This window comes from Mus caroli, unplaced genomic scaffold (genome assembly GCF_978045245.1).
Source record: "Mus caroli unplaced genomic scaffold, Mus_caroli_1 scaffold_17, whole genome shotgun sequence".
NCBI classification, from domain to species: Eukaryota; Metazoa; Chordata; class Mammalia; order Rodentia; family Muridae; genus Mus; species Mus caroli.
In genome coordinates this window covers 28,370,129-28,513,908 of record NW_028227272.1, presented here as the reverse complement: position 1 = coordinate 28,513,908, position 143,780 = coordinate 28,370,129, and the positions used below count along the sequence as shown (strand labels likewise).

Genomic DNA, 143,780 nt, shown 5'->3' with positions numbered 1-143,780 from the left:
TTTTGGAAAGAGGAAACTTCAACCTTAAAAACAATACCATCTGGCTATAGGCTAATCTGTAGTGAATTTTCATGAATAATGACTGATGTGGTGGTGCCATGCATGGGCTGGAGGATCTGGACTGTATAAAAAAGAGCAGGCTGAGCAAGCCATGAGGAGCAGGCCCGGAAGCAGCATCCCTCCGTGGTTCGGTTCAGTACCTGCCTCTAGGTTCCTGCCTGGAGCTCTTGACCTGATTTCCCTTGATGATAAACTGTGATGTGGAAGTGTACGTTCAATAAAGCTTTTCCTTCTCAGGTGCCTCTGGCCATGGTGCTCATCACAGCAGTGGACAGCAAAGTAAGACACCCACTTTGAGCAAGTCTCGAAAAAGTCCAGGTTTGCTACAGACCTGAAGCAGGCAGATGAGCTGTAAATCCACATAGCAGCTCAAAAACAGAGAGAGAGAGAGAGAGAGAGAGAGAGAGAGAGAGAGAGAGAGAGAGAGAGCCCAACAAACACCCAGAAGTCAGGCATGGTGTGTGGTGAGCAGTTGAGTTAGCAGTGGAGACCAGAAGCCCAAGGTGAGGTTCTCCAAACCACCGTGTTTCAGAAAGCCTGACTTTGAACCGTGGGCATCTTATCTATCGGTTACATCTTCAGCTCTCCTGCTTGCATCCCGTCTGAAACAGGACATGTCCCCTACTGCCTTCTTCCCTTGCTTTCTAATGCCCCATTTCATCTCTTGAACATTTTAAAGCCCCGCTGCAGCTCTGTTGCCTGCTTAAATTTATCGTCACTCACAGAATATTCATTTCTTGGGGTCAGAGACCATGCTTCTCTCTCTCTCTCTCTCTCTCTCTCTCTCTCTCTCTCTCTCTCTCTCTTCTTTTTCTTTTTTCTTTTCTTCCTTCCTTCCTTCCTTCCTTCCTTCCTTCCTTCCTTCCTTCCTTCCTTTCTTTCTTTCTTTCTTTCTTTCTTTCTTTCTTTCTTTCTTTCTTTCTTTTTTTTTTTTTTTGAGACAGGGTTTCTCTGTAGAGCCCTGGCTGTCCTGGAACTCACTCTGTAGACCAGGCTGGCCTCGAACTCAGAAATCCACCTGCTTCTGCCTCCTGAGTGCTGGGATTAAAGGCGTGTGCCCAGCTCCAAGTTTCTCTTTTTCATTCTCCCTTCAGCCAGCACAGTGACTTCTCTGTGTCACTGAATTAAAACATTTATATTTGACCTTCATGTCTTCCTAAGCAACTGTGCTCATCTAGAGAAAGATGGTCGAGCTGTCACACATAAATACTGAGTGCGGTGGAGATACTTGCTGTGAGGATAGCAAGCAGTGCTGTGGGTCCTTACTCTGAGACTACGCCACAGCTCTCCTATCAAACGCCGAGCCTAGGGAGACAACTAAGCACCTCTACCACAGAGAAGACCTGACCGTCTCCTGATGCTCAGGCCATGGAGGTCACCACTTAAAGGAAGATGAGGAAGAAATGAGGATCTTTCTCCCTCTTGTCCCCGTGGGCATCTAGGAAGGAGATTAAAAACAGGGGAAGAGAATCATCAGACCTGGTGTCCGTAGCACTGCTCCTCCGCTGTGAAATCGTGATGGGTGGGGAAGACTAAGCTGCATCAGAGAAAGCCAGAGGCAAGAACGTTGTGTGTACCTTCCATCCTAGGATGGCTCTCTGCAAGGGGATCAGCTTGCAGGCTATATCCAAGACAGGAGGTAGCCACACTAAAAGCTAAATGGTCACCTAAGGTAGAGTCAGGAGACCGTTTTGGTACCTTGCTTGTTCTCTGCCCCTTCAGTGCTGTGTAGGGGGGCTCTGTCTTAGTAAGCCCCTTAGGAAATACAGATGGCTGTTAAAGCGTAGACTAGTGAGTCTGACATTAGAGCCTTACAGTGAAGGACAGTGTGGCTCTACAACAAAGGGACATGTAGTTGAGACTGGGGTGTTGGGAGCTAGCAAGGAGGTCCTTGAGCCCTGGCTGAACTGAAAGTTTGGCTGTGGAAGACAGAAAACAGAGGCCCTCACAGGACAAATAGGAGTTCTCATACCTGCAGCCATCATCCTGGGTTGAAAGGAGAAAAAAGGACTCTTGAGTGCTGACCCCAAAGAGATGCTCCAAACCAGAACTGGCTGAACTCACGAGGAATGCTGTTGAGATGTGAGCATGGAGAGGCCACAGGGCCTCCTGTTTGAGCCTCAGACTCCAGCCTGTGGTACTCTTTTGAAGGTTGTGGAGCCTCTAGGAGGCGGGGCCTGGCTGGCAGGGTTATGGGTGTTGGAGTTTAAGCTCGCCCCTGTTCTATCATGGTGTTTGCTTCTAGTCCGCATCTTTAAGAGAAGTCTCTGTTACACTCCCGTGTGACATGAACTAAAGTCCTATGAGTCATGCGCCAAATAAACTGTTCTTCCTTCCATTGCTCTGTCAGGCATTTGGTCACGGTGATGTTAACATAACTAACATAATCATGAAGGCAACGCCATCTTTACTCCTATTACAGAGGAGAGCAGGATTTACAAGAAAGCCTGGCTCAATTACAACACCCCCTCCCCCACCCCATGTCTCTGAGAACTTGTATATACATTTGCAACTGAATTATACATATTTCCAAGGTATACATATTTATTTGCTTTCTTCTCCAGAGTTTTCTTAAAATATGTCAGCTACCAATGGCAATGTTATATCTTTAGGGTGCATTATAATTTTCTAAAACTGTTATCTGTGGGGTTGGTGAGATGGCTCAGTGCTTAAAGTGCTTGCTCCACAGGCCTGATATCAGATCACTAGAACCCACATAAAAACTGGGTGAGTATGAGAACCTGACAGTAACTCAGGCCATGGGAGGCAGAGACAGGAGAGACCTAGAGAAACTCGACAGTGAAACTAGCCTTATCAGTGAGCTCTGCGTTTGATTAAGAGAACCTGACTTAAGGAAAAGGGAAAGCCTGAATTAGCCTTGGGCCTCCACATGTGCACACACACATCTCCTATACACACACACAAACATGTGCACACACACATATATACACACATGCACATACACACAAACACATACGTGTGTGCACACAAACACACATACCACAATACATGAACACACACATGTGCATGCACACATACACAAGTGCATATGTGCACACAGGCCATACACATGCATACTCACACCTGCACATGCACATCCCCTATACACACACAAGTGTGTATGCACACACACATACATAAAAACACACATATCACACATGTGTGTGCACACAAATACACATACCACACGTACATGTACACACACACATGCATATACACAGGCACATATAAAAATGGGGGGGGGGTTCTAGCAAATGAATATTGTTCCAAGACAATCCCTCGTCTGAGAGAGTGCTTCGGCACATGCCGTTATACCAGGAAGCCAGAGCATCTGTGTACGTGGACTATGCTACAAGCCCTTCAGGGCTCTCTTCCCGCCTCTTGCCTTCACCTATGAACTGTCACAAGATGGGAGAATAGAAGGAAGCCAAAGGGCATGGGAAAGGAGAGTACTTGAATAAAAAGGCAGCTTGATAAATATGCCTATTCATCAACGTACAGTCCCCTGCCTCCGTCCTATTGATTCTCCTGTTCTGCTGTATGTGCCTCTGTGTCCAAAGTAGCAAGTGAACTCGTGAACAGTTTTCAGCGAGTGACTTTCAGCCAAACCCTCCTGTTATGTCACTCTGACCTCTATTCCCCATTTCCCTAGCTCTGTATTGAAGTAGATGCCTCTGTCTGTGGTTCTGTAGCCATTATTACCCATAACCTCTCAGGCTGTGAGCCTTGGTCTCTACAGGATACTTGTCTCACATCCTTGAGCTCTTTCCTTCGTGAGGAATGAGAAAGGGATTTATGGATGAGGCCAGACAGAGGTGGTGCCTGTGGCTTCTACAGCATGGTAAATGTGATCATGGAAAGGTTAAACCGTCTCTCTCTCTCTCTCTCTCTCTCTCTGCTATTGCAGAGACTCATTGCTCTTTGTTTGCTAGTCTAAGAAACAGGTCTAGGGCAACCTAGAGGACGCTGAAAAGCCTGGGATCTTGCATAACTGCAGGCTCCAGGGCAGCCCAGAATTACTCCTGATCATGAGGAGCCCCAAGAATCTAGGGCAAGACAAGAGGTATCAAAGTCTACATAGCTTCCACTTAACTGATAAATAACTCCAGAGGATTGTGAGCCTGAAGGCAGAATTGGGGAGAGACAGAGACAGATCCTATGAGACTAGAGCTAGAGCAGCCATGTCCAAGAGGGAGACTGAGCATGGGCGGGACTTCCTTGAGGGAGACATATCTGAGAAGGGACTGAAGGGAATGGCAGAAAGCACGAAGGTGCTCAGAGCCTAGGCAGGCAGGTGGAGATGGTGGAGAGCTGGACTCACAAGTCAAAGCTGAGGTAGGAACAGAGAGGGTAGGAGGTGCCACTTCACAAACATATCAACCAGGATGGAAACCTTTGTGAAAATACAGTACAGAAGAACTCAAATTCTCAAGAGCCCTCCATCAGAGAGCTGAAGCCGGGAGAGGTCAGAGGTCCAGGGTCACATATACCACAGCCCACAGGGGTGGAAGCCACTGGGGGCATCAAGACCAGGGCCACTGACTCTCTGTGGGAGACTCCATGTACCTGTGTCGTGACTGAATAGCCAAGAAGAGACCATGTGACAGGAAGCTGAGGGGGAAGCTTCGTGACAGAGAATGACATTCCTCAGGAAAGCTGTAGTACTTTGCCCAGTAATGTGGCCATTCTCTTCCAACAGTGTGTCCTCCCCTGGATGTTTCTGTGGGGCAGAACTAGCTTAGGCCAGCTCCTCTAGTGGAGTTACTGAGGGAAGAATTAAATTGAGGTCTCTCTAGGATCTCGGAAAGCCTCGATCAGAGAATGCACTTTTGAGAGGCTAGCAGTGATATTCCAACACCATCGCACGCACAGAGCAAGGGTGTTGCGGATGAGGAGATATTCACCAGAGAGTTCTGTTGCACAGCCTCTGGATAGGGAAAATGCTTTTTCCTCTGGGAAATGCCCTTATTTTAATCAGTCAGCCAATGGAGGAAAGTACCAGGCCTGATGCGGAGACTTACTTAAGAGGTCTCTTGTATGGGAGCACCAGTCTGCAGGCAGCTTGTCTATAGTCATTTAGACAGAGCAGCACTAACAGTGTTCATTTTTCTATCCCCCACCCCCGAGTGTTATCAGTGTCTGAAAGAAAGGCCCAGGGGAGAGCGCTTTGTGGGTTTTTGACACTGCAGCATTGAGCACAGATTAGACCTAGGAGCAAAACAGAGCAAGCAAGGTGGATGGGGAGAGGGTGGAAGTGATGGCTGTGAAGGATCGCACTGGAGCACAGCTACCTGGGGCAGGGAAGGCGCAGGTCACCCAGAGTGTGCTGTGGTTGGTGTGGGGCAGGGCAGGGCAGGCTGGGGCAGGCTGGGGTATCACAGTAGAATGGTTGCTATAGTAAAGCCATATCACTAGGAGGAGAAAGAGAAGCAGAATGTTCTAGAGGACACAATATCACTTGCAGAAAATAAAAACACACTGTAGAAAAATATCACCATATGGTTTGCAGGAAATATAGAAAAAAATAACCATTCGCGAGTGATTGCCCAGGGACGTGTGAAGGAAAAAGCAAATGGACAAAGAATACAACCTCAGAAACCAAAGGCGTCTGAAGGCTTAAGTGTGGGTGGGTATGGCACCCAGGCCCTGAGACTCAAGAAAAGGCCCAATGAGATTAATGCCCCAGGGGCTGCTCTACTCTCTCGAACACCCCAGTCCTTGAGGAAAGGAGTCTGTACACGCCTGAGAGTGAACATGGTGGGTGAAGGGCCAGTGGGCTCAGGTGCCTCATGGAACCCTGTTTTCCCAGGAAATTTAGTTCAGAACTCCAGGGATGGGGATGGGGTGTAGTTTGGGAGTATGGCTTGCAATGAAATAGGAACAATAGAAAAGAGAAGGGGAGGGGGAGAGAGAGGGGGAGGGGGAGGGGGGAGGGGAAGGGGGAGGAAGGAGGGAGGAGGGAGGAGGGAGAGGAGAGGAGAGAGAGCTACTGTCTATAGAGAGGACACCAGCCAAGGCTGTGGACTCTTCTCGTGCACAAAAGAACGTCATCCTCTTGGAGGGGAGGTGACTCCCCAGCAAACTCTCCATTATCAATTTTCAGATAAATGAACTGACACACAGAGGCCACACGATATGTCCACGATCATACAGTTACTAAGAGGCAGGCGGAAATTTAGACCTAAGTGTCTCCTGGTGTGGTGGTGCACATCTGTAACTCCAGTACCAGGTAAGCTGACATCGGTGCTACAAGTCTAAACCAACCTGGGCTACATAAGGAGTTCCAGGACCTCCAGGAGTACATGTATGGCAAGGTAAACCTGAACTCTCCATTGTGCATGTGTATCTGTGCACCACATGAGTGCAATGCCTGAGGAGGCCAGAAGAGGGAGTCAAATCCCTGGAAACTAGAGTTACAGACAGTTGTAGGCCATCGTGTGGGTACTGAGAACTGAGCCTGGGGCCACTGGAAGAATGGCCACTGCTTTCAACTGCTGAGCCATAGTTCTAGCTTACAGCCACCACTAAAAAATATAGACTTTAAAATTTTTTTGAGTGTGTATGCATGTGAGTGTGTGTCTGAGTATATGTGAGTGTCTATGCATGTGTGTAAATGTATATGAATGTGAGAGTGTGTGTGAGTGTGAGTACTTATGTATGAGTGTATGTGAGTGTGTGTGCATGTGAATGTGAGAGTGTGTATGAGTGTGTGTGTGCGCATGTGAGTATGTATGGATGAGTGCATGTGCACATGAATGTGTATGAGAGTGTGTATGAGTGTATATGTGTATGCGTGTGAGTGTGTATATGAGTGTGAGTATGTATGGATGAGTGTATGTGAGTGTGTGTGGTCATGAATGTGTGTGTGAGTATGTATGAGAGTATATGAGTGCTGTGTTTGTGGACGTGTTTGCATGTGAGTGTGTGACTGTGTAAGAGTGTGTTGGCATGTTGTGTGTGTATGTGTAGACATGCTCGCCGTGGCATGCAAGTGGCGACCAGAGGACAACTCTCAGGGTCGATTCCTCCTCGGGTATCCCCAGGTCTCCAGAGTAACACTCAGGTCCTCAGGTGCCTTTACACACTGAAGCGTCCCAAAGACCTGTCATTTTTAATGCCAGGATCAGCCTTGGTGTCACACACATGCATATGCACATTTGCTGTGCACACCCTTCCACCACTATCTGTATTGTAAAACGAATTCTTCCTGTTGAGAATTCCACTGAGGGCAGATTTGGGGAGGGGGATGGGGGCAGCTGGCATTGCTCTGGGGGTAAAACCAAGTATTGGACAGAAAGAGATGGGAGAGGCATTGACTGGGGAAGAGAAGGGGAGTGTGTAATTACACTGAGAGCATGTAATATGACTTCAGGAACGGCAGCTGAAGACAGGCTGGAGGAACCGCTGTGCAGTGGACATGGCCTTGTGAGAAGTGAGGCCGCAGAGCATCACCCTGCCATGCTGGCTGTACTCACAGCAACCCACCACAGCATCTCAAGGGCTAGAGGGTGCCTACGGGTCATGTCCACTGACTCCTCCAGGTCAGCACAAAGGCCACCAGGCCACACCAGGTCCCCTTTGCTGACTCCAAGGCTAGTGAGGGTCCCAGTGTTACATCTGTGCTTAAATGTATGCTGCCTGGTCTTCCCACCAGAAATGTCTCCTTCCCGTTTCTCCTCTGGCCACATTTCTACTTTTTCTGGGAAATAATTGATTCTCAGAGATGAGAGGCAAGGGAGGGCAAGAGATGCCTTCTGGAGCTGAAGGGTAAGTATATTCTGTATCCCTCATCCTCTTACGCTTCAAAATTCTGGTCAGCTTATTCTGCTGAGAGAGACCTGCCCCATTGTGACCTCCACAGGGTGTCTGTCCCTCAGCAGGAGGACCAAGCTCATCTTCATGAGGCAAAGACAGTCCCTGAACACAAAAGATGCCACACATCCTGTCTCTCTGGGGATTTAATCACAGGCATTAAGAGGAGTTGTTCCCTTCATAGTGTGTCTTTGCCTCACAGCTTCAGGAGAAGATGGGCATAGAATTAATCCTTCCACAAAAAGGGTGGAAGATGTTCCCCGCTGGCACGCAGAGGGGGTGAGATAAACGGTCGCCCACACCCTTTACACAACCACCATTCACTGACCCGTGAAGGCTGTTGGCAGAGTTCTCTTTCTTGCGTTTTGGAGTTTATTGGAAAGCTAAATTCCAATTTAAATATTCCTGGGAGGGATGATTAGATATTGAAGCATTATAATTATTTTCTAGAGAACTTTCCTCTTTAAAAGAAAAGAAAGAAAATCAGACAAGTAAGGCTGAGAAGAAAGAAAAGAAGGGTCCGCAGATTGAGAGCCGGGGTAGAATGGCTCTTTGTCTCTCTGTGCCTCGGCCACACAGGTGCTTCTGCAGGATGGAAGTACATCGAAGTTACAGCCAAATGTCAAAACAATGCGGTTGGTATACAGTATGAGCCCAGCTGGGATTGTATATTCCCTCTTAGTCTCCAACTCCAGCACCATCACCCACCACGATGAGCAGGGTATTCTGGGACAGCCCCTGCTGGGCAGAGATGCCGTTGGCCTCAGAAGCTAGCCTTAGGTGCCCTTCCATTGCTGTTCTGACACAATATGCTCCTAGAAGTCACCAGCCGAGGCTCTGATGCATGAGCAATACAGAATTGGCTTCCATTGATTTTTTTTCAAGATATTATAACTATATTTTAGGCCTTATGGCTGAAAGTCCTGCTAAAATGTATGTGGTGCCATTTTTGTCCTAGTAACTTGAATACTGAACTTCTCTGTATGCCCTCCTATGGGTGTACAGAATCAAATGCAGTCATGGCCGCACCATACTTAGCCGTGACGCGGTGGGAGGCTGCAGAGAAGAGGCAAAGGGAGTAGAGCAGTGGATTGATTTTACTCACAGGAGATAACGAGCATTAGATTGCTCCCTGGGGCTACTGAGCGAGCTCAGCACTTAGGAGCTCTGGCTGCTGGTCCACAGGACCCAGGTTTGATTCTCAGTACCCACGTAGCAGTGGCTCACGACTGTCTGTAACTCCAGTCTCAGGGGACCTGACGCTCTTTTCTGGCCTCTGTGAGTAGTGCCTGCACCTGGCGTGCAGATGTCCATGCAGGCAAAATATCCACCTACACATAAAATGAAAGAAATACTAATAGTTTTAAAGATACATTTTAAAAATCTCTTTCCAGTCGTGGTGGCACACAACCTTAACACCAGCATTTGGAAATCAAAGGCAAACAGACCTCTGTGAGTTCAAGGCCAGACTGGTCTGCATAGGGAATTCCAGGCCAGATAGGGCTACATGGTGAGATCCTGTCTTTAAAAAAGAAAGAGTTCCTAAATATCTTTTTTTTTTTTTTCATAGCAGCAGAGTTGGGTGGGGGTGTTGAGGGATGTTTCAGATTCAAATCATGTTTCCATTAGGTTCACTCATCTCTATCTCCTGTGAGTAGAACAATTCTGGTTAATTCATGTTTAAATTGTGTGTGTGTGTGTAAGTACACATGTTGAGGGGGTATGTGAGTGTGCACATCTGTGCACATACGCAGGCCACAGTGGGTGTCCTGCTTTTTTACTGTGTACCTTACTTCCTTGAGACAGGTCTGTCATTGAGCCTAGAGCCAGTAGCCCCAGGAATCGTGTCTCTGCCTCAGAAAACACTGGGGTTACGCGTCTATGAGAGATCACATGTAACTTCTTATGTGGGATTTGAGCTCAGGTCCCTATTTCTGTGCAGTGAGCACACGACTTCCCTAAATCCCTTTATACCTAAATCCTCAGCCAAGGCTGGGGTGGGAAAGCATCGATAAAGAATGCTTTATGCTTCGTGCTATCTTTGCTACTATAAGGTAATAATATAAAGCAAACACAAAGTTATCTTACGTATCACATGATGGTGTTGGCAATGACAATATTTTCATTTTCGAGTACCTGTCTATCAACACTCGTAATTCTCCTAACAGTCTTATAAAATAGATATCTATATTAATCCTCTTCTGGTTGCCAATCACAGAGCGATTGGGGGTTGGTCTGATGCTCCTATGTATTCAAATGTTAAGTCCTGCCCTTCCCCCTCCCAGATCTGGATGCAGTCCCATAAGCACAGTCTCAGGTACACCAAATGATGTTCTATAAACGTTGCTCGCCAACCCTCTCTGACCAGTTAAATAGAAATGGCTACAGCCAATTACTGGGGAGAATAAAGTTGAGGTGGGACTCCCAGGTAGGGACTATGAGAGAACAGGACAAAGAGGAGAGAGAAGGAGAAGGAGAAGGAGAAGGAGAAGGAGAAGGAGAAGGAGAAGGAGAAGGAGAAGGAGAAGGAGAAGGAGAAGGAGAAGGAGAAGGAGAAGGAGAAGGAGAAGGAGAAGGAGAAGGAGAAGGAGAAGGAGAAGGAGAAGGAGAAGGAGAAGGAGAAAGAAAGAAAGAACAAGAGGTCTCCGTTAAGCCGGGCGTGGTGGCGCACGCCTTTAATCCCAGCACTCGGGAGGCAGAGGCAGGCGGATTTCTGAGTTCGAGGACAGCCTGGTCTACAAAGTGAGTTCCAGGACAGCCAGGGCTATACAGAGAAACCCTGTCTCGAAAAACCAAAAAAAAAAAAAAAAAAAAAAAAAAGAGGTCTCTGTTAGATGTGACGGAGCAGGAGTACATGCCTGAGTGAAATGCGCCCTGAGGACTCACTGATGGAGCAGAAGTGGCCCAGGCAGGGCTCCAATAGCCAGGACTTGAGGAGCACAACTGGAGAATGAACAGTCTAGCATAGAGAGAAATAGATTAGGGATAATTTGCCCAGTGCTGATTTAACTTTGCCTTGATTACCGGGAGGCTGGCCAGGCCATATTAATAACTAATAAAGTTATAACTAATATTTTAAAATACCATTTACACAGAACTCTGACTCAAACAAGCTTAAGAAAAAGAAGGAGAATTGGTGCACATAAATAAAAACAGTGGCAGTCGGTTGGCTTCAGGCTAGATGGGATCCAGGCTCAGACTATGTCAGAGATCTTGTGCTTCCTTCATTCTTCTACATTAACTCTCTTGTGTGTTCTTTGCATGTGATGGCCCCAGGAGCTCTGGCTGAGCCTTACATTGTCAAGTTTAGAATAAGTAGCCCCGTACTGACCCAATACTCACATTTGCCCTCTTCAAGAATCTCGACGAAGTCAGTTTGTATGTGAGTATGTCTGTACCAATCACTGGTTCTAAAAGGATGGGATGTCCTGATTGGCCACTCTACACAGTGGTGGCGTGTTGCGGGACTTTTCATGGATCCCCCTGAGGTATAAATAATGATTCGGAGACTTCTAACATAGTTTAAAGCTTAGGCCTTTTGCTGGGATAGTCTCCCAGCTGCTGTTTAAACGTAATCCGACTATTCTAGCCTACGACTCACCACATGGCTCTTTCTGTACCTCTCTGCTCTGCTCCAGTCCGTGACTGTTCTCTTCTGTGTCCTCTTCCATGTCTGCTCAAATCTCCCACTTGTTATGGATTCAATATGTGTTCCACACACCTCCAAAGTAATGGTATTAGGACGTGAAGCCTTTGGGAAATAATTTGAACACGAGAACAGAGCCCTTGTGTATGGGATTTGTGTCCTTATAAAAAGACCTCAGAGATCTATCTCCCTTTCTCCCTCCCCCTCTCCCCCTCTCCCCCTCTCCCCCTCTCTACCTCTCTCCCCCTCTCCCCCTCTCCCCCTCTCTCCCCCTCTCCCCCTCTCTCCCCCTCCCCCTCTCTCCCCCTCTCCCCCTCTCTCCCCCTCCCCCCTCTCCCCCTCTCCCCCTCTCTACCTCTCTCCCCCTCTCCCCCTCTCCCCCTCTCTCCCCCTCCCCCCCTCTCCCCCTCTCCCCCTCTCTACCTCTCTCCCCCTCTCCCCCTCTCCCCGTCTCTACCCCTCTCCCCCTCTCTCCCCCTCTCCCCCTCTCCCTCTCTCTCTCTGATTTTTTCTCTCTGCCTGCATTCTACTCTCTGCTTGGAAGTTCCACCTGTGCACTTCCTGCCCTAGCTATTGGCTGTCAGCTCTTTATTACAACCAACCAGCAGCAAGGCAGGTGATGCCTGCCTGACCTTCATGGATTTTGGGCAGGTGTGGAAGAACAAATGTTCACAAGTGGAAAACCTGGTGATGAGTGGTAGAAGTGACAATCCCAAAATCCTGCTGGCATTAATTTCTCCAGTTCAGCAATCAATGACGACAATAAAGAGACACACCATCATACAGAGCAAGGAAGGTCGCCCTAATGGAGGCAGAATGGGTCTTTTAATGAGGGCAAAGAAGGAGGGCAATTCGAAATCTCACTGGATGCAGGATGAAATGAGACTCTTAAGGATTAGGAAACTTCTCTCAGCGGAGGACCTGCTTAGGACAGAGCTGAATGACATTTAAACTATTTGCCTCCATGCAATATTTACAAACTAAATAACTAATAGTAAAAATAAATAATAAAATAATTTAAAAATTAAGTAAGTAAAAAGAAATGAATACAATAAAGTATAAAACAACCAAATGTGGGGGTTTCTGAGGGGAGAGTGGGCAGGGGTAATTCACATACCATAAAAATTCCCCATTTAAAAGTGCACTGTTCAGAGTTGAGGATGTAGCTCAGTGGATAGGGTGTTTGCCTAGCATGCACAAAGCCCTGGGTTCAATACCCAGCATTGTATAAACAAAATGCAGTGGCGTTCATCAGAGCAGCCCTCAGGAGGCAGAGCATAGAGGACCAGAAGTTTCAAGAGCATCCTTGGCCACATAGAAAGTTCAAGACCAACCAAACATCATGAGGCCAGGTCTCAAAAAAAATAAAATAACATGAAAAACATACAGCTCAGTGAAACACCCCTTTAGCCTTTATCTGAGCAGTTCTCAACTTTGGCATGTCAGTACTCACTTCCAAAGTGTGTGGGACTGAGGCTGGAGAGATGGCTCAGCAGTTAAGAGTCTGTATTGTTCTTCCAGAGGATCTGAGTCGGGTTCCCAGCACACATCAGGCAGCTGTGAGTTACCTATACATCCATCTCCTTCACTGGTCTCTTTAGGCTTGTAAGATATCAACATCCATGTCATAAAAATAAAAAGTAAACTATAAAAAAATGTTAAAAAGCCCAAAATATATGGTAAGCAACTTGTGTTGCTAAGGTTACAGAGTGGCTTTCTTCTATTCTTATTGTAAATTGACAGTGTCTTAGTTTCAGTTTTACTGCTGTGAACAGACACCACGCCCAAGGCAACTTTTAGAAGGACAACATTTAATTGGCTTCCCAGTTCAGAGGTTCAGCCCATTATCCACAAGGTGGGAGCTTAGCAGCATCCAGGCAGACGTGGGGCTGGAAGAGCTGAGAGATCTACATCTTCATCCAAAGGCAAACAGGAGAAGACTGACCTCCAGGCAGCTAGGATGAGGGTCTTAAAGCCTATGCCCACAGTGACACACCTACTCCAACAAACCCATATCTCGTAACAGTCCCAGCCCCTGGGCCAAGCATATCCAAATCATCCCACACAGTCTACATTTGTGTGACTCTGTAGAATTCAAAGTAGTGTAAGGATTCGTAAAAATTAGTGTGATATAACTAAGTCAAGTGAATTAACACATGTGTATTGGTCTTCTTTTGTTTTGCTGTGGTAAAATACCCTGGCAAAAGTAATTTAAGGAAGAAAGGCTTTATTTTAGCTCACAATTCCATGGCATAGCAGGGAAGTCACAGGAGCAGGACCTTGAATGAACTGGTGACATGACATTCACAGTCAAGAGCAGAGCACACTGGAGTAAATTGAGTAAATCATGCATGCTTAGGACCAGTTCATTTTCTCCACTTTCATACAGTGCATGTTCCCCCTTCCTAGGGAATGTTACCACCCACAGTGGGCAGATCTTCCCACCTCAATTAACACAATCAAAATAATAGCAAGCCTGTGGGCCAACTTTATCTAGGTAATCAATCAAAGCTCTTCCCAGGTGACTCTCTATGGTGTCAAGGTAACAATTAAAACTAGCCACCCCAGCACCTTGTACCTTAAACACTAACCCTTAGTTAGAAATCAGAATTAGTAAATGATAATTAGTACAAATAAATAAATAATTAATAAATACCCCTTCAGTCTCAGTCCTCCTTGTCTTGCAGCTGGGATGAACTCTCTTCCAGGTGGCGGAGGCTTGTGTAAGAGGGTGTTGTCACCTATTTGAGTGTTTCTGAGAGAAAATGGTGGCACATGCTACAGCTTGCCAGAACGCTATGTCTGTTGTGTGACAAAGTAGACACACAACCCGAGAAATATATGGGGTGTGGTAGTTTGAATGAAAATGGCCCCCACAGATCCACAGGGAGTGGCACTATTAGGTACTGGAGTGGGTGTGGCTTGTTGAGGGAAGCAAGTCACCAAGGGGTAGGCCTTGAAGTCTCAGAAGCTCAGGTCTAGTGGCTCAAAGTTCCCTTCTTGCTGCCTTCTGATCGGGATGTAGAGCTCTTAGCTCCTCTCCAGCACCATGTACACTGCTAGGTTCCCTGCCATGACAACTGTAGACTAAATCTCTGGTCTGCAAGGCCAGGCCACATGAAATCTTTTCCTTCATAAGGGTTGCTATGGTCACGGTGTCTTTTCACAGCAATGGAAATCCTGACTGAGACATGGCGTATTCTATGGAAATGAGTAAAAATGACACATCAGGTTATCAACACCACAGATCCAAAGGCAAAAGGCAAATCAGTGCTAATTATCACGCTCAGTAACGAGGAAGCAGCACCTGAATGAGAGCTCCCGCCTAAGACTGCGGGCCTTGTGTGATCTTGAAATTAGCATAAAGGGACATATAAAACTTAGTCCAAAAAATTAGGGTTGAGTCTCTAGCACTATAGGGAAAAAAATGTAGAGAGCTTCCCTGGGCTCAATTCCTGGCACCAAACTTGGGGGGGAGGTATGTGTGAAAAGTCACAAACCTCCAGACAAATAATACTAAATAAATAAACGGAGCCTTTGTTTAGGAAACCTTGGCATGGCAAACACACGCTAGATTTGAGATACAGACATTCAGGCCATTACGGGGGAGGTGGTGGCTCTCTGCTCACACCATTAAGGAAAACCTGAGCAAAGTAGATTTGGGGGAAGTAGGGTGTTGAGGTCAGCAATAGGTCTGGAACTCACCTCACACACTAGCAGGTTGGATATCTGGGTCAGAGCAGGAACAGTCTCAGACCCGCTGGGCTCAAGTCTGCACTGGCTGAGAGTGAAGGCTCACGGGTAAAGTTATGGGCTCCAGTGTGGGAGAGCTGTTCGTCTTCCTCTGTGGGGCAATACAAGTTACAGGAAAAGAAATTTGTTGTTGTTCAAGCCAGGTAGTACCTTTCTGGAAGGCAACTTTTCCAGCCAGTGCAGGGACACAGCGCATCCATAATCACGGCCGAGAAGGCTGGGATAGTGCAGATGCTGGGAAGGTGCAGACCAAGCAATGCGGATGGCGAGCTGTGACCACAGCCCCAGGCTGCATCTGGACCTCTGACTGAACTTCCTGATAAAAAGCAAAACAGGTGTAAACAGGCAGCAGCTGCTCAGCCTCTCCCCACAGAGAGGCACAGGAAAGCTGCTGATGTCCCAGGAGAGCAAACAAGATCGTGTGGAGAGAAGGATCTAGCAAGGCCAGTGCTTTCCTATGGGAAGAGTATGACTTCTGACAGGAAACAGGGCTCTCTGACAGGCTCTTGGCAGTAAAGGGATTTCTGATTTAGATAGATAGATAGATAGATAGATAGATAGATAGATAGATAGATAGATGATAGGTTTGTTTTTTTTTTTTAAAGAAAGTAGTGATTTTTTTTTTTTTCTGGGCAGTGACTTTCAAGAGAGTACTGTCTTCTGACAAAATATTGCATAGTTATTTTTGACAAGATTTTGGCGGAAGTGTGGGTTTCTGTTAAGACAGGCAAAGGCAGAAACACAACAAACTGGAGAAAAAAACGAAAAAAAAGGGAGGAAGAAACACCCACTGGGCAGTGGGTTCTTGGATGGAGGGAGGCTTATTGGTTCTAAGATTGGAGTATCCAGGAGAGAGTCCCACCCAGTTTCATGGGTGCCCAGCCCAGTAATTGTTGGAGAAGCTCTAGATGGGCTGGGGTATATATATATATATATATATATATATATATATAATATATATATATTAGATACCACAGTAAGAGACTGGGCAACCATCCAGAGATTTGGAGGAAGGAGAGAAAGAAGCCTGGTCCTTCCACAATGTTGTGCCGGTCTTCATTCAGGAAATTCTAATGGAAGCCTTTGTCCTCTCAATTCAAAAAATGTTCTTAGAGGGGAGGCAACAAAGAATCAAGTGATGTCTTTAAAGCTGTATCTCCAACATTATCTTGTAACCAGGCCGTAGCACGCTAGAGGCAAGTCAGCCCTGGGGTAGAGGAGTGGGTATTCTTAATAACCCTCTATAGAAACAGTAGGCAGGCCAAACCCCAATCCACGGGAGCAGTGGTCCCCTGTGCCCCAGATTCAACCACCCACACGCCTGAGAAGGGTCGGTTTACAGACCGCTTTTGTGGCAGGGTGAGGTTGACGAGGAGCAAGAGCCCAGCAGTCAGCCATAGAGCAAGAGCAGTCTCTCTACTGAGCTCTCGGCGCCCTCTTCCCAGGCACCACCTCCGCCACGTGACTGGATGGATTCCTGCAGGCGCGGGGCGCTGGGAGAATGTTAATTGTGCCGATCCCCAGAACAGCTGCAAGTCCGGAGCCAGCCGGAGCCAGGAGCTGCACGCTTGTACTTTGAACCGGATGCGTGCAGTCCTGCAGGCAGCCGTGCTCTCCGCCAGGCCACCTTCATCGCTCTTTAGGAGTCTCCAAGCTTGCTTTCTACAGACCCCGGAACATGATCTCTCTAGCTGCCGCCACCCAGACTCTCTTCTGAGGATGCTTTCAACCTCCAGTTCTCTCTTTTAATTTATGTGTTTTGCCTGCATGTATGTATATGGGCCATGTTTATGCAATGCTCTCATCGGATCAGAAGCCATCGGATCCCCTGGAACTGGAGTTACAGATGGTTGAGGGTGTTGGGAACTGAACCTAAGTCCAATGCTGCTAACCACTGAGCCATCTCTCCAGTCCCAGGGATTCGTCTCCCAATGAATGCCCCTGACTGAACCTCAAGCCATCTAATGGTTGCCAGCTAGGAAGTCATTACAGTGATAGTAAACATTAGAGAGAAGCAGATTACTTTCTTAATCTCAAAAAGTGTGTGTTTCTTAAGAGACTAGGGGTTTTTCTCGGGACAGCGTACATAGCTAATCTGGTCTCTTCTCAAGAACTGCTGTTCCGGGTTCTCTGGGGGGGTCCATTTCTGCATCCATACCTGAGAAAGTGATTGAAGTCCCTTGGGTCCTCAGTAGTGATCCTTAATTTTTGTCTAGATCAAGGCTCTTCTACAACTTCCCAGGGAGAGTGTAGACACGAACCAGGAGACTGTGTAGACCTCAGTCTCCTCCCCTTTCTGTGAAAACTTACAAGGTCCCGGCAGTTGCCTTACAGCACTCAACCTTTAATGTAACCATATGTAAAATGGGGTTAATGATGCCCTGCCTGCCTATTGGGGTGGTGAAATGGGATACATTATAAGCACAGCGGTCCCTTGAGCTCTATGGAGTTTGGCCCCAGGAGTCCTGACAAAGGGACAAAATCTGCAGATGTTCAACCCTTTCAGTAAGTAGAGTTTGTACATATTTATACACGGGCTCCTGTGTGCGTTATTTTTACATTTTATGTGTATGAACACTTTGCCTGAATGTACCTCCGTACCTGGTGCCCTTGGAACTTGAGTTACAGATGGTTGTGAGCCGCTGTGTGAGTTTTAGAAATGGAGTCCAGGGCCTTTGAAAGAGCAGCCAGTGCTCTTAACAGCTGAGCCACCTCTGCAGTTCCCTATATACCTAGTAAAGCATCTCTAGAACACACACACACACACACACAGAGCCTATACATGTTCACTACAGATGCGATTTCTTTCAGAGTTCTTTGAACCATAGTTGGTTGAATATGAGCACTTAGAGCCCATGGATACAGAGGGCTAATTGCATATCTCAGGCAATAGATAGGTCTATGAACTTGGAAGAGCAGTGCCCAAGGCTGTGCAGTGTGCCACCACACAGGCATTGGCGTGTAGCAACTGAGTGGAGGCGGGGCCTACGTGCTGCTTCCCAAGCCCCGCCTAGCACCTGGGTGGGGCTTCTTTGCAAGGCACTGAGAGGGTGAGCTGTAGTAGCCTATGCCAGCACCCAGCGGGCTCTGCCCAGGACAGAAAGATTGACACTCATGTATGCACGTGGGATGCACCTCCTTCCCGAGGCCAGGCTCCCCTCTTCTCCTGCTTGTCATTAGACACATTGCTGAAGTGAGTCCCTGAGTCTTTCCCATCTGGGGCTCCCTGGGCTGGGCTAGCCCGTTTACACACCAGCTCTGAATTGGGACATTCTGTAGAGCCTCCTATGCAGACTCTCTGCCTTCGTGTCCTAGGACCCCCAAAGAGGCCCCCCTAACACTACAGCGATGACGTTCATTGTGAAGGGGCTTCCTGATTGGTCTGCTTGGAGCTGGTCCTTTCCCCGCCTCCATTTCAGTCTTGGATACAGAGAGGCAGGCAGGAGTGTGTCTCTGGGAGTGAGTCAGGGTGTTGCTCTTTGACTCTGCTCTCTCATTGCACCCAAGGACAAGCAGTCCACACTGACTGAGAACAAGCGCTCCCAGAAACCGGAGCCAGACAGAAGCAGGGCTAGGCATGTGCTGGCAAAACCAGATTTTCTTCTTCCAAAGGCCAGAAAACACAGGGCTGGAGCAAGTTGGAAGAGGAAGTTGGCTCGGAACAGAGTGGGTAAAAACTCCTGAGTCACTCAGTGTGTGTTCCTGCCCTCCACCAGTGCTGGGGACCTGGAACAGAAGGTAGTGGCCTTAGACGTGAGTAGGGCTGAAGCCAGGAGAAACCTTACCTCTAGACAGAAGCAAGTATAAAATCTCCAACCTGAGGCACGAGGGACTCTACACTGCTCAAGGCAGTGATCAGGGGCGCATGCTCTCCTTCATGGAGGGAGTCTGTGGGAAGGGTCCTTTTGAAAATGCTAGACCTCCCTCTGCAAACAAACAAACAAACAAACAAACAAACCAAAAAAGCCTGAGCCCACTGCACAGAAACTGAGTTTCCCAGGTGACTAAAATACCTTTTAAGAGGAATAGGTAAATAATAAAGAACCAAAAAGCAAACCAAGGATTTAAATCAACAACAAATACAACAACAACAACAACAAAAACAGCAACATTTTGTTTAGGTGCCAGAGTGATGGCTCAGCAGTCAAGAGCACGTGGTGGCTCACGATTGTCAGTGACTACAGCTCCAGGGAACCCAATGCCCTCTTTTGGCCTCCTCAGTCACTTGCACGTCTGTGCTGCACATACTTACACTCACATCCACACACACACACACACACACACACACACACACACACACACACACACAAAATAAACCATCCTAACAACAAAGTTTCTACAGCCTCCAGGGGCTCCTCTGGAGCCCACAGTGGGCAGTTCAGACCATGCCTATTTTGTAGGTGACACTTTTGCCCCTGAAAAGATTGATATCCAGCGAGTGACTGTTTACTAGGTCATTATGATGGTCAGTTGGTTTTTTTTTTTTTTTTTTTAAACAACAAACAAGCAAAACAGTATCAGAGTTTATTGTCAAAGGAAGTCAGGACAGGAACTCAAGCAGGGCAGGAACCTGGAGGCAGGAGCTGATACAGAGGCCATGGAGGGGAGCTACTCACTGGCTTGCTCCCCATGGCTTGCTCAGCCTACTTTCTTATAGAACCCAGGACCACCAGGCCAGGGAGGGCACCACCCACAATGGACTGGGCCCTCCCCATCCATCCCTCATTAAGATACCCTGCCAACTTGCCTACAGCCTGATCTTGTTGAGGCTTTTTCTCACCTTGGGCTCCCTCCTCTTTGATGGCTCTATCTTGTGTCAAGGTGACATAAAACTAGCCAGCTCAGGATTGAATCCAGGGTTCCCAGGGCATTCTAGGCAAGGAATTTGACAGCCTAGCTGCATGCCCAGCTAGCAGCTGGTCGCAGTTAAATCAACTTGAGGCGATTTAGAATTGCTGTGGAGACAAACTCTGGGTCTGTCTGTTAGGGGGGTTGCAATGGGAAGACCCATTCTGATCGTGGGTGGCACTGCCCCAGGTACTAGGATCTTGGACTGAAAGGGCAGTAGCACGCAAGTGCAACACCAGCATCCCTCTCCTCTCTCCGCTTCCACAGAGGTGGGTGTGGCCGGCCAGCCACACTCCTGCTGCTGCGCTGCCCCATGGTACATAGAAAGATTGCTGAACAAAGGTTTCTGTTCTCCCAGCCGTCAGCATCCCTCTGCATTACGGCCAAACAGAGCTCGGCTGTATTTCACAACTGATCACAAGCTCCTTAAAGGGATTTTTCAAGAGTCCTAAATCCTTTGGACAAAAGGTGATGCTATTGGTGTCTAGAGGGTAGAGGTCAAAGGTCCTATAATGTACAATCCTCCCCATCTCCCCACCCCCCCCCACACACACTGGTAAAGAATTATCTAACATCTCATCAGTAGGCAATTACAGAAAGAGGAGTGTAGTCGGGTGAGGTCCAGAAGGACAGCTCACACGCCTCGGGGCCAGGCTCAGAGGTCTGCTCTGTCTCCCATCATTTGAGACTGGTATTAGCTTAGCAGTCTCTCAGGATGGTTACAGAGTCCGAAGCCAGTGGTGATAAAATACATCATCAACCAGGATGCCTGGCTGCTTTATGCAGACAATGAGAAGCATCACTGAGCCTGGAGTGGGAAATCAGTAGTTGGGTGAATCACATGCTGCCCAGTGCACCTAAGCGGATCAAGAGCAGGGCACAGCACAAGCTCCACCTAGGTGAAGTTCCTCCTTAGGCTTCCCCTGGCAACCGAGTTTCCTTGTGACCAGCTATGTTTCTTTGGCTATATCAGGGTTATCACTTATGTGTGTCCTCAACCTGGGGCCAGAGTTTACCTAAAATGGTTTCACTTCTTGGCCCTCATTCTTATCCTTTATAGTGTTCAGGGTGATGTGAGTGCAGAGGATTCTTCTGAGAAATGGGGTGACCTGTGAGCATCTAGAACAGCGGTATTCAACCTGTGGGCTGCAACCCCGTTGGTGACTCTCTAGCTCCAAACTATCTACATTACCATTCATAACAGTAGCAAAATTGCAGTGATGAAGTAGCAACGGAAATAATTTTATGGTTGGGGGTCACCACATTATGTGGGACTTTATTAAAGGGTTGCAACGTTAGGAAGGTGGAGACCCACACTGGTCTAGAGGTTGAAAGACTAACATGATTTCCTCTAACCCAGCACTAGTCTTTCTCGGGTAACAATATGATGTAATAGTTAGTAGAATACACATAACGTAAAGAACGGTCATAATTCAGATAGCTTTTGTCAGTCTGAACTTCCCCAGTGACCAGACACTGAAAGAATAAGTAGCATCATGAAGGGATAGAGCCGGGGACAGTCTGAGGCTGCGGAGGAGGACTTCTATTGGAAGCAGTTAAGAACCGCTGGTTTGACTCTCAGGGAGTTGATAGTTTCCATATTAGCTCTGAGCTGGAAGGAACGGCACTTTAGAGTTGCTGACGCTCCTCTGTGGAATGTTGTAGACTGTTCTTATTCATTCTGCACCCAGGGACACACTGCAGGGACAGTTACTGCCCTCGCCATGTGGCTGCTTTGGATTCTCTAGAACACTTTTATATCCCTCATCTCACTTCTACCTTCTACCTTCCAGTGAGGACGGTAGGGCAGGGAAATCACTTTCACTGTATGGGAGACATGATTTAAACTCCAGGGCCTGGGCCCCATCCTGTGACTGTGGACCCAGGGCTCTTTCCACTCCCCTTGCTTTGGTAATGGACCCCGCAGGAGATCTCTGAGACGCTGGATATCAGACTCTCTGAATGAAGTCGTCAGGCAGTAAGTACCTGATAAACTAGTCATTTTATATATTCCCAAGTCCCAGTTCACTCATGAGAATCTCACAGAGGTAAAATATAGAAAGTAATGAACAAGTTCATGCTCAGTTGCCATAGAAACCTATGCTTATCTTAGGGTTCATATTCTGTACAAAAATTCCAAAAATTCCCCCCTGAGGATCTTAGATTTCTAAATCTGAAAAGCAAAGCACACTAAGCCAGGTTAGATGTTTCTGGGTAATTTTACCTTTGATATTAGTATACATCTGTAAGTTCTGTCTGTGGCGTCAAAGGAAGGAGAACCTTCTAGAATAAGTGAGTGGTTTCCTAACCTTGTTTTGAGAGACGTCACCCACTCACTCATTTACTCAGTGTTGATTGTGTGTATGATCGTTGTGTTGGGCTTATAAACAACACAACAGCACACTGGAACAGTTCCATATAGCTGCCCTTTATAAGGGAAGGAAGTCATTATGGCAGCCTCTCGACACAGAGTTTAAAGCCACCTTTGGTGACGCCATCAAGGGCTCTTCTATTGGAATGTAAAACTCCCAGAATACTAGGATGTCCCAGTAGTGAGTCAGAAAGTCTCTGAATTCTGAACAGGCCCTCTGATGACTGTTAATTGAGGCGGGGGGGGGGGAGGGAGGGAAGGGGGACACACACATTCCACCTTTAGGCCTTTGTGATCAAAATCTAAAAGCTCACTTTAGAAACTTCCAAACAGGCTTCAGTCCAACTATCTCAGGAACAACAACAACAACAAAAAAGTCAGATCTCATTTAGAGTCTAGCATTAGCCACATTCACTAAGGAATGGTCTTCCAGAAAAAAAGTTGTCTGTGGTGCAATTCTGTGATTTACACCGTATCTGAGCAGTGGGATCTGTTTCTGAGTGCACATTCAATCAAAAAGTAACAACATATCACTTGCAAGGGAGACCTGAGGAGTGGGAACCGAGGAGACATTTCTAGGTGGATGATCCCACATTCCCTGCTGGATGGAAGAGGACAAACTTAGTTAGGGAGGAAATTACAAAAGTCTGTGGCATGGGGGAGACTCGCTTGATGTCTGGGTGGAAGGTTAGTTGAGGAGGCAAATAGAATCTACCCGACAGAAGTGATGTCTGCATCCGCAGGGGCCACGCCCTCATCAAGGGCACCAAGATGCCAAAGACACTGCTCCTGCTCTGGAGTCAGTTATAGCTCCTCTGGTGGAGACTTGGCCAGCTACCTAGGACAATTGTACCCAGCTTCCTCAGGTCCCCAGAGCACACGGAGGTTGCTCACACTCAGCCTAGGAGGTTAGGGGGTGGGGCTGGTTGCAATGTTGCCTGGACCCAGAGTCTCTGGGCAGTGCCTTGGTGAGTTATTGTTTTATGTGGTTCTGGAGATTTGCCGAAAGAAAGAAAGAAAAGAAAAGAAAAGAAAAGAAAAGAAAAGAAAAGAAAAGAAAAGAAAAGAAAAGAAAAGAAAAGAAAAGAAAAGAAAAGAGACAGACAGACCCAGGAGCGTGAGTGACAAGAAACCCTCCTGAAAGGAAACAATGTCTCTACCTCACCCCACACCCCTTCATATTTAGACTGAGGGCAGGAGCAGACAGGAGGCTGCCGGGCTTCAGCGCCTAGCCCAGGTCTGCGCAGGTCCTTAGGGGATCTCTGGGGAAATCCACTCTTCCCATTACCAGCAAACTGGGCCGGAGCAGGCACCGCAACTGCACTACTGTTGCCTCTATTGGATTACAAAGCCGAGTAATTGCCATTTAAGATTCAAGTAATGGCGAGGGCATTCATCTGCGCTTTCGTTCATTTGTACAACAATTAATTTGTTCCTAGGTTAACAATAAAAACGGTTATGTGATCTAATAAAGTAGGTATGACTGCAGGGAAAAAAAATCCATGTCTGTCCCTCCCTGCTAGCCAGGCCAAATCGTTCCGTGTTTGCCATGCCGTCGAGGGTGTCTTTGAGATGGTTATTTTCAGGCAGGGAGAGGGCAACGGGGCATGCATGCTGGCCCCTGTTGGGGATCCAGTCTCAGAGGCTCTGAACAGGAAAATGAGATTTGTGCGGTGCCATGCATTACTGACGTGAAATGGTAGAGACGTGTCACTGCTGTGGGGCACTCCTCCCCCCCCCAGGAAGGCCCGGAAATGAGGCCTCTGGAATTGTTTAAGGCAAAGCTAGACACCAACCCAGAAGACTGTTAGCACAGACCTGTGAGCCGCGATCTTAGGCACCATATGGCCAGCAGATGCAGTCTGCTTGGCAGGAAAGGGGTTTGAAGTCCTCGGATTTGTTTTTAATTTTGAATAATTGGAGTATTTTCATATAAATATCCAGATTCCCAAGTGTCATGGAAAGTTGGGATTTCAACGGCACAGCACTGACGTTCCTGCGTGACATCACTTCCCAAGGACTGAGTGGTGACAGTCCATTTCACTCAGGCAGTGATTTACTGCAGTCACCCAAAGTCCCTGTGCCCTACACTGCCCTCATCTCTCCATTATTAACCAGCTTGGCTAAGATGTCAGTTTGTGACCCATTTCAGCATTCAGGGAAGTCACCTGCAGGAGTGACCTGCTGGGCTACTGCATCCAGTCTACTTAACTCTTCTCTTCCTGGAACATTTTTGCCTTGTCAGCATTTGAATGTCTTAGACTCAGGAGTTCCCTCAGCTAGCATCTTATACACGTTATGGTGTTTTGTGGCTCTGGCATTGAATCTATTGCCGCAGGGCCGTTACTTAGAGCCGCGGATCTATTTGCTCGTTTAGCTAGCAATGCTGAGAGAACAAAGCCATGTGACTTATTCAAAGTCGTGCGGTGACTTAAGTAAATGCTGACTTAAGTTTTGGTGTTTTTTCTATTGTATCTCAGCTTCTTCTGGAATGTTCCTCATGAGATCACACATCACAGAGTAAAAGTTCTCCAGCAGCCTTCTCACTTTGTAGATGCTCCACAGTGTAGGCCTGTTGCTCTCCAAGATGGCATCCTGTGGTGAGATGTGGTATTGGAAGCCTGGCCTCTGATTCAGTCTGCTGGCTTCTGAGAGCCTTGCAATGGGAGTGAAGCCAGCTGAGCTCTCCCTCCCCCTCTCTCAGACCAGCCCCCTGACCTTAAGCAAGTTTCCTCACTAGCTGGTCTGCGTCATAACTTTGCAACATCAGGCAGGAGTGCCTGCCTTCTGGAATTCTGTGATGCTCACAGGATGTCCACAGAGGATCTTTCAGAGGACAGGGGTTCTCTGAAAGATGTAAACTGTTAGGACCACTGGGCTGAGAGAGGACAGACATTCTAAGTTGGCTCTTTTTAAAGGGAGGATAGAGCTCTGATAGAACAGGTCTCATGTCCTCCCCAGTGCAGTGAGAATTGGAACCACAGGTCTCAGTTGAAACCATCTGTCCCCAAGGATGAGCAGCTAGCCTATGGGGTGACAGCATTACCCTAAGGGTTCCCAAGGGATTTCAAGGAATTCAAGGCCCAGCCCAGAGACAGGACCATGTCACTGATTCCGTTGTAAGGAGAAAGTGGAGGGGAGAAAGACTTTCTCCTTGCCAACCCCAGGCTGGAATTCTGAATCACATGCAGTCAGAGAAGAGCGCCCTGGGTGGCTCTCGGCTCACCAACACAGGCTTGGGAGACAAGACAGTACAATTGAGCACTGTCCCTGCAAGCTCGTGGGACCCACCAGTGCTCAGCTTAGCTAGATCTCTGCAGTGACATCCAGGCGTGTTCTGCATTAAATCAGAGCTGGTAATTTCTTTCAGAGGGAAACAGCTCTGAAATGGCATGAAAGACAAAAATCTGTTCCTTGAAAAAATGACAGCATATGGGCCTGCGCTGCTGCAGAGGGGTGAGAGGCTTCGCCTCCCTTTGTTACACTCATCAAGCCGCTGATGTGAATGTCAGATTAGCAACAGAGCCATATACTAACGGCACCAAAATTAGCTGCTAACAAGGCACTCCGGCTCGCTCCAGGCAGGCAGATTGCTCTGACTGTGAGAGACGGAAAGCGTCTTAGAAAACAGTGCTTACTGATATTCTCACATCTCAAAAAAAGATCACTCCCTGCTCTCAGAGAATTGCCAGAGGAAGATGGAGCCCAGCCTCCTGTCTGCCTCCGTGCCAGGAGCCAACAACCAAACCCGCAGATTAGGGAGAGACTTCCTCCCAAGGCGATATGGAGAGTTCAGAATGTTGGTGGGAAGAGGTGAGGGAGGGACTCTGAGATCAGATAGGGAGGGGGAGCGAGGGTCTCAGGAGAGGTGGTGTTAGCATTTCAGAGTATGGTCCACTGATGGCACATGCCTTTAATCCCAGCACTCTGGAGGCAGAGGCAGAGGCAGGCAGGTCTGAGTTTGAGACCAGCCTGGTCTACAGAGTGAGTTTCAGGATAGCCAGGGCTACACAAAGAAACCCTGTCTTGAAACAAACAAAAATAACAGCAAACATCACTAACTGACCCTGGTCCATCTAAGTTTGTGCTATCCTTGGCTCCATGGTGAGTCTCTCAGGGGGATAAAAATCAAGGAGAGCCCATCTTTTGAAGGCCACTTTGTTTTAAAATTTACTACAGGATCTCTGGACCAGGGCCAGGGAGAGTAGGGCGCAGGAGGTTGGGTAGATGATCTGAATCACGAAACCTACCCTAGGCAAAAGGCAGAAGAACAAAGTCAATAAAGTAAAGGCCGTTGGCGAGTAGAGGGAAGATGGCGTCTGTGTAGGTGTGGTGGTTTGAACTAAGGACCTTCCCAGCAGAGAAGCCTGCAGCCCTGTAGGTGAGGGGTCTGCTTTAGGGAGATGGTAAATACCTGCTGGACTGCAGAACAGCTCTGAACCTGACATTTGAGTCATGTGAATTCCTAAAAGGAATGTCATGGCCTCGACATGCACGAAGCACTGTTGTTTGAACAGTGTGTGTGTGTGTGTGTGTGTGTGTGTGTGTGTGCCCTGAGGAAGGGTTAGAGAGTGTGTTCTACAGCTACAGCCAGAGGGAGGGCTGAGCTCCAGGTCGGGACATCAGAGGCAGCACAGAAATGGCAGTGTCAGAAATGGGCCTGGAAGGATGGTGTATTAGGGTTTCCACTGCTGGGAAGAGACACCATGGCCACAGGAACTCTTATAAAGGAAAGCCTTTAATTGGAGTTGGTTTAGTCCACTGTCATCATAGCAGGAAACATGGCAGCGTGCAGGCAGACACAGTCCTGGGGAGTAGCCGAGACTTCTACATCTGGATTGGCAGGAAGGAGAAAGAAAGAGTGATCCCAGGCCTGGCTTGAGCTCCTGAAACCTCAAAGCGCCCCTTCCCTAACCCTCATCCCAGTGACCACTTCCTGCAACAAGGCCACACCTTGTAATAGTGCCACTCACTCCCTGTGAGCCTACGAGGCCATTTAAAAATCAACACAGATGGGGACAAAATAAACCCAGGACTTACAGATACATACAAACATACAAACAAGAGCCTTGAAATCTAGTCCTTGCTAGTCTAGATGCAAAGCGGGCCTGACCTTTCTTTGTCAGATGGCTCCCTTATCTGGAAGTGGGCTGAGGGGACAATATGGCATCATGATACCAGGACAAGCACGGGAAGCCATGTTTGCTCTGGATGGACTGGGAAATGGGGGCAAAGCCAGCACAGCTTTAGAGAGCAAGCCCTGGGCAGGAATTAAGAGGGAGCCTGACTGGCCCATGGCGGGAGCAGTGGGTGACTCCTTCCTGCCTGTGTTTTTGCAGGCTTCCCCCTGTGAAGAGTGGTATGAACCAGGTTTCTGACACTTCTGGTATCCAGTTATATTTTCCAACAGACAATCTAAGTTTGAGAGACGTATCTGCACAGCTGACATTTAAGAAATGATAGGATTTGGGTTTTCTGAGTGACATGCATAGTAGTTTCTAGGAATGCTGTGGGAAACGCTTTGGTTCTAGGCCATCTTTTGGGGTGCAGCTGGACTATTGCCTGCAATGGTCCTATGGTCTCACTGACAGCCACATAGGCTATGCAAAGGCTCCAGTGCAAGCATAGTCATCAGCTGGCACCTTCTAGAAGAGATGTGAGGTAGAGTGGGGACCCAGAAGCTTCTACGCATCCAGGTGACTTAACTGCATCCTAGTCCCCTGGGGTCTTCACAGTGGCTCTCTAATGCTCCCTCTACACGGGCTCTGGCTCTTAGCCAAGTCCAAAGCTCATCCCACAGCTTCGATCGAAGATGCCTTCCTTGTCCATTCCAGAGATTTGCCTTTTAAAAAAGTACATGAGGGCTGGAGAGATGGCTCAGTGGTTAAGAGCACACTGGCTGCTCTTCCAGAGGTCCTGAGTTCAATTCCCAGCACCCACACGGTGGCTCACAGACATCTGTAATGGGAACCAATACCCTCTTCTCGTGTGTCTGAAGACAGCGACAGTGTACTCCCATATATAAAATACAAAAATAAATCTTTTTTCAAAAAATAAATAAGTAATACATGAAAGAAGTCGTACCACAAAGATGAACATTCCTCCAACATATGGAGAGTAAACTTGGAGGTCAAAACAAAGGTGTGTGCTGCATCGGCTGCACAAGGATCTACTCTGGCATCCTCAACACTCACTAAAAAAGCCAGGCATGGCGAGGCAACAGGTGCCTGTAGCCCCAGTGTTGGGCAAGTGGTGTTGGAGTGGGGGCAGAGACAAGAGATTCCCTAGGGCTTATAGGCATAGTTTAGCCTAAACAGTCAGCTCCAGGTTCAATATGAGACCTTACCTCAAAAATAAAGTGGAGAGCAACTGAGGGACATGCCTGATGCTGACCTCTGACCTACACAGACACACACACATACATACACATACACGGTGGGGGAGGTGGCTGTTGTTGGGGGAGCCCTCAATGGTTAAAAGTACTTGTTCTTGCAAAGAACCTGGGTTCCATTTTCAAAACTGACATGGTAGCCCATAAACACTCAAAACTCCAGTTACAGGGGACCCATTGTCTTCCTCTGACCTCTGTGGGCACCAGGCACTCACATGATACATATACAAACACATAAGGAAAACACTCATACACATAAAACAAAATAAATCAATCTTAAAAAAAATTAAACAAGAGCACAGACACAGAAAGGCCTCCTAGCTGTAAGTAGCACCGGCCTCCTTTAAAAAGGAGCTGTGATCTTATTAAAAAATCAAACCTCAGCTCATACTGATCATATTTGCATTCCTAGCTCCCTGTCTGTCTGCCTGTATGTCTGTCTGTGCCTGCCTCTCTCTCTCTCAGACAGAATCTCACTCTGTAGACCAGGCTAGCCTCAAACTCACAGAGATCCACCTGCCTCTGCTTCCCAAGTGCTAGCATTAAAAGTGTGTGCCATTTTGTCCCTGGGTATCATGGGAAAGCTCTGGCTTTGGTTCTAATACCAGTTCTGCAATAAAAATTATGCGGTGGTGCAGGCCATTAATTTAGCACCCAGGAGGCAGAGGCAGGCTGATCTGTGACATTGAGGCCAGCCTGGTCTACATATCAAGTTCCAGGTCAGCCCGGTTACATAGTGAGACTACCATCAAAAATTCTAAAATCTTCTAGCCCCAGGAAAAACTATACATTCAATCAAGATCTGTGGGCTTATCAACAAGTAAAGGAGAAATGTGAGGCTTGGACACATTGTCTTAGGACAACTAGAATTACAAAAGGCAGAAACATGTTTCTTATTAAATTTAAAAAAAAATAGTTTTTCCAGTGTGACAAATATCAAGTTCTCCAATGACGGTTATAAATCAATGGTAAGATGAATTGCTGCTACCGCAATCGCTCATTTTCCCTGGGAGGATGACTCGCATAAACTCTCGACCTTTTGTGTCTTTGCAGATAGATCCATCTTCTCCAATTATCTCTGCAGTTGCAAGATCTGTACTGCGGGTAGGCATGTGCTCTCGTTCATCCCTTTCTGTGTTTGCCAAGAGCCTCCCGAGATGGTTCCTAATAAACCAAGCTCATCAATAAAACAAGCTCTTTTTGAAGATATTCCTTAAACCCAAGAAAAGAGACAATCTATTAAACAACAACAACTTTACAGTACAAAGACTGAAAATGTACTCATTTTTTTAGGGCCGCCATAGCCAATCGTTGCAGACAGAGTGGCTTAGACAACAGAATGAGTTTTCCCACTGGGCTGACAGTCTGAGGGCCGGTTGTCAGCAGGGCTGGTTTCTTTTCCTTGGCTGGCAGACAGGACACCTCCTTGCTCTGTCCTCACACGCACCCCTGGAGCCTTCCTGTGTGTTTCTTCCCTGTTCTCACAAAGACAGTAGTCACCTTGGATTAGGCTCCATTCTGACTTCATCCGTTTTCATTTAGTCGTGTCTTCAAGAACTCTGTCTGCAGATATGGTGACATTCTGAGATATAGGCACGTGTAAGAATTTACAGGGAGATACAACGCAGACTGACAATCCTGAAAAAGCAAGATACTCACAGGCCTGACCTACAACTCCAGGCAAGACAGTAGAAAGTGCTTCAGCACAAACCGCACACATCTATGATATGTATCTTACCCAAAACAAAGAGGCACAAGTGACTTAAGTCTGTGTCTTTCCGCCCAGGCAACCCTGAGGGAATGGGCCTCAAGGGGAGGAGATGGCTTCCCTGTCTAAGTCAAGGTCATTTGAACGGCAGCTGCAGAGCAGCGGAGAATGGTGGAGAAGGGTAAGAAGGGGTGGGGGGAGATGGGGGGGGATGGGAGTGATACGGAGGTGGGGGAGCTGTGGGGAGGGGGACAAAGAGAGATGGAGAGAGGTGGGGAGCTGTGAGGGTACCTGTGGAATCAAGCAGACAGCTTTCCTAGGAGCCATGTTGGTTTTCTTCCAGTGGATGGTTTTTCTCCCCTAAAGCAATTCTTCCTGACTATTTAGGAAATGAGCAAGCAAATCCAGAGCCTTCGGACTCCCATCCCTTTCCCCTGCCCCAAGGCCCAACAAACAGACAGATGTGACAGAGATGACCAAGATAGAAAACACGCCTCCTTAGTGAGACACTCACCCCTTCCAGATTTCCAGAGACATACGAAAGCAAAATTTCCTCAACCCACCTATCCTGTTCTGTACACACTGCTCCGGACCCTGTCGCCGGGAAATTCCTCATCTCCCTGTGGGGAGAGTGGGTGTGCTTTATGGCAGGCCCCGGAATGTCTGTAACTTTCCACCTGTGAGGTTCCCTGACAGCTACAAGCCCAAACAGGAGTGACACTGAGAAACGAGAGGCACCAGCACAGCTTCTAGTGAGGAATCAGTGTCACCCAGAGGCACCCATCATGGCAAGACCCAGAAGTTTTGAGTGTCGAATGCACAGCAGGACTTTAGGCGTATTGTGGGATTCTGCTTCTTGCCCCAGACACAGATCATTACCATCATCTTACTGATGAGGACGCCACGGTCGGGAAGGTTCAACCACTGGCTTCTTTCTCCCTGATCAAAAGCTAGAGAGGCAGAGTTAGAGTTTGAACCAAAACTAAGCCAGGCCAGGCCCTCCCTCCCCAGGCTGGTGCTGCCTGCCTGTGGGCCTTAGGCCACTGGTGCTGCAATCTGCAATGGCCTGACGGTCTTCAGCTTCTGCCAAGTGCAGCCTCACGTGACCACTCGGAGCCCTGCTCAGGACTTAGTACACTGACGCCTCTCAACAAAGGAGAATGGAACTCAAAGTATCATGAGGTCATGACACAAGCTGTACCAGGTCACCGGGGCGAATGCCGTCACCCTGATTCTGGAGGTCCCTTGGGAAGCCCTCACTGAGCCAGTGGGTGGCTGCCATATGAGCTCAGCTTCAGTCCTGCAGGGGACAAAGGATGAAAACAGATTTCCTGACACTAAAGGAGTAGCCATTGGTAACCAACACTTCTGTCCCCCTCCTTAAGCTGGGGTCTTTACAATAGCTTCTGTTCTGAAATGGCAACTTAGTCAAGAGGAGAGAGACAGAGACAGAGACAGAGACAGAGATTCCCCTCAGTGTCCTTGTGGACAGATCATGACCCTATCACATGCTCCGCCTCCCAAGCTGCCAATCAGAACCAATATCGATACCTCCCCCCACACCACCCCCACACTTCCCTAGGGAGGGTGAGAAGGGAGGTGGGGGTGGGACAGAAAGGAGCTCTGGGCCCAGGGGAAGAATGTTCCATGATCACACCAGATCATTCAAACCGAATCAAAGCCGTTTTGCCTTCCCCTGTCAAAGCAGAGAGCACCAACATTTCAGTTTCGTCCCTAAAGCTGTACACACCTTTTGGTACGTATCCCAGGTTCTCTGGGAAAGAAGGTTTTAGGAAAACAATGTATTTTCTTTTTTGGAATCTGGGCTTTTCCGCTAGGTGAGGAGAAGCTAATGAAAAAAAAAATCAGTCTAGACAGCAATTTCTACTTAACACACAGACCTTCCTTGGCGTCCGCCAATCAAAAGGTGAGAGCAACCTCGAAGCTAGGGGAAACACTGCCTCACCCCTGAGGCCTCCTAAAGAGCCAAGTATTTGTTTTTCCTTCTTAATCTGAACGGCTTCTTCTGCAAAGCCCTTTCTAAACAGCCATTGATTTCTCCAGCTCGAACAGCCCATTAATAATGCCAAGTACTCAGGAGTCCCTGTAATGCCTCCAGCTTTGTTTGGGTTGGACTTGCTCCCTGGGGTCCTCTGGGGGAATCTGCCTTCCTCAGAGCTCAAACCGGTTCCCAGGGAGATTGGAATCACAGCCGCACCCCAGCCTGGGTCAATGTGGGCAAAGGAGCTTGCTGGAAACCATCCTGTCCCTGTGTTTGCTCCAAGCACCTCCACCCACGGCCAATCTGCTCTGTGCCCAGGCTCCTGCTCTCAGTTCAGCAGGGGCAGACACCTGCCAGAGAACAAAGTGGTGATGAAGAGAGCTGTTAATGAGACACATTGCTACCTGCACATTCTCTGGGCAGATCCAGATACTCTTTGGCTTCTCTCAAGGCCTCTTGTTCCAGCTCCGGATTTCACTGTGGTGATGCCCTGTGCATGGGTTCCAACATACTGACCCCTGGTGTAATGTGACAGTGTCTCACACCAGCCACCATGAGTCACTGCCTTCTCTGATGACCCTGATACCTCTTTGGCCTGGCCGGTGCTCATTCATATGTGGCCTGTGAAAGTGTAGACCAGTGTGTCCACCAGAAGATGAGAGTTGGAACAGTGTGCTTCTGCTCCTTCAGACTGAGCAGCCATGGTGAGTGTGATGCTCCGATTTTGCCTAACACTCCTCACCTGACCGGTGGCAGAAAGCATGTCCTTCCACTGACTGCCTCTCCTCCACCTGGGAAAGCAGGTAAGTTTGAGCCTTTGTCGTATGCTTGAGCTTTGCTCTCTGGGAATCCCAGGGTAGATGGTCTGGCATGAGAATCTTAGCCATTTGAAAGAACAGCCTTGAAGGAGAGGCCATTGGCCGCCATGGTGGCACCGTGTCTGCAGTCCCAGCTCTAGGGAGGCTGCGGTCAGAAGATGACCAAGAAGTTGACCAAGGTAAGCTTGGGCTACAGAGTCAGTCCTTGTTAAAAACACTATGAAAGAAATGGAGGAGGAGGGAGAGAAGGAGGAGGGAGAGGAGGAGGAGGGAGAGAGGAGGAGCTGTTCAGATTCAAAAGCATTCACTGAGGTGGAAGGAAGGTAATGGAAGTGGACAGGGATCCTTCTTTCTGGAAGCTTCTCCTTCCTCCTCCCTGTCTTCTTACCCCGACCACCCTCCTCTTCCTTCCGCCCTTGTCTCCACACAAACATCTGCTTGGCCATGCTGTGACTTGCTTTTTTTCCACTCCTACATTCTGCTTCCCAAGGTGCTTCATCCCAGAATACACCTGCTCCTCCGAAGGAGGGTGCCTGAATTATAAATGAGCCTCCGACAGATAGAGATGCGCTCAATACAAGAGAAAGGGGGAAGAGGTAAACACACCGCCAGTCTGTTGCCCTGAGCATCCTGGGCCCTAGACTGAAGCCCAAGCCTACTTTAAGATGATCTGAAGGTGTGCATATCTCCACCTGTCCCCCTCCGCCTCTCCCTTTTGTCAGCTATGCCCTGCTTCTCTCTTTCCACAGTCCAAAGACTCTGCCTTCTTCAGTTTGGGACACAGGGATGTTTCTCGAAGCCCCCTGCCTCCGCCCACATCACCCCCCATGCCTCTGATCTCCCAGTCCTCAGTCTTTTCCCTTAACTTTGGGAGCTCAGGGTGAAAGCATCCTGCAAGTGGACTACGGTGGATTCCCTTCTGAAGATCAGATGAAAGGTCATTCATGGTCATTGATCAGGAAGAGTGAGGAAAGGCAAGAAGAACGGTACTGTGGGTTTATGGACTCCTCCATAGTTCTCACTGCAACAATATGGAGAGATGGAGAAGTCATGAAGATGTGGATTAGTGCCGCTGAAGAAGGGGTGGGCGCCTGATGAATTCAGTCTCCTAGTCCATCCGTGTACCTCACCCCATCCCATGTGATAAGGCAGTGTGAAGCACCTCACCAGGCGTGGCCTCTCAATCTCCTGACTTCCAGCCTGCAGAACCAGGAGCCGGATCAGCTTCCATTCTGTGCGCGTTGCCCGACTGGTGCTATTTGATTACAGCAGCACGAAGTAGGCTAACACAGAAGAGAAAGGACGGAGAAGATGGACTGCCAAGTGTCTGCTGAGCCTGGGACACAGCAGGATGGGCAGCCAATTCTGCTCTCTCCTTAATGGGCACTGCCAACGCCGCAAGTGACCGTCTCCGAGGAGAGGCTCGGACACTGCTGCCAGGGGGGCATTGCTGGAGTATGTTCTCTCTGAGATTTCCCTTCACCTCTGTCCAAAGCTCATCACTGACTCCAGGATCCTCCTTCAGTAAAGAGTGGCATGGGGACACACTCATACAAGGATGACTGGGTCCCCGGTCAGGAGCCTGTGCTAAGAAGTTTCCCAAACCATGTTTTCTTTCTGTATCTTCGGCCTAACTAGCAAAATCCTGACCCTTTATTGTCCACCGTGAGTACAATCTCCCTTCCTTCAGGTAAGGGCCAAAACCTACACTCTCAAGTCTTCTGAGGCCATAGTCCAAGCCAACTAGAATTATTGCAGTACACATTTAGGCAATGGCATACATGGACCCTTGGCACTGTGCACCCAGTTAGGAAAGGCAGGCCATTTTCTTACCCAGAGACCTCGGGAACAAGGACACCCTGCTCTGAGCCGGAGCCCTCTCCTGCAGACGTAGGTGAGGAGTTTGGGGCTCTGAGTACCCTGCTGAGCCACACATCCTGCAGAGCTGAATAAAGCAGAAGGTGTCTGCTTACATTTAAATTCAGGTAAGCAATGAAGTCGGTATGATTATATCCCCATGCTGTACTTGGAAGATACTCACTAAAAATATTCACTGTTTATCTAAAATTCAGATTTAACCGAATGTCCTATATTTATATTTGCCAAATCTGACAATTCTCTCAGCACCCCCTGTTTCAGTTATTTTAGGGAATCCAATTACAGCCCCTGTCAGGACCACTGAGGCCCAAGAGAAGTTGCTTGAGCTTTGAGAGTTCTGGGAATTTAAGCATCATCATTTCTACCCTCAAATGCCTTTGAAACTAGGAAAAGATTTGTTTTCGTTTTGAAATTTGTGACAATCTAAACGTATCCTCATGGCTGAGCGTGAACTTGTGATCCTCCTGCCTCAGCCTCCTGAGTGCTAGATCCATGCTTAGAGACATGATTTTCAAAGATTACTTTTAGGTGGGCTCTAAGATCAATGCCAGTTCAAGGGCAGCTTGGTCTACACATAGAGAGGTTCAACCACATATTGAAATCCTGTCTCAAAAATTATGCGCGTGCACACACACACACACAACACACACACATGTATATATAAATAATATATTGTATATACACATATACACATTTGTATTGTATATGCTGTATGAAAAGGCACAGCCATGTGTATTGTCTCTATTTAAGATGTTTCCCCCAAGCACCTGAATAGAAAAGGGGGCAGTCACTATCTGGTTTGTTGAGGGATCCGAGGCCAGTGAGACAAAGACTTGCTCACAGCCTGGGAAATAGTTCTGGTAGACCCTGAACAAGTCCCAGGTCTTAGGCTCCGTGTATAGAGCTCCTTCCTAGTCACGATGTGTTATCCTTCTCAGGCTGCTAGGCTGCAGGTTAATTAGGCAGCAAAAGACTCTTGGGGGACCCTGAAAGTGAGAGGACATGCCCTGGGGCACCTAGTGGAGGAAGGGCAAGCCAGAATGGCAAATTTTAATTGATCTCTGATCAATGCCAACAACTGCCAGCTCCCAGGGCATGCAGCTGCTATTTCTGAGTCAGCAGTGAAGAGCGAGGCTCGCCTGCCACAATGCAGGCTTTTTTAACTCAAGCTCTTTGTACAGGGGAGTGAGACTGTGCAAAACAAAAGTTTTCTCCTTTAATTGGCTGAGCAGCTGGGAGCCTAGAGCCCTTGGGATACTGTCCAAGGTCACCTACAGCCTCCCCCAAGCCTTCCACCCAGTTTATCCTGGAAGCCCCAAGAGCCCCTGCCCTGCTGAGGAAGCTGGATTTGCACTGAGGGTGTCACAGAAAGCTTCTGAAGCTCTGTGAACTTTGTGAAGGACTTGACAATGCCAGTGTTGCTTAGCAAGTCTCTAAGTATTAGTGGTTATTCAAGTGAACAGGGCACACGCATAGTACAATCCTGGAGAAAGAGGAGGCTTCTAATAGGAAGAAAGAAACTCTCACTGCAAGCTTTCATATTTGGAAAGTCCCTTCCACAGACAGGATGAAGGATGCTCAGCTCGAGGGCTGTCTTGCCATTCCAATCACAGATGGTTTGGTGGCTTCTTCATAAAGATGTTTCAGAGTTAACAGAACCATCAGTTACCCTCCCCTCGACCCCTTCCCTTAACACAGTCTCCCCAAGCCTTCCTGATTTCAATTAGTGTCTTTACGGTCTACTCCAAAATACGTGGTTTTGGCTCAAGTCATCTACTCTCATCCTTACATCTGCACACCCAGCCCACCAGCAGGATCCTGCTGTCGGCCACACAACATCTGAATCCCAGTTCTCTTCTTCAAGCCACCAGCATCTTTTAGAACCACTTAGGTAGGTCTGTCTACAACTATCGAGAAAGAGTTGTCAGTCTGTCAATCCTGTCTGTGTCTGGGCCAGGTGAGGGCTCCTGTGACCTTTTCTCTAATGGCGCTTCCTTCACAATCTGGAGAGCTCCTCCCCTCCCGCCATGGTAAACTATTTTCCTAGTAAAAACCGACGCTAACCCCATTTAATTCCTTCAGGACACTTAGCCAGAGTCTACATCTTCTTCTCTATTTGGGACTGTCCTGCCTCCACAGAATATGTGAGTTCTGTGAGGGCAGGGTGATGTGTTAATTAATATCAAATAATATTAATCTATATATTTTGAGCGGATAAACCAAACAGCAGGCCAGGCCAAGGTGGTTCCACGTGGGAGAGGTTTACTGTGCAGAGATAGAGGGACGGCGAAGCGGGTAGAAGGGCAGAGAGGAGGAAAAGAGAGAAAGAGGGGGGAGGAGAAAGAGGGGGGAGAAGAAAGAGAGAGAGAGCAAGGAGGGGGTGATCCCCTAATTTATACAGAAAATGACGTCACACCAATGAGGGTGGGAACTGAGCCAAGTGGGTTGTGGGATTGAGGGTCATTGTCCTGGCAACGCAGTTCAAGGGTCACATAGTTAGCCTGGAGCTTGGAGTATCCTGGTACTAACACAGGGTACATCTCCTCTGTGTGTTTCTTGGGGCTCTTGTAGCGAAGTACCTGAAAACTGGGTGGCTCCAGACAACAAATATTTATTCTCTTATAGTTTTTGAGGTTCAAAGTCAGAAATCAGAGTGTCCAGAGTGATGGCAGAGCCGTGATGTCTTGGAAGCCTCTAGGGAAAATCTGTCTCTCAGAGTAGCCTGAGGCCTTGTTTCTTCATGTGGCAGTCTCCTTCTGTCTCTATCCCACCCCACCCCACCCCCATGCCCCCACCCCCATATCTATTTCTCTAGACCAGGCCTTTATGCATGCAAGGCTAGTACTCATCCATGAGTTACGTAGAGGGTGATGCTGATGCCAATGTCCTGTTCCCCAATTGGTTCTTGATCTGTCAATAAAGAAAGCCTTGGGCCAATTGCTGGGCTGAAGGGAACTTCCAGGTCCCTGGAGGAGGCAGGGAGATGCAAGGAAGGGGACCGGTGTCACCATGTTTTAGAGAGAGGAGAACAGGGCAACTATGTGAGATCTCAAAACAGTGGCCACACAGGCCACTCCTACAGGCGTGTAGTCAGGGGAGTTTAACAACTGAAGTTTAGGGCAAGTGGGAGAGACAGAGATAAGAACTGAAAGGGAGGGCTGGAGAGATGGCTCAGTGGTTAAGAGCACCGACTGCTCTTCCAGAGGTCCTGAGTTCAATTCCCAGCAACCATATGGTGACTCACAACCATCTGTAAAGGGATCTGATGGCCTCTCTGGTGTGTCTGAAGACAGCTTCAGTGTACTCATATACATAAAGTAAATAAATAAATCTTGAGAGAGAGAGAGAGAGAGAGAGAGAGAGAGAGAGAGAGAGAGAGAGAGAGAGAGACTGATAAGGGAATGCTTTTCCAGGTGAGAGATAGTAGCTCCCAGCAATTGTGCCAAGAAGGCAAGGCAAGTTGAAATTGAACAAGTAACTCTCTCTCTCTCTCTCTCTCTCTCTCTCTCTCTCTCTGTGTGTGTGTGTGTGTGAATGTGTGTGTGTGTGTGTGTGTGTGTGTGTGTGTGTGTGTATCTTTTATCCAAAGATTCAAGGGAAGCTAGGTGAAGGGTGATAGCGTGGCCCCCAATCCTGGAGCAAAGACAAGTAGAGCATAAAACTACAGACAACAAGCTACATCTCCTTTCTTCTTGTGTGTGGTCCTGAACTTAAGACCTCATATACACTAGACAAATGCTTTACTCCTGAACTGTATCCCCAGCCCCCTTCTTATAGCGAAAAACAATCATACACTAGTAGAGCCCACCCTATTCCAGTGTGACTTCATCTTAATTTGATTTCACTTGCCAAGACTTGACTTGCTACCAAGGAAGACAATGAAAATGGGGTAGCCTTGGATTGGGGCATCTAAAGTGGAGCCAGGAAGCCATTGTTGGCTCAGGTTTAGAGTATAACCCCATCAGAGCTGACCTTTGACCTCTCAGTTTCTATTTCCTTAAAGACTGTTTTCTAACTTCCTGCATCAGGAAATGCTTCTCCACTACCCAGGGACGAAGACTATATTCAATTCCTTTTTTAAAAAACAGCTCATCTTTAGCCACTGTCAATCATAATTCCCAAATAACACATGCTATAACTATCAAGCCTTGTGCAGTTTTAGGATTTAAAATTGTATTGATTCTTCTCTGATCTCATGCATACACATGCACTGTAGTGCACACTCACCCTCATTTCCCCCTCTCACCGCCTCCTAACAAACACCTTCTTCTGTCAGACAGCTCTCTTTCCTGGTTTCATGGTCTTTGTTTTTCAGATGTAAGACCCACTCCTAGTTGCCTACTTTTGCCAGTGAAGTCCCTCTTAAGTGTGTCACAGTTTTCAAAATAGCCCTACAAGCTAAAGACTAAACTTTCAAAGCAGAAGCCAATAGGAGACATTTCAGATTCACACTATAAGCTTAAGCAACTTTCTGGGAAGGGATGGGCATGTTCAATAGGAGAACATTGTACAGTGAGCTTGTTCCAGGGCAGTAAGTTCAGGACACCAGGGCAGGACTTACTGAGCAGGAGGAAACCTCTAACTAACACCAAAGCAACTTGCTGGGAAGAGAACGTTCAGGGAAACTCTTGGTATTACAAATTTGTTTAAAATCTTAGAAACCAAATTCAAATGCCTTCCCCATGGTATCATTAAGCAGGTCCATAGGCAGCATGGACTATGCTGATGTCTCTCCTTGTGGCTTGCCTTTGGCTTCTTGAAGAGGAGCAGCGTTGTCCTCAAGCTGCTCCAGGAACAGCAGGGCCAGTGAGGGACTCCTCGTCCGGTGCTCAGTACCTGCCCAACGTCTACCACACATGGTGCTTGTGTGAGTTCTATAGTCAACACTCAATTAAGATGAGAACCAATATGCCAAGTGTGGTGATTCATGCTTGTAATCCCAGAATGCAAGAGGCCAAGGCAGGAGGATTGCTAAGAGCTGATTCCAGCCAGGGCTACAGAGTAAAACCCTGTCAAAAAAACACCAAACAAAACCAAAACGGAAACGAGGAAGATGAGGACGAGATGGAAGGAATTTGGTTTTGCTTTGTCAAAGGACAAAACTACAATGCAACCATCTTTATTTTCAATGGTAGAATCTGGCAATATTTTTATTGCATGAAACAGAGTAAGTATTCCATTAAGCCAGGCTGAGAGGATTGGTTTCGTAGACACAAAATGGCTGAAGAAACCAAAACAACCCCCAAAGTATAGGTCATTTCCAAGTTGCGTTTTTTGTTTGTTTGTTTGTTTGTTTTGTTTTGTTTTGTTTTTAATGCAGTGGGGACAGACAGAGAGATAGAAAAGCACTCGATTGATGAGTGGCTCTTTAGCAACTCATGGAAGGATTAAGGCAAGAGCGGCTTAATTTCACAGTACTTACAACGGGCTTGTCCAGGACTTTTGAGTGTGGTGTGTCCAATCTTGATTTCTCAGATCAGATAAAAAGCTTAGTTTCAATTTCATCACGGAGTGATTCCCTTTTGATATTTAGCCTGCTTTTAGCCTGCAGTTTAAAGCATCAGTTTCTATAATGTTCATTAAACAGCTTTATAATAACCTACAGTTACAATAAACCCCAGGGCTTGAGTACTGTAATAATGAGACTGACCCCACAAAGCAAGCCCATTAACAAACAAATGAACAAAGTTGAGGCAGGTGCAGTGTACTTCCAGTAGGTAATCCTAACACTAAGGCTAGGCTGGCAGACTATGGATTCAAAGCCAACCTGCTACATAGCATGATTTGTTTCAAATACATACACGTGCACACATGCATGTGCCACACAGGATGGCAACTCTAAACGATACCTTTTGAAACTATTCTTTGAGTAAATTAAGGTTGGAAGACACTGCTTTCCGTTCTGTGGCACTTCCTCAAGGAGGACAGGCCTTTAGGGTTGGGACTGGGTAACAAATGGCTCTGAAACAGATCATCATCCTGAAAGTCACCAGCAGTTCTAGGGGACCCAGGAGTGAGGCTGGCGACTCTCTGGCTGTGGTCTGGAGAGCTTCCTGAGAAGGGGAGACACCTTTGACCTAGGTTGCAACTTTCACAAGTGGAAATACTCTCTGAAATGAGGGATTAGCTCGAGAAAGGTCAAATGTAAGACAAGGTGGGTTTAGAAATACAAAGAAGAAAGCAGGAGGTGGTTGCTCAAAGGTGACTTAGGAAGATCAACCCATTCTTGGTAAGGGACCTTCCACTGGAATGCATAGGTTCTGGCCCTAACTTCTTCTCAGGCACGCAGTCTTTGTGTGGCCTCTCCCTAGACCTCTGGGACTGTTTTCTCACTGGTAAATAAAGGATTTCTCTGAAGATGCTGCCATGACTTGAACATCCCCCAATCATGATGATAAGAAGATGCCTAAGCCAGGAAGCTGCATGTACCCATATGATCCTCATACCATCTTGGGACTCTGTAGCATCCACATAACAAGAAGGTTCTTAGAAGATGTGGCCTCTTCAGGTAACAGCAGATGCTGGCAAGGATGTGGAGAAAGAGGAACACTCCTCTACTGTTGGTGGGATTGCAAGTTTGTACAACCACTCTGGAAAACAGTCTGGCAGTTCCTCAGAAAATTGGACATAGTACTACTGGAGGATCCTGCAATACCTCTCCTGGGCATATATCTAGAAGATGTTCCAACTGGTAAGAAGGACACATGCTCCACTATGTTTATAGCAGCCTTATTTATAATAGCAAGAAGCTGGAAAGAACCCAGATGTCCCTCAACAGAGGAATGGATACAGAAAATGTACATTTACACAATGGAGTACTACTCAGCTATTAAAAAGAATTAATTTATGAAATTCCTAGGCAAATGGATGGACCTGGAGGGCATCATCCTGAGTGAGGTAACCCAATCACAAAAGAACTCAAATGATATGCACTCACTGATAAGTGGATATTAGCCCAGAAACTTAGAATACCCAAGATATAAGATACAATTTGCAAAACACATGAAACTCAAGAAGAAAGAAGACCAAAAAAAGTGTGGACACTTTGCCCCTTCTTAGAATTGGGAACAAAACACCCATGGAAGGAGTTACAGAGACAAAGTTTGGAGCTGTGATGAAAGGATGGACCATCTAGAGACTGCCATATCCAGGGATCCATCCCATAATCAGCCTCCAAACACTGACACCATTGCATACACTAGCAAGATTTTGCTGAAAGGACCCAGATATAGCTGTCTCTTGTGAGGCTATGCCAGGGCCTAGCAAACACAGAAGTGGATGCTCACAGTCATCTATAGGATGGAACACAGGGCCCCCAATGGAGGAGCAAGAAAAAGTACTCAAGGAGCTGAAGGGATCTGCAGCCCTATAGGTGGAACAACAATATGAACTAACCAGTATCCCCCAGAGCTCGTGTCTCTAGCTGCATATGTAGCAGAAGATGGCCTAGTTGGCTATCATTGGGAAGAGAGGCCCCTTGGTCTTGCAAACTTTATATGCCTCAGTACAGGGGAACGCCAGGGCCAAGAGGTGGGAGTGGGTGGGTAGGGGATTGGGTGGGGGAGAGTATGGGGGACTTTTGGGATAGCATTTGAAATGTAAATGAAGAAAATACCTAATTAAAAAAAAAAGATGTGGCCTCTTGACTTGGGCATCCTAGCCTCCAAGACTGTCAGAAACAAATCTATAAAATATGCAGTAATTTTTATAAATTATCTAAGAGTGATAATAAGCAAGGCCCCGGGTTCTCTGTGCCAAGCTGCTTGGTAAGAATATCTTTTCTGTTTGTCTCAGGGCTGGAGATTGAACTCAGGGCCTAGCACATGCCCAGTAAGAACTCTACCACTGAGCTATGGCCTAAGCCAGAACCAATCTTAAGGGTGATTTAAAAATGTTCAAAAGCCACTGGTCTCAATAAATGTTTCCTTTCCGATTGTGTATTCATTTTTTTTTTTTTTTCGAGACAGGGTTTCTCTGTGTAGTCCTGGCTGTCCTGGAGCTCACTTTGTAGACCAGGCTGGCCTCGAACTCAGAAATCCGCCTGCCTCTGCCTCCCGAGTGCTGGGATTAAAGGCGTGCGCCACCACGCCCGGCTCCCGATTGTGTATTCATGTTGCAAGCATGAGAGGTTCTGGTTTCTTATTCAAGTGAAGCATGAGTCATTTAGGATCTACCAGGTTGCTGTGAATTGTTTATGCTGTATTATTAAGTCTTTTGACCTGCATCCAGTGGAAAAGTCATTTTCATCTCTAGCCTTAGAAGTCAGTGCCTGGTGAGGTCTGAAAGTGTCCAGGGAACCAAGTCAGCAGATCTTGTTATCTCACTCATAAATACATGTGAGTAAATATTTGTTCAATAAATGCTAACTAACAACATCATAGCATGACTCCTCCTCTTTGTGCATGCCTACCTGGTGTGCTCCATGACATTTTTGTGAAGATCAAGTAAGAACTTTATCCTTTTACAAACTGTAAAATATGGCACAACTTCAGTGGTTACATAGGGCTGGGGGAGCAGAATGAGAGCAGTTGGCTGGGTGATTGTGGAGGCAGATATCTTTTGCAACCTACTTTAATAAGGGTTCAACATCTAGCCTACCATCCACCAGAGGTAGTGGAAAAGAAAGGTTGTTAGGATACAAGGGAAATTTAGAAATAGTTCTTTGGGGTGATTCCAATCTTTGTCATTCTCAGTCCAGTCCACTCTGCAGACACCACACATGAATCAAAGACTGCAATCTAGCCCATGCAGCAGACACCACACATGAACCAGCAAGGGCGGTTCAATTCAAAAGAAACCTTGAGGCTCGCTAACTGGCCAGAGTCAGTGGAAGAGGCATGAATCTCACCAGAAGTTCTTTGGTGAGTTTCTCTCTGTGAAGTCACCACAAGTGAAGCACAACATCGCGATGTAAGGCGAACCAATACATGTAGGTTGTCAGCAAAGACAAGGGAGGCAAAGCAAAGAAAACCACTTCTCAAGCTCCCACTCTCTGTGGGGTCATATTTATATTCTTTCAAAAAATGATTTGCCCTTTCACGTGTCAGCTTTAGCAAAACATCCTTTCACCTGGATCCCCCGCAAGACATCATCTGACATAACTGACTTTCTAAAGAAAGCAGAAATTTCCACTTCAAGGGGTGTTGCAGGACATATTTTTCCTGGAGACATATAACACTCACCCAAGATAGGGAACTGACTACAGAACAAAGTGCAATGCCACCAAAGTCCAACTTGGTAAACCAATGAGTTTTACTGGGTTTATTTATAGGAATATGGGTGAGGGGTTACTCATAGGGGCAGAAATGATGCAAAGACACTGTATCACCAAAGCCTGCCCCAGAACAGGTGACAGATCACAAAAACTGGGAACTGGAAGCACACTGTATAGCCTACAGGCAGCTCAACATGTTGGAGAGTGTCCTTCCCATGTGCCTCAGTTGGTTTAAACATCTTCCAGTCAGCTGGGCTGATCTTAGTTTCTTGTATGCAGTTGGCTGGTCCCTGCTTCTTCTCTGTAGCTTTGCTTGTCTGATAGTAACTCTCACCAGTCTTTATTGTTTATTTTGAGGAGGGAGTAGGGAGGGGGTCTAATGAGTCTTGTCAGTTTCAGGAATTTCTCTCAGCTATTTTGAGTTGTTCACTTCCTATCTTGATGGAGTTTCCCTGGAAGATGGATCTAGACATCCTGTTCTTTCACCTCTTAATAACATTCTGTCCTAAAACATCCCATTTTCACTTTCTCTTTAAGTCTGTGTCTCAGGAAGCTTTTCTCCAAGATGGAAGGTTTTAACCTGGGAGGAACCTGTTATATAATGAGGGATGGGTTGACTCTGACATCAGCAAATGGCTTTTCTCTTAAAAGCATTTCTTACATTGGTTGAATAATGGGCATTTAACAAATAAATAAGTAGATAGATAGATAGATAGATAGATAGATAGATAGATAGATAGATAGAGATAGACAGACAGATAGATAGACTGACAGACAATTGTATATGCTATCCATCTAAATGTTCCATGTCATTCAAAATCTGAGCTGGACATCACAGCCACAAAGTCATTAAGAGTAAAATATGTCATGAGAATGAGCAAAGGCCTGGTAGATAAGATCCCTAACCAAGACAAAGGAAGACAGGCAAAAAGTCATGTCTAGCTTCCAGTGTTGGTCAAGTCTCTATATTATCTGTGAGCAAAGAACAGGACTTTTCTAGTTTGAGTTTTTTCAAGTTCCCAAAGTCACACCATTAGACACATGAATGAATGACCAGAAGTCAGCAAGCACAGACTGTCTTCACTCAGAGTCCATGTAGTTACCACATCTTTACCTCCTTAATTCAGTCCATGATCTCTTGGGTCCTATGTTGCTGGAGTTAACATCTCAGTGATTCAAAGCTTCTAGTCTTCTCACTGAAGGGATTATAACCCCAAGAGGTGGTAGTTCTGGCTGGACTGTCAGTCTGGAATACCAGGAAGTATGCCTTTGTCCAAATACATCCATGGCTTATGGGAATCTCCAGATCGGCTCTGTTCTCTAAGAACTAGTGTGAGCTCAGGAGAGAAAGCACCTTTTAATTCTTATGTCTCTGCTCCCAATAGCAAATGAGCTTGGGACAATCCTTTGAGCTCTTTGTACCTCAGGTTCCCTGATACTCCATTAAGGGAAATGAGTTAATATTGCTCTACTACTTTGGTCACTTTGGAGGTTAGGGTGGGAATAATACATTGGTAAGAGGGATATGCTAGTTAGTTTTTGTCAACTTGACACAAACTAAAATCACCTAGGAAGACTCTGCTGAGGAGTTGTCTCCATCATAGTGGCCTGTGGGCTTGTCTATGGGGGCATTTTCTTGATTAAGCATTGATGTGGGAGAGCCCAACCCACCATGGACAGTGCATCCCTGGGCAGGTGGTCCTGGACTGTATAAGAAAACAAGCAAAGCAAGCTGTAGGGGAGCAAGGCAGAAGGCAGCATCCCTCCATGATCTCTGCTTCAGTTCCTGCCTAGAGGTTCCTGTTTAAGTTCCTGCTCTGACTTCACTCAGTGATGGACCGTGATATAGAAACATAGTCTTTCCCTTTCCTCACTAAGATGCTTTGCTCATCATGTTTATCACAACAGTAGAAAGCAAAGCAATCCAGAACATGGGAGCTGAGGGGATACACGGTTCTGCTTTTGGCAGGTCAGTATACTCTCACCTGGTCTCATATGGTGATGCTTTCTTCTGGTTACAAAACAAATCTTGATCATCGCTGACTTTAACCCATGTATCTGAGACTGCCCCAACAATGCTGCTCTCACTTGTCCTGGTGTGAAGCCTTTGTGACCTTGTCATGGTGACTTCACTTCAAACCCTCATCCCAGTATGGAATGCTCAGGTCCAAATGTATTTCCTCTAAGAGGCCAGCTAGTATATGAAGCTATGTGAGCAAGCATATGGAGACTATGGAATGAGGTCTGATTCTACACTGTCATAGTTTGGACCACTCTCTCCATCCCTTCCTTTCCTCCCTTTGAAAACATCTATTGAGCATCTTCCATGGGCCACCAAGGCTCCCGTGCTCAGGTAGGCCTGAAACTATGGTTGCCACAAGTGCCCCACACGGTACTTCTCAAATACGTCTAATTTCTCAACAAGATCGTAACACTTGGGGGTGTGAGCAAGCAGTGGACCCAGCAGCAGCAGCCCTGAGACAAAAGGGCTGGCCCCAGCCTGGATGTCAAGAAGGTCACATTTCTGATAGGGCCTAGAGGCTGAGAAGAAGGTCACACCCCACTCTGAGTTCCAGCCATCCTTAAAGTGTAGACCTTACTAAGGATAGTGATGGAATCCCAGAGATAGCAGAATATAGAGTTGGGTTTAAGACAACATAAAATTTTTGTTCCGATGGGATCAGTTCCCTTAATAGCTCCTATGTCCCTCTCCTATGCCCCCATTTGGGGGAGGCTATTGCTGCCCTGTAGAATCTACAGATGAACTCTGTTGCCTTACAGACTTGCTAGGTTCGCCACTGCTTTCTCTCATGAACAGCCCAGGTTCTGCATCTAATCTTTCTCCATCTCTGACAGTGTCTGAGCTGGAGCAGGTCCCCTCTGTTCTCTCTCTTGGTCTGTTTTCTGGTCCTGCCTAATAGTTGTTTGTTTGTTTGTTTCAAGAACCCTACCATTTTGCATGAATGCCTTGCTAGACGGTCTGCCTCATCCTGCTTGGGTCCTATGGAGCCCTACACTTAACTCTCCTTGGCTCTGCTCTCTGGGGGGTGGAGGCAACGTCTTATTCTTGAGTCTTATTCAGCCATAAACCCTAACCTGAGAAGGTACCACCTTAGCTCCTTAGCAAGGATGTAAACTGAATATCCCCTTAACTCTCTGATGCTGCTCAAATGAACCAGGGAGCTACCCAAATGCTGCCCCCGAACAGAGGATGCTTTGGAGTCTGATGGTATCAGTAATGTCTTCTGGACAGCAGGGACAGCAAGCCTGGCCTCCTGGGTGCACTGGCAAGAGACAGAAATGTTGAGAAGGACAGTGGCCAGCTCTCTGGGGAGAGGGTGTGGGGGTGCGATCCAGACAGTCACACCAGTGACCTTAGCAAGTTCCCTCTCCCGCCACACCCCTCTCTCTCCATCCCAAACATCTATTGAGTAGCTTTCTTGGGCCATGTTCGTTGCTAAGCCTTTGAGTTCAAAAATAATCATTGGGCTGCAAGATTTTTTAGTGATTAAAGCACTTGCCCTGCAAGTATAAGACCCTTGAGTTTGGATCTGAGAGCCCAAGTAAATGCCAGGTAACCATAGCAGCCCACATGTATGTAATTCCATACTTGGAGACAGGGGATCAACAGGGCAAGCCATATGGGCTCTGGTCTCACTGAGAGGCCTTGTCTTAATGAATTAAATGGAAGACCAATCAAAGATGATTCCCAACATTAGCCTTGGCCCTCCATGTTACATGTACAACTGTGTGCCCACACATGTATACAAACACATGCATATGAAAATGGAGGAGGGGGAAGCCAGTCCTTTCCCCATTGTAGTCTAGTGGGGAAGCAGAACTGTGATATTTTCCTACCTGGCTTCAGCTTCCTTATCTGCAAAACAAGCATTCTAGACCTGATACTGTGGCTGCCTCAATTCAAATGCTATTCTGTGATCATCCCAGCATCTTGTGCCATCTGTTTCCCCTGGTTTGGCATTAGGATAGATCACAGTCAGCAGGGGACCGGCAGGACAGAGCTGGTAATAAATGGTGGCTGGGATTGCACTGAGGGAATGTGTACCGTGGCCTTTGTGGCTCAGATCTCCCCTCCCCCCCACACCCTCTCCTTGTTCTAAACTTCCGTTCCTTTGGCTACTGAGGCCCGCTAACCACCTGGACTCATCAGTTTATTTCCAGCATGTCCAAGGAGTCCAAGAGGATCAGAGGAAAGATTATGTTCTCTTTCAGTTGTGCTGGGCTGGTGTGAGACTCAAGCCCCTCTGACTGTTGGTTCGGTCAGTCTGCAGGACCATCTAGTGTCTTGCTTCACTGGACTATGGAATATATAGCTGTGTGAGCACAGCTGCCAAGCTGTCTGTTCTGTGTACTTCTGAGGACCTTGCATTAGGAGACACTAGGTGGCTTGACACTCACAGCTTGCCTAGTGACAAATCTCACACATTGGCTGAGAATCTACTCCCACCCCTACTTTCTCCCTCCCTCCGTCCCTCCCTCCCTCCCTCTCTCCCTCCCCTCTTCCTTCTTTGTTGCAGAGGATGGGATCCAGGACTTCCAGCATGTTAGGCAGGGGCTCTACCACTGATCTACACCCTATCTCATTTTTAAACAGTAATGAGTCGCAGACCTTAGACTTTGCTTTCATACTTGTACTGGCTGGTTTTGTGTCAACTTGACACAGCTGGAGTTATCACAGAGAAAGGAGCTTCAGTTGAGGAAATGCCTCTATGAGATACAACTGTAAGGCATTTTCTCAATTAGTGATCAAGGGGGAAAGGCCCCTTGTGGGTGGGACCATCTCTGGGCTGGTAGTCTTGGTTCTATAAGAGAGCAGGCTGAGCAAGCCAGGGGAAGCAAGCTAGTAAAGAACATCCCTCCATGGCCTCTGCATCAGCTCCTGCTCCCTGACCTGCTTGAGTTCTAGTCCTGACTTCCTTTGGTGATGAACAGCAGTATGGAAGTGTAAGCCGAATAAACCCTTTCCTCCCTAACTTGCTTCTTGGTCATGGTGTTTGTGCAGGAATAGAAACCCTGACTAAGACAATATTGATATGTTTTTTTTTCTTACTCACACAGCCCCCTACCCCAATCATTCTCTTCTGCTAATCCAGCTGAAACCCAGTGAAGGACCAAGAAGAGACCCTACTCCATTGGACACAGGAAAGATTCTTCATAATGCAGTAAGGGCTGGGCAAGAACAGACAGCTTCTGATGCCCTCTTGGCAATCCATGGCTCCATTGTAATGTATCTGTCTTGGTCAATTTTTTTCTCTGCTTTTTTTTTAATTGTTTCAGTGTTTGGCTCCTTACTCTACTACCACTTTTTGCTTTCTTTAAAAATTTGACTTTCAAGGCCCTTACAAGTGCAAAATCTGCAGATGGTCTTGGCCAGTCCATGCTCCCATGAGCTAGGATTTCTAGTTCCCTGGCCAAGGCAGGCACTTTCCAGGTGCAGAGGCTGCCAGAACGCTCACAGAGTTGTTCAGCTGGAGCATCACGAGCCAGAGAGTCAGGACCGTGACCAGAAAATCCCAGGGAAGGATATGGAACCCCTGGAGTCCTCTGATGAAAACCAGATCTACAAACTCCTACACTAAATGTCAGTGCTTCCCACAGCCTACCGGCCTCCTCAGGGAGCTTCCAGGGAGGGGATGGCCCATGGAAGCAGGAAGGATGGAATTGTCTTTACCGTGCCAACTGGCTAAATATCTTCAGAAGGCTACAGGGCTATCTCAGATAGGCTGGTGCCAGTGTGAACAGCAGATTTCAGGCTGTTTGTCTGGTGGCTTTCAGCTTCAGAAGCAGCTCCCATCCCAAGCTACCACTGCTGTTTCTCGGGGCAGCTTTGGATCAAGGCCAGAATCACATCAGATAGTTTCCTCCTATAGCCGCTGGTTGGACACTGAGACTCGGGGTGATGTGTTATCCCAAGACAGGAAAACACTGCACCGAACATGGCTGCTCCTGGGACTGCTCACACGGAAAGCCAGCAGGAGGGAAGGTTTAGGAGTGATGGGCCCCAGGCCATGACAGACAGCAGATGGCATGAGGCCCACAGAGACATTATATCATCCTGGAGGTGACCTGGAAAGTGCCAAACACAGACAAAGCTGCCAGGAGGAGGGCTGTTCTCGCTTCTGGTGGGTTTGCAAATCTGTTCCCTTTACCATTTTCTTAAAAGAAACCTCTTCTGTTTACTTAGCTGAGATCCAGCCAAGTTTCCTTTTAAAAATAGGATGCATTGCATCGTTATTGAATTATCAAGCTTTCTCAACATCAACAGCATCATTATCAAAATACGATCCAGGTGTTCAGCTGAGCAGATCCTTACATGAAGCAATTTAAATGAACAAACACATTTCCTCTTCATCTTTGGGAAATCGGCTGAGTGGCAAATCCCAGAACTCCTGTGGGTGAAAAATGAAAGGCTGTGCAGATACGCATTGTACACGTGAAGCCTGGCACACAGCGTCAGGAAGTAATGAAAGGGGAAGGCACCTGACCTGTGCTCACTCCCAGGCGCATTTGTGGTGCTGATGCTAGTGCCTGGGGCCAGTCAGATGGGAAGAGTGATTTCAGGGGCCAGAGAGAAATGGCTCAGTCAGTAAATGCTTGCTGGCTAAGCATACGAACCTGAGTTCAGCCCCCAGCACCGACATACAAAGCAAAGTGTGATGACACACACTTCAAGTCCCAGCACAGAGGAGGCAGAATAAAAGATTACTGGGACTTACTAGCCAGCAGCCTACTAATGCAATGGATGACACTAGAGCCAACGGAGAGGGCTTGTGTCAAAAAAAAAATGGGGGGAGACTCCTGAGGAATGATCTGAGGTTGACCTCTGGCATGATGTTCACACACACACACACACTCAGGCACACAAACATCCTCACATACACACAGATTCACATCATTCTCAGACACACTCTCAAACATACTCTCTCTTATACATACTCATACACACACAGACACATAAAAACACTCTCACACAAACACACACAGTCTCACACAGACACACACACTCACACACACTCTTAGACTTACAAAAACACACATATACACACACAGACTCATTCTTTCACACACAGACACACACTCTCTCACACACAGACACACAGACATTCTCTTAGACACACACAGACACACTCTTTCACACACAGACACACTCTCTCACACAGATACACAGACACTCTATTACACACACACACACACACACACACTGATTTCAATCCATACTTTTGGCACAAAGTGTCTCATCCCAAGACCCTTTGCATCCAGAGGCCCATGTCTTTTAATTCTGTCTTTACTGCTTCACACAGGGCCTAGCAGGTAGGCAGAAGTTTGATTATAATAACTACTGACCTGTTGCTATTCTGATCTCTGCTGTGGGGATCGCTGTATCACCCCCTAACAGCATGAGACTATCATAATGAGGCTTAATACTCAGAGACATCCTCAACTTGTAGGAAGTGTACTGTGCGATTGCCCTGCAACCTCTCTTCCTCAGAACTCTATAAGCTGGAATAGGGACTAATGAACATCATGTGTGTGTGATGAGATTGCTAGTACAATGAAATATGTTTTAAATGCGGAGATGAAGCACTCTAATCTGTTAAATAGATGTACAGGGTAGAGTGGGGTTTAGAGGCCCGTGTATCTGTTACTTTTCTTTTGCTGTGATAAAACACTGTAACCAAAGCAACTTACAGAGGAAAATGCTTAACTGAGTTCAAGGTCCATGGTGGCAGAGCAAAGGCACGGGACAGGACAGCTGAGTGCTCACATCTTGGTCCACAAGCAGGAGGCAGAGATGGGGGATAATGTGGGTTTTTGAAACCTCAAAGGCCACTCCCAGTGACACACCCCCTAATGAAGCCACACCTCCTAATCCTTCCCAAACCATTCTACCAAACTGGGGATAACTAAGCATTCAAATGACCCTATAATGAGTCTATGGGAGCCATTCTCAGGCAAAGTACTTCACCCTAAAATCCCTACTTCATCCTCCTGCCTTTTCTAACAAACCAAAGCTGGGCCAACTCAACAGGGAAGCAGAGAACCCTCTCTAAGTGTGTCAATGAATAAGGGCCTGACTGGCTAAGCTAGCCTTATAGAGTTCTATGCCTACCCATCCACAAACAACCTAGCCTGTTTAAAGCAGAATATGAGGCAGCCAAACGCCTGACCTATCTCAGAGGCCATGAACTTGAACACAACCTAGGAATGGGAACAATGTTGTAAGAATGGCGGAGGGGCAGGAACTGGGTATACATAAGGAGAAGAGAAAGACCTTGTCAAATCGGAGGGAACTCCAGCCCCCAACTCACATGATTATACCACCCAGGACAAATTGCCAAGGGATGGACTGTTCATGGTGGGCAGGGCCCTCTCACTTCAACCATTAAAACAAAACAACAACAAAAATGCACTACAGACATGAGCCCACAGAACAATCTGATTGAGGCAATCAGATTGGCAATCAAGGGTCCCTCCTTCTAGGTCACTCTAGCTTGTGTCAAATTAACAACAACAACAATGAACAACAACAACAACAACAACAAATCACCCAGCACAGATACAAAATGTTACGCTATGGCTTGGGAAAGAAATACTCTCTGTGCCCCCCAGACTCTCAAAGAGGCCAGAATTCGTGAGGCCTGGCAACTGCTTCTCTGCTGAGGGTGGAGCAGGGCAGAAGAGTCTTTGGTCAGGAGACTATTTCTTTTGGAGTCTCAGTTTCCTCTTCAGTGAGATGTGAGGAAGGGTGCAAAGCCACTGTTCTTGAACAACACATGTTAGGATCACCAGGGAATACTCACAAACCCCAGATCCTGGGGCTTCACCCCAGCCCCAGGGATCAAGCTCTGGGGTTGTTGAGAAACCGTGGGAACCATGCTGTTAAGTTTTTCCCTGTGGCCCATTGATGTCTGAGACCACAAGACAGGAGACAAGATGGCCCGAGTGTCTTTCCTGTTCTGACATCCTCTGTGAGGCATCAGGATGTGTGGCGAGTGCACTCTGACTCCATGATTTCCTCTCAGGCTTTATGCCTGAGTGTGCACCCCTCCAGGTGGGGAATGCTCTCAAACACATCACCAGGGTGCAAACATGTTAGGAAAAGCACAACAAGTACAGGAGACACAAGGCTGTAAGCCGACTGTGCTTCTTGGGCATCCACATGATAGCTATGTCCCAGGCCCTCAGCTGGGACCAATTTGGTGACCTATGACTCTAGGATAATCCTAACAGAAGCGTGGTTTATCTAGTGGGGCCAGCACCCACTACCCACAGATATTTGCAAACTCCAACTCCCCAACAGTTACCTTCCTCTTCCTGTTTCAATGGAGACCTTAAACTCCTGTGATGCCAGAGTGGTCTTGAAAATACACTTTTGAGTATTTGCATGCTTGTCACCTGTTTCTGGCACCTACATGCTTGATACTTGTCTGCCTGGTCATATGGAGTCTACTGACTCCCAAATTAAAACAGTCCTTGGCTGTAAACAGCAGAAACCAATTCTGGCTGACTTAAGCAGAGAAGGAAGTCATTTATTAGAGAAAATTGGGTAGCATTAGGACTAATGATTAGAGAACCTGGTTTGGAAAACAAATAGAGCCAGTTCATGCCATGGGGATTCCCCAAAACCAAAATGGTAGATCTCTCGAAATGATAAATGTCTACTCATATCGATAAGGCAGCATGAGAGAGAATCTACATCCTAGGGAAATGTTGGCAAGTTTGGGGATGGCAGATGCCCAGAGCTGCATTTTCCTGGTCTTCTATAGTAGCTCCACACTCTCTTTTTCTACCCACTTACTCATCATAAGGTCATGGCCGAGCTTCCGACATCCGGCCAGTGTATCTGTTAGCTCTGTCATCGATTCCAGACCCACCTTTATCTCTCAGCACCCCTCCTCTGCTCACATGCGGACACGCTCTCCTATGCTCCCCAGTCCACATACTGCTCACACACGGACATCCCATGCTTCTCCAGTCTGGGCATTTGACACTCAAACCATCCACTGGAAATGCATTTTATTCTCTGGCCACTTTTCTCCCTCATCCAACTGACTGACAAATTGTTTACCAGATATCTACTGTCATATGCTGTGAGCATGCTGGATGCCAAGGGATAGGAAAACACCTTCCTGGAGCTTAGAATAGAGTGTAGTGTGGGGCAGTGGGCTCTGCACAGATAGAGTGGTCTCCAGTCGAACTGAGGTTTTGAACCCCAGTGAAACCTGGTATGGTAATTTTCACCTACATGGGACTGAAGGCGTTCCCTCATGTCTCCTGGACCCCTGGCTCCTGTCAAAGTTACTGCCCCCTCAGCCCCCACAGGAGAAGCATGACTAGTAGTCACATAGACAATGTCCCAAGCTTCTGACCTTCAGGCTAGACTCTTCCCAGTTACCTAGCAACAGCAAGATAACAGCCCACCTTAAGAGGTGCTGCTTGGCCCCACCTTGCTCTCTCCCTCTTACTCTAGCCTTTCCTCTCTCTCTCCTTTTCCCCCTTTCTCCTCTTGGCCATGGCCAGTCTCTCTCTTTCTACCTTTTCTCTTTCCCTCTGCCTTTCTACAATAAAGCTCTAAAACCATAGACTGTCTCTGTTCATCAAGGCCCGGACTAAGGACTCTCGCTTGCATGGGAACCTTCTCCCTCTTCCCGTATCTCCGGCCTGAGAGTGTCGCTCTGGGGCCTCTATTCTGTTCTCAGCTCCTCTGCCCTATCCAGCATGAGAACCTGGTACCGGGAGCTGCCCCTTGTCCACCCCCCACCGTATGGGGTCAGTGACTTCACATAGCCAGATGCCCACCCGGGCCGTGTGGAAAGCGTCCGGCAGTCCTCCCATGTCTGTCCGCCCAGAGCACAGGAACTCTGGCTGGCTGGACTCGGGTTCTCTCCCTCCCCCCTTTCCCTACACCCACAGCCCCTCAGTGCAGGACACAGCATTATGAAGTGGAAACATGCGGTTTCTTTGAAAAGTCAGTTATGCCAAATGATGTTTTGCTGGGGCACACGAGTGAAAGGATGTTTTGCTATAGCAGACACGTGAAAGGACATGTGATGTTTAGAAGGAATATAAATATGATCCCTTAGACAGTGGGAGCTCAAGCATTGGCTTGCTTTGCTCCGCCTCGATGTTTTTTGCTGACAACAGACATGCTTGTATTGGTTTGCCTTACATTGTGTTGTTGAGCTTCGCTTGTGGTGACTTCACAGAGAGAAACTCACCAAAGAACTTCTCGTGAGATTCCTGCAGCTTCTTGCCGCTTCCGAGGACTCAGGCCAGTTGGCAAGGGTTTGTTAGAGGACTGGACTGAGAACAACAAAGATTGGAATTGCCCCCAAAGAACTATTTCAAAACAGGTCCACTTCTCCCGTAGCCTAGTAACCTTTCTTTTCCACTCGGGTGGGCGGTGAGCTGCAGAAGTTGAACCCTTATTAAAGCTGGTTGAGGAAATTTTTTGCCTACAGCAAAGACTCACAATCTTATTGCTAACTGTGATTGATACCGTGGAGGAAAATATCAGGGATTCTTGAACACTTTAGTAGGGGCCATGATAGGGTCTGAAAGAATTTCTTAGAAGGTTGGTGTTTAGATTAAAACATGAAATATGAGCAGGAATTAGTGGGAGGAAGGAGGAAGAAAGGGAGAGAGGGAGGGAGGGAGGGAAGGAGGGGAGGAGGGAGAGCAGGAGGGGAGGGAGGGAGGACTGAGGAGGGAGGAGAAAGGGAGGAAGGAAGGAAGGGACGAATGAAGGTCAGATGCATCCCGGGAGATGCAACAGTATGTGATTGGGTTCTGGGGCAGAATGAAGCCATTTCCTCTAAGAAATCAAGGAGAGTGGAATGACAACAGTTTCTAACATGAGTTTCAAGAGAATTACACCATGTTCAAGGCTAGGGAGGCAGGCATGGGCTAGATGTACCAAGTACTGGGCCTTCGTCATAGGTTTTAACTTTTACCAAAGAGCAACAACAAGCTGTTAACCACAATCCTGTAAGGAAGGGTTGGAACCTGCAGGTAGAAGGGGGCTAATGAGGAGCCCACGAGAGAGATGATAATACTTTCTTAGACTAACAACTAGCAGTCATATAATAAGCCCAAGAAAGTAGATTCAAAACCTATTTAGGGAGTAAATCAGCAGTACTCAGAGGTGAGCAGAGGTTGAGAGTGACGGTAAGTAAGCCTTGAAGATGACTGAGGTGTGTCTGGGCAGCCATGTGGGTGGGGTTAGAGGCATTCTCAGTGCCTATGCCTTATCTCCCTACATTTCTTTGGGGCCGTGGGGAGGGGGGAAGAGGGGACTAGGAGAGAACCGGAGTCCTGCCAGAATTCCAGGGCTCTGGGCGGGTGGACGCGAGAGGACTCCATACGCTTTCCACTTGGACCTGGGTGGGTGTCTGGCTGTGATAAGCCACTGACCCCACATGGCGGGTGGTGGATAAGGGGCAGCCCCAGGTACCAGGTTCTCAGCCTCCAGCATCCTACGCTGGATAATACAGTGGAGGAGCTGAGAACAGAATAGAAGCCCGGGGGTGAAGGGAGCAGAGGGCAGGGGGAGAGGCGGCGCTGGATGGTTTTCACGCGGGCGAGTCCTTGGTCAGGTCCGTGGCTGGAGCACAGGATGGCCTTCTGGCGGGAGGTTAGACGTGGCTCATTAGGAGAAAGCTTATCCCATCCTTCAAGCACGGCGGGCCTTGATGATCAGAGACAGTCTAGGGTTTTAGAGCTTTATTGTAGAAAGGCAGGGAGAAAGGAAAGAAGGTAGAAAGAGAGAGGCCAGCCATGGCCACGTAGAGAGAGGGGTAAAGGGAGAAAGGAAAGGAGGGCTAGAGAGTAAGAAAGGTGAGAGCTTAAGAGAGCAAGGAGGGGCCAAGCAGCCCCTCTTATAGTGGGCTGGGCTACCTTGCTGTTGCTAGGTAACTGTGGGAGGAGCATACCTGGCTTTAGTCAGGTAACTGTGGGGGTGGAGTCTAGCCAGAATGCCAGAAGCTTGGGACATTGTTTGCATGACTGAGTCACAGAATTATGGACAGGCACCTGATTCTGGGAACGTGGCTTGCCTTTCCGTCCCTTGTAGATTTCTCTATTGGGTCACCAGAGCAAGCCTCATTCAACCAAAACAGGCTGCCTATCACAGTCCCACACATTTCCACACAGAGGGACTCTTATTAAGTAAAACCCCTGAGCGGTCTCTGGCTCTTCATATTTTGTAGCCAGGAATGAGGGATTGGGCTGCTGTCACTCAAAGCCTTCTGAGTCCTCTGGTCCCCCCTGACTGCTTGCTGTAGGCAGTTGTGATAAGTTTGCTCTATAGGCAAGGCAGAGAGCTTATTGGGGCCTGCCCTGCCCTTAGGTAGAGGCTTGTTGTCTGGGATGCAGTTACGTTCCCCATGGCATAATAGACCGAATGACCAGCCAGCCTCAAACTACGATTGGGTTGGAAATGAAAAGGAGGTGTCATCTTCCTGATCACCCTCAAGCCTAGAGGGGACATTTGGAAAAGATGATTTTAAGGGAGATTGTGAATTTTAACTTTGGGTCCCTCTCCTAGACAGTTTAGGTTTGTTTTGTTTTGTTTTGTTTGACTTTGGCTTGACTGTCCCATTAAGTTATTAATTCACATGATTGAGGCTGAAGATCAATGGAGGATGATTTCCTAATATACACTTACAGAAGCATCCATGGGAGCACACGTGCACACACATGTACACACACACACACACACACACACACACACACACCCCACATGAAACGAAAAGAGAAGAAAAAAGAAAATGCGATTACTCGGCTAGCAAAGACGGTTCAGAGAGTAAAGACGCTTGCCTCCCCAGAGACCCCTCAGATCTGGAGTGAATGAAGTGACAAGTTATTATCTTGGGGCCTGAAAGGTTTAGGATTCAGGGGTCAAGGCAGGATACTGAGGAGGACTGCCCTTCCTGATAAAAGCTTTACTGGAAGATAGTAATGCCAAGAAAAGAGGGATGCCAGAGACAGGAAGCATGGTAGGGACGCTGAAGAGGGCTTGGGCCCAAATGGCAGCGTGGTGGCGCCTCCTCATAGGTTCAACCATAGGTTAGAGAGTCGTTCACAGCATTGCTGGCAGTCTGTCTCTGACTTCCTGGTGGCAGGTAAGGGGGAAGGTGATCTTCAAGATGAGGGGATGGAATCTTGTTAGTGTGACTGAGAGGGTGTGGGGGAAGAGGAGAGGGGGACACAGTCAGGGTGCATCTAATTTACAGGTAGAGAGTGTGACAGCTATTGATAGTCTTCTTAAGACGAAGAGCTAGTGGTTCTCAAACTGTGGGCAGCGACCCCTTTGGGGGTCAACCGACCTTTTCGTAGGCATCACCTAAGACCATTGGGAAACACAGATATTTACTTTATTCATAACAGTAGCAAAATTACAGTTATGAAGTATCAACAAAAATAGTTTTATGGTTGGGGGAGTCACCACAGCATGAGGAACTGCATTAAAGGGTCGCAGCATCAGGCAGGTTGAAAACCATTGCCTTAAGAGTCTGGTAGAGTGGGTGTGTAGGCTACATTGGGAAAATGAGAATTAAGGGTCCAGCTATTGTCCTGGAAGCTAGGCACTAGGGGGACTCTGTCAGACGTTCCACGTTCACATATAGGCTATTGTAGAGAGTTGGGGAGGTGCCTCCTGTTGCATCCTTTGTAGCAGCTGCAGGAAAGAAACTGTCTCAGGTGCATGTGGCCCAATGAGCCCCAGTCCTAAACCTAGCAGAGAGGAATAAGGTTAGATATGCCACTCTTGCCTTGGCTACTGAGGCTGCTATGACCTTAGCTGGGTCTCAGAAAGGCAAGGGTTCTTGCATCATTCTGTCAAAAACAAGTGCTAGCACCCGGCCCAAGCCCCTTCATCTCTTTGAGCATGTTCTCTCCTCTGTAAAGAGGGGAGAATAATTCCTGTTCCTTCCTCCATGGTAAGTTAGCTGTGCTGAGTGGGCAGGGGCAGGAGATGGGGGTGGGGGCTTGTTACTCTCGCAAGCTCCTTGACAATTTCTTGTGGATGGGAGGGCATAGAAGAAATGGTTCCAACTCCAGGAGGAGGGAGAACTTGGGGGGGGGAGGAATGACGTAATCCCTAGCTGGGGCTGGTACAAGGAAGATGCCTGGCCTCAGAAATCCCCATCTCCCTCCCTCAGGTTCAGACTGAGGAGAGAAGATGCATCAGACTCAGGGCATTGCGTGGTTAAACTTAAAGATGAGTTTTTAGTAGGAGACTCGTAAGAATTCTGACACAGTTGTGAAGTCATCTAGGCCAATGGTTTTTAAATGGTTCCTCCCCCTCTCCTCTTACCCCTCCTCCTTTCCTCCTCCTCTCCCTCATCTTCTTCCTTCTCTCCCTCCTCCTTTTCCTCCTCCCCTCCATCCTCCCTCCTCCTTTTTAAAGCGGAGCTCTTCAGAGCCACTGATTTGTCGTATGCAGAGGCAAACAAAGGTCAGAGAGGGGACAGATGGAGTGTGACCAAGGTTAAGACAACCGAGAATGCTTCCAAGTAGGGAGTACAGAACACCACCTCAGGGACAGGGAGAGGTTGCTTTACTAAGGACTCATTTACACACCCTAGGGACAGGCTCCCCCCTGTGGGGGTCCAGGGTAGCAAATGGAGACAGTTTATGACACTGTTGAATCTCAAGAGGCTTCACTGGAAACAAGATATAAATAGGAAATGACAAGGTGTTTTCCAGACATGGAAACCTTACCTGAGAATAAGTGGGTGAGCTGAAACCAAATTCCTGGAAGTATTGTGTAGGCCCCAGGCTTCCTCCAAGGCTCCTCAGACCACTGGCAGCCAGATGATGAGAGCAGTTATGTGAGAGACTGCCCATCCTCACAGAGGGCTCCCAGTGGTCCCCACCAGTGGGCACAGGTGCTTGAATGAGCTCCAAGCCAGAAAGAGGCTTTTGGAGGTTCTACCAGACATCTGAGTGTTATTACAGTATACACAAGAGAGAAAAGACCCATGAGGCGCCAGAGGCTTTATCTTCTCCTCTGTCACTGTGCTGGCTAGTTAAAGTTGACATGAAGTCATCTGAGAGGAGGGAACCTTGGTTAAGAAATGCTTCTGTAGGATCAGGGTGTAGGCAAGCCTATAGGGCATATTCTTAGCTAGTAATTGATTGAAAAGGCCCAGCCTATTGTGGGTGGTGTCATCCCTGGTCTGGTGTGATGGTTTGCATACGCTTGGCCCAGGGAGTGGCAATATTAGAAGGTGTGGCCTTGTTGGAGTAGGTGTGTCACTGAGGGCGTGGGCTTGGTCCTAGCTTCCTGGAAGCCAGTATTCTGCTAGCAGCCTTCAGATAAAGATGTATAACTCTCAGCTGCATCTATACTATGCCTGCCTGGATGTCATCATGTTCCCGTCTTGATGGATAATGGACTGAACCTCTTGAACCTGTAAGCCAGCCCCAATTTAATGTTGTCCTTTATAAGACTTACATTGGTCATGGTGTCTGTTCACAGCAGTAAAACCCTGACTAAGACAGCTGATATCCCAAGTTCTATAAGAAAGCCAGGGTAAGCAAGCCAGTAAGCAGCACCCCTCCATGGCCTCTGAATTAACTCCTGCCCTGTTTGAGTTCCTGTCCTGACTTCCTTCAGTGATGGACTGGTACACTGTGGAAAGTGTCTGAGTTAGGGTTTCACTGCTGTGAAGAGACATCACGACCATGGAAACTCTTACAAAGGACAATATCTAACTGGGGTTGGCTTTCAGGTTGCATACAGGATAATGGACCAAACCATTATCATCCTGGCAGGAAGCAGGCAGACATGGTGCCAGAGACATAGTCCAGAGTTCTACATCTTGATCTGCAGGCGGCAAAAGTGAGACGATGTGTTTCATACTGGGCATAGCCTGAGCGTGTAAGAGACCTCAAAGCTTGCCCCAACAGTGACACACTTCCTCCAACAAGGCCACACCTCCTAATAGTGCCACTCCCTATTGGCCAAGCATTCAAACTACAAAGTGTAAGCCAAATAAACCCTTTCCTCCCCAGTTTGCTCTTTGGCCGTGGTGTTTTATTGCAGCAATCGAAACCCTAAGAACCTCACCCCCTTACAAGTGCCAGGCTGGGAGGATGAGCTTCCAGTCTGTCTGGCTCCCTACAACTTGTAGGACTGAAAGTGAAGGGTTGACAGGGAGGCTCAATGGTTGGGAGGCAGAGAGGATCAGGGACAGCTCCTCGGAGCAGGCCTCTGTGAGCCTCTGTGGGCTCCCATGGCTCCTACGTGCAGCTAATTCCATGTGGTCCAGCTGCCAGGGAGATGCTCTGTGGGTGAGCAGAGATGAGTCTGAGGTTTTACCATCTGACCCTAAGGAGCAAAATACTCTGTGCCCCAAGCTCCTTGTTTGTTGTTCACCTAGAAACTTTATTCACATAGAAAACATACAGGATGGGGCAGGGTGGGGGGATTAATTGCGGTTCTAAGAAGCTTGCAGAGAGTTTCTTTGAGTAGAGCTTGGTAGAGGTCTTAATTTCAAACCCAGGTGGCAGGTGAAAATGTACCTCATTCTTTCCACTCGGAGATATAGGGGTTTAGATGAGAATGGTTTCCACCTGAGAATGGTTTCCAACTGCTCATGCATTTGAATGCTCGGTCCCTAGCTGATGGAACTGTTTGGGAAGGCTTAGGAGGCATGGCCTTGTTGGAGGAGGCCTATCACTAAGGGTGAGCTCTGATATTTCAAAAGCCCACACCAGACCTGGTGTCTTCCCCCCTCTGCCTTCAGATCAGGATGTAAAAGGCTCAGCTGCTGTTCTAGAGCCACACCTGTCTGCTGAAGGTAGACAGGAAGGAACCCTCTAAAACTTCCAAAAAGCTTTCCGTTAAATGCTTTCTTTTATAAGTGTGTCCTTGGTTACGGTGTCTCTTCTCAATAGAAAAAAAACGGAGCTAAGAGCTCACACTCTGTCCCTGCACTGCCAAACCCCAGGGACTCAGGAGTCTCAGAATGTTCCATAGTACAGGCCCTGAGAGATTCATAGCTGTCCTAGAGCATGAGGAAGGTCTCTGAGGTGTGGTGGGGGTGGGGGGACAGAGCAATGGTTGGGCTTGAATGTCACCGCCATCCCACCCAAATGCTGCTTGGATCTTCACTGCAGCGACACACCACAGCATCTCTTCCCTTCTCCAGCCTTCTGTTTACTAGCTGTTACCTTGAAGAACTAAGATCCTGGGCCCATTCTACCTACTGGCTCCAGGTGTTTCTTTGTATACTGTGGTGCTGGGGAGAGACCTGGAGCTTCCAGTTTACTAGGCTCCCACCACATCCCCAGCCATGACTCTGTAATTTTGTTTTGTATCTTTGTTGTTTAAACCAGTTTCTGGGGAGATCTGTATGCAGCTAGCCTTGGACCCAGGGACTGAATGGCTTTTGAGATTCTACTTAAGTCAAACAGCCTTTGGATATGTCACCCACCCCTTCCACCTATTCCTGGTGTTGCAATTCAGAACTCCCCAGAATACTGTACTTTCCTCTTAAGGATGCTCTCTCTTCTAGCTCCAACCCTTGGCCCATCAGGCTGGGCCCTCTGGAAACCCAGCCTCCCACAGAGAGAGCCTGCAGCCTGCCCAGCCTGATTTGCCTTCTCCTCCCCAGGTACCTCAGCACATTTGGTTATGTCATAGCACCAGGCTGTCCCGAGCATCAAATAGTTCCTAAAGTGGTGTGGTCTTCCCACCCCATCCCCCACCACCTCAGTTCACATGGCTAGGAACTCCTTGGGCTGAGAAGAAAATCTCACCCAGAGTTTTCTGTAGTCTGATGAGAGGTAGCTCTCAGTAGTACCTTTCCTCTCCCCCACCCCCCATGTTGGAGAAGAGGTGGGCGGGGTTTGTTCTTTTCTCTCTCTCCTTGAAGGCGCCCTTGCATCTCCACAACAATCCTGTTTTCTCAGTTCAGCTTCCTGCTTGTTCTTTTTCTCCCCTTCTGGTCTTGCTTTGTATCCCAAGCTGGCTTTGAACCCCTGACACCTTCCTGCTGTGACTGCAGATATGCAGCACAGAGCCTGACTTCCACCTTTGCTATCCTCTACCCTACCGCAGCCCTGCCCTGCCCCCAGTACTAACACGGTCCGACTCTGCTTAGTTTCTGAGGTCAGGCAAGATCGGCATGTCTTTGTTTCTTATGGTGGGTCCTGCAGCCCTTTGTCACAACTTTGGCCAGACATTCTGAGCCAAAACTTTCCTGCAGAACACAACCGAGGAGGAACGAGGCCAACCAGCCCTTAAATGATTGGCTTCGTTTGAAGCTGAGAAAGGCAGCCAGTCCGCTCTGCTTCTGAGGAGCTCGGCGTGCTTACCCCAGGAGTTGTAATTAAGTGTACCTCTAATTTGATTAGTGAGACTAGCCTGACATGTGAGAGAATAATTAAGTCTCACCGAGAGCAGCAGCCCTAGCATCTCCGGAATTCTTTCTCATTCTCTCTCTCTCTCTCTCTCTCTCTCTCTCTCTCTCTTCCATTCCTCTATCCTCCCCTCCGATGCTTCCACTAATGTGGAGGCAGGATGACCCTGAGCCCCGCCTTGGAATCTCTCCTGCCCCTGCTCTCCCAACCCTCACAACAGGGCCATGGCCATTCTACAGTACTTCGGACATGGCAGATGAATGTGCCATGAGGAGGTTGGGCCTCCACTCTGCCTTCTCCAAACTCCAGTCTAGAAAGAGGTTGGCCTTAATGCTACCACTGTGTCCATTCTATTAACTGAGATAAGTCTAGCCCAAATCTGCACTCCTAGTGGGAAGTCTAGGAAGTAGTCCTAGAGACAGAAACTAGAATGTTGTGTTTGTCTTGTCACTCTGTCTTTCTGGCTATGATCTCCCATAAATCATGCCGCCTCCCTGAGGCTCTGGTTTCTTATCTGCAAAGAGGACTTAGCATTCCCTTACCGTACATCGCCTGCTTCCTATGGAAGATGAATGGGGGACAGAGCAGTTGTTAGGGCACGTGCAAGTGGGCAGTTGGTGACACCTCGCCAGAGGTGACAAGTTCTTGGCTGCTTGAAGGGAGCTCAGGTGGCCATCCAGCCCAAAATGTGTCTCCTGGTACACCAGTGACTGAAATTGCCTGTTCAAAGAGGCAGGTGTAGGGAAATCTTGTCAAAAGAGGGATCTGGGCTTTTAACCTCTCTTAGCCACCTCTGAATATCAAGAACACTAAGAATATTTAAGTTGCTCTGTGGAGGTCTGGGTCAGAGCCAGGTGCTAAAGGAAGGATATTAGGGCTGGTGAGATGGCTCAGTGGGTAAGAGCACCCAACTGCTCTTCCGAAGGTCCAGAGTTCAAATCCCAGCAACCACATGGTGGCTCACAACCATCCGTAACGAGATCTGGCGCCCTCTTCTGGAGTGTCTCAAGACAGCTACAGTGTACTTACATATAATAAATAAATCTTTTTTAAAAAAAAAAAAAGGAAGGATGTTAGATAGAGGAGGCAGCTTTAGCTCAGTCAGTTTTTTTGAGCCCAGGAAAGCCTTTCCCAGGTAATGAGGCCCCTGTCACCAGCAGGGTTCAAGTGCAGAAGAAGCCTGGTCCCCGTCCCATCCTTGGACGCTCATTCTATGCCTTCTGAAGCTGCCTCATCCTTTAGTGCCTGTGCATGCTAGGAAGGCTCTCTGTGCCCTGGGGTTGACTAGGTCATCAGCACCCGAGTCCTGGTGCTTCCTGTCTCTCTTAGTTCAAGCTCTTCAAGTAAAACTGAGACTATCTGTCCCAAGCTCTATTCCTGTGCCTCCCGACCTCCTGGAGGGTGTGGGCCCAAGTGTTTCTAAAATCTGTCCTCTGAAATACCCACTGGCCACAGTATCTATCGGCCCTGCAAACGCAGGCTGCGGGCCGAAAGGTGGCTGGTGGATTCCTCCAGGAACACAGTCTCCCTGGGCGCCATGCTTAGAATACCAAGGGGGTGGGGGTGGGGATGGGGGTGGGAGAGCTGGTTCGTGTGGCCGTACTCTGTGATTGTTACTATGCATGAGCTTAAAGATTCCTCTCACTGTTACATAATCGAGGTATTTTTTCCCCCTCCTTATTTTAGATCCTGGTACCATCTGCCCTGCTTTTCACGCATCCTTGGCTCTGGGCTGGAGGTGAGCTCAGGCTTGGCTAGTCAGCTCGGTCCCTCAGGTGATGAGAGACTTGGGAAAGCCTGTTTTCTTATCTGAAAAATAGATCTTGACCCCACCCTGCCTGCCTTCCTGCCAGCCTGCCGGCCAGGGCCGCTGGAAAGATCAGGTGAGAAGAGGCGTAACTGGCTGGGTAACTCTGTCTGGCAGGGCACAGGAGTCTGGTCCTTACCTGGCTCCCAAGCTGGGAGAGCCGGCTTGCTCACCTGTCCAAAGGAGAGAGCAGGGTTGAGATTCAGGAAGTGAGCAGGATTCACCTTGAGAGTCTCTAGATTCCCTGCCATAGGGCGGGGTGGGCGGGGAGGGGGGCGGAGCCCTAGCAGCTTATGACAGGCAGGGTACCTGGTCACACAGCCTTGTGGCCTTGGTGTGGGATGCTAAATTCAGCACATGTTGAGCTTCTAGAAGAGTCTTGCAAAACAAACAAACAAACAAACAAGCAAACAAAAACAAAAAAACTTGTTTCCAGTCATCAAAGAATTGGTTCATGCTCGCGGCAGCAGGCCAGTGGACTCAGGGCCCAGCCTGAGCCGTACCCCACCCCCACCCCGACCCCCAGCCACCCTGCATTCCACCCCCTGCTCAAAGATTTGCATTCTCTCATCCTGCCTGTGGTACTGTGGCACCAACTGAGGCTCGAGGGTACAAACAAAGGTCTTGACAGGTGGGATGCAGTACACACTCCTAGATGCTCTCCCTGCCTGAAAGGCCACAAGAAAGCAGTCAGTAAGACAAAGAATGCTAGGCTCCTGGCTATATTGGTCAGCTTGGCAGTTAGAACAACATGCCATCAGTAGAGGATCAAGCAACAACATACAAAAAACATGCTCACATAATTCTGGAGGCTGGACATTCTGCCCCCACCCACTGATGATGGGTGAGTCACTTTCCTCTACTGGGCCTCAGTTATATGACCTATAAAATGGGAACAGCCTGTGATCTGCCCACCTCATCTGTTTCATAAAGATCAAAGGTAGTTCTGTGGACAAGCTGGCTGGTAGTTGCAGCAAGTGAGGGTAAGTGGGAGGTTTCACTTACCATTGAGATTATTTGTAAAGAAGGTACCCTGGACTTTTGTTTTCTGAGGCAGGGTCTTATCATGTAGCCCAGGCCATCTTGGAACTCACTATGTAGACCAGGCTGACCTTGAACTTACAGAGATCTCACTGCCTCTGCCTATGAAGTTCTGGGATTAAACGAGTGTGCCACCACTATTCCGTTACTAGAATAAAGACTAAAAATCAAGGCCAGCAAGATAGTCAACAACTAGCTGTAAATAAAATAAATCTTAACAGCCTGACTACGCAGTCCTCGTTTACAGTTTACGATCTCAAGGTAGACTCTCTGGCAGTCAGTTTAGTGCTAAGCAGGACTCAAGTATGTGTCACCTCCAGCCCCCTTCCGGTTCTCAGTGATGGATGGATGTACTGAGTGTAATTCCAAGCCACTCTCCGAGTGTTATGACCAATCTCTTTATTAAACACGGATACAAATTCTCCCAAGGTGTAAAATGCCACTGAAAATCGCCAGCAGGAGGCAGACTCTGCGGTACAAATGCATCCCGCTGTCAGGTAAACTCGTGGACCCTGGGGCCCTGGCTCCCTCTCTCCTTCCCTCCCAGGCCCTATCTACTTTGCTTTGAAGACAGGAGCTAGAACAGCACACCTCTGTTTGAATCCAGAGGGGTTAAAAGCCCAAACCGCAGGCTGAATTCGCTCTCTGTGGGACCCTCTTTGCCTCAGCACTGCCTGCACCCGCCTGTGGCTGTCCAGGTTCCTTTGCTTTCTCCTGGCGCTGGGCTCCAGGTTCAGGCTAGACACTGCCAGGAGCGTAGGATCGGTTCCCAAGGGGGCTTTGCTCCTCTCTTTGTTCCCGGCAGCGTCCAAGTAGGTGGTCAAACACTCTTGAAAAGACCCCAAGTTTGTGTGAACGAAAACGCCGGGGCCTGAGCAGGCTCCAGTTGAGGAGGCAGCGCTCCCTCTAGTGGCTGTCTTAGACTTTGCAACAAGATGCATAAATGTGTAAAGCTGAGATGTGTGTAAAGCTGGCACTTAAATACCCGGCCTAAGACTTGCTGCCACCTGGAACGTGGTGGGATTTGGTTTGGATCCAAATACTGAGACCCTGGGAAACTTCAGGGACAAGCAGCCTTCAAATGCAAAAGTTCCTTGATTGAGAACACAGGCTCTCTAACTGTGTCTAAGTTTAATTAAAAAGAAGTTCCCAATACAAAGAAGAGGTGACCACCCTGAAGTCTATGGAGCAGGTGTGTGTGTGATGTGTGTGTGTGTGTGTGCGCGTGCATGCACACACACACCCACACGTAGGAGCACCACATGAGCACACAAGACAACAGGCATCTAGACCCATTGCTGGGCAAGTGTCTCAGTGCCCAGCCTTGGCACCACTGGTCTGTTTGCAGCACCAAGCATAGCACCAATCCTGTCCTAGGCAAAACCAAGCTGCACTCTTAGCCAGACAGCATCTTCACCCAGACCTAACTCGAATCTTTAATGAGAATGTCGAGATCTCAGCTGAAAAGTCTCTGGATTCCCCACCCAGAGCCAGCTGAGAGTCACTGACTGCTGGCCACCAGTCACACAGAGATACGGACGCACAGAGACATAGCACACAGTGACCTTTGGTGTGACTGGCTCAGGAGAAGGTACAGAGTTGGTCACAGGGTTCCTGGACTGATGGATTCAAGTGTCTGTGGGACACAAATGTGATTTGCCTTTGCCGTAACACTGGTGGGACCCCGTGGACGCAATGAAAGAGGTATCTCGTGTGTCCTCTGCGATCTGCAAAATTCTTTCATGCACACAAGAAAAAAAAAATTCTGTTCTGTTTACTCATGAGACTTACATAAGGATCAAATGGGATACAGATTTCGAATGGATGTTTTGGCTGGAAAATGATTTTGGATTCTATTCTAATAACCTGCCTTTAATATAAAGATATTTCCCCACAAATCTTTATATAAAATCAACTCGAGATAGATAGAAGCACCATATTGGCCCTGAGGTTTAGGGCCACCCACCCGCGCACCCCCCCCCCCCCAATTTGTGAAGGCCCAAACCATTCACCACATTGAACACGTAAGGTTAAAATAGGTCTTCCTAAGACAGTGGGTAATCCGCAATGGATAATCAAAAGGTAAACTCCCTCCCCTCATCCTTCTCCTTTCCACCAGGTTCCCTGGCGGAGGCCGAAGGGTCCTCTTCAGCTCTTCAGTGTATGTAGATCTTGTCAGAGATGGCTCCGGGAAAATGGGTCATGATCTGCATCCGAAGCCACCAGTAGTAGTCCATGGGATGGTAGCGGGTATACGGGGTGGTGGCGGTCAGGGCGTGTGTGACAGCGTTGATGACAGAGGACGTATCTGTGGAACCACTGTTGCAGTAGGTTTCCATCTTGGCAATCTTTTCATCGAAGTACTTCTTGCCATAGTCCTTGCGGACGACCTCAGGCAGGTCATCCCACATCTTCTTGGCGATGGCCTGGATGCGCTCGGGGCTGTAGAGACTGGTGGCCGCTATGAAGTTGCCAGGCTCCACCACACTGACCTTGACACCCAGAGGGTGCATCTCATAGCGCAGGCAGTCCGAGAAAGCCTCAACCCCAAACTTGGTGATGCAGTATGGCGAGCGGGCGGGGTTGGCCATGCGGCCCAGCATGCTGCTGATGTTAACGACGCGACCTGTAGAAGATAGCAAGCGTCTCTTCAGATGGTATTGAGTGACATGGAGGCCTGGCAGGGATAGCTTTAGAAGCATCTGGAGTCTGGGGCCTCGGACCACCCAGCTAGTCAGTATTTCCAATCTTCCTCAAGGACTCTGCTGTGCCCAGCACGACAGTGGACTAGGTAACACCCAACTAACTGATAACCAGCCAGAGCCTGCCCGGTGGTAATGCCATGGGGTAAAAACACAATGGAAGAGTGAGGGAGAGGGATGGCCATGTCTGTGTGGACCTGCAGGCTCACTTTAAGAGTCTGATGCTGGTCAGGGAGAAACACAAACCAACCACCACCCCCAACCCCCGACCCAGGGAGCTCAAACCTCAGCCTTCCCAGCCTGATACACACAGAAGTAATATGCAAAGCCAGAGTGGGTACTGACTGCTGGCAAGGGTCAGAAATACAGTCCAGGACAAGGCTGGCAAAAGGGAGCCTAGAACACTCCAGAAGAGAGGAGGACCCGGGTTGGTGGACTTTTCCCAATACCAGATCCAGAAAGAAGTGGGCTGTGGAAGGAGCAGGGGGCAGAGTCTACAAAGGTAATACCGTGGCATTGCCAGACTCAGGCATACAGAAAATGGGGACTTCAAATGGGCTCTGTCACAGGGCTAACCTGGGAATAGAGGGACCCATCACAACTTCTGCATCGGGGGCAGTGAGGGTGGGGCAGATCCTACTCAGCTCAGGCTGACCTGAGACCAGCCTGCCTAAGGAGCGCCCCTAGGAAGGAACATGACATCATGGAAAGGCTGAGCGTCCTTTTAAGGCTATGAACTGCACCCTGCTCATTCCTGTGCTGCCAAGGCCTCGGGACCGCTCTGGGGATGTGGTCCCTCTTTTCTCAACGGCTTGCTGTTCCAGGGAGAAAAATCAGATCTCGTTCTCTCCTCTCTCTCTCTTTCTCTCTCTTTCTCTCTCTTTCTTTCTCTCTCTCTCTCTCTCTCTCTCTCTCTCTCTCTCTCTCTCTCTCTCTCTCTCTCTCTCTCTCTCTCCCTCTCCCTCTCCCTCTCCCTCTCCCTCCCTCCCTCTCTCTGGCTATGGAATGAATATGCTAACATTTGTTTAACATTACCCTGGATAGAAAAGCATGTAGACTCAGCTGGATCACAGATCACTGCTTCTCTGGAATCGGCTCTTTCAAGAGCAAGCCGCTACGATCCGTAAGCCCTGGGTGCACAGACCTTTGCCCAATCCCTTCTGTGTGTTTTTGAGACAGGATCTCACTACGTAGGTCAGACTGACCTTAACCTCAGGCTCTTCCTGCCTTAGCCTCCCGAGGGCTGGGTTTACAGATGCACACCACCGTGCCCGGCTCGTCTGCTCCAATTCTGAAAGCTGTAGACCCCCTTTCCTACTTGGCTATTTATTCACCACGCCCACCACCATTCCCAAGCCCACCATAGCTCTGAGACTCACTACTATGGATGCTGGCAGGCACCAGGATGGGTGGGCAGGAAGATCTGTCTTTCTGACTTACCTTTGGCTCTTCGGAGAAGAGGAAGGAAGGATTTTGTGGTGCGCACGGTTCCCCAGAGGTTCACTTCAGCCACCTCCTTATATGTCTCCATGCTGGTGAACTCCACCTCCCCAAACGTTGAGATTCCTGCGTTGTTAACCAGGCCCCACATTCCTGGACAGGAGAGGACACAGCTAGTCACTGTGTGGGAAGTCGGGAGACAGACTTGGGAGCTGTGCCCCAAACGCCAGCCTGCCTCCCTCTTCTGTGATCTCTTCATCCCATTACTCCCTCCCAGCCTCTTACCCAGGGCTCTCAGGAAACATTTCTAGAGTCACCCAAGAATGAAAAGGGGGAGACCCCACATCCTGGCTGATGCCATGTCCCTTAGATGGAATATTCAGGCTTCGTGTCACTGCTGCCTGAACCCATCAGTTCTCAGCCCTTGGCTGAGCCTTGTAGATCTCTGCCTGTGTCTTGCTTCCCTCCAACACTGTACTGGTTGGTTGTTGTCAAGTTGACACAAACCAACCAGTATCTGATGATGTTGATTGAAAAATGTCTTCATAAGGCTCTTAGGCAAATCTATAGGGCATTTTCTATTTGGAAGGGCCCAGACCACCACGGATGGTACAATGTGTTGCCAGGTGGTTCTGGGGCATATAAGAAAAGGAATTGAGCAAGCCAGTAAGCAGCACTCCTCCACGGCTTCTGCTTCCGTTCTTGTCTCCAGGATCCTGCTTTGAGGTACTACCCGGACTTCCTTCAGTGATGAACAGGGATGTGGGAGCTTACATGCCAAATAAACCCTTTCTTCCCAATGTGCTCTTAGTCATGGTGTTTATCACAGCAACAGAAAAGTAATGGAGACAGACTTTCCCTCTCCCCTATGTGACCTCAAGTCCGCAGCCTGCACCTAGTCACCAGTCAGCTAAAGTCCGCAGCCCTCACCTAGTCACCAGTCAGCTAAAGTCCGCAGCCCTCACCTAGTCACCAGTCAGCTAAAGTCCGCAGCCCTCACCTAGTCACCAGTCAGCTAAAGTCCGCAGCCCTCACCTAGTCACCAGTCAGCTAAAGTCCGCAGCCCTCACCTAGTCACCAGTCAGCTAAAGTCCTCAGCCTGCACCTAGTCACCAGTCAGCTAAAGTCCGCAGCCCTCACCTAGTCACCAGTCAGCTAAAGTCTGCAGCCTGCACCTAGTCACCAGTCAGCTAAAGTCCGCAGCCTGCACCTAGTCACCAGTCAGCTAAAGTCTGCAGCCTGCACCTAGTCACCAGTCAGCTAAAGTCCTCAGCCTGCACCTAGTCATCAGACAGCTAAAGTCCGCAGCCTGCACCTAGTCACCAGTCAGCTAAAGTCCTCAGCCTGCACCTAGTCACCAGTCAGCTAAAGTCCTCAGCCTGCACCTAGTCACCAGTCAGCTAAAGTCTGCAGCCTGCACCTAGTCACCAGTCAGCTAAAGTCCTCAGCCTGCACCTAGTCACCAGTCAGCTAAAGTCCGCAGCCCTCACCTAGTCACCAGTCAGCTAAAGTCTGCAGCCTGCACCTAGTCACCAGTCAGCTAAAGTCCTCAGCCTGCACCTAGTCACCAGACAGCTAAAGTCCGCAGCCCTCACCTAGTCACCAGTCAGCTAAAGTCTGCAGCCTGCACCTAGTCACCAGTCAGCTAAAGTCCGCAGCCTGCACCTAGTCACCAGTCAGCTAAAGTCCACAGCCTGCACCTAGTCACCAGTTAGCTAAAGTCCGCAGCCTGCACCTAGTCACTAGTTAGCTATTGTTTCTATCTGTCCTCTTGCCAGCAGCCAGGGAAACCTCAGGAATTTCCCAAGCCAGGCTCACAGAAGGCCACAAAACTCCAAGGTCACCCATTAGGTTATGGGCTCTGCTGCCAAGCCTTGTTCATAGTCAGGCCCCACCCCTCTCCACCTTGGGACTCTTAACAATTCTCTCTTCTCCCATGTCCCTCCTCTGAGCATACTGTTGTTTGCTGCTGGTCACATTTTTAAGGGCCCTTGACTCAGTAGCCTATTTGCCAGCATCTCTCTTCTTCCCCTCTCTGGAGGACTGTGTAAAGGTACAGGCTCCGAGGATATGAGGAGATGCCAGTTCTCACGGCATGATCCAGTTGGCTGTTTTATAACAAAAGCAGCTAAGGGACAGCTGGCTTTTGTAGGTCCAGACAACATTGGTTCTGGAAAGTTCTTGGAGTTTATTTTGTCTGTTAACAGCAAGAGAAACCAAAGCTGTCAAAGGAAAAGACAGATTTAAGTCTCATCATTAATTCAGAGGCAGAGCTGAACCTGAGCCAAGGGGTTATTAGGTCTTTTTTTTTTCGGGGTTTGTTTTGAGTTCAGTTTTTGGGGTGTAAGAAGTGGATGGCCAGAGCCCCAGGGCACAGCAGGGAGATGCCTCTTTGAGCTCCCCAGACTTTGATCTCCTAGGACTTTGTCTCCTGCCACTAAAAGCCCTGTGCTCCCTGCAGGGGCTTCAGACGTGATGCCTGCTTGTTACCTGTGAGAACTGGCCTCGTTCTCTAGTGCATCATGGGAAGGAGTTTGTGTAACTGACAGAGTAATTGATCTCCAGTTGCTTTCCCAAATTAAAGCTTGGTCAGCTGACCTCTGGAGCCTTCTCCTTCAATTACGGGGAATTAAGGGCATTTATGAAGAAAAGAAAGTTGTTAGTTAACTAAGTGTCCAAAGAGTACCCTCCTCCTAGCAGCTAGCTGCCTGCTGGAGCTTCCTGCCCTCAGCTCAGGCTGAAAGCTGTGACCCTCAGGCACAGCACACAAAATCAGAAGCGACCGAGAAACTCCACAGCTCCCAGGTCTGTCTCCTGACCTCCCTGAGTCTTCCCTCCTGGAGCCTTAAGCCTCTCTAGCGGCCATGGCTAACCCATCCAACCCACGCAACCACGGCCCTCAGTCCTTCCTCCCCTCCTTATATGAAATGCAACCTCTTCCCGTGACCCAGCAGCCGCCCTTCAACCTGGTCTGCATTAGGAACTCAATGTATGTGTGTTGGGTGGAGAATGACTACAAACATCTCGTCTCTGCGTCCTAAAGAGCCTTTTTTGAGCTGGGAAGTGGTGACACACATCTTGAGGCCAGCCTGGTCTACAAACTGAGTTCCAGGTCAGCCAGGGATACACAGAGAAACCCTGTCTTGAAAACAACAACAACAACAACAACAGAGCCTTCTTTTAACCATCCGCTGTGCTCCTGCCTGTAGCTGGCCCTCTGAGACTATTCCCTGACCCTATCCTCTGAGACCACCCCTCCTGCCCCTCCTCCCCACCTCTATCCAGTCACACACCGTGGACTCCAACCTCCACCCACTGCTCACCATATATTACTATGACTTCCAAGAGGCCGCCAACTAAGCCCCGCCCCATCTCCATTCTCTAGCTAGACATCACCCACTAATGCCCCATGGATATCAGCTTTCTCCTTGGTGTTGGTGGCACCCAGTATCCCCAGTGCCAACTTTACACTTTGTTCTACCCGCCGCCACCCCTAGCAGGCACACCCAGCATTGTCTCCTCAGCCTGGCTCCCCTGAATGCTGCCACCGTCTCCTCTTCTGCTTCGTGTTGGTGGAATTTTCCCTCGGCTCTGTTTGACTCAGGTGGGGCAGTATCACACGACCTAAAATGCAAGTGTGCATGCTCTAACTAAAAATAAAAGTTTTCTATCTGGCGCTGCTATCCAATAAGGATTAATTACGTGTGACCTGGGAAAGTATTCGGCAAGATAGGTCTGCTGAGCTGAGTTGCGGGGGATCGACCTAGTCGCTCTCCAGAATCTTTAGCCAGCTGCTCTTCTAAACAAACTCCAACCACACTCCTGCTGGCCTGGAAGGCAGCTGTTTTCCCAGAATGGCCTCAACCTTACCTCCATGTCCAGACAACTCCCATGTACCCGTGGGGTGCATGGATCCACAACTCCTCCTAAGGTCCCTTCCATCTGAGCTCCACGGTCCTAACTAACCCTGACCACAACTAACACGCTGAGCCCCCACAGTGCGTCTGCTCTGCTCTGTTAAAGGTATCACGTTCATTCCTCCAACTCCTTCACTTCTCCTGATCCACTGTGTCACCCAGTGCTGGAATGACAGCTACCAGGTCCTGGAGTGGCACTTATGGCTGTCACCTGACCCTCATAACTAACTCACACAGTAGATGCTAATCCAGGCCGTAGCTGAATGGGCTAGCTGAGGCTCAGAGTGGATAAGCCTATGCTCCTGTCACCAGTAACCAGGTGAGGACACGATTTGGACCCAGCTCTGAGGACAAGCCGTCAAGCTTAGCCCCATGGTGTTGTCAGTTTTCTTGGCTTTGGCAAAGAACCAGTTCTGTTTCCTCCTGAATTAACTTGGGTCCTGGTTGACCTCTCCTGTGCTATCAGAGAAGACCCCTCCAGGTCTCCCTGCCCCCCCCCCATTTCTACTCTGCATCTGTAGCCAGGCGAAAGGGTGACAATCTATGTGGCTGGTAATCCTCCCAGTGGGACCTAACCTGCTTTTTCTTGATGGGCCAGAAACATCAACTACCCTTGTCAATTATTTAACAGATGCTTAGTGGGTCCACAACACACAGGCTGCTCCTGGAGAACACGGGGCCCCAGCATGGCCTCTAGGAGGGCAGGTGGTGCCACTGAACTGCTGAGGGGACACCAGTGTCAGACCCCTAAGGAACAAACAGCCTCTTTGTAGCTAGCCCCATCGCAAAGACCCTTCCCAGAGAAGGTAGCAATTTTCAGCCTGGCAATTTTGGTTAGCCATACCACACAGGTGCCGGTCACCCAGCCCCTTCACTGGACCCCCACCCTGCAGCTGTGCAGCTGAGGCAAGCCCCCCCCCCTTTGCCTGACCTACCAAGAAGCTCCAAGATCAACAACACAGACTGGCTTTTCCACAGGGCCTGCTGTGCAGCCCAGCTTCATGCGTCTGGGTTCCACTTAAGTGGTCCCCACACAGGCAGAACTGGGAGGACACAGGTGTTCCTCAGGGAGCCTCTGCAACGTTTGACCTTTTGGCCACCAGCTCACCTTTCTGTGCCTTTAGCTTGGAGGCACTCTACCCAACTCATGTGGGTCTGTCTCCATCCTCCCTAGGTCCTAACTGCTTGTATCCCCTCTGGACATCCCCCTCCATCGGCCCCATCTTCTCACCCCTCCCTCATCTTGCTCTTAATGTTGAAGACACCGGCTATGGAAGCCAGGCACCTCTTGCCTCTTCTTCATCTCTACATCCAAATCAAGCCAGTCAGCTTTGCTCTCCCAGCACCACTAGCGAGCTCTGCCTACCGCCAGATTCAGGGCGTGCCACCCACATTCTCCTTTAACCCGCCTTTCCCCACTCCAGTGTGGGCTTCGGAAGGAGCTTCATGAATCCAACCAGGCCTCAGGGCAGACCCTTTATTCTCCAGCATCTTCCACAAAGCAGACAGTCTCCTGCCTCATTGGTTCCCACCACCAAATCAACCATTTGCCACACCCCAGCACTTCCTGTCATTGCTCGTCGCAGTCTGCCCTCCTTCCAACATGACCTTCCTAGCTCTCTGCCACCCTACCATCCCTGCTATACCCGGCACTGGACTCAGGCCCGTCCCCTGCCACTCAGTCTCTGACCATGCCATGCTCTGGGATGGTTGAAATCAATCCACTTACTGAACTGTAAGGTCCTCAGGGGCAGAGAGTGCCTCAGCTGTCCTTGTGGCCCCACCAGTGTCCAGTGCCTGGCCCAGAGTGGGCATTCAACGAGCATTAGATGAACTGGACTGAACCAGTATGTCCATCTGTCACTCCACAGATTTCAGACTTGCCTCTGGTCATATTTTACTGCCTTACTGCACAGGCATGCTTAACTTAATCCACTTCCTCTCACTGAGCAGGAGGAAGAGTTTAACAATAATGAAAGGAGCCTTTTGCCAGGTTGCCAGCAAATGAAGGGCAGCGTTGAGCAGGAGCCATAGAATAGGCTCACAGATGAAGCCCACAGTCTCCCGGTGCCCTTACCCTTCTCAGGATCTTTCAGGCTGGAGCGGATCGTCTCCACCGCCTTCTCCACCTCTTCACTGTTGCAGACATTGAGCTGGATGGTTCTCAGTCGGTCACTCTTCAAGCTGTCCAGTTCCTTGACCCCAGCATCACCTTTGTCCTGGGGGAGACAGGGCTGCAGTCACCTCTGTCTGTCCCTCCCTGGGGCAGGCTCTGGATTTAGGACCCAGCCCAGATAGGGACTGACTCCAGTCCCTTGCAAGGCTTGCACTGACGCACGCATGTGGTGTTCACAGACACATATTCAAAATAGCCATAAGCCAACCAGTTTTTAAATAAATATCCTGAATGAAAGTTTATTTTTACTTTTATGCAAGGTTGTAAAATGTAGTTTGGGGCTGGAAAGACAGCTAAGAAGTTAAACATGACTGCTCCTCCCGCAGAGGACTTGAGTTCAGTTCCTATCATCTACATCGTGGCTCATAACTATTTCTATAACCCCAGTTCCAGGGGATCTGACACCCTCTTCTGGCCTCTGGAGGCACCAGGCACACATGTGATATACATATATGCAGGCAAAACATTCATACACATAAAAAAAATTGAAACTAAATATTTTACCTAGTTTATCTAGGGTGCAAATGAGCAAAGTACTGCAGTATATTCATATGATCATTAATAATCTGCAGAAAAATGAGCTATGACACAATACTGCAATATAGAGAACCCTCAAAAACAGGCTGAGGCCAGATGTGGTAGGGCACGCCTTAATCCCAGCACTTGGAAGGCTGACAAATGGATTTCTGTGAGTTCCAGGCCAGCCAGAGCTCCAGAGACTCTGTCTAAAAACAAACATTGTGCTATGTGAAAGACAGAGTAAGAAGTCCTAGCATCCCTGAGTCTAGTGTGAGCAACGTCCAGAGAAGGCTAGTTTAGGGGGGTGGAAGTGGCTGCCCAGGGCTTGAGGTGTGTGTGTGTGTGTGTTGGGGGAGGGGGGAATAACTGAAAAGAACCAAAAGAGAAAACTGAGCCAAGGAAAGGTTCTCAAAGTTGTGGAAGTCTCTGACCTGGGGACAGTCCCCTAGTCACATGCAGTTTCATGCCCTAGTACTTTCTCCCTTCATGTACCCCAAATGCCACTAGATGTCCCAAGGCAGCTAGCTCTACACTTCTCCAGCTATGCGTGAGCTGTCCCTTCTGTCTGTCAGGTCATCTCTCCCAGTCTCCATCTATGACAGCATAATTTATTCCACAGCTCTGAACGAATGTCGCCCCCCTGTCAAGTCAAAGCCAGTATCTTCTCTGTACTCCCCCTGAGCGTCCTTGAATTTGCTTGCGAGTGATTTCCTTCCAATTCTTCGGCTGTGTCTATGCATGGTGTCCTCTTACCTCTGGGGGACAAAGAGCTTCCTGGGTGTGCTGGCTAGTTTTAAGTCAACTTGTCTCAAACTAGAATCATATGACAGGAGAGAATCCAAACTAAGAAAATGTCTCCTTTTAAAAGATCAAGTTGTAGGAAAGCTTACAGGGCATTTTCTTAGTGATTGATATGGGAAGGTCCACCTATCGGGAGTGATACCACCCCTGGGCTGGTGGCCCTGGGTTCTATAAAAAACAATCAGGCTGAGCAAGCCAGGAGGAGCAAGCAAGTAAGCAGCGCCCCTCCATGGCCTCTGCATCAGTATCTGCCTCCAGGCTCCTGCCCGGTTTCCAGCTTTCTACAGAGAACTGTGATATAGAAATGTAGGTAAAATAAATGCTTTGTTCCATAGCTTGCTTTTGGTCACAGTTTTTGTTGCAGCAATGGTAACCTTAAGACACTGGATCTTAGACCAGTCTTATTCCATAGCATCTAGCAAAATGCCAGGCCTATCAATATCATTTGACAAGTGAATAAATGGCAGAGGAATGGATGGATGGGCGTGGGGACTGGTGGAGGGCTGGCTGGGTGGCTGGGTAGGTGGGTGGGTGGGTGCATGCATGCACGAAGCAAACAGCTACTTAGAGCAAATGAGACTGAAGTGGAAAAAGTGTAGGCTGTTTTAACAACAGAAAGAGAGAGAGAGAGAGAGAGAGAGAGAGACTGCTTGAACAGGGTGAAGAAAACGGCTCAGTCTTACCTTCATCAAACAGCCAGCAAATACAAGGAAGCCTTTTGAGTGTAGATGCTTGGCCAATGAGAACCCAAATCCAGAGTCACAGCCTGTGATCAGGATAGCTTTGCCACTAGCCTGTTTTAGAGGGTTAGACTCACATTAGCAACCCAGGATCCTTCAGTAGGGTAGGCAGCCCCTCTCCCCCAGCCCTCTAGGCCAAGCCTCATCCTCCTAGCCGGCTCTCACAGTCTAGAGAACCACAAGCACCAAGGTACACTGAGACTCAGAATCAGGAGTCCAGGCTCCAACCTAGAGTCTGCTACCAACAAGACTGGTGGGAACTGACTCCTGCTCTCGGATCTACAGTCGCCACGATGCTTGCTGTCCTTGTCATCTTCATCAAAGCCAGGCTCGTGCAGCATACTTCCTGAGTGCAAGGTGCTCTGCTCATACCACCCCCACCCCAAACCATAACACACAGATCCGTGGTTCTCAACCTTCCTAACGCTGTGACCCTTTAATACAGCACCTCGGGTTGAGGTGATCCCCAACCATAAAACTATTTTATGAAGTTACTACTTCATAACTGTAATTTGTGACTGTTATGAATCATAATGTAAATATCTGTGTTTTCTGATGGTCTTAGGCGACCCCTGGGAAAGGGTCATTCAACCCTGCTCCTCAAAGGGGTCATGACCCACAGGTTGAGAACCACTGCTATAAGAGTGTGATTATTTCATGTCACCAGTGAGGAAACAAGAGATGCTTTTGAAACGCCCAGTGCAGTTAATGATAGGGCTGGAACCCAGATGGGGCTGAGAGACCCCAGAGCCTCACTCTAAACCCCTAGCTCTCAGCTTCCCAGCAGGCATCTTTCAAGCTCCCTGGCTAGGAGGGATAGATTGCGGCATTACTTCTCCCCTGTGCATGGGGAGAGGGTCTCCCCACGAATGGTGGGCCTCAAAGAAGGGTTAAAGAGAATGTGGTTCACAATGTCCTGACGGCTCCCAGGGAGCTGGCTGCCACTCACCGCATCTGCCTGACTGGCGTAGGTCCGACGGGTGTCAGGGCTGAAGGATGCTGGATAAAACAACAGTGTGTGTCTGTAAGAAAAGAGGAAACCATGAATGCAAGGCCCTCATCCCTCCCCAGACCCCACTCCTGGGCAGAAATACCTTGGAATGCCTTCAACCACCATCTAGGCTAAGGTAGCTCTGACTTTCTCCCCACCCTGGGGACTGCTCCTGCTGCATATAGACCTCTCCCTGCTTCCACCTCAAGCCGGGCAGGCCACCAGCCATTACAGCAGCCATCTCTGACATTCCTGAGAAGAAAGCCAACCCAAAGGCTACTTTTTTCTAGAGGCTGTGCCAAAACTTGACTGGCTCATGGTCTGCTCCAGAAATGTTCACTCTCTGCTTTCCAGGGTGCACAGATGGTCAGCGCTCCAGGGTAATCAAAGTGTGCATATGCTTTCAGAAAACAGCCTTCTGCAGGCTGCTGAGAGGGCTTAGTGAGTAAAGGTTATTGCTGTCAAGCCGGACAGCCTGAGATTCATCACCAGAACCCCAGGGATGCTAGGAGAGAGCACTGATTCCTGCAGGTTGTCCTCTGACCTCCACATGTATACACAGACACACAGACACACAGACACACAGACACACAGACACACACACACACACACACACACACAGACACAGACACACACACACACTAAAAGCAAAGCCTCCTGCAATTTCAGTGTTTTAACTCTCCCTAAGCTCAATGCTGCTTCCCGATAATTGTTTTTTTTTTTTTTTAAGATTTATTTATTTATTATATGTAAGTACACTGTAGCTGTCCTCAGATACTCCAGAAGAGGGCGCCAGATCTCGGTACGGATGGTTGTGAGCCACCATGTGGTTGCTGGGATTTGAACTCTGGACCTTCGGAAGAGCAGTCGGGTGCTCTTACCCACTGAGCCATCTCACCAGCCCCCCGATAATTGTTTTTAAGCATTGTATTTGGGGATAATTACAGATGTACACACTGTTAAGAAACAATGCATAGGGGCTGGAGAGATAGCTCAGTGGTTAAGAGCACTGATTGCTCTTTCAGAGGTCCTGAGTTCAATTCTCAGCAACTACATGGTGGTCCACAACCATCCCTAATGGGATCTGATGCCTTCTTCTGGTGTGTCTGAAGATGGTGATACTGTATCATTGCATACATAAAATAAGTAAATGAAGGAGGAGGAGGAAGAGGAGGAAGAGTAAGAGGAGGAGAAGGAGAAGGAGGAAGAAGAGGAAGAGGAGGAGGAGAAGAATAAGAGGAAGAAGAAGAAGAGGAGGAGGAGGAGGGGGGGCTGGTGAGATGGCTCAGCAGGTAAGAGCACCCGACTGCTCTTCCAAAGGTCCTTAGTTCAAATCCCAGCAACCACATGGTAGCTCACAACCATCCGTAACGAGATCTGACTCCCTCTTCGGGTGTGTCTGAAGACAGCTACAGTGTACTTACATATAATAAATAAATCTTTAAAGAAGAAGAAGAAGAAGAAGAAGAAGAAGAAGAAGAAGAAGAAGAAGAAGAAGAAGAAGAAGAAGAAGAAGAAGAAGAAGAAATAATGCATAGAGTAGAATGAAGGTAGGCTTGTAATCACAGCTACTTGGGAAGATGGATCAGGAGGACCACAAGTTCAAGGCCATCCTTGGCAACTTGGTGAGACCATACCTTATCATAAAACGTAAAAATGGGGCTGCAGATACAGTTCAGTGGTCACATGCTTTCCTATTGACGACAAAATCCTAGGTTCAATCCCCTAGAGAGAGGAATGGGAGAGAAAAGGAAGAGAGGGGAGGGAAGAGAAAAGGAAAGAAAAGCAAGTAAGCAGAGAGATGTTGGGTTCTACTTGCCCGATGTCCATTAATGGTAGCATTGCAGTGTGCAGCATCATAGTCAGGATACTGACAAAGATTCAGCAACAATGCAGAACTTCTTGCATCTTTCTCTTTACCCTTTTTAGAGCTACACACACACACACACACACACACACACACACACACACACACACCCTTTCATCTGTTCTCTACCACTACAACTACCACTTCAACAATGTAAAGCCAGACATGGCAGCTTAATCTGTAATCCCAGTACTCAGGGGGCTGATGCAAGAAGACAACTGGAAGTTCTAAGCTAGCCTGGGCCACAAAGTAAAATTCTGTCTCAAAAACCACAAAACAGCAGGGACAAAGTAAATGCTATAAAATGGATCATACAGTGCGTAGCCGGCTGATCTGGCTTTCTACACTCAGCTTGGCTCTCTGGAAACCCATCCAGACCGTTGGATACAAGCTTTCCTTTTTTGTGTCTAAGTCACCCTCTCTAACTTGGGCCATTGTATAACTGTTTACTTGCTGAAGGTCATCTGGGTTGTTTCCAGTTTGGATTTATTATGAATAAAGCCGCTGTGAAGATTCCTGGGCAGGATCTTGTATAAACATATTTCTCTTGGATAAACTCCCAGGGATGCAACCATTGGGTCATATGGTAGGTGCAGACTTTGTTTCTAAAGAAACTGGGGAGCTGTTTGCAGCTCTAGAGTAACAGAAGCATGCTACATTCCCAGCAGAGGACCCAGCGTCGCCACACACTTGCCAGAATTTGATGGCATCGCTACTTTTAGTAGTGTGAGGGAGTCAGATCCTCTGGAACTGGAGTTACGGTTGTGAGCTGCCATGTGGGTGCTGGGAATTGAACCCTGGTCCTTTGGAAGAACAGCCAATGTTCTTAACCACTGAGCCAATTCTCCAGCCCCCTACTCTTAAAATTTTTATTTATTTGTTATTACAGATTTTTCAGATAGAGTCTCATGTAGGCCCGGGTAGCATGAACTTTTTATAGAGAGCAAACTGACTCAAACTGCCCAGCAGCCTCCTGTCTCAGCATCCCAAGCCATGTGATTACAGGCGTATGGTTTCATGTCTGGCCACTGCTTTTTTATTTTAGCCATGTTGAAAATCATGCATGACTATCTCGTCATGGTTTGACTTTTCAATTCTCTAGTAGCTAATGATGCTTACCTACCACCTGTCTCAGGTCAGATGGCTGATAAACCCCACAGTGGGGGTGAATGATTAAGCAACACAGTGGTTTAGGAAGGGGGAAAGCTAACATTTCTGCAAGCTGGGAGCTCAATTTCAAGGTGGTGATGGGGGCGGGGGCCTACTTCCTGGGCTGACAATTTTTGCTGTGACTTTACTTAGCAGGAGGGAATGGTGGGGGTGTCTTAGACCTCTGTCACAAAGCCCCTAACCCACTGATGAAGGTGGCTTCATGACCTACCACCTCCTAAGACCTTCTCACACCTGGCTGCTTTGAACTGTCAACTTGGCAGAATTTGGAGGCGGCTCCATCTGTGAGGACACTTCCAGAAAGGATTCGCTTAGGGTAGGAGAGCTACCTCCACTGGCTGCAATATCTAAGGGAGGTCTCATATGCAAAGAAGCCTGAGGAAAAAGCTGCTCGCCTACTCATGATTCTTCCTGAGCTGTGCACACTACGGCTATCCGACTCCAGCTCCCTCTGCCTTCCAGTGATGATCCCAGGATTTTCCAGCCCCATGACCCAACCCCCACCAGTACTGGTTTGAAACTTCGGAGCAGTTGCTGGGGCCTCTGGCTCTCTGGTGTGTACACAGGCATTGTCCAGACTGGCCAGCCTCTACTGTGTAAGCCAATCTAATGCATTCCTTTAAAAGTCCTCCTTCCCTATTCCTCTAGAGAACCACAATCCACCAGCGCCGAGGGGAGCAGGATTTCGGCATATGCCTTTGGAGGTCACACAAGCGTTCAGACCACAGCCTGGGGCATACACATCCCGAGTTTGTCCTGAATTTTGAACATATTTTAGATGCTTTAGGAGGTTTTCCAACCCATGAAGCCTAAAATCGTTTCTGCTCATCTATAACACCCCCCCTATGTTTTTTCCAACATAATGTTTTTATTGATTCTTTGGGAATTTCACATCGTGCACCCTGACCACACTCACTTCCCAATCCTTCCATGTCTGCCCCCACCCTTGTGACCTGCCCCCCAAAATAAAATTAAAATTAAAACTAAAATTAAAAAGCAAAGCAAAATAAACAGACCTAAGTCTGGTTTATGTTATCTATATACTCAGTGGAGCTTGACTAAACTCTTGAGTGTCCTGTCCAGACTGTGGTGGCACTGGGCTCTACACTATCACCTAACTGTCAGTGACAGAGTTTTATGTTTCCTGAGAACTCACAGCCCCAAACCCTCTGCACCCAACCCAGAGAGGCAGAGCGCTGCAGAGGGCTGATTCTGCCCGTCCCTGTCCAGCACGGGACAGCTCCAGCAGGCAAGAGTGTCCTGCTGGGCTCTGCCTGGCTGTCTGTCCTCTCTCACCACTGCCAGACATGCCTCCTCTGCTCCGATTTCAATGTTCTCAGTCTTGCTAGGCTTCCCACACCCGTGCGAGATCCTGGGCCTGGGGCTGCTTCTCGGTGTGGAGGAGCCCTTGCTCATGACCATTTAAAGCAGACTCCCCATGGGGAGGCAGATGGAAGCACAGCTATTGTGGCAGACGCCACTGCTGATTTGAACACTTGCATCCAGAAACCCTAGGCCACATAGGAAAGGCTTCCAGGATGACGGAGGTGTCCATTCTAGCCTTTGCCCTTTCGTACACCAGGCTTCTATCTGTGTTATTGACCCCCCCCCCCCGCCATGAGTGTCGGTCGGTATCCAGTAACTGAACTGGTTCCCACCAAAGGAGCCACAAGTGAAGTGGGCTCAGTCTAGTTAAGATTGGGTTAGAAGACTGACCCAAGTGCAGCTTGGGAGCAGCATAGTCTCGCAATGGCCTCTAGGGGAAAAAAATTCAGTAAGAATCTCCAGTGTCACCCAGCTGCCGAGAAGGGGTGTTCAAAGCCAGGGTGGGCAGCTGAAAACACCAGCACCCCCTTCTATCAGCTGGCCCAGAGCTTTAGGCTGTTCTGCCTCCAACCTGCCTGGGCAGATCACTAATGCAGGGTATAGGTGGAGTGTCCTGGGTGGGAACACATCAGTACACCATCTTCCAGAGGCACCAGTGTCTTCTGGCACAGCCAGATTCTCCTAAACCCCAAGGTCACTCAGGAGGAGCCAGGTAGATGGAACAAAGGTGCCGAGGAGATGGGTACTGGATGGCATGGCCTCCAAAGAGAGAAGTGACTGTGACTACAGAGATAGACGCAGGAACAAAGGGTGCCATTTACAGGAGAATCATTTCCACTCACTATAAAGAAAGACTGTATAGAGAGCTGTCCAAAGACACAAGACACATTTCCATCAATGGACACATTCACATGCATCAAGCCTTGGCTGGAAGATGCTGGTCAAGGTTGCTAGAGCAGCAAGGTTCACCCTCAGGGATGACAGGAGCATGAAGCTCTGGGCAATGGAGACTTTAGCAAACCGATCAGGCCAAAGATTTTCCCTACAGATCTTAGCACAGGTTACCCCTTGTACCAGCCTCTCTTCACACCTGCTGTCCCTCTCAGTCTTTACTGATTACATGTCCCCACTACCCTAGGGACATTTAATTCATTTTGGCTCAGCTGATACCCCCCCAACACACACACACACACACACACACACACACACACACTGTGCCTCCTGCACTAACCAGGTAGCTCTCCATCTAGCCACACAGTGTTCCTATAGCAGATTTCTTTCCCTCAAATGAGCCAGAAATCAACTAATGCCCCACTTCCCTTTAAGGACAAATCTTTGGTAGAAGTATTTTAATTTCAATTTTTTTTTATTTTTTGGTTTTTGGAGACAGGGTTTCTCTGTGTAGCCCTGGCTATCCTGGAACTCACTCTGTAGTCCCAGCTGTCTCAGTTTCCAAGGAGCTGGGATTAAAGGCGTGTGCCTATACTGCCCAGCTGTGGTTATTTTCCTTGTAAGAACATCTCAGAAATCTTTAAAAGCCACTTTGGAGACAGAATTTTCTGGTTTTCTATGAGTATGAATGCCTGCACATATGTATGTGCACCATTTGTGTGTGCAGTGCCTGCATAGGCCAGTAGAGGACATCAGATCCCCTCCAACTGGAGGCAGACCCCTGGAAGCATCTGGGTTCTCTGGGAGAGAAGCCAGTTCTCTTAATCACTGAGCCATTTCTCTAGGTCCAGGTCTTCCTGTTTTTATGAATCACTTGCTTTAAGAAATAAAGGTGGGTAGTTTCACTATATCCCTTAGCAAGGCACCAGTACAGCTTGGACACTCTGCTGGCCAGTGAGCTCTATAGATTCCAGAGTGAGAGAGGATAAGAGGGAAGAGTCACAGGACAGAAAGTGCGGGGTCCCTGGTGCCTGAGGGATGGGGTGTTCTGCCCTGCTGGGAACTGGACATCTAAAGACAAGGAGGTCGAGAAGCCTGCGGTACAAGTCATTTTCCCTGGCAGCAGGCAAGGTCTGCAGAGGGCGCACAGCTCTTCCTGAATGCACAGTGCTTACACTGAAGATGAAGGGGAATTCTCCCTGATCAAGGGTTGTACTTATGTGCAACGAAGCAGAAACCATGCCGAGTCCTATCAGCAAGCTGGACAAAGGCAGCGTGATGTAAGAAGAGCAATTTGTGCCCATGCCGCCTGTAGCGTGGTTCCCGCCAAATTCCCAGGCAACCTTCCCAGTTAAGCCTCTGGACATGGAACTCCTGATGTTGTAACTTTCAAGGATTTGAACAAATAAAAAATAAGTATGGATGGATTAAAAAGAAAAAGGCAGAAAGTCACTGCTTTCCAAAACCCTCCAGCATCCAGGAACCTTGTCTCCTGCATGCAATGGACAGTGCTCCACATGGAGGTGCAGTTTAAATCCCTCACGTGGCAAGGGTGGAGAACTGGAGTGTGATTTCCAGCCGGGCCTTTTGCTCTGGAGCCCATACAAATGGGTTTTAGCAAATGCTGAGGGAGTTTACAGTGTATGTTCTAAAGACATATATTAGCATAGAAAACATCCATTTTCTTGCTACAGGGATTTAGCATATAACTAGATGTTCTGTTTTGTGTCCCTCAAATATAACCAGAAGTATATCTTAGTCTGTAGCAGCAGAACCCACAGAACCCCTCCCCGTACCCGCCCCCCGGGATAGGCAAGATCTACTGACTGTGGTTATACACACACCTAGACCCAACACTTACAGACTAAAGTAGGAGGACCCTTGAACCAAGGAGTTGGAAACCGGCCTGAGCAACATTGTAAAATGGTGTCTCCAAAATACCAAAGGACTGCATGTTTAGTCTGAACTTAATTGATAATCCTTCTAAGTCATAGCAGTTAGGGATGTCAGGGCATTTACTTAAGAGTGTGATTGGAAAAAGACCAAGGAAATGAGCAGCACAGACACTGGTGACAAGAAGGGCACACCTCGATCCTGCAAACTCCTTGCCTACGTGCTAATCTGTATGTAACCACAATGGCACACACACAGACCCCACACCAGGAGAGACTCTTCAGAATAGCTGACCAGCAGTCCCCCAGGGTCAGGACTGTGACCGAAGGTGATAAAGGAGTTGTTGCTGATGGGAAGAGACTAAGGGTGCCATGGGGGTGGCTGGGGCTACACTGTGTGCTGTGTGACAAACAGGCCCACGGGGCCTTTGGTGGAGGCTGGGTGAGGTCTGCAGCCTGGTTATCAGCATCAAATACGTGGCGATGTCTTTATGTGATTTACAATGGGATTTGATACGGTCGTTGAGTGAGGAGGACCTATCTGTTGTTTTTGCAATTTTTATACGATTCTAAGAGGATTTCAGAGCCAGGCGGTGGTGGCGCACTCCTTTAATCACAGCATTTGGGAGGCAGAGGCAGGCAGATCTCTGAGTTTGAGGCCAGCCTTGTCTACAGAGTGATTTCTAGGACAGTCAGGGCTACACAGAGAAACCCAGTCTCGAAAAAACAAAAACAAAACCAATTTTTTTTTCAGATAAATGGGAAAAGGGTTCATTTTCTCAGTCACTAGTAACCATGTGTACACTAGGAAAGTGCTCTATCCCTGAGATACAGCCCCAGAGTGGACAAAGGGGTTTAGAAAATCCTTAGGAAGCTATTCCTATTTGCCCCGTGAGCCCCGGGAAGGCCTGTCCCCTGAGCACTGGGGTCTGGCAAGTTGTGAGGATGTTAGGGTGCTCTTCAAGGCCAACCCTCCCTTTGGTTGCCTACCTTGTCCCATTTTCTCTGTCACAGACACTTCGGGCCTTTCCTGGGAGCTGTGACAGGGGTCTGGAGAGACGGGCAGCTAGCATCGTGGCACCAAGTTGTAAGATAGTCTGCTTCCTTCTGGTGGCTCTGAAACACAAAACGCACGCTCAGCGCCTTCCACTTGGGAGTTTTAGTCAGGAACGGCCATTTTCTTCTTCAAATTATTCAAGTTAACAGACTAGGCCCAGCTCGAGGTACACCCTCATGGGATGGAAAATCGGGACACAAGGTGTACCAACAGCTCTCAGGGCAACCATGAATGTCACACCCAAGTGTGACAGGCAACATCGAATTAGGCCAGTGATCCTCAAACCCAGCAACCGTGGGCTGACTTGGGGACATAACCAGGGGGAAAGGCCTGCCTAGCTTTGCAACATCATCTGTAAAGCTCAAGAATTGTACGGCTGAGTTTTCAAAGTCACAAAACCATAATGCTTTCAGGAAGTTTATAATTTCGTGTTGGCCCACATTTGTCCTTGGCTGTATGTGACCTACAGGCCACAGGTTTGACACACCCGGTGGGGAGTCCTTTGAGAACATCACATAATCATTTTACAAGCTCTTAACCACTGAGCTGAGGTGGGCGGGGCCAGGGTTTCTAGCTCTGTGACTGCTGTTCCTGCATCCAGGTTCCTGATATCCATCACAACATCCATCTGAGGTGACCAGGACACCGACCTTCACTCACAGCATAACCCCATCCTCTGCTGATTGCTCTTGCAGCCCCATACCAAACACCACTGGCTCAGTACACCACTCCCTCTCACCCCTCAACTTAAGGCTACGAGATTGAGTTAGTCCGAAACCCCTAGACTCTAGCGCCTAAAACAAAGAGTCTGGAACTACAGATGAAGGCAGAGACTCTTCACATTATGACATTTAAAACATTAAACACACACACACACACACACACACACACACACACTCCCCAGGTAGGGTAGTCCTTGCAATCCTACCACGTGGGTGGCTGAGGCAGAAGAATTGCAAGTTGGAAGTCAGCCTAGACTACTATACAGCAAGTTCCTCAGCAGCCTGGACTATAAGACTGCAAAAAACAACAACTCCCCAAAGCAAAACAATAACAAAACCTGCACACAGTGAGAAAACAAAGACCACACATCCAACCACTCATCCTTCCTCAACTAAGGTTAAACTGAAGTACTTCATACATCACTCAGTGCCACCTAAGGTTCCACTCTGCCCCAGGGCGAGTAATGTCACAGCCACAAGTCAAACCCAGACAAGACTGGTAATGAGATGGCTGACTAATCAGCCAGACCCCTGCTCGCCACAGGAGGGAGCACCAGGATTTACCTCCTGTAACCTTCTGAAAACGAAGAGGTCTCCTCGCTTGTGTTATGTGTCCATTAGTGACGCTGGTCAGCTTGTATGCTGGCAACTCCCTTGTTAACAGTGACACCTTCTGGCTGAAGGCCTAGGAGGGGAGGCTGGGAGGTGGTGACCCACATGACTGGAGCCCAGGGCATTGGTCTCTTGTTGACCCCTCCTTTGTATAACTGGCTTTGATTTGTCACACCCATCTTAATGATAAGATCCCAGCGGGATCTTATCCTACATCTATGAGTGCTGGAATCAAAGCATGCGCCACCACACCTGGTACACAGACTTCTAAAGCCACCAGGGTGCTTTAGAGCCTAGGTGCTCCATCCGGATGACATTATCAAATCTGGATCACCTCCCAAAGTTCCCTCCTCTGCAGGTGAAAAAATAGTTCCCTTAGGATCTGAGGAGGTGGCTCAGTAGTTAAAACTACCAGCTGCTCTTTCAGAGGACCCAGGTTTGATTCCCAGCACTCACTGGGCAGTCACAACCGTCTTGAACTCCAGTTCCAAAGAATCCAACACCCTCTCCTAACCTCTTCAGGCACCACGCATGGGTGTGGTGCAAAGACATGCACAAAGGCAAAACATAAAGTAAAAAGTTAAATAAAAATTTACTAATTTCCATAGTGAGAGAGGACAGTCAGTTAAACCTACCCCTTTCAAACTTCAAACCAGGATTTAAGGCTCAAACCATACCTAGCTCATGGCAGCCTGAGACTAGTCAACAAGCTAGCACGGACAGTGCTCACCAAAGGAGGCAGGCAGTGGTGTTTAGCTGTTGAATTTCCCGAGAGGCAGACAGGACCCCTTAGACTTGTATTCTTTCTTTCTCTTCTTGAACTTGGCCTCTTTTGTACTCTTGGTCCTGTGAGCCACTTCCATTCCATACCTCCTCTTGTGTTTGTTTTGTTTTTCAAGACAAGGTTTCTCTGTCTATAATCCTGGCTGTCCTGGAACTCTCTTTGTAGACCAGGCTGGCCTCGAACTCACAGAGAGATCTGCCTCCTGAGTGCTGGGATTAAAGGCATGTGCCACCACCACCCTGCTCTCTGCATCACTTTCTTCACTGCCCAATTTGCTCACTTTCCAGCAGTGTCTGATGCATGCCTGATGAGGCAGCTCTCTCCAGCCTCAAAACCTCTGCCTTCCTTCCCTTCCTCTCCCCCTCCCCCTCTTTTCCTCCCCCTCCCTCTCCCCCTCCCTCTCCCTCACTAGATGGCTGGTGCTGATGCTGGGAAGGGTCTTCTGTCCCTTCAGTCTTTGGAGTGCTATCCATTGCCAGTTGTGGTTTGAATGCAGTTGTTCCCTAGAAAACTCCATGTTGAATGTAGGGGAGAGGGGGCTAGAGATGGAATCTAGGGCTCCAAACATTTAAGCAAACGTTCTTCTACTGAGCTTTTCCCCAAGCCAATCAGACTAAGATCCAACTGTCATTGTAGCAGTGTTGGGTCATGGGGTAATTAGGCAGGAGGATCTTGAATTCAAAATCACCTTCAGCTACAGAGAAAATTCAAGGCTAGCTTGAGCTCCATGAGATTACAGAAGCAAATACGACCCAAACTGAAACAAACAAACAAACAGGCAATCAGGAGCCAGGCAGCACCTATAATCTCAACACTTGGGAGGCTGGGGAAGAAGGAACACATATTGGAGACCACCCAGCCTGGGCTATAAAAGAAGCTCTCCCTGTCTTTAAACAACAAAAAAGTGATTAGTAATTAGGAGGAATTAGTGCCTGTCCCCAGGGAGACGTCACTCCCATGGGGCTGCATGAATTACTGTCAGAAAAGGTCTTTATGAAGCAATCCATCTGCTGCATTCACCACATTCATACAAGCGCCCACTTCCTGCTGTGCTACGAACAGCCTGGGGCCCTGAACAGCCTGGGGCCCTGAACAGCCTTCAGCCCTGAACAGCCTGGGGCTCTCATGAGAAGCTGTGCTTTGGACTCCCAGGGCTTCAGAACCATGATTCAAATTAAACCTCTTTTCTTTCAAAGTTATCAGTTTCGGGTGTTCTGTTATAGCAACAGAACCATCCAAAAGTCACTCCCCCTTTTAAGGTGCTCCCAAGCAACACACAGCACAAACTCTGTAGGTCCACGCCCCTTAATCCTCACACTGCCCTTAGTTTACTTAACCTTCTTCAACTGAGACAAAACCTTGTGAGACCAGAGGCCTGGCCCATCTTTTTGGCCACTCTGAGTAACCGTCAATGTCCAGAACAACCCGAGGAGGCACGGGCAAGCCTCTGCTGATCACCTTGAGGGTAGGAAGGCACCATGTGACCCATACTGATGTTCCCACGGCAGGGCCCTGCAGGGAGAGCAGAGCCTGACTTGGCCTCTGTGGAAGACCCAGGCCAGAGCTGGCCTCATTCTTTCTAGGATGCCATTTCTGAGTAGCCAGCTGAACACGCATAACTCCACCTCCTCCCGCCACAGCCGAAGCCCGGTCACTCTGCTGCCGGCTGATTTCAAATGCAGTCTGTAATTAAAGACCTTCCCCAGCTCTTGGCTCACTGCCCGTGGAAGAAAAGGCTTCAGTATAATCTCCAAATAGAGGGTTGCTTTCAACTTAGTTTTCCTCAGAGTCAGCAAAATGTAAAGTGCTATAGACAAAATAGCTTAAAGTGCCTAAAAACACAGGCCTTTGAATCATGCCTACTTACAAGATGGTCTCTCACACCCAGGGCGGTAGACCTTTACATCTGAAGGCAGGGCGTCATTCTGAGCTATACCCCCAGCCTGGACTTGGTTTCTGGAACACACCTGAGGACTTTCCCAGTTGCTCTTGCTATCTTAAAGCCTCAGGCTGGATTTTAATCTCCATAGAACAGGAAGTTCTTGGATCTGCTTTCAGGTTTGGGGAAAGAAATGGTTACAGGAAGTAGGTGGGTGCTGGAAAAAGGAAGTGCTCCAGAGGGCTGAGGGTGCCTTTAACCTTGAAACTCAGGTCCCAGAGTGAAAAGGGCACAAGGGTCTGACTCAGAGAGGCCAGAAGCATAGGATGTTGTCACAATATAAAGATGCTAAGAAAACTTGGACCTCCTCTCAAGAGACCCGCTCCAAGATCCATGTGGGAAACCCAAGATGAACCCCTTTTATCCTCCCAGGTCAGTCTCGATTGGTGGTGACTTGTGCCACGTCCACTAGGAGTGGACAGCTAAGCAAGACCCGGTTCTGACCCATATGCATAGCATGTATCCTTGTCGGCTACTGGGTTAGTCCTCTTGTGCTGTAAAGTGAGAACCTGGAAGAGGCCACAGCTGCCTGCCTTCCAGTGTGTCAGAAGTTAGGTCTCCCCTAATCCCCTTCGGGTAAGCTATTCCCAGAAGATGAAGGACATCTGTGGTGTCAGGAGTATCGGAGTGGGAATTTGGGTATGACGACTAAATGGGCCGTTCCGCTGCAACGTGGGAGAGAACCCTGCCCCACCGAGGAGGTAAGCTGCACCCTCTGCAGGTATCCCACGTTGAAGTACCCAGGTCAGAAACCAAAGTCCCAACCTGGCAGCTCACAGCTAATTTTGGTCACCTTACATTTCCAATAATTACTTGCTTCAGTCCAGTGGTCTGTTGTGGTTTGCTTCATTTTGTTTGGGGGTGTCAGAGACTGAAGCCAGGGCTCTGGACATTTTTCTCCTCACCATTTGGTGGCTTTGTTTGGCCTGGCCACAGGTAATGAGAGTTTCCCAGAAGTGCCTCAGAAGAACCAGGCAACATGTTCTAAAACAACTTTGTCCAAAGAGATGGCTGCCAGCCCTCTGTCTGGACCGGAAGCCTGAGCGGATCCCACAGGTTCATCATCCTGAGTGAACACACCTGGATCACAACTGCAGATGTAAAGTCACAACTCATCTCAACCGAGTCCATAAAGCCAAGGACTCTGCCATGCACCCGTTCGGCAGAGACACACCGAATGCTGGCACCTTGATCTGGCCAGGGAACTCCGGGCACAGATGAAGTACTGTACGGTTGTCACCATCGGAGACTATTCTGTCAACTGCCTCTTCCCAGGCTCCTCTGAGCCTGCAGGATATGCTCTCCACAGCTGTAGCTGCACAGGGAGATGGCCTGTCCTTGACCCTCGATGACTTAGATGACCCAAGATGACCCCTAGGAAAGAAATGAGGTAGAGGAGCTATGCTTAGGCTCTGTACGTTGGAGACCTAAGACCTGCTGAGGGTACGGAGATGGAGGAAGATTCTGCTGAACGTTGTCATTGAGTCTTTGTCTGCCTTCTATTCGGAGAATGGCTCACTGTTGGCCTTACAATGACAAGAGGATTCCTGGCACACCACAGCTTCAGAGCCATTTCCTTTCTTGTCCCCTCTGTCTGGAAACCCTTCATCAGATAGGCACATTTACAGAGCTCTTACCTCAGTTACTCGTGCCTGCACCCTGCCCTAGCCTGGCAATTGCTCTGTGCCTTCCTTGCTTCCGTGTTTTGCTTTGCTGCTGGCATTTACCCCACTACAACCTTCTACACATTATTTTTACCTTATCTGCATCTTTGCATCTTGTCCGATTGCAAACTCTGGGAGTAAGGGGATTCCTGCTCTACACACCGAAGACACACAGTTGAGAGAATTAAGAGAGTTTTAAGCTATTCCTTTAATCCCAGCACTTGAAAGGCACACTAGTGCCTCAGATATATGACTTAAGGCTTTGTTCTTTGATGTACTCAGCATAACTGGGGCCATCTGAGTGATCACTGTGTTGGAGCTGTCCGTCGGAGCCTGGTGGGGTCACCAGTGACTCCTCCTCTCCTCGAGTCAACAGCAGATAGAAATAGTTCAGCTGTGAGGGGTGGGCCCTCTGAGGACCCGTCCACCCATGCCTGACTTTAGAAGCTGATTCTTTTGTAGACATCCATGGTTCTCTGTGCTCTTACCAACTCTTACTAAATCAGTTGCTATACCATCACTCTTTAATGTCTAAGCCTCCCTTATCCTATACCAAATCCGATTTATTTCACACCTAACTGGTACAAATAACATCTCTTCCAAAGCATGTGAGCCACCATGTGGTTGCTGGGAATTGAACTCAGGACCCCTGGAACAGCAGTCAGTGCTCTTTACCTCTGAGCCACCTCTCGAGCCCCAAGCTACCTTTTCTAATTGCCTACACCAAAACCAGTCTCTCAACAGGGACTGTAATCCCAGCTACTCGGGAAGTTGGGGCAGGGGGTTAAAGCCTTCCTGGGCTATAAGTCTAAGGTCAGCCTAGCTAACTTAGTGGGACATCAACCCAAAATAATAAAAATCAGTTTGAGGATATAACTCAGTGGGAAGCACTTACTTATCATTCGTGATGTCTTAGTTTCAACCCTTCTCACAGGAAAACAAAAATCAAACAACACAAAACACCCTCCCCCTCTGTTTCTCTGTAATGACAATCACCTAGTCGGTGTATATTGGCATTCATACCTACTCACAAGCCCACATACGCTGCGAGCACCCCACCAATAGGACTCAGGTGGTGAATCACCTATAGGTTTCCTCTATAGATGAAATCATGTATGAAACATAAATGTCTCCGTTCAGCTTCCTGGCCTACGGTGTCTATACCCAGTCCTTCAGAATGAACCTGATGTCGAAAGAAAGGCATCTGCTGCGTCACAAAATATCCTGGCAAGAGGAAGCCTCTGCAACTCGTCCAAGTGAGAACCTCTGGGCTAGACAGTGACTCTGCACCTGCTGACTATGGGCCGACTTTGGCTCACTGGCTGGAAAAACATGCGATGGATGACAAGCCGCCTCCTCCTGGAAGGAGTAGCCACAGGGTTAGGGAAAAGGACGTCGGAGCCCCACCCAGATGCGCGGACCCACGCAATCCTGGCGCCTTCCAACGGGCAAGGGGTAGGATGGAGTCGTACAGGCTCCTCCTCCTCCACGCCGCGCCTGACGTCGCAGTAGATCGCGCAGCCAATCCCAGAGCTGCGGTCCCTTCCAGCCGGCAAGAGGGCGGGGACCAAGGGGGCTCGGCCAAGACTGAGCTCCCATTGGCTGAAGCAGCACCACCTAGACAAAGCCGCACTGTCCTCCAGCGGTTGCGCTGGGGTGACTGCCGGCCTGGCGCTGCCAAGGCCCCCGTCACTCGGGCAACCCCAGACGACCCCCGCAGCGCCGCCACCAATGCCCGAACCAGAACTCTCCTCCTCTTCCCCCAAGCACCGAGGCCCACCCAGTCTCCACCAACCCTGGCTCTGCTCGCGCTCACGCGACTGGACCCGTGGCCTCACCGCTGTCCAGCATCCTTTCCGCGCACAGCAGGCGCGGAGGAGGCGCTGCCAAAACCCAGAGAATAGAGCCTAGTGGAGGCCACGGGAGGAGGGGGACGGACGTAGAGCAAGGTCGGGAGATGGGTCGGGACCACGCCGTGCCTTGCGAAGGCTGCATAAGTGGCTTCGACCCAGACTCGGCCTTGAACTACAAAGTGACCTTGGGCCAGTTCCCTCCACTCGTGGGGCCTCGGTTCCCTTCTGTGAAATCGCACCGGCAGTGAACGATGAGTGCTGAACGTTTCACCTGGGGCCACGCGGCCGCGTGATCAACCCCGGGCCTCCGGTAGCGATAATAAAAGACCTTGTTCCTGGAGGCGCGCTCGGAGGAAATGAGAGGCCAGCAGAGGGTGGCGGCTGCAGACCACCTGGGACCGAGGCAGAGAGAGCAATCGCTCCATCTCTGCTTCCTCTTCGGCCGCAGGGCTGTCTAGAGGACACGATGTCCCTTCCCCACCCGCCTTCCAAGGACCCGGCTCAGTAGCCGCGCAGGACTAACCCAAACCGAGCAGACTGCGCTGGCGTACAGCACCCGCGCTACCGCGGTGAAGACCCTTCCTCTTACCCCAAAGCGAGCCGGCAGGGGGCTCCGCAGCAAGGGCTGGACGGGTGCGCTCGTCTGAACCCGTAGCTCTGCAGGTGCTCGCGCTTCTGGCTTGGAGTTGGCTCGTTGGCTAGGCTTCCCAAGACCCTCTCCCGACCCCTAAAACCGCGGCCTCCTGCTTCTGACACCCGGATGTGCCTTACACACACTCGGGTGCGTGCGTTAGGGCTGCGCCGGGCGGGGCCCGACGGCAGACAGCGCGGAGGCGGGGAGTGCTCAGGCGCAGCCTCCTTAGCCCTCCTTATCCCGGCTGGCTCTGCTCCAGTCAAGGGTGCCCATAATCTCTAGACATCCCGGAGGTAAACCTGCTCATGCAGGGCCATCCTGATCCAAGCCTGGTACAAATCCTCGCTGTCATCTGATCTTCGCTTCCTGGATCCTGAGGGGAGGCAAAAGGTGGGAGAAGGTTTCAGACCCCCAACCCCCAAAACCAGGGGAGATGGTGCCGCTCCAGGAAATGAAGAAACCGCGTGGAGGACGAGACTTCTTCCAGGTCTTTTGTATTTGCTGTCTTTAAAGCTCATCAGGCTAAATGGTTAGTTGGTTGACTTTTCGAATGTCATTTAAGGAACCGACGCTTAAAATTTTTTCTCCTGAGGGTCTTTAACATATCGCACTTTCCCAAGGTTTCACCAATAGACTGTGCGTGTGGTCTGCAGGGGCAGTCACCCATAAGTGACTCCTCAAATCCCACTACCTATTTCCATTATGAGAATCAGACTGAGGAACGACACCAACATCTATTAGCGGTGAGCTATGTTTAGATAAGTGACTTAAGGACTGCGTAGAAAGGGACTGGAAAGAGGAACGTCCGGGGAAGTATGCGGACAATGGGGGACGGAGGCTTTAAAGAAAGCTGCCAGCCCCGTCCCTGGATCTTGAGGATTGAGGCTGTGTGTTCCCTTTTTATACCCATTTCCTGGTACCCAGAGCGCTGAAGACAGGGAGAATCCTGAAAATAGAACGCCTTGGTTCTCTGAGCCCATTTCACAGACTCAAGCCAGACTCAGGTGACCCAGAAAGCCGCTCAGTAGATGGTGCTGTAATCCATAACAATAAATCTCTATACTGTACACTGTCACATGACTTTAATCATTCAGGAGACAGGCAGACAGTTCTCTGAGTTCAAGACTAGTCTGATCTACAGTGATTTTTCGGGATAGCCAGTGCTACACAGAGAAACCCTGTCTCAAAAACCAAAAACAATGATAATCATCGTTATCGTCATCATCCACCTCCCCCCAACAAAAACCCCTACAATCAAAAACCTATAATCATTAGAGTATACTGTGTCACCAGGTTACGCGTTGAGGATTATGCCATGCTAGGAGAGTTAGTCGTCCCACCTAGGAAAACCATAGATTCTAACTTGGGACTCAGAATTATATGTAAAGTTTTTTTTTCTTCTTCTTCCAGACAGGGTTTCTCTGTATAGCTCTGGCTGTCCTGGAACTCACTTTGGAGACCAGGCTGGCCTCAAACTCAGAAATCTGCCTGCCTCTGCCTCCCGAGTGCTGGGATTAAAGGCGTGCGCCACCACCGCCCAGCTATGTGTAAAGATTTATAAAAGACTCTGATAGTTGAACTCTTTGGCTTTACCTTAGACAACTCTTGCTTCAGAATCTTTCCAGCCCAGCTTTGCTGGTGTGACCTGAGAGACCCCCCTACCCAACCAGTCCCTGTGCCTCCTGGCTTCAGGGCATCCCTGTCACAGCCCTCTGTGATGCCCGCAGCAATCCACTGCCTTCTGACACTGGGTCAGCCTGCAAGTGTAAAAGAGCCACCACTACCGGGACTCTCTGACCAAGATTACCCGCTTGAGACACAAATCTGCCACTGATTGCGCCCCTTGGCAGTGCTGAGGTAAGTCTAGTGTACTTCCTGTGATGAAATAAATACCCATGGGGTCTTCGGTAGTGAGTGATGTGACGGACTCAGCTGCACATCTTTTTTCAGGCCACCCTCCCCATTTGACTATAGCCAGACACTCCTGGTCCTGGAGATTCACTCGGTAGCTTTGAAATGAGTCTCCTGTTTGCTGTGATAATGCTGACATACAGAGTAATCCTCTTCCCTAAGAGAATGTCCTACACACATTATCAGACCATGTGCATGAGTTATCAACCTCATATCAACCAACCATTGGGTTCCAGACCACAGAACACCCCCAAGAGTTGTACAGATCACAAGGCCACCCTGAGAAGCCTTATCTACCAAGACACTGCCTCCAAATAAGCAGCCCCCACCCCGATGCCTTTTGTAATATCTGGGTGGCCAAGCCATCTCTCCTAAGAACTTATAGAAAGACATGCCTTGGGTGCTTTTAGACTCTCTATGCACAGAGGGTTACCTCCATCCCAAGGGAATCACTTGACTCTCAAAACTGGCATCTAAATTAAACAGAAAGTGGGCGTGGTTAATGTATTTTGTCTATGTAGTGTATTCCCTGTGAGATTTTTCTTCTCCCCACTTTATATACATATTATTATTGTATTGTTGTTATTACTGGCAGATATAAAGGCAAGCATCACCACCCCTGGCTCTTTTCCCACTTTTAAACATTTTAAACATTATAAAAAGTGAAATTCTCTGTACACCAGTCAACCTTATGATTAGTGAAAATGTTCTTTAGCCACCCCATTACCCATGTAAAGGAGATTCGCATCCCAAATAAGCTATCTGTACACATGTCCTCCTCTTCCCACTTTGGGAGGCAGGAGGACCCAGATGAAGCCAGTGCTAGCTTCAAAGAGGCGTTCTGGCCGTTACGGCAAGCTCTTTCTACCCTGCTAATGAAGAACTGGTTTGTTGGGTTTGAGACTTCATGCCTTCATTTCTCAAATGCTCTACCCTCAAGGGCATCACTAACAACATGGAGACAAGCAGAAAATGGCCACTCCCAGGAGAAAGTCATAGACTGGGTGAGAGTCAGTCACAACTGGGCCCCGGCCGCATCTCAGCTCATTCTCTCCCTAGTACAGTTCTGCCTGCCAATTTGGGAACAGAAGAAAAGGCTTGGCCGTGAATCTGAACACATTAAGCAGAACCTGTGGGAACCAGGTCATTATAAACAAGACATGTGCCAAGATTCCATCTCCTTCCTGCACCTCACGTCCAGACGGAAGACCTGGGGGCCAGGCTCTTTAGCACCTGTGCATTTCACCTGGACCACCAGAGGGCGCTGTTGCAAATATCCAAAGTAGGTTTGGGAGGGAAATGATCTTTGCCATGTACAGATATGAGATGCATGCATGAGCTAAGTGAGTTATCAGGAATCCTACAGTTAAGTCTTCTGAAAGAGGGACAGACATTCAGTGAGAGTGAGGAGCAGGGCCCCCAGGGGAAGTTTCATCGAAGAATCAGCTTTCTGAAAGACTCTCAGAAACTGCAGCACCCAAGTCCCCCCGCTGAATCGGATTCTCACCACCTCCTAGCTCACACTTTGTCCAATGCCAGCCCTTAGCTAATATCTTTCTCCTTTCTGGACTCTGGCCCCGTGTGCCTCTACAGCATCTGCTTGATGCAGACTAAACCACACCTTTAGCCACCTCCAAGTTCTCACTGAACTGTGGTGCTCTGTGAGATCGATGGGGCGAGAAATCATTGCTTCCATCTGCTACTCCAGACCCCGCAGATTTTCTGTTTTGATGCAATTGGGGTTTTCTTTTAAACTGGAGGTCTGGGGAGATGGGATGGGTGTGTTTGGGGGTAGGGGTAGCCAAAGCCATGACATGACTGAGTCTCAACCCCCAACACACATAAAAAGGCAAATGTGGTTGCACATGTGTAATCTCAGTACTTCTATATCAATATGGAAGGCTGAGACAGGAGAATTTTCCAGAAGCTCAATGGACCAGCCAGGCTGGAATACAATGCTCAGAAACAAAACAGATCCTGCCTAATGGTGGAAGGGAGGGCAGACTCCCTAAAGTTGGCCTCTGACCTACAAGTGTAGAGGTACATGAATGCCTGTATACAGAGGGAGAGAGAGAGAGAGGGAGAAGGAGAGGGAGAGGGAGAGGGAGAGAGAGGAGAGAGGAAAGAGAGAGAAAAAAGAGAAAAAAGAGGAGAGAGAATTTTACAAGCATCAAGTAGCTTATTTTACAATTGGTGGTGAAGACAAAAAGTCCAAAAGAGTTTCTGAATCAGTTGTGGGAGGCCCAGGTGGTGTGTTGGGGAAAGACCTTGACAGTTGACCCTAACGTGACAGTTAAAATGAAGTCTACAGATCAAGGAGAACTGGAGGGGGCTTCCTATTCCCTACAGAGAACCCACAAGTGAGCTCAGATAATGTTTGAAGTGCAGCAGAGGTGGGGCGGGGCTGGAATTGGGGAAGTACACAGCCACCCACCTCCTTTCTGTCTCAGGGTGTCTGGGCTTTAAAAGCATTTCAGTTCTGGGAATAGAGCCCAAGGCCTTGTGTACATAAGGCAAGTGTTCTACCGCCGAGATACATCCCCATTCCTTTCCTGTCCCCCGACAAGCATTTTCTTGTGAGTGCCGGGGTTACAGGTGTGTGCCACCAGGGCAGGCTTTATTGGAATCCCTGAAAAGGACTGAGTACAAGTAGATAATAAAGAGTCACGCATCTGAGCTGCTCCATCACACCCCAAACGACAGCAAACTGAAATTCCTTCAGCTCCAGACACTGAGCTCTTGTGCCCTCAGAACTGTGCTGTTTCAAAAAGTCAGTAAATCTACTGAGGAGAGCCTTCTTTCTTTCTTTCTTTCTTTCTTTCTTTCTTTCTTTCTTTCTTTCTTTCTTTCTTTCTTTCTTTCTTTCTTCCTTCCTTCCTTCCTTCCTTCCTTCCATCCTTCCTTTTTTTTTTTTGGTTTTTTTGAGACAGGGTTTCTCTGTATAGCCCTGGCTGTTCTGGAACTCACTCTGTAGACCAGGCTGGCCTCGAACTCAGAAATCTGCCTGCCTCTGCCTCCCAAGTGCTGGGATTAAAGGTGTGCACCACGACGCCCGGCTGAGAGCTTGCTTTCAATAAACCAGCACTTAGTGGATAATCACTGTGCCAAGTACCTCTGCTTCACACCCTCAGTCTTGCCACTATCCTGAAAGCAATCTGAGATCTTTTATATTTTATATATATTATCTATATCTACATCTCTATCTATCTATCTATCTATCTATCTATCTATCTATCTATCTATCTATCTATCTATCTATCATCTATCTATCATCTATCTATCATCTATCTATCATCTATCTATCTATCTATCTATCTATCTATCTATCTATCTATCTATCATCTATCTATCATCTATCTATCTATCTATCTATCTATCTATCTATTATCTATCTATCTATCTATCTATCATCTATCTATCTATCTATCTATCTATTATCTATCTATCTATCTATCATCTATCTATCTATCTATCTATCTATCTATCTATCTATCTATTACACAGGTTAGGTATTTCAGGGAATGAGGAAGGCAGCTTCTGGGTATTGAACTCAGGGCCTTGTGCATGCTGAGCACACTACTACTGACCCCTCCCCCAGCCCTATAATCCCGATTTATGAGGTATTTGGAGTAGAGTCTTTCTATAGCACGGTCTCTGTAGTTTCGAGGTTACATGGTAACTCCTTACAGTGGTTCTGATACAGTCGCCAGCTTCTGACACTCTCAAGAAGTCATTTTGGTATTAACTGACCTAATGAGCACATTAACTTTTTTGTTTTTATGAGACAAGCTGTGTAGTACAAGCTTCCCTTGAACTCACAATCCTCCTACTTCAGCCTTCTGATTTGGGGAACTATAGGTGTATACCACCACGCCTGGGCCATAGAAACCTTAAATGTACAGGACATGGAACACGATTCTCAAGGCTTAAATCAGATTTTATTTTCTATACTTCTATTTTTTTTTAAGTTTTAAAAACAAGATAAAGTTACATGTTTATTTTACTTTTTTTTTTTTTCTAAATAAGTGTCTTTCATTTCTGTCTGATGGTACCAGAGTTAAAATCTGGCTTTTCCAGTTGCACCGCTACTTAGTCTTTCTGTTTGGATTTTGTTTTTCTTTTGGGCTGTTTGTTTGTCTGTTTGTTTTCCTTTTGGTTTTAGAGACAGGTTTTCTCTGTGTAACCCTAGCTGATCTGGAACCTCCTCTGTAGATCAGGCTGGCCTTGAACTCACAGAGATTCTCTTGCCTCTGCCTCCCGAGTGCTAGGATTAAAGACATGCACCAAAACAGCCTGGCTCTGCGTCTTTTCTTTTGGAGTTGCCAGGACCTCTTTCTAAAAGCCTGTTTACTCTTCCCCAACCTTGTTTCCCTCTTCTAAGCATCCCTGGAGGTGAGGGGAATTTCTTTCCTTCTGCAGGCAGCTCTCTCTCTCTCTCTCTCTCTCTCTCTTTCTTTCTTTCTTTCTTTCTTTCGAGACAGGGTTTCTCTGTATAGCCCTGGCTGTCCTGGAGCTCATTCTGTAGACCAGGCTGGCCTTGAACTCAGAAATCTGCCTGCCTCTGCCTCCCAAGTGTTGGAATTAAAGGCATGTGCCACCACGCCCGGCTCCAGCCTTCTCTTTCTTACCTTAGCCAGTGCACTGAGGCCTCTTCTGCAGCACCCACCAGCACGCCAAGCCCCCTCCAGACAGTGACCAGCCAGATGCCCCGAACCCTCTTACTCCCCGCAGGGTGTAATAACTGCCCAGGGAAATCTCTCCAGGCTTGATGTGTTTCCTTCCAGTGCTTTACCTGAGAGTGAAAATTCCCACACAAGTCTGACAGAAAAGCCACCTAATGATAAGGTACAGTATTAAGCCGGTGTCTGCGTGTTTGTCATTGAACGGGCAAAGTTCAGCTTTGTTACTGTTTGTTTTAAGCTTAAACTGACTGTGAGTTTGACCCTCTGGCAAGCAGAAGATCAAGGGTAGACGCTGCAGCTAAGGGACACGCGCGCACACACACACACAGCCAGAGAACCCTGAGCAAGGCCAGGAAAGTAAGCGGATTTCTGGCATGCTGGAAACCCCTTGGGGGCATCTCTTAGAGTTGCCACTGGAAGCTGAGAGGGATTAAACACCGTGGAAAATGGAGCTGGGTTAACATTAGTGTCCCAGGTTGGTCTCTTCCGAAAGGGGATTGGTCACCTCACTAGTAACCAACCGAGGCAGCTAAGGCGCTTCCTGAGGCCAAAGGGAACACAGAACAGTAGTAGATGACAGTCATAAATGGCAACTGCCACCATGTGACCAGTCACTAAATCTGTTCTGAGAAGTTAGTTAGTCCTTGTTTCCTTGTGAGCATGGTTGTGTGTGTGTAGCAATATCTATGCTTCCTTCCGTTTCTTTTTTTAATTTATTGATTTTTTTATTTCATGTGCATTGGTGTTTTGTCTGCAGGTATGTCTATATGAAGATATCAGATACCCAAGAACTGGAGTGACAAACAGCTATGAGCTGCTATGTAGGTGCTAGGAATTGAACCTGGGTCTTACGGAAGAGCAGCCAGTGATCTTAACCACTGTGCCATCTCTCTAGCCCCTCCTTCTGTTGTGTAACATAAGATGTATTGAGTTGGGAGCTGGAGAGACACTTGGTATTTAAGAGTGCACAGTACTCTTGCACAGGACCAGAATTTGGTTTCCAGCGTGGATGTCAGGCAGCTTACTGTCTGTAATGCCAGCTTCAGAGGGTCTGACACTGTCTATTGGCCTACTAGGGCACTTCCACTCATGTGTACCCCACTACCTATACACACATGCACACACTCATGCATACATACCACACATATACACACCACACACAGACACACATACCACATATATACCACACACATATACACACACACATATAAATCACACACATATACACATACACACACATATATACTGCACACATATACACATGCACACACACACACATACATACACACCACAATATACATACACATACACACCACACATATACACATATATATACACGTGCATATACACACACAAAAAACCCCCCACACCCACACTAAAAAATAGAGCCAGGTATAGTAGTACGAACATTTAATCCCAAAATTCAGGAGGCAGAGGCATTTGAATCTCCATGAGTTCTAGACCAGTGAGACTCTGTCTCAAAAGACCAAAATAAATAAATAAGAAAATTTTAAAAATCATAGAAAAAGTTGTGTCTCCTATTATTTAAATAAATAAATAAATAAATAATAAACAAAATCAAATACAAATTTGTCTCCTAATATTACCAGCTGGCCTCCTCTAGAGAATAGACTTTTTAAGATGCCAGACACGTGAGCCAAGTCCTTTCAAATGTCTCCACTGGACTGAGGCTGTAGCTCACTGGTTAGAGGGCTTACTGAGAGTAGCTGAGGTTGAGTTCAGTTTCCAGCAATGGAAAAAATTAGCATTTATGAGCTCAGTGAGATGGCTCAGCAGGTAAGAGTGCTTGCAGGCAAATATATAAGCCTGAATTCAGTCCCTGGAACCCACATGGCGAAAGGAGAGAATCAACTCCCACAAACTGTTTTCTGACCTCAAATATGTACATGAGTGCATGCACATGCATACACACACACATACACATCCATACACACATATATGCACACACATACATATACACACATACACATCCATACACACACACATATATACACTCACATACACATATATACACACATACACACACATATAAACACACATACACATCCATCCACACACACACATATACACACATATACACACATATACATCCATACATACACACACACATATATACACTCACATACACATATATACACACATACACATCCATACACACACACACACATATACACATACATACACACACACATATATACACACATACACATCCATACACACACACACACACATATATATACACACACACTCACACACACATATACATACATACACACTCATAAATAGGTGAATGTTTTAAATTTCTCCCCTGTATGGGCCATTTCACCTTCAAGCCTTTTTTTTTTTTTTTTAAAGATTTATTTATTGATTATATGTAAGTACACTGTAGCTGTCTTCAGACACTCCAGAAGAGGGCGCCAGATCTCGTTACGGATGGTTGTGAGCCACCATGTGGTTGCTGGGATTTGAACTCCGGACCTTTGGAAGAGCAGTTGGGTGCTCTTACCCACTGAGCCATCTCACCAGCCCCACCTTCAAGCCTTAATACTTGAGAGGGTGGAATACATGAGAAGGCCATTCATAACATTGATAGTTTAATAATATATGTACATACATAGTATATATTTGTAACAGTATATGAATATACATAGTATATGTTTTATATGAATAGACAACCTTACTGAAATACCCACTCAAAGTGATCTGACCCCCTCCCCAACTGGACCCTGAGACAAACTTGAAACATACTCTTCTCTGTAATGATCACTCTTTCTTTTTGAGAGTGTCAGTGAAGGACCTTAAGCTGGGGCCTGGAGGACAGGCCAAAGGTCGGGGGGTTGGCCTCAAGCCAACCCTGGACGTGGCAGTGCTTGCTTTAACCCTGTCTATGCCCTGAAGTCTCTGTGGTCACTGTCCTCCAGGTGTTCTCGGCCTGTGGAGGGGACAGCTCACTCTGTTCTAGGACAACCTGGGCCCAGTGACACAAGAAGATGTGATGAGGTGGGGGCGGGGACAAGCCGGGAATCCTGGACCAGGGAATGAAATATGAAGGGCCACTTGCAGTGAGCCGCTTGCCAAGCACCATTTGAGATGTGATACGTTATCTGTCAGCTTCTGCTGGAGGTCCATGGTCCATGGCCAGAAGTATCTTTCCAAACTGGACAGTTGGGGCCAGCATGTTGTTCACCCCTTTCAAATAGATATATGAATACCAACTCGATCACAGCCTCTGATGCAAAGAGCAAGGCTGACGGTCAGTAATCCCGTTAGAAATGGTTTGATCAACGGTAGGTACCCTTTGCTGTAGACAGCTGGAGTTTCCTGTGTCCAGGCAAGGACAGAGCTCCACTGTGGAAAAAAAGAATATCAAGTTTTACAATCCAAAGAGGATCATCATAGAGCCAGAGCACGGACAAAAGACATGCTATGTCTGAATAGGTAAGGATATGTGGGTGTTGCCAGGCATGGTAGTGCACACCTTTAATCCCAGCACTCAGGAAGCAGAGGCAGGTGGATCTCTGTGAGTTCCAGGGCCGCCAGGGCTGTGTAGAGAGAGAGCCCTGCTGCTCACAGACTCCCACTGCTAAGTCGGACCCTTTTCTTTGACTCTCGCTCAGAATGCCTAACTTCTCTTCCCCTAAGAATCTCAGTCCCCTGGCAGCTGTCCAACCCTGCTGTCTTCTCTGCCAAATACCAGCAACAAATGCGGGTGGTGGGGGACGGGGGCGGGTATTTTTCCTCTAACTTATTATTTTGAAAAGAAGTTTAGGTGAAAAGATGATATAGCTCTGTGGTAAAGCATATGCCTAACTTGCATTTAAAAAGTTGTTTACTTGTGTGTGTGTGTGTGTGTGTGTGTGTGTGTGTGTGTGTGTGTTGCGCGCGTCAGAGTACAACCTTGGGTATTGTTCATCTGTCCACCTTGTGTTTTGAGACAGAGCCTCTCACTAGCCTGGAACTCACCAAGTAGACTAGGCTGGCTGTCCAGTGACCCCCAGGGATCACCTGTCTCGTCGCCACCTCCCCAGTACTGAGATGACAGGTGTGTACCATGCTACATACTTCTCACATGGTACATACTTCTCACATGGTTTCCATGTCTCAGGACATGGAAAGCAGCTCACTGACTGAGCTGCCTCCTCAGACCCCACAAAGGTCACATTTGCAAACATCTGCAATCGAGAGTTACCCATCATTAACAATGTGTCACACTTACTTTAACTCTGTCTTACATGCATGTGCACGTGTGTAGATGCGTGCATATTGTTGAATCCATTGCAGAAATCACACATCGCTTTCTCAAGACTCCACTCAGCGAGCATGGCGTGCAGTGAGCTAACATGGTTCTTCGGTTTCCTAGTCTAGAATATGAAGTTTGTTGTATTCGTTTCTTTCCTCACCACTGACAAAACATCTTGGTGACGCAGCTTCACACAGGTAGGATTTCAGCCCATCACCATGGAGAAGGCAAGGTGCGATAGCCACAGTGGAGTTCGTGGAGGCAGGATCATGGCGGCTCCTCATGTCTTCTTGGGTCAGAATCAGGGATCTTGAAGAGACGAAAAGCAATAGGACAGAGTCCATCTTGTCCTCCAAACTCTATTTTTAAGCTGCTGTCCTTGGAAAAAGCTTCTGTCCAGAAAGCTGCTGCCTGGAAAGCTACAATCTAGAAAACTACTGTCTGCTGTCCTTGGAGTGTCCTTGGCCCCCACCCTTGGGCTCTGGGAAAGAGACCCTCATTCCTTTACCCTCTCATTAGTGCCAAGACTTGAACACCCTTACTTGAGGTTTTTGGTTTTTTTTCCCTTTATAAACCCCCTTAGCCCAGAGCTGGGGGTCTCTCCTTCCTGTTCCATCAGGAATGTAGTGTGGCCCAAGCTGGAGCTTGAAGAAAGACTTTCATGGGCTTGCATCAGGAGTTGTGTTTCTTCCTCGTAGTCTCTTTGGGGTGTTTGCAATCTGGGCACAAGAAGCCCAGGCTAGAAATAAGGTCAGGCTATAACAACACTTAAGGCTGACACCCCGGGAGCCCACTTGCTCCGGCCAGGACTCACCTCCTGAAGGTCCCACAGACTCCCAATACAGTGCTGTTAACATGTGATGCACTTAAATACATGCCGGCAAAACACATCCACCGAAAAGAAGTATTTTTTTTAAGCCCCCAGATGGGCTTGCCTGATCAGTTCCTCCTAACCAGGATACTCGGGTCAGATATGTATGTGGTGCATGAATACTTCCTGCGTGGTACTGAGGTGGATTTTAGGCACACGCTGGGGAAAGCCTGTTTCCTATGTGACCCAGGAGCTCCCGCCGGTCCTGAGGTCTGGGGAAGAGGAAGGGAAGCAGCAGATGAGGAAGGAAGCCGTGCCTGTTGTCTGTTGTTCAGAGGGCACTAGGGGCAGAGGAATGGCTCAGCAGTTCAGAGCGCTTGTGGTTCTTCCAGACGGCCAGATTCTGGTCCCCAGCACCCAGAGCATGGCTCACAACCACCTGCAAACACCGTTCCAACCTACTTAACACTTTCTTCGGGCATCCATGGGTACCACACCTACGTGTGCACAGTAGACACAAACACATAAATGAAAATAAATCCCTTTTAAAAAAAAAGTTTCAAGATGCCAAGTGGTCTCAATGGTCTCAAATGGTCAGGTTTCAACCCCTGGCTGAGGTGTTTTGAACTTTGTCCCAAACATCCCCCAGACTCCAATATATGTTTAACTGTAAAAAAGAGGGAAAGACAATCTCAAACACAAAGAATGCTTATTGTCCTCTGCCTGTCTTTCATAGTCAGCTCTGAATCAGTCATTTTACTTAGAGGTCCTTTTCTGTGGCATTTTAGTCTAGGCTCTGCCCCACAGTTACCTGGCAACAGCCAGGTGTGCCTGACTCACTATAAAAGAGCTCCTCGTCCCCTCCTCTCTCTCGCTCTCCTGCTCTTGCTCCCACTCCTTACCCTGTCTTCTGCCCCTCCCCATTACCCTCCCCTGTCTCTCCATGTGCTCATTGCTGGCCTCTACACCCCCCTCTCTCTGCCTTTCTCTCTCTCTACTCCCTCAAATCCCCTCCCCATGCGTGTCCCTCAGAGGGAAGGGATGCCTCAGCATTGGCCCGCAGAAGCACCCACTTCCCCCACACCTGACTACAACCCCACCAAACATATTCCTTCTCTCCTTATCTTTTTATAAACACATTTTCCCTTTCCTCTCTTTTTTCTACTCACCAAATGCTCTGCCCTTAACTACGTGTATCCGGTACCTGGTCCAGCCCCACCTACCCCCCCAACCCCCTAGCAGTGTAGGGGAGAGGACATGACCAGGCCAACAGGGGGTGGCTGTTGGGACCTTCCTCTCTGGCAGCTCAGATGGGGGCTTCGGACCTGGATAAAGGCAAATCACTGTAAAAGGCCCTGACTCAGGAGGATGTCGGTGTTAGAAACCCAGACGAGCCCAAGAATTTCGAAGTCCGATGCAACTTGCAAAAGAGTCTTTTATTGTTTCCAAGTTCAAACTCAGATCACATGCCTTGCACTCAACAGGGTGAATGCTAGCAAGTGATGCCTTAGTCACTGGGTTTATACACAGTATAGTCAGGAATCCCCTGGATGTTCACAGAAAAGGGGAGTGGAGGGCTGTAACCATTTGGTGGGATGGAACTGAAGCCAGGAGGGTAGTTAATGGGTGTCTGTTTAGGAACTAATTTTATGGCCAGTTGTAACTGTCTGTGACCTCTGATTACCCTTTCTCCATGATTTAAACTCAGGGTCCTAATCTCCTTAGAGTTTGTTATTTCTTTAAGGTCTTAAGGACAGGCACCTGGAGAGTTCGGCTGTTTATTAGGAAAAGTGCTGGTCTTTGGAGCTGCAGAGGCGGGGAGGGGTATGTCTGGTGCTGGCATTCGGCTCCCCAGAATACTTCCATTGGGGGTGGTGGTTATGGGTTGTGTCATTCTAACGCTAGGCTGGGTTCCCTCGGAGTGGTCAGGGAAGGGCAGGGAGCCCAGGGCTTGCTGCAGGAGGATGCAGCACAGAAACCAGCTGTCTGCACATCTCGCTTGCCTCAGGCTGGAAGGAAGATGGGAGCTTCTGTGTGGGAAAACGCAGAGACGAAACTGTCTGTACACAACACTGAAGTCTCTCTGGTGAGACTTTTAAGAAACAGGACAATATCTGCAGAGAGTCAGCATCAGTAATTCGGGGGTTACAACACCGGCTGAGAGCTGGAAGGAGGCTGTAGGCCAGGCCAGTGGTCAGACTAGAAGGAGGGGCCGATAGAGACAAGTCCATCTACAGGGAGAAATATAAGGATGAGAACTTCATCCTGAAGCACCCAGGTTCTGGTATCTTGTCCATGGAAAGAGCTGGACCAAGCACAGTTATTCCTAGTTTTTCTGTCTATGCTGCCAAGCCCGAGTGGTTGGGCGACAAGCCTGGCTTTTTTGGGAAAATGAACAATGGCAGAAGCATTGTCCAGGGAAGAAGGTCACCATTGCTGACTGTGGGCAGCTCTAATACCTCTGCGTGTGCATCTCCATCAGCAGACCATTCCTACAGGAGCTCAGGAGAGTTCCCTCCACCCCATCTCCTCACAATACCCCACAATCTCTGAGCTCTCATTGCATTCCTTTAAGGTCTATATTTTCCTTATTCCCTTCAAGTCTATCTGGATTGCAGAGTTACATTTATTATTATAAATAAAAACTAAACGAAAAATAAAAAGTAGAGTCGCTGAGTGGTAGTGTACTGCTCTAGTCCCAGCACTGGGAGGCAGAGGCAGGCGGATCTCTGAGTTCGAGGCCAGTCTGGTCTACAGAATGAATTCCAAGACAGCCAGGACTACACAGGGAAACCTTGACTCAAAAAAAAACCCACATCATCACCTCTTCCAGCACCACCAAACATGACACAGGTACACAGGATGTACCTGTGTAGGCCAGAGGTTGATATAAATTTTCTTGCTCTTTCATTCTTTGGCTGTCTCAAAAATTAATTAATTAAGTAAAATAAATGTAGAGAGATTAAAGAAAACTCTGTTGAAAGCATGATAGACGGGTTAAATAAAGAATAAGGTGATGCGCTACCCTAGAAAGGAAGCCAATAAAAAAAAATAGACTTCCTCCTACCCTATTTACCTAGAATCCAATACAACTTGGGAAGAGAAGGAAGAAAAATTTAACTAGTTGATTCCAAAGGAGAAAGCAAGCAAAATTAATCAGGGGAGGAAGGAGAAGCCTGAGAGCCTGGTGGGAAGATGGAGCGCTTCAGGCTCAGGGGGAGACCCTGCCTCAAGCAAATACAGTAGAGAGTAACACAGGAGGAGGATGCCCAGCGTCAGCTCCATGGAGGCCCACTCCTTACACACCTTTGTGTGTACACTCACAAATAAAAAATAAGCTCAAGGGTGATAAAGAAAGACAATGGATAACAAGCTCTGGCCTACACAGGTAGTTCATATTTGTTGTTGTTTGAGGCAGTTTCCCTTTGTAGCCCTGGCTGTTAGCATTCTGTCTAAACTCCACCCCACAGTTACCTGGCAACAGCCAGGTATGCTCCTCCCCACAGTTACCTGGCAACAGCCAGATAGGCCTGGCCCACTATAAAAAGGGCTGCTTGCCCCTCCTCTCTCTTGCCTCTCTCTTTTTTTTTTTAATATTTATTTATTATATGTAAGTACATTGTATCTGTCTTCAGACTCTCCAGAAGAGGGCATCAGATTTCGTTACAGAAGAGGGCATCAGATTTCATTGTGGATGGGTGTGAGCCACCATGTGGTTGCTGGGACTTGAACTCAGGACCTTTGGAAGAGCAGTCGGCGCTCTTAACCGCTGAGCCATCTCACCAGCCCCTCTCTTGCCTCTCTTGTCTTGCTTTCTTGCTCCCCCTCTCTCCCCATACCCTTCCCCCCTCTTTCCACGTGGTCATGGCCAGCCTCTATGTTCTCTCTCTCTCTCTCTCTCTCTCTCTCTCTCTCTTTCTCTCTCTCTCCTTCCCTCCCCTCTTTCTCTCATTCTCTCTTTCTCTCTGCCTTTCTCTGCTTCTACTACCCTCTTAACTCTCTTCCCCATGCCTTTAATAAACTATTCTATACTATACAGTTGTGTGGCTGGTCCCTCAGTGGGAAGGGATGCCTTGGCATAGGCCCGCTGAGACATCTCCATCCCCCCACAGAACATATTTCCCCCTCTCTCTTTATCTTTTTATAAACACATCATTGGCTGTCCCGAAACTCACTCTGTAGACCAGGCTGGCCTTAAACTCAGAGAAATCCACCTGAGTGATTGGATTAAAGGCATGCATTATCACTACCCTGCAACAGATATATACATGTGTACACACACCTACACATGCAGAGAGGCTCCAGGTTTGACACCCAGCACCACATACACACACAGACTTTTAAACTTTTGTATCAAATTATTGGCTAGGAGGAAACATTTGCAATATATAAAAGAGAATGGATTAAAAAAATCCACACAAGTTGAAGTTCAGACATATGAGCAAGGAGAAGAAAAAGAATCTTATTGGAAACCATTATACAAGGAGTAGAGAAATCACAACAAGGAAACAGGAATGGCTAAGAACTGTAAGAAAAATACACTCAATTACCATGATGAATCGTTTTAAAAATGTAAACTATCACTTTTTTTTTTTTCCAGCCGGGTCACTGAAAATTTAAAAAGTGATTGAGAGAAAATGAGGACGTGGTAACCCTCGTGCAGCCTGCAGGGATGAAAGCGGCAGTCACCTTTCAAAGGAAAACTGGCAGCAAGCACAGTCCTTGTGGGCTCAGCAATCCCGTACTAGGACTACAGCCTAGAAAACCCTGATGCTTTAACAGTGCTATGCACACGTGTTTTGTGAGGCAACATCTGAGTAAAAGGCCAAAACACCCCAGTGAGGGGTTCTTAAATTAGTTATGGTCCATCTATACCCCAAACACCATCTGCCCGGCATAGGTCCTTTGAGAGGGCCCATCTTCTGTGTAGCCGAAGCTCTATCTCCCAACCCTGTCACGTGGCTCTTGTTGGAAGCCTGCCCTCCTGACACACAGCTGGTTGAGTCAGAGTGTCCACTGGTCCCATAGCGAGCCATCTGGAAGCCTTTCTAAACATTTGCAACTAGAATTGAGATCGAGAGCTGATCTAAAAGTGTAACGCGGGTCCAGAAGCCACGAGTCCTGCCCTGTGGACTCAGACAAACAGCTGGCTGAGCTGCCCGGAAAACAGCGGTGAGACCAAAAGGCAGAGAAGCTCTGCAGATAAACAAGAGAACCCTGCCCTGCCTCAGTAGTCCCCAAGGCCCAGCCTGCTGCCTTCCCAGTCACATGTTATGCGCAGATCCCCTTCTTGCCTGGACTAGTTCAACCTGGCATTGAATTTCTTATTACCAAACAAGTCCTGACTAATAGGACGTCCACCATGGAACACCGTTCAGCCATCAAAAAGAGAAGCCAAATATGCAGAGACAAGGAAAGGCCCCTGAGGTACACTCGATAGGAAACCATCACAGGCTGCAGGACAGTGGATGTGGAGGGGCACTACACTGTGGCTATTAAAATTATGTGTGTGTGTATAATTTTAAAAATATTTTATTTTATTTTTGGCAGTGCTGGGTAACAAACTCAGGGCTTCACATATGCCAGGCAAGTGTTCTCCTGCTAAACTATACCTCTACTTCCAAATTTTAGTTTAGTTATAAGAAAAAAGAAAGTGATACAGTGTCTAAAAATTATAAGATTTTAAACACAAAAAAGGCTAGGATCGCTAGGCATCAAATTTCCAGTTGTAAGGAGCCGTCCTCACATTCGCCATTATAAGATGGCACTGACACCTGTGTTCTAAGTAGTAAACAAACCATCTGCACATGCGCTGGGGTAGTTTCCCACCCCATGTGCTCTGCCTTTCCCGTGATGACAACTCTGGCTGATGGGCTGCAGCCAATCAGGGAGTGACACGTCCGAGGCGGAGGACAGTCCTCCATAAAAGGGAGGGGGCTCCGCCATCTCTCTCTCTCTCTCTCTCTCTCTCTCTCTGGCTCTCTTCTCCACTGGCTCCTGATGGGGTAAGCAATAAAGCTTGTGCCGCAGAAGATTCCGGTTGCCCTGAGTGTGTTCTTACCAGGGGGAACAAAAGCGGTGGGCAATAAATGGTGCCGAAACCCGCGAGCTACTACATCACGGGGAAGGAGCGGTTAATGAAGTGTTCCCGGAAAACAGACTGTTGAGAAGGATCCGGTGTGGATTCAGAACTCTTCAGCTGGGGAACTGTGGTAATGAAGTGTTCCCACAAAACAGACTGTTGAGAAGGATCCGGCGTGGGTTCAAAACTCTTCAGCTGGGGAACGGATGCACGTTCGTTACAGCTTTACAAGGTATGTCTGGTCTTGAACTTTCTCTAGTGTTAAAAGCCCTTTTATTTCTTTTCACATGTCAACAAGTGGTTAAGGCAGGGTGGAGAATTCTGGACAAAATTCAAGACAGTCTATCAGAAGTAAAGCGGGGAGAGAGAGCAGGAGCAAAGAGGAAACATGGCGCGCCAAATAAGTATACAGGCCTTTCCACGGGTCTTGAACCCAAGGAAAAGTTAATGTCAGGGAAGAATACCTGGGGAGAGATTAGAAGGAAAGAGGAGAAAAAACAAAGGAAAAAAGAAAAGTTAATGTCAGGGAAAAATACCTGGGGAGAGATTAGAAGGAAAGAGGAGAAAAGAGATGAGTTTAAAGAGCCAGTTCTTAGTAGCTGTAAATCAGATGAAAAAATTAGCCCTTCTGAGAAAACAGACTTAGAGGAGGGAGCAGCTCGTTATGAGAGAGAAATGCGAGCTTATAGGTCAAGAAAAAAGCCAAAAGCAGCTGGCAAAGGCCAGCTTGCTGCTTGGCCTCAAGGTCATAGTGCACCTCCGCCCTATGCGAGCCCCCTCCCTGCGTAGTGCGTCAGCCCTGTGCAGAGAGGCAGTGCGTGGACTCGTTCATTTCAAGAGAGGCACAAAGGAAGATACAACAGGCATTTTCAGTCTTTGAAGGAGCCGAGGGTGGGCATGTCCACGCTCCAGTAGAGTATTTACAGGTTAAAGAGCTTGCTAAGTTGGTCCGTAAATATGGAGCCAATGCTAATTTTACCTTGGTGCAGTTATACAGGCTTGCTGGCGAGGCATTAACTCCTGCCGACTGGCAAATGATTGCAAAAGCCGCTCTCCCCAGTGTGGGCAAATATATGGAATGGAGAGCTCTATGGCAAGAGGCTGCACAAACGCAGGCCCGAGCAAATGCTGCCGCTTTGACTCCAGAGCAGAGAGATTGGACCTTTGACCTGTTAACGGGTCAGGGAGCTTATACCGCTGATCAAACAAATTATCACTGGGGAGCTTATGCCCAAATTTCCTCCACGGCTATTAAGGCCTGGAAGGCGCTCTCCCGAACAGGTGAAGCCACTGGACAATTAACAAGGATACAGCGGCTGAACGTCATTGTTCAGAGCCAGATAGGCCCAAAGAAATGGTTAAATGGAAAGATGTTTTAAGTAACAAATGGAAAAGACCGGATCCTATTTTGATAAGATCCAGGGGAGCTGTTTGTGTTTTTCCACAGAATGAAGACAACCCATTTTGGATACCAGAAAGACTCACCCGAAAAATCCAGACTGACCAAGGGAATACTGATGTCCCTCGTCTTGGTGATGTCCAGTGCGATAACAACAAAGGGAGAGCAGCGTTGGGAGATACAGAATTGGACGGCTAAATTTGAACAGACCCTTTGAAAATTGAGACTTGCCCCACGCACTTGGACCTGTCCCTGACCTAAGGACTATCTTTTCAACATTTTCCTTCTTTAAAGAATGGGTGGGGGTGGAATTATTTGGAGCTGTTCTTTGCTGTGGATTAGTGTTGCTTCTCTGATTGGTCTGTAAGCTTAAGGCCCAAATTAGAGACATGGTGGTTATTTCCCAGGCGCTTGCAGCACTAGAACATGGTGCTTCCCCTGATATATGGTTATCTATGCTTAAGCAATAGGTCGCTGGCCACTCAGCTCTTGTACCCCACGAGGCTAGTCTCATTGCACGGGATAGAGTGAGTGTGCTTCAGCAGCCCGAGAGAGTTGCACGGCTAAGCACTGCAGTAGAAGGGCTCTGTGGCATTTATGAGCCTATTCTAGGGAGACATGTCATCTTTCAAGAAGGTTGAGTGTCCAAGTGTCCTTCCCCCAGGAAAAACGACACGGGAGCAGACCAAGACCCCTTCGGGTGATGAGCCTGGGAGGAGGTTTTGTGTAAAGCCCCTATTTTACACACTGGGGATTTGACCTCTATCTCCACTCTCATTATTATGGGTGGCCTATTGCTCTTAAATAAAAGAAAAGGGGGAGATGTAAGGAGCCGTCCTCACATTCGCCATTATAAGATGGCACTGACACCTGTGTTCTAAGTAGTAAACAAACCATCTGCACATGCGCTGGGGTAGTTTCCCACCCCATGTGCTCTGCCTTTCCCGTGATGACAACTCTGGCTGATGGGCTGCAGCCAATCAGGGAGTGACACGTCCGAGGCGGAGGACAGTCCTCCATAAAAGGGAGGGGGCTCCGCCATCTCTCTCTCTCTCTCTGGCTCTCTTCTCCACTGGCTCCTGATGGGGTAAGCAATAAAGCTTGTGCCGCAGAAGATTCCGGTTGCCCTGAGTGTGTTCTTACCAGGGGGAACAAAAGCGGCGGGCAACATCCAGTAGCTATTATTTCTGCATGAAGTGACAGTGATATAAGTATTATACTATTTATTATATATAATATCACATGGTTTAAAAAATATTGGTGCTTGGCCTCAGACATACTAAGTATGTGATCTACTGCAGAGCCAAACCTCTGTCCTCTCTTTTATTCTTTCAAGAGGCTTTTACTTTGAAATAATCTTACATTTGTAGGAAGGTTACGAAGGTTAGAGAGAGTGGCATCGGACGGGACTCGGTTGGTGGAGTACTTGCCTAGCACGCATGAAGCCCTGCCTCTACCCCTAACTCAAAAGTCCAGCACGGGGGCATTCACCTGCAACTCAGGTACTTGGGAGGTGAAGGGAGAGAATTAGAAGCTCAAGGCTATCCTTGGCTGTGGAGAAACCCTGCTAACTAAGGTCGTAGCCTACCATTGGCCAGGCAGCTCTTCTGGACTCAGGGCAACATGGAGGACTCCGAGCAGAATGGAGGACTCCCCTTACCAGCAGAGCATCTCCTTCTCTGACCTTGTCTGGGGAGCTCAAAACCCCCACACCTTCTACCTGCGGAATGCACATAGCCGTGGTGAGACTGCAGGTTCGGCTTCCTTTCTCCTCATGGCAAACTGTCCAGCAAGCATGGAATCCTTGGAATGCCGCTCCATGCAAATGAGGCCCTTGGTACCTTAAACTGTAGCCAAAGACATGTACACACCCTAGAAATCTCTACCTACTCCCCCAAAACTATATTGCCCTTGATTTGCTGTGAAGAAAGTTGAGCTGCCTGTCTAAAGCTGGTCCTGGAGATAAGCCTGTCATCTCTGTCACAATCACCAGCCATCTGAAACTATTCGTTAATTCATTAATTCTGCTTCCTTTACCCTCGTGGGCCAGCGGCCAAGGACCCTGGGGAGAAGGGAAGACCACACTTGGCTGACTTTGACTTAAGACCAGCCTGTAATTCAGGAGACCATACCTCAAAAACAAACAAACAACAAAAACAAACAAACAAATATCGATTCGAAGGAAGAAAGGAAAGGAGGGAGGAAGAAAAGAAGGACGATGGCGGAGACGAGTTCTGGCATACCCCTTATTCAGTTTCCTTGATAGTGACATCCCGTATAACCATCATGTCCCTGTCAAATGTGGAACTAACTCTTGCCCATCGTTTTCTTTTTAAGATTTGCTTATTTATTTTATGTATGTGAACGCACTCTCACTCTCTTCAGACACACCAGAAGAGGAAACGAGGGAAGGCTTTACACCACCTCAAGCTGGCGGGCACACCTTTGGGCAAACAGCCCAGGGTAGCACCATCAGCTAGGAAGATAATATGTACCCTTGCTGTGACGGAACGAAGCACTCATTCATGATGCTCTTTCCCTCTTACTACCAAAGGAAAAGGGGAAACGTTGCACTTCAGTGGCGAGGACATGAGAAGAGCCCCCTGAGGGACAGTTAGAGAATACTTGATGGACATCCTTCAAAGCTATCCCAATCTTCAGAACCAAAGCCAGCCTGAGACAGATGGAGGACCTAGGAGCCATGGTGACTAAAGGCAGTGTGGTAGAACAGACCCTGGGACAGGCAAGGGACATCAGTGAGAAAACTGATGAAATCTAAACTGAACCTAGAGACATGGCTCAGTGGTTAAGAGCACTGACTGCTCTTCTAGAGGTCCTGAGTTCAATTCCCAGCAATCACATGGTGACTCACAACCATCTGTAATGGGATCCGATGCCCTCTTCCGGTGTCTCTGAAGACAACGACAGTGTACTCACATAAATGAAATAAATAGATCTCTAAAAAAAAAATTAGATTTGGGGGCTGGTGAGATGGCTCAGTGGGTAAGGGAGATTGCCTCCAAGCCTAATGACCTGAAAGAACCTAACAGCTGTCCTCTGACCTCCGTACTAGAAGTGTGATACAATCATGCACACTCACTCACACCCGTAATTAAAAGGAGAAGTGAAGGCTTTGTAAAGGTAGGGTTTTTGTTCAATACATTTTAAAATTCTAACAATCCCACATGCATTCTCTCAACAAAAGTTTATTAAGTATTTCTGCAGGGGGTTCCGGCTACTGATTTTAGATGCTGAAAATAGAATGAAATTCATTATTTATGAAGCACAAACCGTAGCCAATATCGAATACATAGCAGATGAAGAAGCAGCTACAAACACACAACTCTCAGGCCCATAGTTCTAAAGAGCTAACATGGGACATAAGGAGGCGGTGGGGACACTGCAGGACACAGCCTCTGCAGAAGGGGCCAGTGCCTCCACAGCTGGTTTTGAGTCTCAGCACATATCTGAACAGGCAGGCTGGAATTACATGAAGAGTTTGAGAGCTAAGCAGACCACATCTGCGATGTCTCAGCAGTCCAAGCATGCACTAGGCCCTCTCGTGAATATTTATTATGTATGTATCTGTGAAAGCATAACCGCACAGAGGAGGCGTGAAGCCTCTCTCTTCAGCACTCACCAAGGTAACCGGTCAGGGAGAAGTTTGCCACTGGGAGTAAGACATCCCCTGGACACTGCTCTGTAACTACCAACACCTTCATCCTCCATTACACTCCCAGCCTAGCACAGATGCAGGCCTTAACCCAAATTTGAATGGAGTCCAACAGGGCAAAGTTGGCTTGAGAGCAAGCTTGTGTTAAAAAACAAAATCCCAAACATTTGATTTATCAATGAAGACTCAGGAGCCAGATGCTGGGGTGAAAGCCTCTTAGCTCAGAGAGACAGAGAAAGCATCGAGCTAACCTTCCTATTCCACCAACATCCCAAAAGGAAAGGGCTCCTTCTCCACGCTGTCTTAGATACCCTTCAATTCAAAGGGACCCTCCTTCCTCTTTCCTGGGTTTCCGTATGTTCACCATGTGTCAGCTGGCTGCTTGCTCCACCTCTTGACCTATCACTGACTTTATTTAGCTCTTGTTTATAGAAAGCTCTTGAGTTAAGTTGTGTGCTAGGGCTGAGCCACACCACAACAAGAAACAGGTATTCCCAGTTCACAGTCTCAGGGTTCACAATGTGATCAGCAACAGCAAACCACAGCTTTTAGTCTTAGCCAAAGTCAAAGCTAACTAAAGGGATTTTTCATCCAGGATACAACAGGCAGCCCTAGGGTAACAACAATTTGGTCATCCAAGAAACACATTTGATCCTGTGAGATTTTAGGGTCAATGTCTGGGTTTTATCAATCCCTACAAGCCACCTGCCCCTACTGTGTCAATTGTAGAGATATATAACAGTGACAAGCAGAGAAAGGTTTATTCAGCATGATCATGATGGGAAGAAGGACAAATGGAGACCCAGTGATGCTCCCATTCAAGTCCACCATCTTTGGGTGCTGATATGAGGCATAGCTTTAAACAGAGATCGAGGGACAAACATAACTAAACAGCTCCTGATCAAGTGTGGTCTTTACACATCACTGATGAATGCGTTGTTTCCAATCTTGCCCTATGGTCTGCTGAGTTGACAGAACAGTGTGAAACCTCTTCCTAGGAAAAGTCCAATAACAACAGGGTGGATTGACATCTTGGTGGGTGCACAGCTAAACTAAGCATAGTCACGATACAAAAGAGTGGAGAAAAGAGGCAAGGAGAACATGCAAAAGGAGGCATTTCTAACGCAGTTCTTTCTTAGAAGAAATGAAGTGTGGGGCTGTGCTCTGGGGGTCTCTGCATGTTCACGTGGGATGGCACAATGTCAAGAGTACATTCCTGAGCATGCTCAGTCTGTGCCATAAAATCTTAGATGAAAATAGAAGGATTTAAAGGCGGCATCAGCACAGGAATGTGCCCCTGAAAGTTTTTGTCCTGTTTACTTACTGTGTGAATAGCCTCCCCAGGTTTATATATTTGAATGCTTAATCATCAGGGAGAGGTACTATTTGAAAGGATTAAAGGATTAGGAGGTGTGGCCTTGTTGGAGGAAGCGTTTCATTGGCTTTGGGGTTTCAAAAGCCCATGTCAGGCTCAGTGTTTATCGCTCTCTGCCTACAGATCAGGATATAGCTCTCAGCTACTGCTCCAAAACCTACAGGAGGAGGAGCACGCCTCCATGCTCCCTGCCATGATGATAATGGACTAAGTCTCTGAACCCCTAAGCAAGTTCCCAAGTAAATGCTTTCTTTTATAGGAGTTGCCTAGGTTGTGGTGTCTCTTCAGCGCGATAGAACAACATCTAAGACTGTCGCTAATTTCTCCTCTGGCTGGCACCAAAGTCTCAGCTTTCCTTTCTTCCAGCATGAGATTCTGATGGAGATTTTAACTCTTTGAAGACCATTGTTTTAGTAGTCTTATAGCATAAGTAAATGGCTTTAGAAATATATATATATATATATTTCTCACTTGATAGTAGGACCCTTTTCCTGAAGACACCACACACTTTGGTCACAGGCCATTGAGAAATCAAGTTGGTACTGACTAGGAGGCTTCTTCCTTGCTGTCTAGATCTCATAGTCCTGGAAGATGCCCTGAGAGTTACAGGGGTTAGGGAATCAGCAGCAGTTTTACCCAGTGCGAGTACCATGAGCCACAATGATCACTGTCATGACCAGACCAGAAGAGGTCACCCACTGCTTTCCAATCGGATTTAAGGCACATCTCCTAGGAGGAGACATATGCCTAGTACTGTAAATCTAGCCAAGAACCCAATGATGGGGAGCTCATAGCCCTCCCCCCCCCAAGAACAATCCTACTACTATTATTTTGCTAAATCGTGTCATACTGCTCTCTAAATTCATATCTCTATACACACATGTGGTGGTTTGAATGTGCTTGACCCAAGAAGTGGCACTATTAGAAGGTGTGGCCTTGTTGGAAGAAGTATGTCACTGTAAGCATAGGCTTTAAGACCCTCATCCTAGCTTCCTAAAAGCCAGTCTTCATCTATTTGCCTTTGGAACGAAATGAAGAACTCTCAGCTCCTCCTGCACCACGCCTGTCTGCCTGGATGCTGCCATGCTCCCACCTTGATGATAATGGACTGAACCTCAGAACCTGTAAGCCAGTCTCAATTAAATGTTGTCCTTACAAGAGTTGCCTTGGTCATGGCATCTGCTTGCAGTGGTGAAACCCTAAGACACCATAGATAGGTGTAGCTCTCAGACTTCATCTGAGGAGTTTCTTCCACTACAATGGACGGCAGCAAACACAGAAACTCACAACCAATCAAACTGTGAGCAGTAAGTGTCTGTGGAGTGTAGCCACAAAGGAAGCATGTTTGCCACACTCATTCTCTGCAAGGTGCAGAACCATTTTAGAAGAGTCTCTTATTCTGGGTCTCATTTCTGTGATGAGACACCATGACCAAGGCAACTGTTATAAAAGCAAACATTTCATTGGGACTTGCTTACAGTTTCAGAGGTTCAGTCCATTACCATCATGGTGGGAAGCATGGCAGCAGGCAGGCAAACATGGTGCTGGAGAAGCTGAGAGTTCTACAACTTGATCCAAAAGTCGCCAGGAGAGCTGCAGCCTCGTGTCAGGAGCCTGGTGTCTAGGAGCCTGGCAAAACACCTACTGTCCCTTGCAGGGTTATCTTCTGCTGGGTCAGCATTCTGTTCCACACTGCTCTTAAGTTCTCTAAGGGAAAGGATTTACCCGACACCTATACCAGAGGAACTCCCTCCTCCTCCTTGGTCAGGTGACCCGAACTTTCAGGGCCAAGGACAGCAGCACCAGTTGCTGTGGTGGTTTTGCCCTTTTGCCTGAACCTTCACAAACATGACAGAGAAGCACAGAGTAAGCTTAGGCACGGATAGTAAAGGAGATTGCCTGCATCTCTGGTTTTCCCTTTTTAAAAAAATAATTAAAGGACTCATATAGTCTTTTTAAATATATATATACTTTATTTTATGCATATTGGAGTTTTGACTGCATGTGTGTCTGTGTGAGAGAGTTGGATTGCCTGGAACAAGAGATATAGACAATTGTGAGCTGTCGTGTGGGCGCTGAGAACTGAACCCAGGTCCTCTGGAAGAGCAGCTAGTGTTTTTAACCTCTAAACCATCTCTCCAGCCTGATTTCCTATTTTTTTTTTGTAAAAAAATCCAATCTGATGCTTTTCAGGTTCTCAAGAACTACATAGCCAGAATCTGGAGACAGGAGACAGGAGAGAGTCAGACCGGAGCCCAGTACCCTTTTCCAGCAGGTTCCCACACTCAAGAGAAACTGCAGTGAACCAAACTGGCCACAGGGTGGAGCTGTTCATTAACTGGGAAATACTTCTATATATTGAATTAGTAGTCTAATTAAATATCAGCTAATAGTATACTGCTGAATATTTTAAACAAATAATATTGTCAGGTATCAGTAGTTGCTTAAAATATTAGTAAATTTCCATGTGAGGGTCTGAGTGTGGCAACTTCATTTGGACCTAAAGCAGGAAGGCATCTTCAGTTCTATGGGATCCAATGCCATCTCTGACCTGTGGATATACAAGGTACATACGTGGTGAACATTCAGGCAGGCAATCACTCAAATACACTTCAAGACTGCTCTGGTGCAAAAGACCTGATGCCCTGGGCACATGGGGGCCAGAAAAGGGCATCAGATCACCTGGAACTGGGGCTACAGATGATTATGAGCTATTGTGGGGATCTAGGAGCGGAACCTGGATAGCTTGCAAGGGCAGCGAGTGCTCTTAACCAGTGAGCCACGTCTCCATCCCTCTAAGGTACGTTTTAAAGCCTTTGCGTGTTGAGGATGTGATTCAGTTGGTAGAGTGTTTGCCGAGCATACACAGGGCCCTGAGTTCAACCCCAGTACCCCATAAACCAAGCATATGGTACATGCCTGTAATCTAAGCACTCAAGCTCTCGGGGAGGTGGAGGTAAAGGGATAAGAAATGGAAAGCTTATGGAGTGGTAGGCTGTTTTCACAACAGATATTAGAAAGGTATACGCACACACACACACACACATACCTTCAAAGTCTTTGACTGAGACCCAGGTCAAAAGATTGCTCTGGAAAGACAGGAACACTCTCAAAGATCTAGGATGGCTGACGACAGCAGGCCTTTGTTAGCAGGACCAGCTGACAGGAGATTCGGGCCTTCGCAGCCCCTTCTGCAAGACAGACCCAGACCTCTACTTACCAGAAAGCTAACCTGGTCCCCAGAACCTCACAGCCTGTCCCATTTGCCAATGAGCTTTGAGTGCCCTCAAACACTGCTGGTGGCATGTGTCCAGAGTGAAATATCTGTTTGTTTTGAGGTGCAAGAATGGGGGTGGTTAGGGCCAGGCAGTGGTGGCACATGCCTGTAATCCCAGCACTTGGGAGGCAGAGGCAAGGTGGATTTCTGAGTTCAAGGTCAGCCTGGTCTACAGAGTGAGTTCCAGGACAGCCAGGACTGCACAGAGAAACCCTGTCTCAAACAAACAAAAACAAACAAACAAACAAACAAACAGAATGGGGGTGATCTTCTATATAAGCCCAGGCTGGCCCTGAACTAGGCTCAAGTGGTTCTCTGTCTCTGCCTTCCAGGTATCCGTATTTATCAATGCAAGTCACTGTGCTCAGCAGGTCACAGATCTTGGTGCATCCGGAAGTCTGGTTGATCTACCCTCCACTTCCCGGCTCCTGCCTTAACTATGCTGTTTGGAGGAATGCAGCCCACGCTTTAAAGCTAATGCTTAGCAACCTCAGTTGCCCATTCCATGGTGCTCATGCTGTAGCCAGAGAATGTGTTCTTGGCCAAAATCTAGTTATGGACTTGCCTTGCTTGTTGGGAGTCCTCGGGGATTCACAACCACCTGCCTTTTCTGTTTCTTCCATCCAGGTCTCCCACAGTCCTGCTGTCCTTCTTTTGGGCTCTACAAATACAAATTCTCTTATTGCATCCTAAATGGAGCTTCACCCAGTCCCCAGAAATTCATCAAGCACCTGCCAGTTTGCTGGCATTGCCTCAAATGCTGGCGACACAGCGGAGGAAACACTCAAAACCCTGCAACTAAAACTCTAGTGAGGGAGACTGAAAATAACCACAGTAAAGATTAGTATTGTAGAAGACATTGTTTTTAAAGATTTATAAGTTCTGTTGTTTTTGTTGTTGTTTTTGTGTGTGTGTTTGTGTTTTTGTGGGTTTTTTTTTTTTTTTTTTTTTTTTGGTTTTCTGAGACAAGGTTTCTCTGTATAGCCCTGGCTGTCCTGGAACTCACTCTGTAGACCAGGCTGGCCTCAAACTCAGAAATCTGCCTGCCTCTGCCTCCCGAGTGCTGGGATAGATTTATAAGTTCTTTTTTTTTTTTTTTCGTTTTAGATCTTAAACATATAATTTAATAACTCCGTAAAAGGAACTTCTCTTTTAAATAAAGGGCTATATAACCACACAAATAGGTCATGTAAACAGTGACACCGGACCCATCGGACACACAGACACACCTTCCACCTACACTCATAACCGGCAATTCGGTCTTGTCCGGTGCACTGTGCCAGGCTCCAGCACCATGGTTCCCTCCCCAGTGCCCAGGCTGGTGGCCTATTCACCCAGGGGCTTCAAGACATAACCACTTTTCAGGGCAGAGCCCATCTCTTCCTTCTGGATTAAGCTGAGAGCCCCACTGGACTTCTGAAAGGAAAGCGCTCAAATCCCATTGCAGACCACCAGGGAGACAAGGGCAGCCCTAAGCCCAGTACACTTGCCCACGTGCACTCTCGTCCACTCCCACAGTGCCCACTCTGGACTCCTAGCCTGCACGGCCTTGGTACAAAGGGGTTAAGGGCAACCCAACATCACTGTTGAACTGTCTGATCCCAACGTACGAAACACAGGCATGACAACGAAGATGATCAAGGGGCTCAGCCTAGTGCCCCTGGGTGCAGGTTGTGCTTTGCAGGGAAGGAAACAGGGAAGGGAGAGGAGAAAGGAAGGGAAATGAAAGGAAGAGGGACGGGGCTGCCAACTCTGCCACGCACCTAGTGGCCCCTCAAAGACCTGCCTGGCAACTGCACGTGTCCCTATGACCGAGCATCCGTCTTGAACTTTACTATGGTGATGACGCTGGTGGTAGCCACCTTGCCAGGAACCAGGGGCCCCAGGCCAGCAGCAAGGGGACCCCGAGCCGGGGCCACAGGGCTGCGGGCCACGGTCCTGGCAAAGTTCTGCAGGGCCTCGTACTTGGAGCGCAGGGCATCGAGCTCCAGCTTCATGCTGGCATTCTCCGAGGCCAGCTTCTCCACCTCCTGCTGGAGCTCCGCCTTCTGCTTCTCCAGCTCCTCCTTCTGTGTCATCCGCTTGACTCTGCAGCTGGCCGCGTAGCCCCGGTTCTTCAGTGTGCGCCGCCGCTGCTTCAGCTGGATGATCTCTTCCTTGGAGAAGCCTCGCAGGTGCTGGTTCAACTCTCGCACCAACATGGTTACCAGCTCCTCGTCGGTCAAGCTGGTGCCATTCTCGCCTGGCTCCCGCTTCACCTTTAAGGCCTTGTTTCCTTTATTGGAGGTCGTCATAACCCGGGGGACACAGTGAGCAGGCACTCACACTGCGGGCCGGGTGGGCCAAGGCGGGCGATTTATAAGTTCTAAGGCTAAAACAGAGGAGTGAGGCACCGGGTGATGCCCAGGGCATGACTTAGCATGCCCGAGGCTCTGGGTTCAATACTCAGTACCATCCCACACCCACCTGCTAAACTAAAGCTAAACATGTTGAGTTAACTGCCAAAGATGAAAGATGGCCGTTTTAGATAAAGACTTGGCAAAGGAGCAGAGGGCCACACCTGAACCTGGAGGACAGGCATAGAGTCTGTATCTAGGTTTAAGACGTTCTTTTTTTTTTTTAAAGATTTATTTATTTATTATATGTAAGTACACTGTAGCTGTCTTCAGACACTCCAGAAGAGGGCGCCAGATCTTGTTCCAGATGGTTGTGAGCCACCATGTGGTTGCTGGGAATTGAACTCTGGACCTTCGGAAGAGCAGTCGGGTACTCTTACCCACTGAGCCATCTCACCAGCCCTAAGACGTTCTTTAATGAAGAGAATATTAAAGCCCTAATGCAAATTAGGTAAGGGTCCTTGGAGAGGGGTCGTATGATCGAAAGGAGGAAGCTTACCTCCACTGTTCTGGGTCCGTGGTGGTGGATGGCAAGAATTGGCTCCCTCCAAACCTGGTGCCTTAAAGCTGGCTCCTCCACCATCAACCCTAGTAAGAATGTATTACCCTGACAGTTATCAGGCTTCACTCCTTGTTTGATCGTATAAGGTTCCTCCCATCCCCACCCTACAAACCCAGGGTATGGAGATGAAGCATCTTACAACACTCCTGCCCTGGCCAATGGTGCACAACAATACAAACCTTGCTCCAGAGACCCTGGCCACCTCCTCAAGAGTCTCTCCCCCGAACCCTACCCCTACCCCCTACCCCCCCCACCCCCCCTTCCCCCGTCAGTAAACGAACCAGTTCTCCAGAGTTGTTCCCGGGTGTGTGTTCTTTTGCGTATCAAGATCCTGCCTGCACCCACCCGCCATGCTAAGCTTCCTTCCCTCTAGTTCAGTCAAGTGTGCAAAGGGCCTGATTCCCCCAGGGAGAAGCTGACATAGGCTGGCACATTGCCTTATGGGTAACTCAGCCTTCCTTTCCTGTAGATCGTCTTACACAGACAGAACAGGAAGGTGGGAGCACGTGCAGTAAGTTAGAGGCTGCATCACTAGAGGAGAGGCAATGAGAGGCGGAGTGGGAGGAGTCAGGGGTAGCTGGGACAAAGACTTGGAGGTTGGGATTTGGCCTCACCACTCAGATAGGAGCCACTGGAGGCTTTTGAGCACACACATCTGGGAAGATGCGGCTGCTGTTTTGGGAGCAGACAGAGGCAGGTCAGAGTTGCAAGCAGCAGGGCAATTAGAAGGCAGCTGGAGTAATTTAGGAAACTGATAGTGATGCTCATAGACTGCCGATTTCCAGGGCTATGGTAGAGCTCAGTTTGAACATGTTAATTTGAAATACTAATACATCCATGGGGAAAAGAATTTTAGAACTCTGTCTGGAGGGCAGGAAGAGTTAGTGTTTTAAATCTGGATTACATTAGCGAGGGGAAGACTAAAGATCTCTGTGTGGACTACATAGCAAATTCCAGACCAACAGGGGCTACACAGTGAGACCCTATCTCAAAAACCAAACAAAAAAGTAAAGTTGAAAACTATCTGTGAGTCACTTTGTGGGAGGGGTGGTGAACACAGCAGCAGACACACGCCCCGTTTCACACAACTACACAAGCGGTACATCTTAGGCTCCTCAGAGCTTGGTAGGATATGAAAACCAAGTTCTCAGCCAAAGGCCTCTTTTGAATGTACAACTCACTATTTCCAAACATCTCGCTACCCCTTAGCTACCGGGAGTCTGAGTGATTGTGCCAGTCACATACATTCAGGAGGATGAATCTGAGAAGAGGCACAGGGAGACGAAGACTTGTGGAGTATCAGGAAAAAAGTCCAGAGTGCCACACATCTATGGCATGGTTGAACAGTAGCAGTGTGTGGGCTCTGGGCATTTATATCTTCTTGACCTCACAAAGCCCCCGTAAGAAGGACACATCCAGCCAGAGGAGTTACAAATGGGCTTTCTGCAGCCTGGAGCCTGGCCCCAAGTATGCTCCTAGATATAAGAAGACCTGCATGTTTATATACTAGTAGTTTCAAGTAAATGGAGGGAGGTGCACAGCAATTTGGCTGTATCTTCCGAAATTAAGTGTGGCAGTTCTACTTTTAGAAATCCATGATCTGAATTACTTGTAGAAGTGCCCAGTACTGGGTATATAATTATGTTCACTACAACATAGTATTATCAAAGAAAAATGGCAGAAAGTATAAATAGCTACCAAATGGTGAGTGGGTAATTAACTAAATTATAGTACACTCGTGCAGTGAAATATATCGTTGCATTCATTACCCAGGCAGAGGCTGATGGGAAAGATCTGTAATGTTCACTTTTAAATAAGAAAAGAAAATTCGAGATCTGAAATGGGATATGACCGATTGCCTGGTATGTAGCTACATATGTCTGTAGACATGTATGTTGATGCTCACATCTGCTAAGAATTTATTAGAAGTAGTCACAAGAAACCTTTGTGTTATAACTTTTGGTTGGTAAGAGGAGACATGGAGGAGCAGGTTTTTAATAATTAATTCTTATTTTATGTACATTGGTGTTTTGACCATATGTATGCTGTGTAAGGGTGTCGGATCTCCCGGAACAAGAGTTATAGACAGTTGTGAACCACCATGTGGGTGCTGGGAATTGAACCTGGGTCTTCTGAAAGTGCAGCCAGTGGTCTTAATTGCAGAGCCAACTCCCCAGAAACATGAGTTTTGGGTTTTTTGTTTGTTTGTTTGTTTGTTTGTTTTACTTTGTGCTTCTGTTGGTATTTGTCATCAAAGCATTTAAGTACTTTTATAAAGTAACAAAATTGTGTTCTGATGACATCAAGTACACCTGATGATCTCAGGCTGGAGAGGAGGTTCAGGGATTAAGTATTAAGTACATGTACTACTCTTCCACAGGACCCAGGTTCGATTCCCGGCAGCAACATCAAGGCAGCTCACAACCATCACACCACTCTTCATTTATATGCGCATACACATACACACCATACACACAGTACAACTTAAAGTCATCAACTTCTGGAGAGATGGTTCAGCAGTTAAGAGCACTGACTGCTCTTCCAGAGGACTGGCTTCAATTCCCAGCACCCACATGGTGGCTCATAGATGTCTGTAACTCCAGTTCCAGGAGATCAAACACCCTTTTTTGGCTTCCATTTGGCCACCAGACACTCACATGGTACACAGACATACACCCATGCGCAAAATATAAATAAATAAATAAATAAAATTTAAATTAAAAATAAAATAAACTGTGTGTGGTACTGTACACACACCTTTAGTTCCAGTACTTGGGAAGCGGGAAGAGCTCTGTGAGTTCAAGGCCCATCTGGTCTATATCATGAATTCCAGAATGGCTAGGACTATACAGAGAGACCCTGTCTAAGAGCAAAGCAAACACAAACTTTTGGTTTGCTTATTTAATTTAAAAATAAGAAGGGATTCATGATTAAAACATGTCATTCAATGAAGTATATTTTCTTTTTTCTTTTTCTTTTTTAAAGATTTATTTATTTTCATGAGTACACTGCAGCTGTTTTCAGACACACACCAGAAGAGTGTACCAGATCCCATTACAGATGGTTGTGAGCCACCATGTGGTTGCTGGGAATTGAACTCAGGACCTCTGGAAGAGCAGTCAGTGCTCTTAACCACTGAGCCATCTCTCCAGCCCTGAAGTGTATTTTCTTTGTGGGTGGTTTTAGGAGGCTACCCACTGGACAGTGGAGCATCAGCCCTTCTGACTGTTGGGCTCTTACAGGACTGGCCCAGGCCTGCAGTCTTTGGGTAGTAGCCACCCTGAGGCAATCCTGACCTGTCCTGGTCTTGTGGGTGTGGGCAGTAGATCAGAGGATTTTTCTCTTACTAGGAAAACAACTCAAAGGTCAGGGCTACCCAACCATAAGTAAATATCAATATCCTGAGTTTTGAGAGCAGCCTACAGATGACCTGTATCCTAGTTTAAAGTCTACCTCAGCTGGCTCTTGTTAGCCTGGGAGCTAGCAGACCTCAGGGACTGGACCAGATTCATCTCTGTATCCCTAGCACTTGGCATATCATCCAACACGCAAGTGATGCTGTACAAATGTTTGTTGATAAGACATCAGAGATGTTGTTCCCCTGACACATCTCTTGATGGCTTACTCTTGAATTTTGAACACTCAACTCTCTGAAAGTGGTTTACCCTTTTGCAGAATCTGCATCCAGGAGAACTGACAAGGCAGGAACTACTTCAGTTGCTTCCTTTAATCATTCTAGGAAATTTAGAAAAACCAAGAGTGCTAATAAAAATAAGTAATATGGGTTGAATATGAGCTGTTCATTATGGCCTTGTGGTTTTGAACACTTGGTCTCTGTGATGGCTATTACTGGTTGTCAACTTGACTATATCTGGAATGATCTACAATCCAGAATGGGAGGGCTCACCTGTGATCTAGATCTTGAGACTGGAAGACATAAGTTTCTGACCTGGATCCTGGCATGGAGATCTTGAGACATAGTAGCCATGAAAAGCTTAGGCCCAGGCAAGGTAATACATGCTTTTAATTCCAGGAGACTGAGACAAGGAGATCTCCTAATTCAAGCTCAGCCTGGGACAAAGTAAGTCTCAGATCCTGGTGTGATGGTGTACACCTTTAATCTTGGCCACACCTTCTGCTAGAGGCCTACACACGCACATTAGGAGAAGGAAGACTCACTCTTCTTCACCTGCTTATTCTTACTTGCCAGCACATCTGTTGGAACCTACTTCTACAGAAGACCAGCTGGAACAACTAGCCTTGTGGGGATGAGCAACTACTAGATCCTTGGACTTCCCATTCACAGATGACCACTGTTGGGTTAGTTGAACTACAGACTGTAAGTCATCACAATTATGTCCCTCAATATAGAGAAACATTCCATAAGTTCTGTGACTCTAGAGAACCCTGACTAATACAGAAGTTTGTACCAGAAGTGGGGTATTCCTGTGACAGCCTGACCATGTTTTTGGGAGGACCGTGGAAGGAACTTTAAGCTAGAAGAGCCATTGGGAATGTTAAGAGCACTGTGGGATGTTCTGTAGGAGCATGGAAGATAATGTTGAGAACAGTGCAAACGATGTAGGCCTGGCTTGTGAAATTTCAGAGGGAAGATTAAAGACACTTATCAGGGCTGTTGCTGTTTTGATTGTGAAGATTCTGTGGTTTTGGTTAGCTGGGGTTTAAGCAGTGATTAGCAAGATACCAGAACTATTAACGTGAAACCTTTGCATTACTGGGACAATTGATGCTGGTTATCTGGAGCTAAGAAATTAGCAGTAATTAAGAAGAGACTAGCATCACTAAGATGAAATCTGGGAAGTGTTTCCTGAAAGCACAGAGAAGCTGTGTTCCAGAGGCAGCCAGACTTGGTAATGTATAAGAGTCACCCAGGTGGTACTGGTTTTGAAACATGAAGGAGTAGCAGCTGATATTCAGCACTGTGAGAGGCCAGGAGAGGCCTTTGGTGAAGGTGCAGCCTCACTGGCAGTTGAAGGCTCAGGACTGAAGGGGTCATGCAGAGAAGTTGAGGCTTAGCACCATGAAAAGAGACTATGAGAGGCTATTTGTGAATGTGCAATCCAGTAAGCAGCACCGCTCCATGACCTCTGCATCAGCTCCTGAATCCAAGTTCCTACCCTGTGTGAGTTCCAGTCCTGACTTTCTTTGGTGATTAATAGCAATGTGGAAATTGTAAGCTGAATAAACCCTTTCCTCCCCAACTTGCTTCTTGGTCATGATGTTTTGTGCAGGAATACAAACTCTGACTAAGTCAGTCTCTAACTATTTTAGGGAGTTGTAGAAACTTTGGAAGGTGGATGGATCTAACTGGAAAAATAAGTTCCTAGGGATGTGCCTTTGAGAGTAACACTAGGTCCCCAGTCTGCACTTCTCTCTGCTTCCTGTCTATCACACTGTGAATTGCTCTTCTGTTCCTCCCTTATTGTGATGTATTGAAGCCTTTGAAACTGTGAACCAAAATAAACCTTTTACCAATACAGTTTTAAGTTGTGTATTTTGTCTAAGCAACACAAAAGTAATTGAAAATTGGTATCAGGAGTGGGGATGTGCCTGGAACTAAACCTCACCTCGTGGTTCTGAGGCCTTCAGAACTGCTTTGCTAGAAGAAAATGGAGACGCACGTTAGAGAAGATCTAGAATGTTCTAAGCAGAGATCAATGGGTAATTCTGGTGGGTGTTTACAAAACCATGGATACAATTAAAATGTGATCAATAGTGGCTGGATGAATGGCTCACCAGTTAAGGGCACTTGCTGCTCTTCCAGAATATTCAGGTTCCATCTCAGTATCCACAAGGCAGCTTACAACCTTCTGCAATTCCAGTTCCAAGGCACCTAACACCTTATTCTGACCTCTCCAGGCACTGGGCATATCATCATGCACATACATATATGCAGGCACAACACTCACACATGTAAAATAAAACAAAAATATTTTTAAATGTGAACAATTAAAGACAGCCCATGAGGTTTCATGTGGGAAGAGGGTTTTCATTAGAAATCTAGCTAGAGACCATTCAGACAACATTATGTCAAAGAACATATCTACATTTTGTGTATGGTCTAGAACATTGTAGAAAGCTGTCTTAGTTGCTGTTACATTGCTGTGAAGAGACACTGTACTGTCTGGTTTTGTGTGTCAACCTGACACAAACTAGAGTCATCAGAGAGGAAGAAGCCTCAGTTGAGGAAAGGCCTTCATGAGATCCAATCTGTAAGACACTTTCCCGATTAGTGATAGTTGGGGGAGGGCCCAGCCCATTGTGGGTAGTGTCATTCCTGCCTTGGTCCTGGGTTCTATAAGAAAACAGGCTGAAGGTGTCTGCCTGGCCCAGGAGGGCATTGCTGGAGCATCTGCAGGAGACACCTTGGTTCCAGGATCCTGGGGAGACTAGTCTGCACGGGTGAGAGTGTGGACTACACAAGTTAACAGCTTCTGGGACAGGCGGGAGCCACAGAGCTTCTGAGGCAGACCCCATTTCTGGCTCCAGATATCTGGGCACCTTCCCTGCCAGAGGAGAGGTATCTGCCCCGCCCTAGAGGGCTTTGCCAGAGCACCTGGGGGAGCCATCTTGGTTCCCGGGTTCCATCGAGACTAGTCTGCGCAGGTGAGAGTGTGGACTACTGAAGCTAACAGCTTCTGGGACAGGCCCTGTTTCAGGCCTTCATCTTCTGCCAGGAGGCAAGTCTGAACGCCAGATATCTGTGCACCTTCGCTGCAAGAGGAGAGCTTGCCTGCAGAGAGTGCTCTAACCACTGAAACTCAGGAGAGGGCTAGTCTCCCAGGTCTGCTGGTAGAGACTAACAGAATCATGAAAGTAACAAGCTCTGACCAGAGACAACTATAACAACTGACTCCAGAGATTACCAGATGGTGAAAGGCAAATGTAAGAATCTTACTAACAGAAACCAAGACCACTCACCATCATCAGAACCCACCTCAGCCAGTCCTGGGCACCCCAACACACCCGAAAAGCTAGATCTGGATTTAAAGGCATATCTCATGATGATGGTAGAGGACATCAAGAAGGACTTTAACAACTCATTTAAAGAAATACAGGAGAACACTGCTAAAGAGTTGCAAGTCCTTAAAGAAAAACAGGAAAACACATCCAAACAGGTGATGGAAATGAACAAAACCATACTAGACCTAAAAAGGGAAGTAGACACAATAAAGAAAACCCAAAGTGAGGCAACTCTGTAGATAGAAACCCTAGGAAAGAAATCTGGAACCATAGATGCGAGCATCAGCAACAGAATACAAGAGATAGAAGAGAGAATCTCAGGTGCAGAAGATTCCATAGAGAACATCGGCACAACAATCAAAGAAAATGCAAAATGCCAAAAGATCCTAACTCAAAACATTCAGGAAATCCAGGACACAATGAGAAGACCAAACCTACGGATAATATAAGTAGATGAGAATGAAGATTTTCAACTTAAAGGGCCAGCAAATATCTTCAACAAAATTATAGAAGAAAATGTGAGATGGCTTAGTGGTTAAGAGTGCCGACTGCTCTTCCAAAGGTCCAGAGTTCAAATCCCAGCAGCCACATGGTGGCTCACAACCATCTGCAATGAAATCTGATGCCCTCTTCTGAAGTATCTGAGGACAGCTACAGTGTACTTATATATAATAAATAAATAAATCTTTAAAAAAAAAAACAAAAAACAAAAAACTTCCCAAACCTAAAGAAAGAGATGCCCATGAGCATACAAGAAGCCTACAGAACTCCAAATAGACTGGACCAGAAAAGAAATTCCTCCCAACACATAATAATCAGAACAACAAATGCACTAAATAAAGATAGAATATTAAAAGCAGTAAGGGAAAAAGGTCAAGTAACAAATAAAGGCAGGCCTATCAGAATTACACCAGATTTTTACCAGAGACTATGAAAGTCAGAAGATCCTGGACAGATGTTATACAGACACTAAGAGAACACAAATGCCAGCCCAGGCTACTATACCCAGCCAAACTTTCAATTACCATAGATGGTGAAACCAAAGTATTCCACGACAAAACCAAATTCACACATTATCTTTCCACGAATCCAGCCCTTCAAAGGCTAATAACAGAAAGAAAAAAAAATACAAGGACTGAAACCACATCCTAGAAAAAGCAAGAAAGTAATCCTTCAACAAACCTAAAAGAAGAGAGCCACAAGAACAGAATGCCAGCTGTAACAACAAAAATAATAGGAAGCAACAATTACTTTTCCTTAATATCTCTTAATATCAATGGACTCAATTCCCCAATAAAAAGACATAGTCTAACAGACTGGCTACACAAACAGGACCCAACATTTTTCTGCTTACAGGAAACCCATCTCAGGGAAAAAGACAGACACTACCGCAGAATGAAAGGCTGGAAAACTATTTTCCAAGCAAATGGTCTGAAGAAACAAGCTGGAGTAGCCATTCTAATATCTAATAAAATCGACTTCCAACCCAAAGTCATAAAAAAAGACAAGGAGGGGCACTTCATACTCATCAAAGGTAAAATCTTCCAAAAGGAACTCTCAATTCTGAATATCTATGCTCCAAATACAAGGGCAGCCACATTCATTAAAGAAACTTTAGTAAAGCTCAAAGCACACATTGCACCTCACACAATAATAGTGGGAGACTTCAACACACCACTTTCATCAATGGACAGATCATGGAAACAGAAACTAAACAGGGACACAGTGAAACTAACAGAAGTTATGAAACAAATGGATCTCACAGATATCTACAGAACATTTTATCCTAAAACAAAAGGATATACCTTCTTCTCAGCACCTCATGGTACCTTCTCCAAAACTGACCATATAATTGGTCACAAAACAGGCCTCAACAGATACAAAAATATTGAAATTGTCCCATGCATCCTATCAGATCACCATGGACTAAGGCTGATTTTCAATAACAACATAAATAATAGAAAGCCAACATTCATGTGGAAACTGAACAACACTCTTCTCAATGATACCTTGGTCAAGGAAGGAATAAAGAAAGAAATTAAGGACTTTTTAGAGTTTAATGAAAATGAAGTCACAACATACCCAAACTTATGGGACATAATGAAAGCATTTCTAAGAGGAAAACTCATAGCTCTGAGTGCCTCCAAAAAGAAACTAGAGAAAGCACACACTAACAGCTTGACAACACACCTAAAAGCTCTAGAACAAAAGGAAGCAAATTCACCCAAAAGGAGTAAACGGCAGGAAATAATCAAACTCAGGGGCGAAATCAACCAAGTGGAAACAAGAAGAACTATTCAAAGAATCAACCTAAACGAGGAGCTGGTTCTTTGAGAAAATCAACAAGATAGATAAACCCTTAGCCAGACTCACTAAAAGGTACAGGGACAGCATCCTCATTAACAAAATCAGAAATGAAAAGGGAGACATAACAACAGATCCTGAAGAAATCCAAAACACCATCAGATCCTTCTACAAAAGGCTATACTCAACAAAACTGGAGAACATGGATGAAATGGACAAATTTCTAGACAGATACCAGGTACCAAAGTTAAATCAGGATCAGGTTAATGATCTAAACAGTCCTATATCCCCTAAAGAAATAGAAGCAGTCATTAATAGTCTCCCAACCAAAAAAAGTCCAGGACCAGATGGGTTTAGTGCAGAGTTCTATTAGACCTTCAAAGAAGATCTAATTCCAGTTCTTCACAAACTATTCCACAAAATAGAAGTAGAAGGTACTCTACCCAACTCATTGTATGAAGCCACAATTATTCTGATACCTAAACCACAGAAAGACCCAACAAAGATAGAGAACTTCAGACCAATTTCCCTTATGAACATCGATGCAAAAATCCTCAATAAAATTCTTGCTAACTGAATCCAAGAACACATCAAAACAATCATCCATCCTGACCACGTAGGTTTCATTCCAGGGATGCAGGGATGGTTTCATATACGGAAATCCATCAACCTAATCCACTATATAAACAAACTCAAAGACAAAAACCACATGATCATCTCGTTAGATGCGGAGAAAGCATTTGACAAAATCCAACACCCATTCATGATAAAAGTCTTGGAAAGATCAGGAATTCAAGGCCCATACATAAACATGATAAAAGCAATCTACAGCAAACCAGTAGCCAACATCAAAGTAAATGGTGAGAAGCTGGAAGCAATCCCACTAAAATCAGGGACTAGACAAGGCTGTCCACTTTCTCCCTACCTATTCAACATTGTACTTGAAGTCCTAGCCAGAGCAATTCAATAACAAAAGGAGATCAAGGGGATACAAATTGAAAAGGAAGAAGTCAAAATATCCCTTTTTGCAGATGATATGATAGTATATATAAGTGACCCTAAAAATTTCACCAGAGAACTCCTAAGCCTGATAAACAGCTTCAATGAAGTAGCTGAATACAAAATTAACTCAAACAAGTCAATGGCCTTTCTCTACACAAAGGATAAACAGGCTGAGAAAGAAATTAGGGAAACAACACCCTTCTCAATAGTCACAAATAATATAAAATACCTTGGCGTGACTCTAACTAAGGAAGTGAAAGATTTGTATGGTAAGAAGTTCAAGTCTCTGAAGAAAGAAATTAAAGAAGATCTCAGAAGATGGAAAGATCTCCCATGCTCATGGATTGGCAGGATCAATATAGTAAAAATGGCTATCTTGCCAAAAGCAATCTACAGATTCAATGCAATCCCCATCAAAATTCCAACTCAATTCTTCAACGAATTAGAAAGAGCAATCTGCAAATTCATCTGGAATAACAAAAAACCTAGGATAGCAAAAACACTTCTCAAGGATAAAAGAACCTCTGGTGGAATCACCATGCCTGACCTAAAGCTGTACTACAGAGCAATTGTGATAAAGACTGCATGGTACTGGTATAGTGACAGACAAGTAGACCAATGGAATAGAATTGAAGACCCAGAAATGGACCCACACACCTATGGTCACTTGATCTTTGACAAGGGAGCTAAAACCATCCAGTGGGAAAAAGCATTTTCAACAAATGGTGCCGGCACAAGTAGCGGTTATCATGTAGGAGAATGCGAATTGATCCATTCCTATCTCCTTGTACTAAAGTCAAATCTAAGTGGATTAAGGAACTCCACATAAAACCAGAGACACTGAAACTTACAGAGGAGAAAGTGGGGAAAAGCCTTGAAGATATGGGCACAGGGGAAAAATTCCTGAATAGAACAGCAATGGCTTGTGCTGTAAGATCGAGAATCGAAAAATGGGACCTCATAAAATTGCAAAGCTTCTGTAAGGCAAAAGACACTGTCAATAAGACAAAAAAACCACCAACAGATTGGGAAAGGATCTTTACCTATCCTAAATCAGATAGGAGACTAATATCCAATATATATAAAGAACTCAAGAAGGTGGACTCCAGAAAATCGAATAACCCCATTAAAAATGGGGCTCAGAGCTAAACAAAGAATTCTCACCTGAGGAATACTGAATGGCTGAGAAGCACCTGAAAAAATGTTCAGCATCCTTAATCATCAGGGAAATGCAAATCAAAACAACCCTGAGATTCCACCTCACAGCAGTCAGAATGGCTAAGATAAAAAAGTCAGGTGACAGCAGATGCTAGCGAGGATGTGGAGAAAGAGGAATGCTCCTCCATTGTTGGTGGAATTGCAAGCTTGTAGAACCACTCAGGAAATCAGTCTGGTGGTTCCTCAGAAAATTGGACATAGTACTACTGGAGGATCCAGCAATACCTCTCCTGGGCATATATCCAGAAGATGTTCCAACTGGTAAGAAGGACACATGCTCCACTATGTTCATAGCAGCCTTATTTATAATAGCCAGAAGCTGGAAAGAACCCAGATGCCCCTCAACAGAGGAATGGATACAGAAAATGCGGTACATTCCCACAATGGAGTACTACTCAGCTATTAAAAAGAATGAATTTATGAAATTCCTAGGCAAATGGATGGACCTGGAGGGCATCATCCTGAGTGAGGTAACCCAATCACAAAAGAACTCACATGATATGTACTCACTGATAAGTGGTAAAGTGCTTGCTGTTTAATCATGGTGGCTGGAGTTCAGATTCCAGGACCCACAGAAAACACCCACCTCTGTAATTACAGCTACAGTTGAATTCTTCCTACTGTTTTCTAGGGAGCAGTTCAGGGCTTGTGTTATTGGTAGGATTGTAACTGAAATAGTGATGTATCTTTCTCAATGGATCCTATTGACAATGGTGAGATTTTATTTATTCTCTTTGGGATTGATCCTTGGTAAATCGGTACCAGTTTCACAAGTTTCCTCCAATACTGAAACACTGAACCATTCCACCCTTCATTCCATCTGAAAGGAAGCCCCTCAGGCAGGAAGGCAACAAAAGATCTCAAAATGATCAGATTCACTAGGCTCCTTCCCTGCCAGAGATCAATAAAAGCTGAGAGTCCCTCTCAGATGAAAGGAAGCTGAGCTGCAAAAAAGACTCAAAAGAGCCACCCTCATACCAGCTGTCTGCAAGAAGTTTAGACCAACTGAGGCACCTGGAATGGACATTCTCCAGCCCTTTGATCCATCTACATGCCGTGCAGTTTCTCCAGGTTCCCAGTTTTTGTGAGCTGTCAACCTATGCTGGGTAGGCTTTGGTGATGCAGCTGTCTTTGAGTCATTTCTGCTCCTGTAAGTAACCCCTCACCCATATTCCTATAAGTAACCCCAATAAAACTTATTAGTTCACCAAGTAGGACTTTGGTGGTATGGGCACTTTGGTCTTTCCTGGGCTCCTTATTCAGAGGAGAAACAAATTTTGTCACACACCACTACCTACTAGGTTTTATAACTGTAAAATTCTATTTATTCTTATAATTAGCAAACATATTGTGTGTGAGAAGATATTTTGAAGGGCACTTAAATTTCTATAATTGACCATGATGGGACAGCTTCCTAAAAGACAAACGTACTAGTCAGGACCAGCTGAACTATGCTGACAGCATTTAGGTAAGTAACCCTGTGTTCTGCCGAAGAACTGTGATATATATCAATACATTCAAACCTGCCACTCAGGCAAAGGAGTGCTTTGAAACCCTGGACCAAGTTGGAGTTGGGGAGGGCTTCCACCCTCCAAAAACGTTGCTTAGCATCCTTTCAGGTGACATCACAAACAGCTATGGAACCTTGAAGGCTATGTCTAGGGGCAACCCTCTGAGTTCAACATCATTCGTGAGGTTGCCTCCGAAGTGTTAGCTACTAGGTTTAGGCCCGGTGTCTTACTAGTGATTAACTAGGACGATTAGTCCGATTTTGAAATTTTCGCTGTTTAGCTGGTTACAGCACCCAAGAAGGATACTTCTGATGAGGTATCCTTAAAACTAACTCCTCCGAGTTTTCCAGAGTGGACCCCTGGTGAACTGCCAAGCTCTGACTATTCACCAGTCGGTCTGCTTAATTATCTCCATTCTTTGACTGACCCTGACCTGCAAAGTCAACTGTTTATAAAGGAGCCTCATAGGTTCGCGACCTTGGACCAACTATCAACTGGAAGAAGTGATTCTTCGGACATCAGGGTGAATGACCCAAGAGTACCCACCCAGAGCCAGGCATAAGGTTGCTTTCGCTTGGAAGTTAGAAAAGCACTACTATACCGGAGTCAACACCCTAGGCAGTCCAAGCAGTTGTCCATGTGGCAACCTAAACCGCCTGGGTTGGAGATGAAGCCTGAAGCTTCAGGAAAAGGGCAAAAACGTAAATATGAGCATGAAAATGGGACAGAGATAGAGTCTGAAGCTTTGGGACAAGGTCCAAAAAGAAAATGCCAGGATGGAACAGAGATGGTATCTAAAGAGCCCGGCAAGGCTCAGAAGAAGACCCCTCAGGAGCCTCAAGACCTAGAGCTCCCAAGAGAACAGCCTAGCAAGGGTCAAGTACCGAAACCCCAGGGAGAGCCTCCAAAACAACTAAAACCCCTAGAGTTGACCGAAGGTCCTCCATAGCAGGCTGTAACTGGGAGGAAGCCTGCTGATGGTGGCAAGGGTCGCAAGCGGCCCTATTCCACCATGGAGGAAAACGAACAAAGCCCCCAAAAGGAAAAGTACGGAAGGTTGCTTCAACACCTTCAGTGCGACCAAGATATGAAGTCGGACCCACACAGGCCTCACCCGTTCCTTACAAACACCTGGAAGATCAAAGGGGGCGAGTCAGGAGGCAGTCATGGATCAGATACAACTCAAGAGATCAAGAACCATCTACTGTTGTTGCTCTAAAAGAATGTCTTTCACCAGAGGGGAAAGAGAAGTGCTGCTCTGAGGAAAAATGTGTTACAGAGAAGAAAGGTTGTGTAAAGGGTGAAGGAAGAAGGGGGGACAGCTTGGAGCCAGGAACACAGGCTCAGATCATCCTGGATAGCGGCAGAGGCAATAGCTTACTCCCCAACAAGATGGCAGTACTTGCTGCAGAGAAAAGGCCTCTCACAGACCAAGAAAGGGGCAGAGAAATGGATCAAATCCTTGATATTACAGAGGACATGGAGAAGGAAATTGAGAATGCACTGGGTCCAGGACCCCAAGAGGAAATCCTAAGTTCCAGATTCAAGTTGCAAATCACCAGAGGAGATATCCAGACCTTGGAGAACGGTCAGTGGCTCAATGATGAGGTCATCAATTTCTACATGAACCTTCTGGTTGAGAGAAATGAAAACCAAGGCTACCCGGCTCTTCATGTCTTTAGCACTTTCTTTTACCTCAAGCTAAAGCATAGCGGTTACAGTTCTGTGAAAAGATGGACTCGAGGCATCAATCTCTTTGAAAAAGAACTCATCTTGGTGCCTATTCACCAGAGGGTACATTGGAGCCTGGTGGTAATCGATTTAAGAAAACGAAGTATTGTATACCTCGATTCCATGGGACAGACAGGGAAGTCTATCTGTGAGACCATCTTCCAATATTTACAAAATGAGAGCAAGACACGCAGGAACATTGAGCTGGACCCTTTGGAGTGGAAGCAGTACAGTATGACATCAGAGGAGATTCCTCAGCAACTGAATGGGAGTGACTGTGGAATGTTTACCTGTAAATATGCAGATTACATCGCTAGGGACCAGCCTGTGACCTTTTCTCAGCAACACATGCCCACCTTCAGGAAGAGGATGGTCTGGGAAATCCTACACAGTCACTTACTGTAACAACATCCACCTGGTTGCTATGGTCCCCATCCCTGTTCTTTTCCATCGATGTTTCTGATATACATCAGGTAGGATGAGTTGAAGAGATATAAAACAGGTACTGAGCCGTCTCACGGGATGAAGCCCACTCTCTGCAATATAGCCCTAACGTGGGATGTGGGACTGATGCCCTAATGCCATCTCTAGGATGCATGCAACTATTGCAAGCTTAGAAACTGCTGCTGCCCAACCCACAGGCGACCACGTGTTTTTTGGTTCTGTTGTTTGTTTTGTTTTTTGTTGTTTTTGTTTGTTTGTTTGTTTTTGTTTTTGTTTTTGTCTTCTTGACCCCACTCCACTGATTGTTTTCCTTAACTCACTTGCAAACCTTGGCCATTGTTATTTCCCATCCTCCAGTCCTTGTTTGAAGTGTCTGTTTCTGAAATGAAGGCTCATCACGGTGCCAGCAGGGACATGAGCAGGAAGAGGCCGAAGCTCTTCACTGGCATCGCTAATGCTGGACTTGTGTGCTATTAAATTGAAGCAGGGGATAGTGGTGGTGTTTTGTTTTAATTTTTTTTTAAGTTTGAAAATAGTATGGGAAATGGAAATGAGTTGCACAGACTGGTGCTGTTTTGAACCACCGTACTCTGCTGGACCAGTATAGGATGTAGAACTGCAGCCAAACTGCTGACTGGACTCCAGGACTAGTAAGAAAAGCACCATGGTCATGTAAAGACTCATCCTTCCCCAGACCCGCCTTAGTTTGGGAAGTTGACTTGAAGTAACTATAATGGCAAAAGTCCATTTCTATCTCAGGTCTCATTGACTACAAACCCATCTATTGCTGTATTGAATTGTTTTTTTTTTTTTTAAAGTTCGATTCAATTTAATTTTTTTTCTTAAAAAGTTTTGGTATATATTAAGATGAAATTGAGATTTTTCTCTCATTAGATTAATATTCCCACTGTGGAAAATTGGGGATTTAGTATTTAGGGTTGAAACTGCCAGTTATCTAATAATCAATTTACATGTGATACTTTGTATTTAACTTTTCTATTCATTATCTTATGGCTGTGTTCATGCAATTTTTTACTTAATAAAGTTTAAAGTTATTTAAACATTTCACAGGATCTGGTGTCTCCTGTTTCTTTTATGGCATACAAATAAAGCCTGGTTTGTGAGGTGACCTAAGAAGCAGGAGTTGAGGGTGTGACTCACCAGCTTAAGCCTTAGATACATTGTGCACACCAGTGATTGTTACTCTGTTCTGGGCCTCTGCAGTGGAGTTGGAATGTTCCAGAGAGCATCCACTCCTATATCGTGGGTTGTAGAGGGAGAATATATGTGCAGCTCAGTTGAGCAGTGTCCAACTGAGCTGTAGAGTGGGAGCAATGGAGAAATGTATTGATGTCCATGGGGCCACTTGTCATTGAAGCTACTCTGCATTACTGTAAATGGGACGCCAGGCAGGTCCACTCCTGACCCTTGTCACAGACTGAGACTGACACTGGAAAAGGAAGCAGTATCTTCATAGTTTGGCCCAGATTTAGGGAGAGAAAATGTCTCAATTCTCTTTTGTCTATAGCAGCTTGAGGATGTATAGAAAAGACAACACAGAGCTGGGGGAATGGCTCAGTTGGCCAAGTACTTGCCAGTAAGTGTAAGGATCCAAGTTGCACCCAGGGCTCCATTAAGAGAAGCCAGGATGGGTGGCTGTGAGCCAGAAGAGCCCAGGTCCTTTATGGCAGAGTGGTTTTCCATCTTCTCTCTTTCCTC

General features: G+C 47.5%; 1 protein-coding gene, 2 long non-coding RNA genes and 2 pseudogenes across 7 annotated transcripts; 1 reads left to right on the top strand and 4 right to left on the bottom strand.

The window, feature by feature from the left end:
* Window positions 1-10,707: 10,707 nt before the first annotated feature.
* LOC147000620 (uncharacterized) lies at window positions 10,708-15,615 on the bottom strand. Of its 3 annotated transcripts, XR_015045754.1 has the most exons (4): window positions 15,224-15,615; window positions 12,151-14,719; window positions 11,493-11,623; window positions 10,730-10,831 (listed from the first exon to the last, which is right to left on the bottom strand). It is a non-coding gene; the product is annotated as an uncharacterized LOC147000620 (long non-coding RNA). The 3 variants fall into 3 exon arrangements; XR_015045753.1 differs by having other exon boundaries at window positions 10,708-11,623; XR_015045755.1 differs by having other exon boundaries at window positions 10,708-11,623; window positions 12,203-14,719.
* A 43,268-nt stretch (window positions 15,616-58,883) lies between these two features.
* On the bottom strand, window positions 58,884-65,938 carry LOC147000619 (uncharacterized). Its single transcript, XR_015045721.1, has 4 exons — window positions 65,874-65,938; window positions 64,436-64,613; window positions 60,246-60,327; window positions 58,884-59,255 (listed from the first exon to the last, which is right to left on the bottom strand). It is a non-coding gene; the product is annotated as an uncharacterized LOC147000619 (long non-coding RNA).
* A 1,185-nt stretch (window positions 65,939-67,123) lies between these two features.
* Bdh1 (3-hydroxybutyrate dehydrogenase 1) lies at window positions 67,124-103,224 on the bottom strand. 3 transcript variants are annotated; one of them, XM_021184495.3, is made up of 7 exons: window positions 103,142-103,224; window positions 88,164-88,289; window positions 79,986-80,058; window positions 78,980-79,090; window positions 76,878-77,019; window positions 70,884-71,036; window positions 67,124-69,367 (listed from the first exon to the last, which is right to left on the bottom strand). In XM_021184495.3, exons 2-7 carry the CDS (start codon window positions 88,244-88,246, stop codon window positions 68,898-68,900), a joined length of 1,032 nt encoding a protein of 343 aa, XP_021040154.1. In that variant the 5' UTR covers window positions 88,247-88,289; window positions 103,142-103,224; the 3' UTR covers window positions 67,124-68,897. The 3 variants fall into 3 exon arrangements, with proteins under 3 accessions (XP_021040154.1, XP_021040151.1, XP_085688488.1); XM_021184492.3 differs by having other exon boundaries at window positions 102,978-103,199; XM_085832362.1 differs by lacking the exon at window positions 103,142-103,224 and adding an exon at window positions 96,394-96,627.
* A 22,287-nt stretch (window positions 103,225-125,511) lies between these two features.
* On the bottom strand, window positions 125,512-126,238 carry LOC110311800 (transcription factor MafG pseudogene; annotated as a pseudogene).
* A 14,849-nt stretch (window positions 126,239-141,087) lies between these two features.
* LOC147000618 (sentrin-specific protease 2 pseudogene) lies at window positions 141,088-142,579 on the top strand (annotated as a pseudogene).
* Window positions 142,580-143,780: the final 1,201 nt, after the last annotated feature.

Coding starts and splice junctions, on each gene's coding strand:
- Bdh1 (XM_021184495.3), bottom strand. CDS start 88,246: ATGCTAGCTGCCCGTCTCTCCAGACCCCTGTCACAGCTCCCAGGAAAG. Junction 80,059..88,163: donor GACAGAGAAAATGGGACAAG/GTAGGCAACCAA, acceptor CTTTTCTTACAG/ACACACACTGTTGTTTTATC. Junction 71,037..76,877: donor CCTGAAAGATCCTGAGAAGG/GTAAGGGCACCG, acceptor TCTCCTGTCCAG/GAATGTGGGGCCTGGTTAAC.